This window comes from Falco peregrinus, unplaced genomic scaffold (assembly GCF_023634155.1).
Source record: "Falco peregrinus isolate bFalPer1 unplaced genomic scaffold, bFalPer1.pri scaffold_51, whole genome shotgun sequence".
Classification (NCBI taxonomy): Eukaryota; Metazoa; Chordata; class Aves; order Falconiformes; family Falconidae; genus Falco; species Falco peregrinus.
In genome coordinates, this window is record NW_026599615.1 from 379,168 (window position 1) to 520,595 (window position 141,428).

Consider the following 141,428-nt stretch of genomic DNA (forward strand, 5'->3'; position numbering starts at 1 on the left):
CGCTCCTCCTGATTTGCACACGTAGTTTTACTCACAATACATGTTTACACAGTGAAGTTGGTTAGTTCTGCCCAAAGCCTACACCTACGAGCTAACTATTGGTTAGTTGCCTTCTCGCTGCAGTTTAAAGGTAGAGTTCATTTTAAATTTACTCCCCGTGCTCCCCGGGCGGGGGGATTCGCTCTCTTCGGGGGCCCATTTGAGTAGGGGGTCGGGATCTCCCCCACCACAGTGATTGTACCCCGGTGTCCTTGAGCCTTACCCCTTCACCAGCCTGTTTTCTTTCAGCAGCTAGCCGGCCCTTGCCAGCAGGCTCCGTATTCCCACGCCGGTGGGGCTCAGCTCCCCCTGCCCTGGCTGCCCCCCGAGGCGCTGAGCGGGCCGAGCCCCAGCCCTTCTCTGCAGGCAGGGAGGCTCCTGCCCGCCTGCCGACGGCTGCTGGCCCCGGGGCGGCTCCTGCCTGCAGCCCGGCTTTCGGGGGGCACCGCGCGGTCTGGGGTCGGGGGGGCACAGCCCTGAGCGCGACAGCTTGCCTGCCGGAAGGCAGAGCCGCTCGGCGTTAAGGTCAGCGTCGTTTTTGCGTGTGTTTGGTCGTGATTTGGCTTCCGGAGAATGATGCTTTTGAGGTGTGATGGCATGAAATCATGACTGAAACAGAGTAGGCGTTTGCAGGAGAAATACCAGCTTGGGTGTAAGTCGGTGAGCTGTTTTGCCTCTCCCCAGCATTACCTTTAATGTTCGTTGTTGGAGGGAAATCGGTCGTGCCAGAGGTGTTGTTAGAGTTCACCTGTCCAATGAAATGACAGAGACTGGCCAATTAGAAAATGTGATTTATTAAAGCAAGCGACAAGTAAGCAAAACAGCGCTGGGCAGCCGGGGAGTCTCCTGCTCCACCAGCGGCGCGCAAACTCAAGCAAGCTGAGCAGCTCTTTTTCTCTTCCCCGAGGTCGCTTCTGACACCTTCAGTAGCCCCTCTGCTGCTTCTGTTATCCTGGTTTCTCGTCAGACAGGACGTTCCCATGCTTGGTGCAGCAAGATAACATTGTGGAAACGTCTCTTCTTGTTAAACAGGACGTTCTTAAGGCCACCACGATGGGTTCCTTCCTCTTGCTTACCTTGGTCGATCAGCAAATTCCCTTTAGTTACTTATTACAATTCCCCCCTTCTTTTATTTATAAGTAATTTGCTGATCAAACCTAGACAATACCTCACAAGCTGCATCTAATTCAGGATTTTCATTTGGTATGATTTTCATCTCTAGTTCCGATTGCTTCATCACCATTAGCTGCACTTTTTCCAACCTGTTTTTCACAACAGTTACAAATTTATTAATGATACAGGGTCCGAAAGTCAGAACCAATAACAACATTATGAGGGGTCCCACCGAAGTAGAAATTAAAGTAGTCAGCCAGGGTGACTGTGGTTGTAAAAGTCTTTACCTTGAGCTTTTCCTTTTTACCTTTTTGTTCTTTAATAACTCTGTTGGGTCCCACTGCTTCTGGCATTTTTAGTTCATGTTTCTGAATAAATATTAAGACCCCTCTATCACCAGTATATTCCCAATATCTTATTCCCCAGGTTCGTCCTAATAGCCATCCGTGGTCATTAGGCTGCAGGATTTCTAGTACATAACGTGCTTACAGCTGCCAAGATGGGGGTCCTCTGTGTGTCTATCCCAGCTAGGAGCTGGCGGATTGCATCCTCTGGGTCCCCATGTTATATTTAAGAATCTATTTTTAATGGCTACGTCCCAGTTTGAAGCTATGGTTTCACATCCCCGATATGCACAGTAATAGTGATTAGGGAAATTGCAATAGCTTTTCCCTGGATTCGAACTGGGGCAGAGATAAAAAGGTTTTATTGTTCTTTCTCGTCGACCGGGTGGGTCTAGTTCATAAAAGACTAAATCTTCCAATTTAACTTGGAATTTTGGGGATCTGGCTGTCACGTTATACCGAACTTCTATTGAATCTTCCCATCAACCTATGGTCCAATTGAAGGGTAATGCTCATTTTCTTTTTTTTTTTTTAAAGTCATGGTAACCAATACCATTAATAGGATACTAGCTTTCATTTCCCCACTGTTCAGTACCTCTCTGCCTTCCTCGTCTACTCTTTTGCAGAGAGCAACGGGATATCAATATCTTCTCGGCAGCAGCAGGTAGTCTTGAGGGGAATTTTGCTGTTATCCTGTCAATAATTTCCAAGGTCTAAAGAGTTAGTTATCTCTTAAATATATTTCCACCTGTTTGGTTGTTGTGTCTGTTTCCAGGCAAATCTTATAGTACACTGTCTTAAAACTCTGCACCAGTCTGTTTCATGTACTTCCCAAAGTTCAGGTACTGACAGTTCCCATCCACAAAATAATTTACGAATTTCCACTTGATCCTCTGGTCCCCTGGTACGTATCGAATCCTTGTGACATTTCATACAGTAAGGTTGTCTCTTAAATGAAACACAGGACCAATCCCTCTCACAATTTAGACATCGGCAAACAACCCAACATGAATGTCCGGAAGTGGGGTGTTTTAAGCAGGGTATTCCCCGGAGATCTCCTCTTCTGGGTGATTCGGGTATCTCCGTCTCTGTGTTGTTTTGCGGTCAGCCAGCAATGGTGAGACAGATAGCGATGTCCCAATAAGGTCCTTCACACCGCCCCGTGGCTCAACAGTGCTGCTCCGTGGGTGGCATAGATAGAGACAGAGAAAAGATTCTGCCAACTATACAAAGGAGGTTAACAATCTTTATCTAAGCATTAAACCCATTTGCCATTATCAATAAACAATAACAGGCAATAACTACAAATGACTAACAAGAACTACAAATCCCTAACAAACGTTAGCTAACAACTCAAAACTCAAACATGTCATAAGCTAGTTTCAAAACATTATCGTAACAGGATGACATAACAAAACACAATACAACATTTCTTAGCATATATAAGGTTTGTTTGTGGGGGTTAAGAATCAAGAGCCAAGAGGTGGGCATTTAAAGGGGTAAATTTTCATGCCCCTTTAAGGTTAGGCTGCGCATGCGTTTTCATTGTGCAGTTTTGGTCAGGGCATTAGCCTGAATCTTGACCAGGAGGGTCACGGACCAATTTGTTTGTCTCGCCACAAACAATCCTTATCATTTTGGAAAGGATGGGAGCAGGAGACGACACGCTCTGTACGGTTTTGCTGTTCAGCCTTGGTCTCATCGTGACTACAGTAACCATCAGCATGTGCTGTTGTGAGTGTTTTTGGTCACGCCGGTACAGAAGAGTGGGATCTCTTCCTCGCAATCCGCCCCGAGTAGTGGAACCCATGGGATACCAAAGCAGAGTGCGAGAGACTGTTACATAAACAAAAGAAAACTGTTGATCTCCAGCAGTTACCACGTGACTTGTTATTTGTTTCTGTTCATCTTCGTTACCTCGTGAAGAAAAATACCAAGGACCAGACAGACTATCGTGGAGGGAACAGAGGGAGTTACCACCCCGACATTATTCAGGACCGTGCTGGACTCACGAGTGAAGAAGCCTGTTTTCCACGTCACATGAGACTTTGCTGGACTGTTATTCTGTTATTCAACTTCTAGTTCATGTTTGTTAAGAAATTGTTATTTGTTGTTTACTGGTTGTCAAATGATTCATTGAATTTACTTTACATCTAACACACGGTTTTCAAAATAAATCAAAAGGGTTGGGTAATACATATAATAATAACCTACAAAAACAAAACCTAAAAACAACACTTATAACTATACATGCCACTTAAGTAATAAATGAACTATAAATACTATAGTTTCTTTAAACATTCTTTTTTTATTAATATATATGCGTCACTATCATGGCTAGACTATAGGGATTTCACTTGCGCGGTCTTTCCAGATTGTTCCAGTACATTCTGTGGGGTTTAAAATTGCGCATGCGCATGTTCAAAGGCATACACGATAAAAGATGGCTGCTGAGTGTCCAGATGAAGTCCTGGACCCATTTCCCGAGCTTACCACTCCGGTAAGTTTGTTAATGGTAACATTTATGGCACTATGGCCAAATGGCAGGTCCTTGCTTTCAATGCAATGTTTTCTCACCATCAGACCGCCACGTCACCTGCCAGGGAGGAAGGCTCTGGAGTGCGCATTTCCCCCTCTGAACATCCCGTAAGGTGAGTGTTTCTTAAACGTCTAACCTGTATGGTTCATTATAAAGGGGAATCAAAACCCCCTTTTTTTTTTTTTTGTCTCGTTGTTTAGGCAGAGGGTGCGTTTTTCTACTGTCACACGTCAAGAACTTATGGCGGAGGTGGAAAAGTATAAAAGACGTTACCACATCCTCGTCTGTGCGTTCCTGACGGTTGTTTTCTTTGCTATTCTACTTGTATTCTTCATCAGCCTACATTGTTGTATGAATTGTTAATAGTTAATTATTCCCAGATTCCTGTTTGCTATTAAATTGATATTGTGTTAACTATATAATCTGTATTGTTGACTGTACATTTCGGCGTACTACTCGAATTTGTTTAACGTCATTGGGTGAAATCATAGTAGCAAATTGCATGTTAGTTATAACGTGTTGAATTAATCTTATAAAACGTGGAACAGCACACGGCAAAAACAATAAGGTGGCTAATCCACATAACAAATAAAATAGGATTCGTTTTACCCAGGGGCTCCCGAGAAGCCAGGAAAGCAAGTCAATGTTCCAGTCTTTCCAAGTTCGGACGGGAACATGGGCTAACTTCCCTGTCTCTGATGTGATTTGTTTAACTCCCTCACCATTGCCATCAATTTTCAAACAACAATTGGAAACATTTCATTTACCACAAACACTTCCTTCTTCGGCCAGCAGGAAATCGAGAATCATTAGAATAGTTTGGCTCCTGATCTGTACTTACAGTTTGGATTTTACCATCTGGTATTAAGGATAATTCCTCCTTTCCTACCTCCTCTGCTGCTGCAGAGTTTCACCTGCACATCCCATAACAAGTCACCGTCATGGTAAAACACACAGATTTACATTAGCAGAACTGCTACAGAGTGTATTTTATTTCAGTTTTTCTGCCAATATTCCCCATAGCCTTGCTGAGCAAGGGATATTGTTTTACCTGAACTAGGCAGGCCTTCCCCTTATCATTTTTACTGTAGCAGGTAAAGCATTTTTTCCTTACCTGGAATTTATTTCCAGATATACCTGGTTAAAGATTTCTTTTCCACTTAAAGATTTTGGTGAATTTGGCATTCTTACTTGTTTTCTTAGTTTGTACTTTAAAGGTTTCAGGATGTTTTCCTGGTGGCCAGCAGCTCCCACAACTGTAACAAATTCTGTTCACTGAAGTTTAACACCAAATAAGTTGGTTTTGTATTCACTAAAAATTCCACCTCATTTTTCCTAGTCCCTAGTTCACCAGAACCCCTTGCTGGTTCTTTAGCTCAGGGCCATCTCGCTTCCAGTGTCCACTTTCCCTACAATATGCTCATTCGCTTCTGCCTGGTATTCCTCCTCGGCCTCTGCTTCATCTCCTCTACCAGTTTAGCACGACCCAGCTCTTCTTCTCTCACCTTCTGTACACGTCCCCTGTTCCTTCTATCAACTTTTCTACATCACGATTACCTTAGTAAAAATCAACTCAAACCTCTAGCCAGGCCTATTCACAACCAACTTTCCAACATCTAAATTTCCCCATCCATCCGAGATTCACCTTCACTCTCCTCAGACCCGCTGCCTGCCCTAGAGGGGCCGTTACCGGTCCTGTTGTGCTGCAAATGCTGCAGCAATCGGGGTGACATTGTCAGGTCCTTCTGCTCAATTGTCAGCAAGAGCAACCCCCTCCTCCCCACCAGCAGAAGGGTTCGGGGCAGGAGATGCTCTTCCTGCTCTGCAGGTTACACAAGCCTGCCTCTGCAGCAGCACTTCTGTTTTAACTCTTTCTGACCCTGAATGCAAATCTGCTCCTTGTTGCTTTAAGTCTGCGTTCTTACATACCATGCCTTCGCAGGCAAACAGCAAACACCCTGCCATGCGTCCCGCAGGGCTCAGCCGCACCTTCGAGGGGCGACGGGGCTTTGTACAAACTCACCCCGATACTTTAACACTTTCACAGGGTCTAGATAGCGGCGGGAGGGGAGGGAGGGAGGTGGTAAGGGCTGCTGCGGGGGGGGGGGGCAGGGGGGGGCGGTGGAGGTATATACGCAGGGGGAGAGGTAGGGATCTCATCCTCACTTCTATTCTTCTTCTTTTCCCCCCGTTGTTTTCTTTTAACGGGAACAAAAGGGCCCTAGTTTCAGACCCTACCCATAAGGAAGCATACTCACTTTCCTCCGGGCTAGAGGGGTCTTTTGAATTCACATATCTATTCAAAGCCCGGCATATCCAGTCCTCAGATGGCCCGAAGACTGGTCGGTAGAGGTGGTCGCCCCTGATTTGTTTCCCACCCCAAACTTCCATACAGTAGCGTATCAATCTTACTTTACTCTTACCCTGCCTAGAAGGGTACGCATCCCAAAATTTTACCATGAGTCCTAGCGGACTCTCCGGTGGTATCTGTGGGAGCCTAATCTGGACCCCAGAACCACCCATGGGATCAGAGGGCTTGCTTTTCTCTGTCCCGTCTTCCGAGGCGCCTTCTTTCACTCACGCACTCGCTTCCCCTGGTTCGTGGCGCAGCCCCTCGCGGGGTCTGGAAACCGCACTACTGAGGGTCCGCACTCACTTCACCCTCCCTGGGCGTCGCACACAAGCACGCTTCAGGATGCCCAACCCCAACCGAACGGTGAACCGGCCTATACTCACGCGTCCTGCGTCTTCATTCGGGCTTCGTGCACAGAGGTTATGGGGTAACCGGTTTTATTTGCTTACTGTCACATTTGAGGTTCGTCGGTAAAGGGTTTGGCGTAGAAGCACCCTGACAAGGGCCGCTTATCCAGCGGGGCGCCTCCCCTGCCACGGACCTCAGGCCAGATTGCCCTTATCCGAGTCACGGCACCAAAATTGTTAGAGTTTACCTGTCCAATGAAATGACAGAGACTGGCCAATTAGAAAATGTGATTTATTAAAGCAAGCGACAAGTAAGCAAAACAGCGCTGGGCGGCCGGGGAGTCTCCTGCTCCACCAACGGCGCGCAAATTCAAGCAAGCTGAGCAGCTCTTTTTATCTTCCCCGAGGTCGCTTCTGACACCTTCAGTAGCCCCTCTGCTGCTTCTGTTATCCTGGTTTCTCGTCAGACAGGACGTTCCCATGTTTGGTGCAGCAAGATAACATTGTGGACATGTCTCTTCTTGTTAAACAGGACGTTCTTAAGGCCACCACGATGGGTTCCTTCCTCTTGCTTACCTTGGTCGGTCAGCAAATTCCCTTTAGTTACTTATTACAGTACCAGCCCAGGAGAGAGGGGAGGCTGCTGCAGCCCCCCCCGGCTGCGGCCAAGGAAGTGTGTTCCAGTGGGCACACGCGTGCCGAGCGGGCATGCCCGCCGCACACACGTGTGCATGCAGGTAGGGTCAGCGCTGGGTTATGCGGTGTACACACCCGCACAGGCAGGCAGAGGCAGCCCCCAGCCCCTGGTGCCTGTAAGCACGCCGCAGGGGGCTGCGCTTTTCCAGCGCCGGGTGGGCACCGGGGCCCGGGGGGCAGCGATCTCGCTCGGGCTCTCGGCAGCGGAGCTCGGCAGCAGCCCGGGCTGCGAGAGGGGGGCGGCTCGGGGGGCGCGGGGCCACCCGGGGCGGGGGGACACCCCTCCCGGCCGGCGGGCGGTCCGGCACCGGTGCCGCGGGCTGGAGCGACCCCGCCCGCCCCTCCGTCGGGGCCAGCCGGCGGCTGGAAGCCGGTGGCCGCCCCCCGCCCCCCCCGCGCCGCGGTGCGCTCGCTGCGGGGTGCGCCGGCGGGGCCGCTGTGCCCGGGCCGCGGAGCCCGCACGGCAGCCGGGGAGGGCTCCGCCGTCCCCCCCCCGCCCTGCCCGGGGGCGGCTGCGGGAGCGGCGCGGGCGAGCCGGGGGAGCTGCGGGTGACGGGCGCCCCCCGAGCGGCTGCGGAGGACGGGCACGACCGCGGCAGAGGCCGCGAGTGCGGCGTGAAGGTGCCGGTCAGCCGGAGCCGCCTCCCGCGGGGGGCCCGGGCTCGCTGCCGGGTCTCCGCGCGGTCGGGGCTGTCGCTGCCGAGGTTCGAGACGTTTCGCCGCCGCCCCTCGGCCCGACACGCTCCTGCGACGGCGGCGCTGGCCGTGCCCGGCTCGGGGGAGCCGTTTGCCAGCCGGAGAGCGGACCCCTTCTCCGGGAGAGGCCGGAGCGAGGCGGCGAGCGCCGGGGAGCGCGCAGGGAAGGGAGCGGGCAGCCCTGCGCAGGGGGCGAACCCGGGGGCTGCGCCGCGGCTCCGCACTCGCGGCTCCGCCTCAGCCGCCGGCAGCCCCCGCAGAGCCGCCCCCGGCCCCGCACCGCGCCGCGCCGCAGGCAGCCCCCGGCGCCCCGGGAAGCGTTGCGGACCGACGGCTTGCACGTAGGTGGTCAGCAGAAGGCAGCTCTGCGCCTTAAGTGGCAGCGTAGAGGAAAGATGTGTCTGCAGCGAAGCAGCGGAGCGGGTCCGGGGGACAGCGCGTGTCGCAGGCGCTTGGCAGCACACGGCCTCGGGAGGGGGAACAGACGCCATGGGGCAAGCTGGGGCACGAGGTAAGCTCAAGGAGAACCAGTTGGTTAGTGGGACCAAACAGAAATTACTTGAACTGTGCATGAACACTTGAGTGAAAGTAAAGACCGCTGTGCCTTTAAATGGGGACGAGGCTCGTAAGACCCAGTGAGGATTAAGTGTGACTAAAGGTCATCGTAAACGGTTTTTCCAGGGGTATAAAGTATTTTCCTGTCGCGAAGAGCTGTGCTAGCTTTGTGGGTTTGCCCCCCAGCTCCCGTCCCCGCAGACACGCGTAGCTGGTCCCTCGGCCGTGCGGGTGCTCGATCCGTTGCGCGGCGGGCGATGGGATCCGGCCGTTGGACGGCAGCATCAGGTCCCGAGGAGACGGTCGCTGCCAGCCCCGGCCGGGCTCGGCGCTCGGAGGGGCTGCGCGACGTCCCGGTGCGGCAGCGGCCCTTCCCGGGGCTCGCCCCCCGTCTGGGTGCGAGGGGGGTGGCGGCCCGGCGGGTGGCGGGCCTGCCGGGGTGGGAGATGCGGCTCCAGGTGCTTTGCCCGCCGGCCCGGACGGTGCTTTCGCCTCTCGTTACGCGTTCGGGGGAGGCAGGAGGGTCGCCGTTACCGTCAGCGAGCCCGTGCTGCCGCCGCTGCCCGGCGCCGGGGCTGTGTGGCATCCCGGGGTGGCGGGGAGCGGAGCGATGCGCCTCGTCCTTGCAGGGTGCTGAGCTGCCCTTCCCCGGGGCCAGGGCTCGCTGCCGCTTCCAGCTGCGCAGGATTTGGTCCCGCAGCCTCAGGGTGAGGGCTGGATTTTCGCGAAACGAGGAGGAGCTGCTGGCACCTTCTGTACTGGCGGTCGGCTTGATTTCTTGCTGTGCTTTTCATAGATTTTTAATAGCCCGGTGGAGTACAAATTGTAAAGGAAACTTGATACGCAGAGTTTTAGAGTTTGAAGAGAGATTATTCACCCTCCAGCTGTCGTGAGGTTTCACCTCTCCTTCCTGGCAGGACTGATCTTCCAGTTAGAAGTGAAACAAGGTCAAACGGTTAAGAAAAAAGGTTTCCTTCTGTCAGGGCGAATCTAAATCAATCAAATTCCCGGGCACCAAAGTGTGTTGTGTAACAAATGTGAGTGCAAAGGTAAGCACGTAGCTACAGGTAGCAGAAGAGCATGTGCGAGAGAAGTTGTGGGTCTTCTCTCTAACACCTTGCTCTTTGCGCTGTTCTGCAAATTTGCCTGGATTTTAAGTATGGACAGAAGAGGGAGAGACCGAACATATGCATTTGATTTACTTAATAGAAACTATCTTGGCAGAAACACATGCTTGTGCTGTGTATTCTGTTAGAGTTTGGCTTTTTAAAATACTCATATGTTCTGTCTAATGAAAAGCTGGTAGTATCTCCCATTCACCTAAGAATATATGTTCAAACATAGCTTGAGGTATGCTGCTAATCACGTTAAGAAAAATGTAAAGCTTAATATCAAACTAGCTGAAGTGCAGTCACTGGGGAATACCTCGGTGCTTGTAAACTTTAATTTAAAGAGTGCTATGAGGCTGGATTACCCGATAACCAGAACAGTTGAAACAGCAGTATAAACCCTCTTTTTTGAAGGAAGACTGTAGGTCACTTTGAACAGCATAGAATCATAGAATCATTTAGGTTGGAAAAGTCCTGTAAGATCATTGAGTCCAGCCATTAACCCAACACTGCCAAGCCCATCACTAAACTGTGTCCCTGAGCACCACATCTACACATCTTTGAAATGCCTCCGGGGATGGTGAGGCCACCCTGAAACTTCCCTGGGCAGCTGGTTCCAGACCTTGACAACCCTTTCAGTGAAGAATTTTTTCCTAATGTCCAATCTAAACCTCCCCTGGGGCAGCCTGAGGCCGTTTCCTCTTGTCCTATCCCTTGTATCCTTGTTGGATCTGGTAGAAATGATCCCCAAATGGCAGTGTGTAAAGGATTAATTTAAATTCCAGATTCTGGTTGCCTGGCATTAGCAAAAATAAAGCTTTTGTGTTATTTCTCTTAACAGTTAAAAATTAGATGCAGGAAAAATAAAGAGAAACACTAAGTACTGCATTTCCACACACCCCCCCCCCCATTTACCTTTTGGTAAGACAGAACTAATTTGCTCTCCTATCTGCTGTGCATCCTGGTGCTGAGCTAATCTTTTCTATGCCCTAGATTGTTATTAGCCTTGCTTGCTTATTACTGAAAGATTTACTTTCTAGGACTCCTTTTAATTCCATTTGGTCCTACACTGCCTTTTGTCTTAAATGTTATTTTTTTGTAGTGTCCTTTGAAAGATTCTTGGCCTTTTCTAACCTGGGACAAATTTATAGTAGCCGCGTCGAGTTTTCTAATCGTTAATGATCTTCCCAGCAGGATACGTTCTTGGTCTTCTTCCTAACTTGATTCAGGACACATTCTGTTTTGAAGTGCCCTTACCCTTGAGCCATTGTGCTGGGATTTAGTGGATTGACCCAAACTCTAGTAGATTTTTCTTGAGGCTTTTCTGTGTCACTTTGCACAGCACTGGTAAGATACCTGCTGTCAAAGTGCTTGCATTTTAGTAATAACTCCTTGGCGTTGTTAAAGTAAGTATGTTTAAATTTTCCTTTGGCCGACTCATCTGTTTTAATTCCTTAAGTATTCAGATTTGTTCTGAGACAGGTCGAGGAAAGGAGCACTTGTTCTTTACAGAGGATGAAATAGCAGAAATAAATGTGTAAATAGGCATGACCATTAGGTCATTAGGGGTGTTTCTATGGGTATGCCTGCTATGCCCAGAATGGTGTAAGAACAGTAATCCGCTTTGCAGATTTGGCTGTATGACCATATCACTATGTTTAGAGGTGCAGGCATCAATAGATGCAAGTGTTTTCACAGAATTAAGAAAACCATCTTGTCCATGCAGTCCAGCCATAAATGATGCCGAGAACAACAAATAATAGAAAAAAAAATGTCTTTTCAGAGGCATATGAGTAAATAGAGTAGTCTGTGCTGTCCTGTACACGCATGTGTGTACATGCATTCGTAGCCAGTGAGTCGTGGCTCCTAAGCCTGATTTAAAAACTGAATGAGTTCATTATAATCCCCTCCTCCCCCGCCCTCCCCCCCCCCCCCCCAAAAAAAAAATCTCTGAGGAATCAATCTAATCTGCTTTGCTAAATGAACATGTGAAAGTGCTTACCAGGGATAAACCTGGGGACTCTACATATTTCTCTCTTTTTCCTCCAACAGAATGAAAACACCTTTGAGACAATAAAGGAGTTGGAAGAGGAGCCAGTGTGTCCCATTCAGTATTCTCTGTGTATCTGCGTGCACCGCTTCCCCTGTTTGGTTTCTGATCTAGACGGGAAGGACAGGGAGGGTGTAAGGACATTGCAACTCTCAGAGAGAAGATAGGCTTTTGTGCTGGCTTCAGCCAGTTCTGAGCTCTTTGGGGCTTAAATCTCCCCAGGATGGGTGTGATGTTGAGTTCGTCTACTCCAGGGCACATGCAGAGGAGGAGGGGCGCCTGGAGGGAGGACCCAGGGCGCAGGGGACACCCTGAGCATCAGAAGTTGTTGGAACCAGTGATGACTAGAGCTGTGACCAGGGGGGACCTCTCAGATTTCTCTGCATGTGGTACCCCAGTTGCTGGGACATACATGAAGCAGAGATTGTGCGGTGTGGCGGGAGGGTGACTTGGTTTGCAAAGGGGGAGCTCAGGCCAAGCCCCAGCAAGGCAGGTAGAACTGCAGATCCTCCCTGTGCTTCGTGTTCACCTTGCCTGTGACAACGTGCCGCAGAGAAGCTGAGCACAGCCCTTTGCTGACGCCCAGCAGCTTGTGCTCCCTGCTGTGCCCCTCTGAAATATTTTGGTTGATCGTCATTTCATGGAGAGCTCTGTTGTCCCCACAGCCAGGGCTACTGCAGCAGTAGCAAACCAGGGCTTCTAGTTCCTCCCCGACGCCTGCCTTCCTCCCCCTCTGCATGTCCCCAGCTCTCACAGAGGAGGGGTTGCCAGTGGTGCCTTCTCCAGGCAGGGCACATCTGCAGCTTCCATTGAATACCCTCCTTCCCTTTGAAAGCCCTGCCTCTTTCTGGCGGGTGGGGTTTGCTCATTTCCATGAGCGCTTTTGCAGGTGGTGGTGACACGGGAAGGAAAGGGACATACAGTGCTGGAGGTAAAGAGCCGCTGCGCGTCTGGTTACACCGTGTTTGTACAGCTGAGGTGGATACAAATCAGGGGCGGCTTTGCTGGAGAACTTTGCCAGGGATATAACTGACCGCCTGTTTGGGAGTCCCAGAGCAGCACGTTCGGTAACAGGAGATCGCTGCGCTGCCTGCCCTTGCCGTTGCTGTTGCGCATGCGGCAGTAAACACCTCCTCTGCACAAAACTGAGTCCGGGTAGAGTCCATGGAGACAGTGTTGGTAAGAATCCCAGGTGCTGCAGAAAAGCAGTCTGAGGTCTCAGCTGAGCTGTACTGCTTCAGAAGGGAGATCAGCCATAGATAGGTACGTGCTTTCTTTCTCAGAGAGGGGGAGGATGGTGTGGGATAGTCCTTTGCTCGGTGGTCCTGTGGGCATGTGCACTGGAGAGGAGCCATCACAGGCCACCTCTTCCTGAGCAAGCCACCACTGTGGGAGGCACCGAGATGCTCAGCAGAGGCAGTTTAGGAGCGACAGGGGTGATCTGTCCCGCTGCTTGGAGGTAATCCCCTCCATACAACCCTGAGATGCAACGTACCCAGCTAGAGGGAATCCCAGTAGAGGTGGACAAAAAGATGAACACGTGCAGGTATTGCTCCCCAGCAACATGCGGAAAAATTCATCAGCAGTACATATCCTGGCATGTAGCCGTTCATATGGAAGGTGAAGATTTATGGGTTTTAGTGTAAGTCACAGGTTGTTGGACAGTCTGTTTTGCCTTGGAACGAAACCATACAATTAAATTTCGTGAAGCAACCCGTGTTTCACATCCGTGGACAAGGTGAAATGCCATGTGCATGAGAGCGTTTCTCATCAGCGCGGATCTTTGCTGTCTCTAAAGCAGTGCAGGCTGGGGCTGTGGGTGCTACTGGAGATATGCAGCCCGCCTGCACTGCAGGAAGGCCATTCTGGTCTGACTGTCAGATGGAGCTGTATGTTGTACAATATTGTACGTGTTGTGCCAAGCTTTCTGCAGGTAAAGAAAGCAGCTGTCATGTATTTGACAACAGCAATCATAGGTGATGCTGTGAAGAAATTCAGGGAAAATCTGCGGCGCATGTGATTTTGACTACAACCGAGCTGTAGTTCTGACTTGTCTTGGTCACTTTAATTAGTAATGTGTCATTAATTTAAAAATAACCGGTGCAGTTAAAGAGCATGGGTGTTGGTCAGAAAGGCCTGGTTTCTCATGTGTAAATTCACCAAGTCAGAGGCACTGATGCAAGTGCCTGGATGAATCGGTAAAACAGGGCTGGGCTAGCCAGGGCTGGCACGGGCAGCGTGTGCAGCATGTAGTGGTTTAGGCAATAGCTCTAACTCAGAGTTATGGTGGAGGTGCTGGATGTGCTTGGGTTTGAAAGCACACGGTCTTCGTTAGCTTCAACGGAAACTGCAGGATTCTGCTGTGCAAATCAATGAAACTGTGAGATACAGTCCGCTGTTCAGGAAAGTCAGAACATGTTTTTAAGGAAGTCTCTGTTGGGAGGTAAAACCGCTGCTGAAGCGATAGCAGCGATGGAGCGTGTGTAAAAGAGCCTGGGGAGACCCGCAGCCTTCTGGAGCCAGGCAGAATATTTCCTGTTTACTTGAGCTATTGGTCACGACGGGAAGATGCTTCCTACAAATTGGGGTTTGTTCTAATGGAAATAGGTGACTTGTGAATAAAGAGGGCAGTGGAGAGTTGTCTTTTCCCCCATTTTTGGAAAACGGAATGCATTATTGTTCCAGTTTAACAGCAGGTGGCACTTGGTTCCAGTGCAAGTAGTTATCACTTCATTGCCATAAAAAGAAATCCATACAATTATATCAGTTCTGATTCTGAATCAAAGAATGAAAATAGCTTCTAAACAGGGTCTTGACTACTAATTCATGTGCTGTGCTATCTGCGTGGTGTGTCTTCATTGCCTTTCACTAAAATTCCTCTTTCCTGTGAAACCAGTTGTGTTTGTGGGTTTGGGATCTTTTTTTCTTTCCTCTCCTTGTTCGCAGATCCACTTGATTTTTTTCTGGTGGTGTTACAACGAACATTGTGCAGTCCTCCTAACGCTTTGTCCATCAGTAATGTTTTCACTTTTTTGTTGTTCCTGTTTTAAGAGACACTATTGTTTTCTTTCTAAGGGCTGTATTTTTGTTATGTCTTGCATGATGAGTGAATTCAAAGTACTTTCAATGGCATAATACACTTTGTAGTGTAATTTTGTGAAAATGCTTCTCTATGAATTAAAAAAAATCATTTTATATTATTTCAGGGGTAAACCCTGAATTAATCAATCTTGGATGTGGTGTTTCTGTCTTCTAGAAATACGTGAAGCTTAACTTTGTTTTTATAGGTTAAGAAGGAAAAAAGCAAACAAAGATGTTCAAAAGTGCAGGCGGTGGCAAAACAGGAATGTGTGGATAAATTAATTAACATCACTAATCGGCAAATGAAACAAAATATTACTGTAAGGAAGAATGACTGTTTGAAAATGGAGAATGAAAACACGATAGAAGAAAAAGACAAAAAGTTTTTCATCTGGGGAGAGCTCAAAATTGATTAAAGTGCCAATGAAAGGGTAAGTTAAGGAAATAATCTCTAATTCTTATTTGTAGTGCTATGTAAGTGTCTTAGGTTTTCTGATACTGTGGTAGTTGAAGTAGTTTCCTCAGTGGTGAAAGCCATAGTGAGTAGTCCACTGCTTCTCAAAAAATGAAGAAAAATTCTTTTTTGACAAAATGAAGCGCACGATGGAGGTTCAAATTTATTGCCTGCTCTAAAAAAAGAAAAGGGGAAACCAAAAGAAAACCCCCACCTAAATTCCTGTGATTTCCATGTCAACACTGAGGTAAAATGCATCTTCAAAACCAGAACTGAAGACTGGAAAAAGCAGTTATTTTTGTAGGAAAAGGCCACCTAGAAAAGAAAAGTAGGAACTTGGGGTTTGCTACTGCTCCCTTTTCTAGGTGATTTTAGTGATCTCCGTGCAGTTGGTGTTTTCCTTTTCATTAAGTTAATATGCCCTTTGTCAGGAGAGGGGAAAAGATGATATTACCAAACCAATCTCAAAAGTCTAAAGAAGGCACACGTATTTTTATGCAGACCTAAGCAGGAGCTTTTTCTGTCTGTCCTTCAAAGGAATCTCTGCTCTAGGTGCTTTCTGTACCGTGGCTATTGGATATAGTCCAGCTTAACCTGGATCTAGCTCAGATTCCACGTGTCCCCCTCACTCCTAGGGGAAGGGTTTTAAATACTTGGGCATATTCCACGATCTTTACAGTCAAGTCTGTGATTTTATCATAGATATTTTTTGTCTCGGTTGTTTCTGGACATCATCTTAAGTATGTCTGTTTCACAGAAATATTTTTTATAAACCTATTCACTTGGTGATTTTTTTTCTTTCTTTCTGTGTAATGCAGTAAAGTTGCCCTGAATGCCAAAGGTGCAAAGAAAAGTAAAAGACAGCCTTCAAAGCAGAAGGCTCATCAGCAGATGAGCTCTTCCAGTGGCAATCATGGTCAAGTACCGGATGAGAGCACTTCCAGTGAAACATCTGAGGATGAAGGAAGGTATGCATATAAGGAATGTTGAAAATAAAACTTACTTAATGATAAAAATTGGCCTGAGAGCTAGAGGCTAGTTTGGGTTTTTGTTGTGTGTTTAGGTTTTTTGTAAACCTGACGCCTATGAAGATTCTTGTTCTTTCATGTGACCACCTGATGTTCTTTCTTGTTCTTTCTTGTTCTTTCCTGTGACTACCTGATGCGCTTTGTGTTGACAAACACTTCACTTTTGTTTAGAGTGCTTTTGAACATGCTGGCCAAGTCAACAACGAGGTCACGTGCACAAATTCTGATTAATTACATGAGTGTGTGCACAGGCATAGAAGTATTTCATGTGTTTAAAAAGGGTGAGGTATCTCAGTTTTTTTCACTGCAGGTACTCAGGATTTTTTGCCCTGCTCCCCGCTCCACCTTTTCTCTTGCAGCTGTTCCCTCCTGACTTCTTGCCCACCCTGAACTTACTTGTGTGGGTTGTGGCAAAGTGCGAAAGAGAAGTTGTTGACGCTGTTCAGCCCTAGCTAAAAATCTGGTGTGTTAGCAACACTGTTTTGGTCAGAAATCTAACACACAGCGCTGTGTGGGCTGCTGTGAAGAAAATAAACTGCATCCCAGCCAGACGCAGGACACCAGAGAATCCAAAATTACAGTTCTTTGACCTGCAGGAGAAGGATTCTCATTACTGAAGGGAGCTGAACCCCTGGTATTAAAGAGGGAATGCACGTAACCGTATAGCTCCATGTCTGTAGCTGTAAGATTTCTGTCACTTTGCGTGAAGTTTAGGGAACAGTTACTTCAACTATTTGCTTAATATCTTGCGGAAAAATTAGCCTTCCAGTAGACATTAATAGCACACAATAATTGTTTCAGTCTTGAACTATATCTAGCAAAGTTACTATGCCAGATTTTAGTTCAATTCAGTTCTGCAATTAAGTTTTCAAAGCTACGGTAGGTATTATTCATAATGCAAAGTAAGCATTTCAGTACTGAAATATATTTCTGTTTTCTAGACCTGCAGCAACAACCAGGAGTGAAAGGAACGAGGTACTGTAAAACTAGTTTCTTGGTAAACAGTCTCTATCAGCTTTTAATCACTTCGATGGGAGCAGTGTTTATGTAGTGATCAACCAGATGTACAAATTGCTGCTGGTACGCAGCTTTATTGTATTTGAGACAAATCTGTGGGCTGTGAAGGAGAGAATGAATCATTCGTGCATTTGTAATGGTCTGTAATACTAGACAGTGGAATTACAGAAAGTACTGTATTTTTTGTAGGTCAGCATACCAATGGAAGTAACTGATGGCCCTGGTTTAACTCACTCATCTGACCCAACTTCAGAGGATGTCCGGTTGGAAGCTTCAGCCTACAAGGAGACTATGCTGCTGTTGGAAGAGCTTAGCGTGGTTCATACGGGTATGTTTTCAAGTCTCTGTCTTCAGCTGTTACAAGTTCCCCTTAAAACATGATTTCTTTGTAGGCACTCCTAAGTATTTTAATTTCATATTTTGATATAGTATCTCTTTGTGACTAGAGATCCCCCTCAAAAGCTGTGAAACTGTCACCTAACCTGAGATGTTGCCTGCATTACCAGCCGATGTGCCTTACGTTATCATTGGTTCTCTGTCTAGTCAGAGCTGGAGAAGCAGTTTCTTGCAAAGTACAGTTCAGCTCCTTCTAATGCGGTCATCAAAAGTCAGCAAGAGCTTTTTCTTCTTTATATCCCCTTGATGTGGTTTAAGCCCAGCCACACCTAAACACCTAAGCACCACACAGCCACTCACTTGTTCCACCCCAGTGGGGTGGGGGAGAGCATCGGAAAGGGAAAAGTGAGAAAACTCATGGGTCGGCATGAAAACAGTTTAATAGCAAAAGCCACGCACGCACGCAAAGCAAAGCAAGGAATTCATCCAGCACGTCCCATGGGCAGGCGGGTGTTCAGCCATCTCCAGGACAGCAGGGCTCCGTCACGCATAACAAATACCTGGGAAGACAAAGTGCCATCACTCTGGATGTCCCTCCCTTCCTTCGTCCTCCCCCAGCTTTATATGCTGAGCATGATGCCGCGTGGCATGGCACATCCCTTGGGTCAGCTGGGGTCAGCTGTCCCAGCTGTGTCCCGGCCCGGCTCCTTGCGTACCCCCAGCCTGCTGGCTGGTGGGGTGGGGTGAGGAGCAGGAAAGGCCTTGGCTCTGTGTGGGCGCTGCTGGGCCATAAGGAACACATCCCCGTGCTACCAACCCTGTTTGCGGCACAACTGTAAAACATGGCCCCGTACCAGCGACTGCGAAGAAAATTAACACTATCCCAGCCACAACCAGCACCCCCCTCAACAGCTAATGACAAAGAGTACAGCAAAATAATGGCTTTGCTTAAAAATAGTAAGTACATATATATAACAAATTTCAACTGTCATAAGATGCTTGCGTATATGCACAAGGCATTATATAAACATAAGCATCACTTACTAGGGCTCTTAGACTATGCTAAAATTTCATTAGGCAAGTGTTAACCTTGGCCGAAGGCCAAACTCCCCCCCCAGTGCTGCCACTGCCCCTCCTTGACAAAACGGGGCGAAAAAGCTTGTGGGTCAGTGTGAAGGCAGGGCTGTCACTTCCCAGTGACTGTCACTGGCAAAACAGACTCCACCGATTAAAATACATTTGGATAGTGAGAAACAAAGACCCCAAACCTGAGAAGGACACGTCGGCACCCCCCCTGCTCAAGCTCTGCTGCGCTCCTTCCCTGCCACCTCCCCAGGCAGCGCGGGGAGGCTGCGGTCGGCAGTCGGGACGTAGCAGTTTCTCTGCTGCTCCTTCCTCGTCCCTTTTCCCTGCTCCAGTGTGAGTCCTCCCCCAGGCTGCAGTCCTTTGGGGAAAATCTCCTCCAGCCTGGGCCCTCCATGGGTCGCAGGTCCTTCGGGAAGGATCCGCCTGCTCTGGCACGGGGTCCTCCGCAGCACTGCACTGTGGGTATCTGCTCCAGCATGGTTCTCTCCGGGGCTGCAGGGGAATCTCTGCTCTGGCACCTGGAGCAGCACCTCTCCCTCCTCCTTCGCTGACCTGGGTGTTCGTTTGCGGGGCTGGTTTTCACATGCTTTTCCCCTTCTCTGCCCGTGTGGTGGTTTCGCCCTTTCCTACATTTGTTTTTCCTGAGGAGCTGCCAGCACGGCTGAGAGGCTCAGCTGTGCCCTGCGGTGGGTCCATCGAAACCGTCCATGGCCAGCACGGGGCGACCCCTGGCTGCTTCTCACAGGGACCTTCCCACTAACCTGCCACCTGCACCTAATACAGCAAAGCATTGAACAGCTTATACATTGGGCAGTATTTGTGCAGCTTTGTGTCTTTTCTGTCTCAAAACAGGTTCTGCTACTTTGTTGAAAATGCAAAACATACTTCTTGAATATGAACGGAGAATAGAACGTCAGAAAAATCGGTATAAAGCGCTCTCAAGAGAAGTAAGGAAATTGGAAGATGAAAGGGAGGAGTCACAGTTCAGAGCGGAGAAGACTCAAGATTTGAAATCCGTGTCGGCTCACCAAGAAGCGGAATGGAAAAGGGGTATCCAAAGCCTTAGGTATGTAAATTGTGGTCTGATAATGTATTATCTTGTCAGTGGTTTTGTTCCGAAAGACACCGATGGTGCAGGCAACAGGATGAGAAGTTCCCAGTCTTTTGGGTTTGGGTTTTTTGAATCCCGTGGGCCAGTTATGCTATGAAGTACATAATGTGAGAGGGGAAAAACGTCCGGATACCAGCTCCATGTACAGTCTTCTGGATGTTGTTCTAACTTTGTTTTCTAGCAAGAAAAGAGCAAGAGAGTGTGTACGGGGAAATCAGATTTATAAGAGAGATTTGCGAGGTGGTTGGGTGTGGGTTTTTTTTTCATTTTGTCCTCGCAGCTTCAGTTGGCCTATAGTACTAGGATTTCTGGTAACTCCACCCAGTGCAAGTCAAAGCAGAGCTTAGAGCATTTGTTTGCTTACCTGTTTGTTTGTTGGAAAGGTCAAGTTTGGGATTGCCCCTTTCCCCACACTCCTGAGCTAGACCCGGAGGCGTGAGGTTTCTCATCGCTGTTGACATCACGTCCGACAGGGGTGGCCAGCAGGCACCGTAGGCAGTTGAGCAAGGACAACTGCAGAGCCCTGGCCTGGGAGGGGAGATCTCCTCGTGGTGATCCCCGGTGGGATGGCGTGGCTGGGGAGCTGGCCCAGCAGGGCCAGGCGGCCCAGGCAGAGCGCGAGCTCAGCAGGAGCCACCGTGAGCTGGCAGCTGGGGCGGCCCGCAGCGGCCTGGGCTGTCTGGGGGGCAGCAGTGCCAGGGCACTGGGGGCAGTGAGTGCCCACCCCTCCTCAGGGCTTGCTGAGCTGTGTCTCGAGCCCGGGGTCCGGTTTTTGGCCGCCCAGCCCAGGAGATCTTGCCCAGCCCGTGTGAGGTCGGCAGGGAGATGCCGGGCTGGCGCGGGGGCAGGAGCACCAGCCCTGTGAGGGGAGGCTGCGGGAGCTGGGCCTGGGGGAGTTGGGCCTCCCAGCGCGGGGGAGGGGAGTACGAGGAAGACGAGGCCGGTCCCAGCTTGGCCTGGGTTTGACTTCAGCAGGTGTTCAAAATCCTCAAGCATCTGTCAAGTATAAAGAAGTAGTATTTTCATTCTAAGTGAATTCTCCAAGCAGCGTTAAATTTATACTTTAAAAGTTACACTTTTTGCGAAATTACCCTAGAAATTACCTGTAAAGCTTTTTCCTTGCAATATACGCCATTCAAATACAAATGTTTCTGTCAGTCTTTCAAGTAATTTTAGTGGTGGTTGATTCTTGTTTTGCAGAATTTCTAAAGCAGGCTTTCAATTGGCAGTTCTTCCCTTACGCTGACACTTGATTTTTTTTTTTTTTTTTTCTTGTTGACTGTTGCGAGTATATGGGAAAAAATAGTCAAAATAATGATCAAACACAAAGCTGCTTGCTTGTTTGGGTACCGTGGGCACACCATGGACCGTTTTTTACCATGTCAGTGCTTATTGCTGATTGTTTCAGTTGGTAAAGAAGCTGACCTTCCATAAGGCTTTCCTTGTAAGTCAGCTTCAAAATGAAATTGCTGTAGTTTCTCCCAGAGGTAGATCCGACTGGGGTTTAAAACTGTTTTTAATCGTATTCAGCTTAAACCCCATGCATTTCTGAATCTGGTTTTGAACACTGACATCCTTCTGGAGTAAACGGAAGCTGCTTGTCCTGCCTGTGGTCAGCAGTTGTTTTAGACTTACAGAAGGCTTGCTGAATAATTGTTGGGTCTGCCATAGGTAAGTGGCGTGCTGATTCACCAGTATTGCTTCTGGTCACTGAATCCGTAATGTGTAGGCACTGCTCAGTATACTAAGAAAATGTATACTAACCATAGTAAAAGTTTACGATGCTTTGATCTGATGAGACAACAAACTCCTTTTTCAGCAAAATGGCTGTAATATGAAGATGGATTTTTTTAATTTTATTATAGAAGTGTGCACACTGGTGTGTGTTTCCCTATACAAACTTACAAATAACTGATAAATCACTCAACGTTTTTTTTCTGTATCTTGTACAACTGATACCATGCACAATGGAATGAAGTTAGAATTCTTTAAAAAGTTGAAAAGTACAGTAAAAATATGAACTCTGAAAACGTTTAACATTTTTTATGGTTTGAGTTGTCTCTGCAAGTTCATCATGTGGAATATCTACTTTTATATCAGTGCTTTTGTTTCTCAAATACTCCGTTAAATCCCAGATCTTCTTTGAAACAAGAAGAAGAAAAGAGGCTCAGAGTAGAAGTGCTGTGTGAGAAAAGGAGAGAAGACCTCCGAAGGAAAGAAGATCAATGTTGTAAAGAGATGGAGGAGAAACAGAAACTTGAGTTACAGTCTAGGAATTTAGAAATGGAGTTAAGAACACTGAGAAAGCTCTTGAAACAGGTCTATTAAATAATGAATTAAACTCTTTGTCTTATTTTCTGCTTCTTTTCAATTGTATTCCAGTATGCCTAGAGAAGGAGGCGCTTTGTTCACGGAAGAGGCGTTGGATAACAGTTGTCAAATTTTGAGGACAGTAGAGTACAGTTGGTTCACAATTGGGCTGTTCTTTTTTTTTTTTTTTTTGCTTTGCAGTTTATTATTCCTTTTTTCCTTTTTCAAAATTTAGGTTTCATTTGTATTTCAGGCAAAGCCTGACCTTTTTTTGAATTACTACAAAACATCCTGTATTTCGCCTTCTTAAATTTTCATAAGAAAATTTAAATTTATTTATTTATAGGTGGATTATCATAACGGTGGGGAATCAAAAATGTTTTCAAGTATGCAAGGGAGAATGGGAAGATGTATTGCTAGCTCTGTTTTTTCTTAAGATGCAAGCAGTTTTATTGTATTACTGTAGGTTGAAGAGGAACGTGATGAAACACAGAGACAGCGCTCTCAGGAAAAGAGGGCCAGAGCCCTTCAAGAAGGAATTTTGAACAACCACCTTGGGAGACAAAAGGAACTAGAAGAAGAGACAAGAAGATCTATCGGAAAAAATTCAGAGGTAAGCAGATTTTTTTTCTAATAAATTACATTTCACCATGTTTGTTTTAAAGTCATAATAAATCTTACATAACTTTTTCTGTTTCCTGATGTTTATTTACTGTTTACCAGTGTAACTTATCTGGGTAAATTCCTGTCTTGTTTTCTCTTATGTCTAAAAGTTCTGGAAAGCAGCATCACTCCTGTATGTACCTGAATTACTTGTGCAAGTCGGAAGCTAATAGAAGACACTATTTACACCGTTTCTTAACCTATCTGTTATTTTCCATTTCATAGACATTTTGTCATCGCTTTTTAGGCTTTCTAGCAGTGAAACACCTAGCTACCTATGGCAAGGTTGACCAGGAAGAAAGTTGTTTGACAGTGTTTGTGTTTCCATTGCTTTTATTTTTTAATTAGTTATTCCCTTATTGAACTTACTTCAAGTATGCCTTTCTTTGCCACCTCCACATAACTAAAATTTTATGATCGACTATCAGCAATGAATTCAACTCTCTGTAAGAGTTAGAGTAACTGGAGGAGAAAAAGCAATCATAAACACTGTATTGAAAAAGATCTTGAAAAGAGTTTACTGAATTTCCTAAAGAATGTGCAGTGCCTTGAAGCCTTTTTGTTCTTGGCTGTGCTGCCCAATAAATGTAGGGTGAATGTGTTTAAGTGGGAAAAAGTTATACATACAATAAAGAGGAAATATACAGGACTATTGCATTCCGGGGGTGATTGAGTCTTATAGCTAACTTTCAGTAATACAAAAGGATAAGTGTTCAGAAGACATTTGAGAAGGAAAATACCCTTTCTGGCCTTGTTTTTACCAGATCTGTAGCACAACTAATTCAACCTTAAAGGCAGTATTATAAAGGCATGCACATACAAGAAAGCGCTGTCATTTTAAAAGCTTTGGTTGCTGGTTTAAGGGGGGAAAAAACCGTAACTGTATATTTGGGATGTTCATTTAGGTTTTAAGGCTATGTTGCACTTCCGTTGGGTACGTACGTTGTACATGTGCATGGGTTCACAGAGTAGCTTATTGCCTGAAACTTCATCTTTGAAGTCATGCTTCGGTACTAGAAATGTTAAAATGCAGTTTATTGCTGCAGGTTTTTTGTAGATTCATTTCCCAATTGGCTCTTTATTCATTTTCCCTGTCATTCAGGAATCCCGCACTGATAGAGAAGAGGATCTGTTGTACAAGAATCAGTTACTACAAGATGAGATTGCTATGCTAAGGCTAGAACTCACTCAAGTAAGACTTAGGCACCAGGAGGAACAAGGAAAATATTTAAAGGAAAATGAGACCTTGAAAGAAAAAAATGAAGCTCTCAAAAAGGAACTTAAACTGCACAAGGAAGCATTAAGACAAATGTTTTTTCAGTTCAACGTGGAGCTGGACTTAGTAAAGAGAGAATCTGCAGTGCTGACTTCCAAACTTGAGCAGACAAACAAAAGCAAAGACAGACTAGAGACAGAAATTGAGTCATTGCGTTCCTCCCTGAACGCTGCAGTTCAAGAACTTGAACTTCATTTGTCATCAGAAAGCAATGCTGAACGAAGATTTCCCAGAGAACGTGATGAATGCCTTTGCTTGCAAGTCGAGCTCCATCGTGACCTCTCTGACGTGCAAGAAACCAACAAGAGCTTGTCTCTGCAGCTGTGTAAAGCTAAAAGCAAAGCTAATAGGCTAGAAAATGAGCTTCACCAGTTGAAGCAAATGCTCGGAGAAAAAGCTTTGCTTTTAGAAATGACAAAAAAGAATTAAGTCAAGGCCAGTGTCGGGCAAAGGAATGTGATCGTGCTCGACAACTTGAGAAAGATCCAGTAAGCAAACTTGTAATAAAACAGGAGTCCCTGCAGGAGCGATTGGCCCAGCTCCAGAGTGAAAACCTTTTTACTCCATCAGCAATGGGAAGAGATGCAGAACAAGAGGATCATGAAAGAAAAAATAGCGGATTATGGGCAGGAGCGTTTTAAAGACATTTTCAACAAACTTAGAGCTGATACAGAAAAGCAAGTTTATCTAATAGAAGAGCGAAACAAGGATTTAAATGCCAAGCGTACTGATTTAAGGGAACAAGTCTTTAAATACGAGACTGACGTAGTAGAAAGACAGGTAAAGTATATGCGTAGAAAGAACAATTTAAAGTTTGTCCGTTCTTGAAATTAGTTTGTTCCTCCAATGTATCCGGTGTAAGTTACATGCATGGGACCAAAGAATACTCATTTGTTCTGGTTTGTTATGTTTCCCTCGGAATTGCGGAAAGTTTTGGCAACGGGGATATTAGTCCTCAGATCTAAGCAGAGAACAGAAAAAAGGTATCCAAGTCTAAGCTTTGATCAAGAAAGGTGATTCTTCTCTAGAACTTTTTTCCATCTATTTTCCTTAGTCCATGTTATGCCCTATAGAATAGTCTAAAGTATTTGATGGTTTTGATGTAAGTATTGCACTGATGACATGAATGAGAGTGGTATAAAAGGAGGAACCATCCAATACACGAGGGCTGAGAAATGAAGATGCAGAGAAGTGAAGTGGTTGGGGACAGATTTATATGAAGCTTCTATAGAGGGGAAAAAAGAGGTTCTCTGTAAGCTGCTATCAAGATTGAAGAGTATTAGTAATGTCCAGCTGTTGATTTCTGTATGTGTTTTGAGGGTTCTGAGGGGCCTGCCTGTTCCTCAAAGTTCATGTCAGACGGTGACCTTAAGCTTTCTCTTCTGTGATGTGTAGCCACACTCCAGCAGTACTGTCAATCATTGTAAACTGTGACTTGCTTTGTATTCTTACTACCAAAATAATGGGTTCCTTTTGAAGATCATGTGAGAGAGTGTGTGTGTGTATATGTATATAGCTATATATATATATGAGCTATCCAGATTTTTGTAAACCTAATCTATCAGTATTTCTAAAACGAGCTGAGTAAGAAGACTACAAGAGGATGTGATTCAACATACCCTTAAAGTGTATCTCAAAGGAGCTTTCAGATATTTGTATTCATTTAATTGTATTTGTACAGTGAAGAAACAGAAGAAAGAACAATCTAACACAAAGTCCTGCCTTCAGTCACCAGAGTAATATTTGCAGTCAAACTGTGGCTCTTAGATCACAACAGATTTCTTTGGGTTTTGTTAGAAAAAAATACCCGATTGCAGTGTGTTCCTGTGTATTGTTCAAGGAAGAACAATACCTGAGCCTTTTTTATGTGTTAGGAAACAGGAATCCTCATGAACAGCTGCTGATAGTCAAAGGTGCTCAGCTGAGAAAGATGACGAGAGGTCATCATCTGTGCAGATGCCTGCTGGTGGCAGGCAAAATTTCATACTTTTGGGTTCAATCTAGACAGGTCTAACCGTATAACAAAATAAGTTAAAGGCGTATTTCGTGTTCTTAGAACTTTCTTCATGCTAATTTAACTGTTTCGTTAGGGCATGTTTGGACAACTGCAGCAGGAGCTTGCTGCTGCACTTAAAAAGCAATCTATGCCAGAAGCTTCACTTGAAGTTACTACACGCTACCACAGTGACCTGGAGAGAGACAAGCTGCGCTTGCAAAAGGAGTTGGAAAAAACGGTGAAAACTAAGGTAGTTAATGTCTGTAACTATATGAATAAATCTGAGTGTAGCTGTTGAAAGCAGGAGCGAATGTTGTCCTTTTGCACCACCTTTTGCAGTGTTCTTACGAAAACTGAAGTATAGAGGGAACCAGAGGAGCTTTGCAGGAAAGCTGTAGGGTGATTCTGTGTGTGTGTGCATGTCATCTTATCCCCCAAAGTTGTAACCTCATCCTGTCGCTTCTAGAGTATTCCTTCTTCCCACCAGCTCCAGCTGCTGTTCTTGGTTATGGTTCCTAAGGTGTGTTTTACACTCCACGCCAACCTTGGCCATAGGTCTTGGATGGGTGGAGGAGAGCTTAGGCCTGTTTCTGTGTAAGTTACTGCATTCTCCTGCGCTCTTGTCTTTTCCGGCCACCTTACTTTTTCTTCTGCCACTGTTGCTTTCACAGACGCAGAAGCAGAACATGCTGGCTCTGACATCCAAGGACTTGCACAGCACGTGGGAGGAGCACTTGAAGTCAAGATCCCACCTTGAAGAGCGCGTTGCTCAGCTGGACGAGGAGAAGGCTGAACTGTTGCAACAGGTGGGCCCAGAAAATTCTCCAGGCACCGAGCCAATACCCAGGAGAACCACATGCACCTTCTGGTCAGGTTCTTACGTATCATTGTTTTCTGTTATCCCTGCCATTCAGGCTGCGAGTACCTTATCGTTTGGGGGTCATGGAGGAAGCAAATAAAAGCTAGATGGGTATCCTTGTGTAAGTTCTGGAGTGGCTCTGTTGGGAAGAGTTCCCAGTGTGGTTTGCTATCAGTTGAGCACATCGAGCAAGGCCACAGTTCCCAATTCTTCCTTGGATTTTGTGTGGTCATCTTCTGACCCCTTGGTTTCTGGGCAGGTTTAAAATGCGTGATGTTTCCAGTGCGTGTGTGGAGGAGCTGCTGTATGTTTTCAGCGTAGCGGGAGCTTAAAAGCCTTGCCGAAAAACATACTGAAGGAATGCTGGGTAAATGAACGAGTGCTTGGGAAACGAGCAGCGCCTGCCAGTTGCCAAGGGACAGCCTTCCCCTTTTCTCCTTTTCTGTAGAGGGAAAATGGAAGTACAAAGTCAAAACAGCTGCCAGCTCTCCTCTGGTGTGGCTGAGAAAACACCAAGAGGAGGAAAACCAGCATGTGGCTAAGTAAATGGCCACACAGAAGAGGTGGAGGTAATGGCCGAGGGGAATAAAATGTTGAAGAACTCCAAAAGATCAGATTCCTCCACAAGCCCCTGCCTGCTGGTTGCTGGAAGATCCCATGAAAGCTTTGGATGGATCCATGTTCTCCCATGAAGTGCATACCTACGTAATCCCTACTATGAGCAGAGGCACTGCCAAAAGTGTTCTCCAGCATCTTTTCCACCTGTTATGTCTAGAAGAGGATGGCCTTTGCTTCAGCGAGGGCATCTGTTTCTGTAGTTACGTATTGGTCTGTTTGATGTGAAACCTGAAGGGATGGAATATCCTCAGGAATTCCGTCCCGTGGCATTCTGTGGAACGTGGCTAACGGATAGAGACGTCCGGCAGCTTCTCTGTGGAGAGCGCTAGATGCACAGACTGTACGTAGGTATTTTTCCTGTGCTCTGTTTGTGTGATACACTTTCAAAAGAGAAAAGAAAGATGTGAGAGTGAAAGAAAGGAAGTGAAGAAGCTGGTAGAGTTGAAACGCCCAGCTGAACTACGTCTGGCCCAAGAAATGAAAAGAAACCTCGATCTGCAGAAAGACTGTAAGAGGGACGGCTTTTTAGCATGGTGAAGAGGTATCCCTGCGTAGAAGTCATGTTTTATTAAACTTTAGTGTAAAAATAGGTGTACCTAACTGTGAGCAGATGCCGGCCTCGTGTTAGTTCTTGCAAGGTACTTCTGTACACCAGCCCCTAGTTTTCACTAGCTGCCAAAACAACTGCAGGTGCAGGTAGCCCTGCAGTTCTCCTGGGAAGAAGGGAGTCTTTCATTCCTCTTTTCAGGTGAAATCTGGACTCTCCAAGTGTATGTGGCGCAGGAATACTGGTTTTTCCTGGTAATTCCTGGTGTGTCAAGTACATTAAAGATAAAGCAAGTGGTGTCTGTGCTGTTTACATGAGAGTATGTGAAAAAGTCCAGTTTTGTTCCTTTGCTTCATTGTTTTCATGACTAGTTTGCTGTGCAGGTTGAAGAGGCTGCTGAGCAGAGCTACGAAGGAACTAAGGGTGTATGAGGAGAGAGGGGGACTGTCCCAGCTTAATTTGCAGGGAGAAGTGAAGAACAGGTATTCTGAAGCGGTCAATGAAATTGGCAGATTAAGAACAAAGGTGAGCTTTGCTTTGTTTGGGTTATTGTGGTGTTTTTTCTTGTGAAACCTTTGTTCTTTCTTTATACTTCTTTTCATATTGTTGACTTTTTTTCTTGGCTGTATTTCTGAAATTATTTGGCTGTTTTTTGATGTTCCTTCTATGGTCACAGTAGTAGGCGACTGTAATACTGATGTAGCTCTTAGGGGTAAAGACGGAAGTGTTACGTACACAGCAGTATCTGCGAGGGCACATCAGGGGTAGGCTGTCCTGCAGAGGAAGGGCAAAGCAAGAGCCACAGCAAGGCTGGCAGGGTCTGTGACCACACAGGCCAGGGATCAGCCCCACAGGCCCTCACCAAGAAGAGCAGAAGAGTTCTGGGGACAGTTCTGGGGACAGTAAGCAGAGTGCGCCAAGAGTGCAGATCACCAGGCCGGTCCATAGGGATGGGCAGGTCTGCAGTCCTACTGGGCCGTCACGTCCATGGGTGAGGGTCAGGGCTGAGAGCAGTGAAGGCCCAGCACAGGCCTGGCTGCAGCTTGAGGCCGTGGCAGCATCGTCGGGCTCCGACGGATGCATTCCCTCTCGGAAGAGAGGGGAGTAACGCCACCATCACTCGGAACAGCTCTGTGCAGTTGGCCTTGCCCAAGGTCACCCCCTGAAGGCTGTCTCGGGCACGAGTTGAGCAGGAGGCAGGTGGGGGTTTGCTTTTCGGAATGGTGTCTTTGCTTCCCAGGGCACAATGCAGTGTGAGGTGGTGCGGAAGAAACCCTGTAACTTGTTGCTTACTAGTAGCTGACTCAGTCCGTCTTTCCCTTGTCATGGAGGCCCAGAAGTAGAGTTCCCAGAAGTGCTTCTGAGGTTGCTCTGGGTGATAGATTCTAGTTTTTAATTTCGCATCCTTTCTGTCTAATAATAAACAAACAGTTCCTGTTGTGCCCTTAACACTATATCCACAGGACCCATCAGCACTCCCTTATCTTCCAAGCCTGAAACTGAATTTCAGCCCAGGCAGCTACCAAAGTCCCTACCAACTAAAACTGGGTAATCACGGGGGGGTTTAATACCATTCTGAAACATTTGACATTGCACAGGAACTGTAGGGTCTCCTGGTCTTGGCTGGGGAATGACCTGTAAAAAACCCAAGTTTTTGTGGCTGAGCATGCGTGCACTTGAAAAAGGACTAGAGAAGAAATACTTCCTCCTGGAAAGAGCACAGAGATGGATTGTGTTTACTCTGCATTGCCACCTTGTAAATAAATTCCTGCCTTTCTTCTAATGTTTGGAAGAAAACAAATACACCCAATTAAAAAATGCATTTTGCTCTCCATTCCCCCATTAAATGGTCAGACTGATTACAGAGGTGCTCTTGAAATGGCTGCTGCTCATAGCCATTTCCCAAAACTCATAGAATTCGGGTTTTGCAACCTGAATTTACTTGGCTGTGTTTTCAACAAAAGTCTTTTTTCTGTCTTTTTAAAATTATTATTTATTATAGCTTTTCCTTCTAGGGATCACGTCTACAATAACAGAACGCTGCTAATACACTGAGGATCAGCTAAGGAAAGTGACTGTACATCAGCCACTTTGGTCGGCGAGAACACTGCCAGAGCGAACAGGCTTGATAAAGCTGTGAAGGCTCATTCCAGAAAGCAAAATGAAGGTTTTAGGAGCTGTACCATTATTAGCGATGAAGAAAAAGAAGGTATTTCACAGGGCTGAATCTTCTCCCTAAAAAGTGGTACCAGATTCCTGTCCTGTTGTCATCAATATCTTCACTGCTAATCACAGTGAAGTGTGTCCCTCTCTCTGATTGAGGATTTCTTTCCCATCTCTCCGTTTTTCACAAACTCATTGGCAAGAGACAGTTTCTAAGAGGAAGAAGTGTGCTGCCAAGGTGTTCCATGAGTCACACCATCTAGGGTATACTGGACTGTGACATCACCCCAAAACCTTACGGTACTTATAATAAGGTTTCACCACGCTGAACTACCTAGCGGCATCACCGCAGCAGTAGAATAGGAGGATGGTTCCCAACTTATCTACACCAAAGGCGTGACCTGTCTTTTGATTTCTGGACCACGTTTCCATACCCTCAGTGCGCGTTTGTGTTCTTTTGTGGCAGTGCCAGCTCAGGCACATTTACTGGAAAGTAACTTTCTGACCCTGTCATGGCAAGGCAGGTAACTAGATGGTGCCTACAGCCCCCCCCAGCCCCCCTCCCGCTGTATTAACCCTTGCTGTTTGTTCCTTTGGCATCCATTTGCCCAGGGCTAACGATGGCACACAAGCAGGACTGCTCAACAAGCTAGGAGGCAAATTGCTCGCAGAGCTGTTTTGGCCGTAACTCCCTGACGAGATGCCCTTGCCCTGAACGACAAGCGCTTCCAAGTTTGAGCCATTTGCTTTTAAAACCGACTCGCCCGAGCCCCCCAGCGTGCTCGCAGCGCGGGCCCCGCCGGGGCCAGCGGGGAGCTGCTGCTGCCCGGTACGCCGGCACCCCCCGGGCTTCCCGGCAGCGGCCCGAGTGCTCTGCGGGGGGCGCAGCGCCGCCGCCACCCGCCGCGCCTCTCGCTGCCCCCGGCCCCGCTCGGCAGCGCCGCGGCCGGGCACCGCGCAGGAGCCGCCGGGCACCGCGGGGCAGGAAGTGACGTCACTCGCGCGGGACACGCGCCGGAGCAGACCCCGCCCCCGCCAGCAGAGCCCGCCGGCCGTTTAAACCGCCGCGCTCGCCGCTGAGGGAGGCGCTGCCCGCCGCTGCCGCGCTGAGGAGCAGCCTGTGCGCTCGGCTTCCCGCCCTCTGGTGGTTCGCTCCGTAGACAGCCGTACCGGGCCGCTGCCCGGGGCCCCGACCCCCCGATCCCCCTGCCCCGGGGGCCCCCCCGATCCCCCGTCCCTGCCCCGGGGGCCCCCCCCCGATCCCCCGTCCCTGCCCCGGGGGCCCCCCCCGATCCCCCGTCCCTGCCCCGGGGGCCCCCCCCGATCCCCCGTCCCTGCCCCGGGGGCCCCCCCCGATCCCCCGTCCCTGCCCCGGGGGCCCCCCCCGATCCCCCGTCCCTGCCCCGGGGGCCCCCCCCGATCCCCCGTCCCTGCCCCGGGGCCCCCCCCGATCCCCCGTCCCTGCCCCGGGGGCCCCCCCGATCCCCCGTCCCTGCCCCGGCCCACCGGCTGCCTCCCGCCGTCCCCTCCCTGAGGCGGGACCGTGCCCGCGCCCCTGCCGCGGGATGAAGAGGTTTTTCGGGTTCTGGAGGAAGAAGAAGGGGCAGCCGGCAGCGTCCGGCAGCGCCGCCAAGCCCTTCCCCACCGGTGCCTACGAGCTCCGGCTGCAGGAGCTGGGCAAGCTGCACCGTGCGGCCGCCCGTGGCGACCTGGGTCAGGTGCGGCAGAGACTGAAGAAATGCGGCATCGACGAGCGGGACGCGGCGGAGCGGTAAGCGGCGGGGGGCAGCAGCGCCGGGCGGTGCTGGGGCGGGGTGCGGGGGGGTTGCGGGCAGCGCCGGGACCCGCAGGTGCAGCTGCAGCCGCCGGCAGCTCAAGGGCGCTGGGAGCGAACGGCAGCATCGCTGCGGGGAGCCTCAGCCTGGGCGGGGAGCCAGGCCTGTGCTGCCAGGAGCCCTTGGAGTCGGCCGAGCATCCCCCGTCTTGCCCCGGCCCCCTCCGTGCCCTCGTTCCCGGGGGTGCTGCCTTGCCTGGGGGCGCAGGAGCGGCAGGGGGCCGGCAGCAGCCTGGCCGGGGGGGTTGCAGAAGGAGCCTCAGGGCCATTCTCCAGGCTCGCTTGGAAGGCAGAGTGCATGCACCTCCGAGGCCTCGGCGTGCGGGGTTAGTAGTTGAGCTGAGCAAGCTGCACTGCCTCAGCTGGAGTAAAAGAGGGTAAGCGCTGCGTTTAGGAAAGGGTAAATGTGCTGTGTATTGGTGCTGTGTGGACGGTTGCCTGATGTGCCTTTTGTGACTGTGATGTTGCAGCCAAAGCAACATCAGTCTGATTTTAGGTGGCAGTTACTTTGCTGTTTGCTCTGTGGCCTTGGTACAGCTAATTAGTGCCTTGGTTTGGAAGATCTGGGCAGTGCCATGCAGAGGAAGCTGCTGCTTCTGGCAGGTGTTATGATGTGTGCTTTTGAGTCAAGCACAGCAAGTACTTGGCAGTTATATCTTAGGGAGAAGCCCTGGGCTGCAGCATAGCTCCTCATGATCCACCGTAAGCATAAGGGAATCAGCTGAAGTTTTTGGGTCTTGGATGTGTCGAGCTGTTAATGCCTTTTCTGAAAAGACTCTGAGTCAAAACATCCATGACATTCAGAGGAGATGCTGGTTTAATCGGAGTACTTCAGCATCCTGGGCTGTCTTTTTCTGAAGACTGGACTTTTGCCAGCCAGCTAGCTTATTGCCCTGAAAACACCTGAAACTGTCTAGATTTGTAGGAAGGCGATGAAGAGTGCAGTCAGCACGTGGGCTGTGTGCCTGAGTGTTGCCAGCCAGTATTTGTTTATGCAGCTGCAGGTGGGGGGTGCCATTTAAGGTGGCTTGAGTGCACTTTTGTGCATAATTCAGCTGCCAGAGTCAAGGTGCCCGATGGCATTTATGGAAATAGTTCGGAAAGTTTCTCTCTTTTTCTTCTTACTGCTTCCTGATTCAGTCAGCAGTCAGTCACCAGCTCTTAGCAGACCCTGGTACGAAATTTCGCTAGTTTTTGCGTTTCAAGTTCATCTTGTCTAGAAAGCTTCTTTTCCTCTGAAGGGTTTCCTTCTGTGTGCCAGGCAATTATCAGTGTTATAACAGGACAAATAAAGTCACAAACTGTAAAAAACCAAGCCGGGGGCGGGGGGGGGGAGAGGGAGGGAAGAAAGAAAAGGCAGCATACTATGATGAGCATGGTGGTGGTTTTGCCGTGATAATGCCCAGTGCTGAAAAGCGAGGCTGAGAGCAATTTGGTGGCCAGAGCCTGCCTACTTGCTGCAGCCACTGCCCTCTGTACCAGCCATGAGGGTTGCAAGGCCACCTGTGCCCTCTTAGTGCTTGTGGGTGTGATGTGTGTTGTGAGTGACCACCAGATGCAGGTGCGTTTCAGGGCTTCGTGTTGGAAGACTTGGTATCATTGGAAATAGAGGTGAAGAGTAGGAAATAATGCAAAGTAACGGCAACAATGTGTGCATTGGTTGTATGAATATCTCAGGTTTGCTGCTCAGGATTTCCAAAAGCAAAATCCTGCACCAGGAACATGGCAAGGATCACACCAACAGGTTCCTTCCATAAAGTGGGTCCTGTAGCCCATAAGACCTCCCAAAAGTACGCTTGATACAGCATCAGTTAGGAGCAGGCAGCTTTCAGAGGTGGTCTAGCAAAACCTTCAGCCTCACTGACAGAGACGGGCAAAAGTCAGCACAGAGTTGGAAGCACTGTGGGCACAATGCCAGCTAGTCATGGATCCTGGGTCAGAGCTCATCGCTAAGGGAGATTGACCCTGTCAGCTGCCTGTCAGACTGAACTCCAGCGCTTTCATTGCTTGGCTTGTAGCTGCTGGGTTGTCGGCTCAAGGGCCATTCAAAGTGCGTACTGCCAGCCTGCTGTTTCCCAGTGGGGTTGTTTCGTGGCTGCTCAGGCATCAGCAGTTCTCTTCTACTCTGTAGGTGATCAGCGTAGCAGCAGCAGGAGCAGGAACAGAATCTGGGCAGTGTCCCCAGGGCTGGGTGGCAGAAGAACTTCGGTGTTACTGGAGGCCTCTTGCAGGGACAGGCAACCCTGAGCACTGGTGTTCTCTGCCAGCCTGTTCCCTGAAGTGGATCTTCTGTGGAGCACAGCAGGCCTCGCTCCAAGCAGAGCTGTCTCCTGTTGACAAACTGAGAGGCTTGGTTGAGGAGGACAGCAACAAGTCCAAGTTTTCTGAAGGCTTTTCTGTTTGCAGAGCTGATAGTGACTACTTGACGTCTGTCATGCTTCCTAGTGGTTGGTAGTAGCAGCTTTCAGATGATTGTGGACTCCTTCATAACCAGTTCTGGTTAGCTTTCAGATAATCTCAGTCAGTCGTTTCTTCAGAGATGAAGAATCCCGCATGTTTCCATGGGAATTTCTCAAAAAGTGGTGGTAGTTGCTCTTGAGCTACTCCTCTGTCAGTGCTCCAGTCTGTTCCCTGTCTGTAGCAAGACATTACAAATTCTTTGAAGTTTTCTGTATTTCTCTCATCCTCATCTTTGTTGCAGTGGAGGAGGATGTCAGCTGCCCTGTAGCAAGTATCTGTGTTACAGATTACTGTGTTTCTGCATCACCTGCCACTGCATTTGTGTACCTCTCCCTTTCCATTCCCCCTTAGCCAGGGAGCTGTTGTGCTCCTGTCTCAGCAAGGTACCCAAACAATTGCAAGGCTAGTTGAGCTTTCCTAAATACAGAGAAGGACCTGCCTGCAGCGATGTGGTTCAGAACCAGTGCTGGTGTTCCCCTCAGTTCTTGAGGAACTGTGGGATTGTTACTGCATCACCTTCAAGGGAGGAAGGTCCCAGCTGTTTTCTAGCTTGTCTTCTGCTCTGTTGGGACAGGCGTCCTACAGAGCAGGAGGTGCTTTGCTTTTGCACAGAGTGAAGCTTGTGCTGATTTGTGCCTCTGATTTAGGGGGAAACACATGCAAGGACTTTCTGGGCAATTTCTTTCAGTATAAGTAGGCTGGTTAATTGACATCAGACCTAAGATGTTCTGTGGTTTGAAGGAGGGGTTTTTTGTTTGTTTTTTTTTTCCTCTGGCAAGGCTTTAACTTGAAGAAAAGAGTTTCATTTTCTTATGCTGGTCATGTATTATGGAAACACAGTATTCCCTCCCCGGAGAGGACTTCCTCTGTAGTAGGCTTATTATGACTATCGTAGTTACACGTATCTGAAGGGTCGGGTATTACTTTCCTGTACTCAGGATTACAGTGTTCTGCTGTCTGGTTTGCTGCATGTAATGGGGGGCACTTTGGTGCAAGTGAGTACTTGGTTTTGTTGCAGTAGTAAGCAAGCTAGAGAAAAAGCAGAAATCCTCGAAGTGCAGGGAAACGCTGATACTCTTTATATAAAGCCCATCTACATCTCTGAGACACTTCTGGCACGTGAATAATCCTAGAACTTAGAGGGTTGCTTGCCATAGTTCTCAGATTCCCAAGCTTTGGTCTTTTTTGCTGTGCCACAGGTGTAGTCCTGCTGGAGGCAGTGACCACCACCTGGGCACGGGAATCTGTGCAGATTAAGTTCTAGAGTGAAGGAAATGGCAGCTTACTAAGCAGATGCTGCGGAGGGGTTTTGCTGGCCAGTCTCGGGTGTTTGGTGCGCAACTGCTGTTACTGGTAACAGAATGAGAAATCGTTTCTTAAGCTTGCTTTGTGCAAAGTGAAACTTGTGGTCATAACAATTTACCACAGCCTGAAATTATTTCTCTAGTTGTCTGTTTGTGCTAATTTAATATGTTTAACTTTTAGGACACCTCTGCATCTCGCTTCTGCGAATGGCCATGTGAATGTTGTTACATATCTCGTAGAAAACAAGTGTAAACTAAATCTTACTGACAGTGACAACAGATCACCACTGATGAAGGTATGTGGAATATGTTATGCTCTTTCAAGTGGGGCTTGTCAACTGTGCATTAAATGAGAGGTGGCTGGAAGGATTCTGTACACAGCTCTGTGTAGAAGCATGCATGTTGTAATCAGCGTGGAATAGGCATATGTTAGCTCAGCTTTGAAGGTGCTCTTATTTTCCAGCATTGGGAAGCTGGGGCAATTGTAACAGAGTGCTGGCAGTTCTTCCTTTTTTGCGTGTTGTTCCCAGGCTGTACAGTGCCAGCAAGAAGAATGTGTAGCTATTCTGCTAGAGCACGGTGCCAACCCCCATCTGGCGGATGCTGACGGCAACACTGCCCTTCACCTTGCTGTCCGATCTCCTAATACAACCGTAGCGGGGCTGTTACTTGAGCATAATGCCAATATTGATGCTCGGAATAAGGTAAATTTTTGTATTTGTTGAAGAAGTTCTTTCAAAAAGTTGTACTAGTATTTCTCTTGTAGGGTTTTTTTTCTTTTATTTTTAAATGTATTTATCTGTCCTTTCAGGAGGGAAACACTCCGCTTATTCTTGCTATCTCTGAACGTCATGAAGATATAGCAGAGTTTCTTCTGCAGAGAGGAGCTGATGTGCATGCTCGAGATCACTGTGAAAGGTGAGTGGTTTGTCAAAACTCTGCATGGGTCTCTTTAGTATTCTTTAGGTTGGATTAATCAGAGGCATGAGAGTGAGCTCTGAAAAAACCCGGGGAGCCACATAGCAGCTATTTCTGTGTGACTTGTGAAAGCACATCTGCGCTTGGCTGTTGTCATACCTCAGTGGGTGCTTTCCTCGTTGAGGGTTACAAGAAGGCATTGTCTGTGGTGGCCCTTCTGGCAGGAAACATGCTGTTAGCTCAGCAGCACTGCCTCGATTTGAAAAAACATCTCCTGCATAGTGGCGTAGTTTGTACGTGAGTGTTGTCTGTGTGGAAGCTTTGTCTGAAGATCGAATGTTTGCTTGTTTTGACTCCCTCTTGCATTTTATGGTTGCTCTTAATATTTAATGAAAACTGCTTTTTCTTTTGCTCATTCAGTAATGACGAAAGTAGTTTTTGAGAGCAAACAGGAATAAAAATAATTACAGTGTCTGTGTCAAATGATCTACTTCATAACATATTTTTGGTGTTTCAGAACCCCACTTATGACTGCAGCATCTGGTGGACAGCTTAATTTAATAAAAGTTCTTCTTCGATATGGTGCTGATCTTTTCCATAAAGACAGTAACGGATGGACAGCTGAGGATTATGCTGTTACTCATGGATATTCTAGGTAAATTTTTGACTTTATTGTTAGAATAGGTTGTCAGTTGTCAGTGTGGCTTTTGAATGTTTTTGGTAATAGCAGCAAGGTTTAATGGTGTGTTGAAAGCTTCAGGACAGACAGTGCTCGGTGACGTCTTCTGATACGTATTGTTCCCTGTGTCTACTATTAATCTGGATGTTGAAGAAAATTTCCGCCCCAAATTGTCTGTTAGATTTCAAGTTTTGATGCTAAACTTGCACCTGCCCAATACAAACTCTAAAACACGTCTGTATCCTACAGTTACCCAGAGGTAGAACGTGGCAAACTGAAATGCATGTCAGTCCTCTCCTCAGACCAGCACCATTGTCCTTACTGACTTCCACTACAATGAGCAGGAACTACCAGCCTTTTCTTTCAGAGATCTAACATATCCCTTTTGTTAAAATCTTAAGCAGTTTCACCCCTCTTATGGATAGCTTTGTACCTGTGTGTATCCCTTCTCTAAGGTGGTTATGGTTGCTTAACAGCTAGGCTGAAAATACTGTGCCGAGCTGGAGCTAATGGCTTCATAGGTGTGGATATGCACCTCTAGAGTGAACATGACTGTAGTGAATATTGAAGTAGGTAGTAGCCGTGCAGTAAGTTCTGTGTGTATTACTCTCAGTGAATGCATACAAGTATATGAATTCCTACGGCTATGAATACGTGTAGGGTGGATAAGTGGCTGTTAACTGTGCTATTAAACTGTATAAGCAAGTGTGTGGTTGTTTTTACCAAATACGTTTCTTCTCTTTCCCTATATAGCCTTTGTACACAACTGGTGGCATACGCATTCCGGGGAGACAGAGACGAAGGTGGTGCACAAGGCGGCACAGTACCTGGCATTCCTCACCGGGCCGGAGCTGCTGGCTTGACGTTGGGTGCACCTGCTGTGGACAGAGGAGGTAGGATCTTGAATCACGCAGGAGCTCACGAGGAAAATCACTGTGGCCTTTTCTTTAGGGGGTTTGTGTTGTCAGCGCTTGCTGTGTTCGCCGTTGACTTTAGGGGAGGCATCAGGTGGGGTAGCGCAAGAAGCTTTGTGAATATGCTGACTTGTTGCTGGTTGGAGGTGCTTCTTGTCAGGGGTGAGGACAGCTGCGGTTTGTGTGCTACGGGCCCACGTACCGGGTTGTTGCCTTCTGCCTGCCAGATTGCCCATCTGTCTAGGTTTTCATACCGAGAGAGAAGGGGGACAGGGAAGGAACTAGGTGAGTGGTTTTGGGTTTGGGGTGTGTACTTGTACCTGTAGATGGCCATTCAGATTGTGAAAACAAATTGCAAAAGGTTCATCCTGAGTAGCTGTTCATCTTCCTGGGGTTGGGAAGCAACAGATGAGTTAGCAGGACTGTACATGTCTTGTTGATTTCCACTGAGTTTGTGCAGTGGTGTTTTAATATTAATAGTTTCACCTGCACTAAGCTGCTTTTAGTGAGTTGTCTTATTTCTCAGCATCAGTTACGGTTGTTTCTGTGTAGGTGCTGTAGAGACATACTTAGGAAAAATCGTCTTGGAAAAGTCACTTGGTTAGAAACAATAATGCAGCTTCTGTGTGTACTGTATCTTCATGGACATAGTTTGATTCCAGTAAAAATAAATAACACTTCTACTTCCAGTAATTTTATGAAATAAACGTTAAAAAGTCCATATTAACTTGTGATCCAGAAAAAAAATTGAATTGCCTTGTTATCAAAAAATTAGCACCTTCAGTGAGTTCATTTTAAATTAAAAAAAACAAACAAACAACTCCTTAATGTTTAAGATCCAGTCTATGCTTATGAGCTCATATAGCCCTAGAGGAATCTTAGAAAACCAATCTTTTAATATAGATCAAACTTCTTGTACTTTACATCTCAGGCCCTACAGTGGGAAGTTCTATCCTTTCTGGTTTTTTTAAGGGTGTTACATCAGAACTTTGTGGCAAATGGGCAGCAGACAGTGTTCAAACACAGTTTATTACTCCTTTTTAAAATATGTCGTGAAATATGAGCAAAACATGGGATATTTTTCCGAGTTCACTTTTCCCAGATAGGGAAATTTAATTTAGAGCCAAACTTTGTTCCTTTGACTTAGGACTAGTTATTTTGATCTAGTCAGCGATGTGTAAAGTTTCTTGATAGACTGAAGGAAGTTGCAGAGGTTTTTATATTTTATTTTATTTTTGGAAAGGGCTTGGTACAGGTAGTTTAATCAACAAAATGTTGCTTTTACCCAAACAGCACTCTGTGGCTGCCTCCTGTGCACATAGATAATTGCTGTGGTACCACATTGTGATGACTGACAGGCCCGGGTTATTTTAAAATATGTGGCTTGAAGAATAATACTGTTGTGTGATTCCAAAATTGATATGCCCTCAGGGAAATAGGGGTTCTTGAACCAAGTGATTTGCTCCGTTCCTTGAAGACAGTAATACTACTAGCATAAGTCCACAATGTTATGGGAAATCCTCACTTGAAGAGGCCTAGTAAGTGTGAAGAGAATATTTATGTGGGTTAAGGACTTGGGAGGAGAAAGTGTGCTGTGGTCTCAAACTGTTCATAGTAGGGCTTGTTTTTCTTGAGTAGTATGAATCTTTTTCTTCTTATGCTCAGTCTCCTAGAAAATGACCCCGGCCTGTTGAGTGAGAGGGATTAGTAGCATGCAGGGAACACTTGGTGGCATTGATTCTGCGGTCTCTTGCTTGCACCCACAAAGCACAGGTCCTGCATCCTGAGTCCCTTTGACAGGCTGCAGTAAAAGCTTTGAAGCCCCTGTTAGAGGAGAAGCTAGCCTGATCTTGAGACAACGGAGGAATACCCACTTTGAATTCTTTGTTTTAATCTTGCTCTTCATTCCTATTTTTCTGGGATCTTCAATGTAGTCCTTCCTCCTTTTGCTACTTTTGCACTTGTTGAACATTGTTCAAAATACTCGCCTCTAGTGAGCAAGTCGGTATATTTAAGAAGTTGGCTCATGCTTATTTGAGTGTACACTTTTTGTCAGAACACGAACCTTTTTGTTGATTACAGACAGACTTGCAAAAACCTCCAAATGAATGGCTTCCACCTCTAGCATATCGAATGACAGACTTTTCAGATTTGAAGTTGAAATTTCTTTGGCAAAAAGTAATTATGCATTTTTTCTAAAAGCGAGGGTTCAGATTTCTAGTAGGTCTTCAGTGGCAGCTTTTTTTAGCTGCTGCACTGCGTATTGGTGTATTGTTCCTACAGAAACCATTGGTTTTTCGTCATAGAGCTCTTGGAAAAGAAACGAGTGCTTCAGTGTGCTTTATATCTGCTGTATCACCTTTTAAGAAAATTGAGAAATCGAGAAGGAATGAGAAACAATCTTGAGGTCCTTTTTTTCACTCTTACGTGTGTGTTTTTGATAGGAGTCCTCTTGCCACGTCCATTCCATGTATTTGTGGTAACATCAATATAAGCAGGACTCCCTGTTGCTCTGAGGCAAATGTTACGGCCTTGTCACACAGACATTTGGTGTTGGGTAGCTGCAATAACAGAACCACACCATTCTTACTAAGTAGGATGGGTAGAGCAGGCAGATGGTGATTTATATTCTAAAGCTTCTGTTCCACAGCACATAGACACGCGTACACACACAAGCACACATGCATGACACTCACAGCAGTCAGTGCACCCGTTCTGGTCCAGTTGTGGCCTGCCCTATAGCCCTGGGGGAACAGGGTATTCACTCTGACTGCTTGTCATGCCTGCGTTCTGGCTGGTGGCGTAGCTTCTCTCTGTGAACAGTTCAGCATGGTCGAATCAATATATGCAGGGCTTTTACCTCAAACTGAGGTAGGAGGGGGCTGTGTCTGCATCAGGCGCCATCTGACACAACCGGCTAGCATATCTCCAAAGTTTGTTGGCACCTACAGATTTTTGGGATGCTTAGACGGAGGGATTTTAAGTGCGCTGTATGTATAAAACACTCTACAAATACGAAGGAATTGCATTGGCAGTCAGTGCTGGGCAAGGACTAGTCAAGCTGAGAGAAATGCAAAGTTGGCAGGACAGTAAACTGCCACGAATCTGTTTCAGTGTTTCAAAATATTGGAATGTATGTATTCTACAATGGAGCAAGTAAATGAAGTTACACTGTTTGACGCTGTCCCTTAAGAGTAGAGTTCTGTAGGTTGTGATAGGTTTGGCTTCTACTTCTTGTAACTGTAGAGTAGGCTGATGGTCACAGTACATTCTCCCATTGCTACAGCTTTGTTAATGTACTGGTTAGGTTTTCTGAATTTCCGGGAATTCACATTTATTCTGGTGTCCTTGTTTGGTCTGTCCTTGACATGGCTTTCCCTAAATGGATATAGGAATGCCACAATCTCCTAGCCAGACATCAAGAACAGGAAAACCAAAGAAAGGTATTCTATACAGTAGCATTTCAACTGTGAAACATGTTGCGTGATGCACAAATACTAACACACCTGTGATGTTTATTATCTTGGAGGTCTCTATTCTGATGGTTTTGGTTTTATAAATTAGGTTTGAGAGCAGGCTTGGGGTGCTTTTTGTTGGCATGTTTTGCACAGGTCCTTTATTACTGAATTGAGTGATTGCTTTGTGTCATTAGTGATAGTAAATAATATTATTTAAAAAAAAAAAAAAAGCTCTTCTGTTACTCCAAAATGAAAATGGACTTCAATTAAAGTAGAAACAAGTGATCCCTAGATACTACTTTTCTAGATCCCACGTCTACGGTAGGGCATCAAGATCTGTCTGAAAACTATCTCATAAACTTTCTCTCTTGCTTTTTAAAGGAGAATGGGAACTGGTTTTGATCCTTGCTTAAAGTTACTATACATGGAAAGCAAAAGTTCAGATAACTTACTCAACATGATATGCCCTTTGTTTTCTTTTCCTTTTAATGATTTTGTCTAAGACCTCGGTTTGGCTCTCACCATACAACTTTATAGAAGGCTACCAATCTCCTATTTATAAGCAACTTCATTTTGTGATGATAGTTAACGAGAACTAATTATTGAGGACTTGAGGAGTGCTGAAATAGATACGATGTGGAGGCTCTATTTGTTTTTTTCCTTTCTGTCCTGGGAATTGAAGAGGCCTTTTATTTCATCTTAGTTGTTGATAATTGAGAGGTTTTCGCAGTCTTCAGGCTGGATTCCTAGAGTTCAGGTTTCTTTAGTACATCGGTGGTGTGCTAGAGTGCGCTATGGTTGAGTTTGCAACATGTGCATCTGGGCCACGCTGCCGTTCAGAGGGATCTTGACAAGCTGGGTAAATGGGCTGTCAGGCCTGGCTTAACAGAATTCAGCAAGGGCAGATGCCAAGTCCTGCACATGGAAAGGAACAACCATTTGCTACAGCACGTGCTGGAGCTGCCTGGCTGGAGAGCTGCTTTGCTGGGAATAGCCAGAGGGTCTTGGCAGACAGTGAGCTGAGAATGAGCCAGCAGGGTGCCCTGCCGGCTGAGAGGGTTAACGGTGTCCTGGGCGGTATGAAGAGCAGCGTAGCCAGGAGACTGAGGGAGGGGATTGTACGCTGCTACCTGGCCGTCCCTGGCTTGTGTCCAGCTCCCTGGGTATAATTTTGAGCCCCCAGTGCAAGAGAGAGTGGTCTTTCATCCGTGAGCGAGTTCAGTGGAGGGCCATCAGACTTTGCCAGGAGCAGGACTACTTGCCTTTTGGGGAGAGACTGGGGGAACCGGGCTTGTTCAGTGTAGAGAGGAGATGACTTTGAAGGGGACCCAGCAGCAGCTTGCAGCACGTGTAAGGAGAAGCCGGAGACAGGTGCCTCCCAGTGGTGCGTGACAGGAAGCAAAGGTACAAGAGGCATAAATGGAAACAAGAGAATTTCTAATGGAATGTGGGCAGCTTCACCATGGTGAGAACAGTAAAACAGAGAGGTTGTGCAGTCTCCCTCCTTGAATGGTTCAAGATCAGACTGGAAAATTCCTGTGAGCCTAGTCTGACCTCAGAGCTGAGTCCGCTTTGAGGAGGCGGTTGGCTGAGAGACTTGCCGAGGTCCCTTGTGACCTGATTTATCCTGTGGTCCTGTGTGCCAGTTGCTTTCTTAATTGATGAAAGCTTGGAGCGTAGTATAGAGTGCCCTGGTTACGCCTGTCTTGCCTGTTGACTATCCTTTTTGGTGCAGCATAGAGACCTGCTGGGGATTTTTCTACCTGAGGATAGGCATTAGATCTTGGTTATGCTTTTTGATGTTTTTTACCTTTTCAGGATAACCTGTAAGTGGGTAGAGCACCAGCTAGTAGAGTATATAAACCAGTAAAATCTCTGTCAACAGTGTGTGCTTGTGTGTGCAGTATGAGTACTTCAGCAGTTCATTTATTTACTGTCTTGCTAAAGCACCAGTATTTTGTTAACTGTTTATTAACGTAGCCTATTCATGCTATGCTGGGCTTTTTTTAGTTTAGAGGTAGTTCTTAAACTTTTAGGTATAAAAGTTCAAAGGAGATATAACTCTAGTCTTTTTTGTTTTGTCAATTCAGTGTGACTTGAAAAAGCAGTTGTTTGGAAATGCATTCATTCATTCATGCTGTCTTACGTAAAGTTGACTCCCCAAAGTTTCATTCTGCTATGACATGTAGAGTTGTCCAGGTTAAATGTTTGTATGTGCTGGTTGGTTTTTAGCATGCCAAATCTAATTTCAACATGTCAATTAATGTTTGAACAGCAACAGACGACTTGTCGCAAGGAGACTCAATCGGGTAAGACTTTAAACATACCCAGCGCATACCTGAGGAATGATTGGAGAGACACGGTACTCATTTTGCTTTACTTTTTAAGAAGCTTGGAGAAAGAGGGGAGCGATGTCAGTTGGCGTGCTTCTGAGGAAGAGCTCGATTTTTCTCCCAAGGTATGGTGTATTTACAGTAAATGTCCTGTAAAAATAAGTGATCTGAAGGCAAGTTTTCTGGGGGATTGAAAGAAACTACAGTTCTAGCCAATATTGTTTTCTCCTTAGAAGCACTCTCTGACCTGCCAGCCTTTTTTCTGCTGTGAGTTTTTCCTAAAAGACCTGTAGCTGTGGCAGAGCATGCAGCAGATTTGTGGTTTGAGGCAAAAGAGCCATAGGCGACGAGATAAACCCCCACAGTTTTGTTTGTTCTTGGTCATTTGAGTCAGATTTTAAGTTTGTAAGTTACTAATATAACCTGCTCTGTTCTTCCTCAAACACTGTTAATGTTTCCTGTAGATTTCGTGATAGAATCCTAACTGATAAAGGGCACTTTTTAATGAAGATGTACTGAAATCCTTCATCACCTAGTTCTCCTCTCCTCCTCCTCAGGTTACTCAAGAGTGCTCAGCGGATGAGTTACTCAAACGGGTCATCTTTTTTTCTTCTATTGAGATGGCATTCTGTGCTTGCATGTAATCTCACACTGCATGTTTTCCCTCTTTTTTTTTTTTTTTTTTTTTTTTTTTTTTTGAATATGCTTAGGCAGTATTCTTTTTGTCAGCTACAAGCTCTCAGGCCTATTTTTTTTTTTGCTAGTGTTCTGAAGAATTATTAACTTCTGCAGTGATGTCTGGAGCATCAGTTCTGTTGCTCTGGGATTCTGCAGCGATGAGGAACCGGTGTTCTAATTCAACCTACTCTGCAATACTGGAGATGCAAGCATGTTTAGTTTTAACATGATTTCATTTTCTTGCACTGATTTAAATATAAATTATGCATTTTTTGGGCATGTTTTTGAAATTTCAGGATATTCTGGTGAGTGTACTTGCAGGGACTAATTAACGCAGTATGTCTAGGGTTCTTAGCAGTTACTTCCCTTGTGCACACTTGCAAGTAAGCATCCAGAAGCTGCGATCTTAAATATAACCGAATTTTACTGAAGTACTACAAATATTAAACCCAGATTTTTTAGAACTGCTATGCATGTAACCGTAGTTTTGGGCACAATTTTCAGAAGGGTGCCTGCACGGTATTTTGGGGGGTGAAATACTCACTGAATTGCATACGTGAGGAGTGTTTTTGTACTTAGAAGTACAGGATGGAGCCAGCACCTGACCATTATCAAAAGGACAGCCTGATGACATTTAGTGTTCAAGATTTGATGTGAACAAAAGATTTGTTGTTGTCGTTAGTGGTTTTTTTTAAAAAAATAATTGTTTTTTGGCTTCTTTATTTACAGAAGCTGCAGAAGCCAAACTTGACATTCTTAATGAATGTTTCCCAGCAGTTCAGGAAAAACAGTAAGCTATTTGGAAAAGATTGCATAGTATGCTAATATATAAAAGTAGATTTGCTAAGTCGTTTTTTAAACATTTCTTTTCCTATGGTAAATGAGAAAAGTAGCGTTTTGAAAACACAGCACGTAGTCACTTCAGAAAACATAAGTCATGTTGTTAAAATGAAGCTATTAATCCCCTCCTAAGCCTTTGTCCCTGGCCAAGTCCTTCCTCCATCCTGCCCATCCTTGACTTGGTTCCTCTTCCAGACACTCCCAGATTACTCCATTAATCTGGTAACATGCCTGTTGCCATTTCCATAACTCCTTTTGTTGTTTTGACATAACTGCCATGTCTCCAAAGACGGTGAATAATGAAGTATCTTGCAAGTCGGTACCAAAGCAAACTGTCTTTCAAAATCTAAATAATTTGCAAGATAAACAAGAAAGTTGGAACAAGAAAAGCATGATTCGGGTGAAGTTTCACAGAAATGATGACTCTGAGATGACAAACTGGAAAAAAGAGACACCTCAGCTTCTCTCAGATAGTTGTGGTCTTAAGGAGAAAAAGTCAAGCTTCAGTAATGGCTTTGAAAGTGATAATAGTTCTTTGTCAGCAGGAAAAAAACCAATGCTTGAAAGTCAAAGACCAAACTCTGTCTTTCTTGAACATGTGGATGATGAAGATACAGAAGAAGAGCAATGTGAAGTAGATAATAAAGTGTGTGAAGCGCTGAAACAAGGAAGTGAACACTTGTGCTTGAATAGGCATGAAGAAAACGTAAGAGCAGCATTTCACTCGAGCACCAAAGTAAGTTATATAAGGATGATTCAATCACAAAGGTATTTTCTAAGGGTAATAAAGGTAAGAACCAAAAGGTAAACTGGATTTCTGTTAATACTTCACGTATATCCATCTTTTGATCTTCCTTTTTTTATATTAGAAAATGCCTTTACTCCTAGCCAAAGCAGTTTCTTAGGTATAAGAACAGCGTTGGGCAGTATTTTCAATATTTTTTTAATTGGTTGCAGTGGTTTTGCAGGAAAACAAATAGGCAGTATAATTTTTCTGAAATAAATTCAGTTTTTCTCAGCTGTATGTACAGTTTTTTATCTGTCAAGATTTATTGCCATTTAGTAAAATACCTGGTGTGATGGCTGAAAGTGAGGAACCAAAAAGTTTGAGTAAGATTGAGAGCAGGAAGTTAGTGATTTTCCTGGAGCAAAGTAGAGGAAAAGGAGCGTGTTCCAAAACAATGTAACTGAAATGAAAGCTAGAGTTAGGCTGACAGGAAGAATTGCTTCTCAGGAGCTTTGCAGAGCCAGGGCTAATGACTTAGGGCTAATGTCATTGCTGTCTCCTCAGAGATTCCCATGGAAAAACTGAAGGTGTTGTAAAACAAAGCTCGACAAAGTTTCCCTGTTGTCTTACACAGGAAAAGCATTTTTAAAGTTGTCGATGGGTGGCTAAGAAGGTGCTTGTTTCTGCTATTTCCAGCTGTTTGGTCAATCTCTTCTAGGAAAAATCACCTGAACGGGAAGAAGAGGAGAAGGAGCAGGAAAAGGAAAACACTGGTGAAGAGCTACGAACTGCAGTTGTTGAGGGTGTGAAAAATTCTATTTGTAATGATAGCCATCAAGTCCACAGTGCTTCCAAAGACGACACTGGTGAGAGAAGTGAGTTAGTAAATACTGATCCCAGTTCTTCCTCTATAAATATTAATGCACAGTAAATGAACTGAAATGGTGCTTGACTTCTGAAACAGTAAGTTTTTCCCTTGCCTGTGAACCCTAGTGGGCATTGGCAAGGAGGAAAGTAGCTTTTGTTCCTTTTCGTTCGTTCCTGAAGAACAAATTGTGGCCTTGGATTCCAAACGATGCTAAATGGAGCAGGTGTCAGTCTTGGTTTTGTTGCTGTGTTCTCCCTGAAGCGATCAGAACAAAACGCACGGTTGAAAAAGAGGAGGATTGAGAGTCTTGGTGTGACAGTAGTATTGCCCTTTCTGGCCCGTGCTGTCAGACTGAAAAGTTGTGATTGCTCTTGGCTGAAGCCTGGGAAAGACTTGAGTCAATCTGAGAGAGAGCTGTTCTGTTCCAGTGCCTCACCTTGTCCAGTTTTAAAACGTAGAAAGTCTCTCCAGTGCCACGCTTGTGTGTGCTCGAAAGCATTGCCCCGTCAGTCAGGGCTGAGCACTCCGGTACTCACCTCGGGTCTTGGAGAGGAGGAGAAGGCACACTTTGCATTGTCTGTCTCCAGAGAGTAGAGTGGTGTGGTAGATGTTACCAGAGCGTGTGTAGCTGCTGATCAAATGCTACAGAGCGGGCCTGGCAGAACCTGCTGTATTCCAGGTGTTGTGCCTATACGTGCTCTTCTGTCGGTGCATTTTACCATAAGCCTGCATTTGGCACAGTGTAAGTAGTCCTAGCTGAGGCTGGAACCAGCAGTTCCCCTCTGCTAGGACGGGTGCCCTCACTGGTCTCTAGCTCCTTTCCCGTTTTTGTGTGTGTGTCTCCACGAGAGCGAATCCTGAATCAGTTTTACCTAACGGACTAGCTTAAAACAGAGAAATGAAGATAGTTTAATCTGGCCAGGAACCTACTGAGACTGAGCCTTGCGTGTGCCTAGTAGAGAAGAGATTGGGATGTTGGCCCCTGAGATAGAGACAAGTTGTGTGTTTGGGGTGAGATTTTGGGCTGTGAGCCTCTCCTCTTTTTAAATGGCAATGCTTAGGTGTCTACCTTCTGGGAAGGTGCAGGGTAAAAACTGCTAGGCAAGGAAGATCTTTTCTGGTAGCGCTACAAAAGGAGCATTGTTTCTTGCTGATCTTAGCGCGAAGATGTGTCGGGTGGTGTTTCTATGGTACTTCTTGTACAGTGGATAGTGGTAGTCAGTGGAAAATTCTGGAGCTGTAGACTGGAGAGCAGGTGACCTAGAACACTATGCCACAGGGCTGCAGCGTGCTGGAGCCTCTTCCTGAGCGTGACACAAACCCGTGTTCAGTGCTGCTTGTAGCTGTGTCAGCTGTTGTGCATAGCCATCTCCTGCTGGAGAGGAGGCAAGAGAGGTGGCGATCCAAAGGAAATACCGTGGTATGTTGTGTGCTGGGTGTGAAGAAACCCTCGAATTCAACACTCGCTCCTTAGTTTGTCCTCGGCAACAGAACCGCTGTGCACCTTTTGGGCGCAGGGGTGATGGGGAAAAGCAGAGTGAAATAAAGGGCTCAGTGTCTCCCCTCTTCCTGCATTTGTAGGTGCCCTGACTGCAGTGGGAGCAGAGGAAGAGGAAGATGCTGAATCTCCCTGGGATTCTGAGGTATTCCCTGTGAAGGACACCGGGGTTCCCAGTGGGGCGGGGGTGGGGAGCGAGATCCAGAAGCACTCGGAGCTTGGGCCCTGCCGCGGCTGAGGCTTATTTCCCCTTCTCCTGGTTCTGCTGTATGTTTGTAACTGGGGGCCCTTGAAATACTTGTGCTGTGTGCTAGCTGCTCAGCGAGGCTTGGGGTGAAGGTAGGTCGAGCTAATGATTTGGGTCTCGTGGCAACTGGCCCTTGCAGTTGGGTTTCTAGTACAGTATTGCGGCAGTGAAGTTTCTTGCTGCTTAAAATAGCCTGAGCTTCTCAGCGGGGCTGGCGGGATTGTTGCTTTTTCACCACACAACTCTGTTCCGCTGACGTGTTCAGTGGTTGCCCTTAGGGTCTGCAGCCTAGACGATGAGCTGCTTTGGGAAAGAGCCTTTCTACCTTTTTGGCCCTTTTTGAGAGTAATGTTCAACAGAGATACCGCACGTGCTGGCTGTGTTGGCCCTTTTAGTTCTTCCTGTCTGTGGTAATGGGTTAGAAGAAAGCGAGCAGAGTCTGTAGCTTACGCCCTCTGACTTTTCTTGTGAGGAAGAAGGAACTCTTCCCCACCCGCTTCTTAAAGATACAAGGCTCAAATGCTGCTGGGTTGTTTTGGGGTTTGTTTTTTTTGTAGAGCCTTGGTTTCTGTAAGCTTTGTCTTGCTTGTCTTTGTTCAGCCCTTGCAACCGGGAGTAGCAATGTGTTCGCTCCCCACTGCAGGACGTGTGCCTGGGGAACATCAGCACAAATTTGAGTATCGGGTACGAGTTCAGTCGAAAGTTGGGCCCCCCCCAGACCTGCGGTTACGGGTTCGCAACCCACAGCTCGAGTTACTGTGTTAATTCTCTCTTGCGGCTGTGCAGTTTGCCAGCGTGACAGACTAGTTTAGATGAGTTGTGAGGTTTTTGCCCAAGATCTGAAAACACACAAGTCTGCTGTGATTTTCCAATAGACTGTGTCTTGACGTGCCCTTTCCAAGGGGCTGATCAAAGGCTTTTGTGATTCCATGCTGTGCAAGTTGGCTTAGCAGGAACATTTTGCGTAGAAATGAGTTGAGAATTTGTACCGCTGCTCACGCCCGTGTGTTATGCTCTACAGACGGATTCTGAAAGTCCGGAAGAAGGATCACCTGGTGTGTTGCTTCCAGCTGCAGACAGACACGGAGCACGCTCGCGGATTGTTTCAGGGGAGCGCCACACCGGTAACTTCGTGGTGGACTAAATGTTTGTCTGTAAACACGTATAGGCTGAAGTGAGCTGTTATCGATGTCTGCCTTAGGAATGCGCTTACGGTGTGGGTGCGCGCTATAGCAGTGAAGTGCTTAGTATTTGTTAATGAACACCAGCTCTCACGGCGCTTGCTGGCAAGTTGTAAGGGAAGTTACCTTGTTTGCGTTGCGTGTGTCCTTTGGATGTGTTTGTATCTCCTTGGGTTCGGGTTCTTGTGGCATAGTGCTGAAAGTGTATGTGGTTTAGGGCTGACCTGTCTGAACACCTGAACGTTCTTGGATGATAACGTAGCAGGAGAAAGCGATGATCTGGCCAAGCACTTTCCCCCCGTCTTAATTTTTGATACCTTGCTGTTATGCTTTGCCTAGGAGCTAAAATGTGACTGAAAGTTCAGGGTTTGTTGTGAAGGGCTTCTGCCTGTAGTTTGTGACGCTGTCTCTTGAGCATCTGGAGTGTAGAATGGCAGGGAAGTTTTGCTCTTTGGCGTAGAACTCTCATCTGAAGGATTTCTCCTTTACTAAATGGTCAGTCCTGCATGTAGTTTTTTTCTTATTTTGTGTTAAGATTGTTGTCACAAGTATGGTGATTCAAGATGCACTTTAGGTGTAAGTAAGTAATATGAAGTCATGCTGTTTATAAAAATGTGTGGTTTTTCACTGCAGGTGAGAACTCAGGATCTACCTTTCATATGTCATCATCAGGTGAAAAAGAAGACATGAAGGATGGCATTGAATATTATGGTGTGCGGGTATGTAAACCCAAGTATTTTGGATTGCAGTCTGATTCAGTAAGTTGTACTATACACTAAGGTAAAGAAAACTACTTACCAGTCAGTGAATAATGCTGAAGGGAGAGTCCTGTAGGTGAAGGCTGTATTACAGTCTGAAGGAAAGCTGGATACAGTCTTCTTATGGTGGGGTAAAATCCTTGTCACTATGCCGGATGCTTGCTGTTACACTGATTTTTTTTCAGTTGGTTTGCTTAAATTTTGAGGGGTGTTTTTCCTCTTGTGCACTGCTGAGAAACAGTGCAGCCAAATGCGGGTTTTATTGCCTGTGCAAAATGCACGTTCAAGTGAAGAGGGAGATTTGTCTGTAATAGGCTGATCTGTTTGATGAAACATGCCGGTCTTCCTCTTTGTAAGACAAGGATCAAAGAGAACACCTTGAGATGTGGTGACCTTTCTGAGGCTTCCCCAGCCTCTGCAAAATACGCTCTTGTTTGGCCACGCGAAGTGTTTGAAAAGGGTTTCTCAGAGGGTATCCTAGAGGGGAATAAGGCAGGCGTCCTGCTTGTGGCGGGCGTGCGGGGCAGGGCTGCACAGCGGGGTCTGGCGTCCTCTGGAACACCCAAGGGACAGCGTAGCAAATGATTTCCACCCCACAGCCGGGCATCACGAGAGAGGGACGTGCCTAATTCTAGCAGGCAAAGCGCAGGACTTAAGCCTGTTGCAAGGCGGTAGTAGTTGGCCAGTGAGCTTGGGAAGGGGGAGGGTGAGACAGGTGGTGTCTGGCTGAGGTGCTCCTTCCCTCTTGTGAGCGGAGGGGTCTTTGCCGCGGGAGAACAGGGCCTGGCTGACGAGAGGAGCGCGAGGAGCGTGAGGGTCTCAGCCCGCTGGGACACCAGGGCTGCAGGCCCTGTTCAGAAGGCACCACGAGCCGAGGAGGCGTGTGGGCAGGACTGTGACACGGGCCAGAAGCAGTCGGAGCTGTTGAGAAACAGAGCGTGGGGACAGGGGCTTGAGGGGGCTGGGTAGGGTTAAGGCGTGGTGCGGTTTTCCTGCAAGCTTGGGTTCCTGATTCCTGGGGTGAGGGCAGGAGCAGGCAGGTTTCCCTAATAAATCCTTTCCTTTGCACCTTGGAGTGGAATTTATTATTTCGGAAGCTTGGGTGAAGAAATAATCCTCCCTTAGCCAGTTCTCTGTGTGGTGAACGGTAAGAAGCTTGTCATGTTCATTCCCCTTGGGTTAGCTTAGGTGGCCGGGGACTGTGCGATGCCAGACGGTAGAGCGCGATGGCGGGAGGAGGGTGGGTGAGGAAAATGTTGGCAGTTTAATGAAAAATGGTATTAAAGCAATAAACCGTGAAAAATAAACATGCTCTGTGACAAATGCCGGCAGTTACAGAAAGCAAGCAGGCTAAAAGGTAAAAGCAACCCTAATGCCTAGGCAAACCTAACCCAAGAAACTGCTGTCTCTGAGTCCTTCTCTTGTTAAGAAGATGGTGTGCAGCGAACCTTTCATTTAGTGTCCCTTGATTTTTGTAGTGAAAATGGCTTTCAAAATGCCTTATTTCTATTATAGGATGAGTTTGCAACAGAAATTGTAGATTAACTGTAATATTATTTCTTGATAATCTTTCTGTCTGTACCTGTTTACTTAAGGATAAATATATTTTAGAAACTACCAACTTGACAGAAAAAACGAGCACATGAAAATCACACTGATAAGGCAGAAATTTTACATCAGAAATTTCACAGCAGAAAATGAGGAATTGCACAGTGCTGACAAGCAGTTAAGTCCAAAACCTTGGGAAGAAAGATATGCAAGAATGTGAGTTGAAAATGAGAAAAGGGAATTGAAAACAAATTGTAAAAATGTTACAGCAGAGCTAAAGCAGCTGCCTGGTGCAATTCATGAAACTGGGAAAACTCCTTCCCTTGTGGAAGAAATGTCAGAAGATGGCTTCAGTGCTGAGCTGAAGAGTTCTCATGTTGTTTTGTCTCATGCAACGGAATCAAGTAACAACTTAGAAAGTAAAGGTGAATTTGGAGATACTAAACTTATGCTAGGTGGAAAAGTACCCAAAATGGAAACTGTAATCCGAGTCTTGGTGTCCTTTCTGATCAAGATAACTGAAATGCAAACATGGAAGATACCTGGAGTACAGATGAAGAAGATTGCACAACCAATATCAGTGATACAAAGATGCCTCTAGCAAAAGGAGAGAGAGAAAAAAATGCCTTCTATGGAAACGGAAGAGAATGAAAATGGAAGTAGTAGAAATGCAGTGGGAGGTCCTGAATACTCCCCGAGATACAGCTTTAAAACAAGTCTTTTGGATGACATTTCTAATATTATTCCTAAAATAAGACAGTTCCTACACGTGGTGAAAATGCACTTCTTGTAACAGAGAGGGAACTTGGAAAAGACTCTGGATTTAGTGATGATGTTCCCAGGGACTGCTTTATTGACAGCAAAATAGGAGAAACAGAAATGGAAAGTCTTTTTGCAAGTGCTCAGCAATCATGTGTCATGCTGAAAAGGAATCTTGATGAAGAACTAAACCAAGATACGGGAAGATTTAAGGGTAAGGTAGGAATGCTGCAAATAGTATTCCTGGCTTTGGAGAAAGAGAAGGTACAGCTGCCAGAAGAGGTGGTTCACCTGCTACTCTTTAATCTCGCTCCGGATCAACGGTGCTGCTCACTTTAGCTATTCGTCACGAAGGGGAGATGCTTCCTACAAATTGGGGTTTGTTCTAATGGAAATAGGTGACTGGTGAATAAAGAGGGCAGTGGAGAGTTGTCTTTTCCCCCATTTTTGGAAAACGGAATGCATTATTGTTCCAGTTTAACAATAGGTGGCACTTGGTTCCAGTGCAAGTAGTTATCACTTCATTGCCATAAAAAGAAATCCATACAATTACATCAGTTCTGATTCTGAATCAAAGAATGAAAATAGCTTCTAAACAGGGTCTTGACTACTAATTCATGTGCTGTGCTATCTGCGTGGTGTGTCTTCATTGCCTTTCACTAAAATTCCTCTTTCCTGTGAAACCAGTTGTGTTTGTGGGTTTGGGATCTTTTTTTCTTTCCTCTCCTTGTTCGCAGATCCACTTGATTTTTTTCTGGTGGTGTTACAACGAACATTGTGCAGTCCTCCTAATGCTTTGTCCATCAGTAATGCTTTCACTTTTTTGTTGTTCCTGTTTTAAGAGACACTATTGTTTTCTTTCTAAGGGCTGTATTTTTGTTATGTCTTGCATGATGAGTGAATTCAAAGTACTTTCAATGGCATAATACACTTTGTAGTGTAATTTTGTGAAAATGCTTCTCTATGAATTAAAAAAAATCATTTTATATTATTTCAGGGGTAAACCCTGAATTAATCAATCTTGGATGTGGTGTTTCTGTCTTCTAGAAATACGTGAAGCTTAACTTTGTTTTTATAGGTTAAGAAGGAAAAAAGCAAACAAAGATGTTCAAAAGTGCAGGCGGTGGCAAAACAGGAATGTGTGGATAAATTAATTAACATCACTAATCGGCAAATGAAACAAAAGATTACTGTAAGGAAGAATGACTGTTTGAAAATGGAGAATGAAAACACGATAGAAGAAAAAGACAAAAAGTTTTTCATCTGGGGAGAGCTCAAAATTGATTAAAGTGCCAATGAAAGGGTAAGTTAAGGAAATAATCTCTAATTCTTATTTGTAGTGCTATGTAAGTGTCTTAGGTTTTCTGATACTGTGGTAGTTGAAGTAGTTTCCTCAGTGGTGAAAGCCATAGTGAGTAGTCCACTGCTTCTCAAAAAATGAAGAAAAATTCTTTTTTGACAAAATGAAGCGCACGATGGAGGTTCAAATTTATTGCCTGCTCTAAAAAAAGAAAAGGGGAAACCAAAAGAAAACCCCCACCTAAATTCCTGTGATTTCCATGTCAACACTGAGGTAAAATGCATCTTCAAAACCAGAACTGAAGACTGGAAAAAGCAGTTATTTTTGTAGGAAAAGGCCACCTAGAAAAGAAAAGTAGGAACTTGGGGTTTGCTACTGCTCCCTTTTCTAGGTGATTTTAGTGATCTCCGTGCAGTTGGTGTTTTCCTTTTCATTAAGTTAATATGCCCTTTGTCAGGAGAGGGGAAAAGATGATATTACCAAACCAATCTCAAAAGTCTAAAGAAGGCACACGTATTTTTATGCAGACCTAAGCAGGAGCTTTTTCTGTCTGTCCTTCAAAGGAATCTCTGCTCTAGGTGCTTTCTGTACCGTGGCTATTGGATATAGTCCAGCTTAACCTGGATCTAGCTCAGATTCCACGTGTCCCCCTCACTCCTAGGGGAAGGGTTTTAAATACTTGGGCATATTCCACGATCTTTACAGTCAAGTCTGTGATTTTATCATAGATATTTTTTGTCTCGGTTGTTTCTGGACATCATCTTAAGTATGTCTGTTTCACAGAAATATTTTTTATAAACCTATTCACTTGGTGATTTTTTTTCTTTCTTTCTGTGTAATGCAGTAAAGTTGCCCTGAATGCCAAAGGTGCAAAGAAAAGTAAAAGACAGCCTTCAAAGCAGAAGGCTCATCAGCAGATGAGCTCTTCCAGTGGCAATCATGGTCAAGTACCGGACGAGAGCACTTCCAGTGAAACATCTGAGGATGAAGGAAGGTATGCATATAAGGAATGTTGAAAATAAAACTTACTTAATGACAAAAATTGGCCTGAGAGCTAGAGGCTAGTTTGGGTTTTTGTTGTGTGTTTAGGTTTTTTGTAAACCTGACGCCTATGAAGATTCTTGTTCTTTCATGTGACCACCTGATGTTCTTTCTTGTTCTTTCTTGTTCTTTCCTGTGACTACCTGATGCGCTTTGTGTTGACAAACACTTCACTTTTGTTTAGAGTGCTTTTGAACATGCTGGCCAAGTCAACAACGAGGTCACGTGCACAAATTCTGATTAATTACATGAGTGTGTGCACAGGCATAGAAGTATTTCATGTGTTTAAAAAGGGTGAGGTATCTCAGTTTTTTTCACTGCAGGTACTCAGGATTTTTTGCCCTGCTCCCCGCTCCACCTTTTCTCTTGCAGCTGTTCCCTCCTGACTTCTTGCCCACCCTGAACTTACTTGTGTGGGTTGTGGCAAAGTGCGAAAGAGAAGTTGTTGACGCTGTTCAGCCCTAGCTAAAAATCTGGTGTGTTAGCAACACTGTTTTGGTCAGAAATCTAACACACAGCCCTGTGTGGGCTGCTGTGAAGAAAATAAACTGCATCCCAGCCAGACGCAGGACACCAGAGAATCCAAAATTACAGTTCTTTGACCTGTAGGAGAAGGATTCTCAGTACTGAAGGGAGCTGAACCCCTGGTATTAAACAGGGAATGCACGTAACCGTATAGCTCCATGTCTGTAGCTGTAAGATTTCTGTCACTTTGCGTGAAGTTTAGGGAACAGTTATTTCAACTATTTGCTTAATATCTTGCGGAAAAATTAGCCTTCCAGTAGACATTAATAGCACACAATAATTGTTTCAGTCTTGAACTATATCTAGCAAAGTTACTATACCAGATTTTAGTTTAATTCAGTTCTGCAGTTAAGTTTTCAAAGCTACGGTAGGTATTATTCATAATGCAAAGTAAGCATTTCAGTACTGAAACATATTTCTGTTTTCTAGACCTGCAGCAACAACCAGGAGTGAAAGGAACGAGGTACTGTAAAACTAGTTTCTTGGTAAACAGTCTCTATCAGCTTTTAATCACTTCGATGGGAGCAGTGTTTATGTAGTGATCAACCAGATGTACAAATTGCTGCTGGTACGCAGCTTTATTGTATTTGAGACAAATCTGTGGGCTGTGAAGGAGAGAATGAATCATTCCTGCATTTGTAATGGTCTGTAATACTAGACAGTGGAATTACAGAAAGTGCTGTATTTTTTGTAGGTCAGCATACCAATGGAAGTATCTGATGGCCCTGGTTTAACTCGCTCATCTGACCCAACTTCAGAGGATGTCCGGTTGGAAGCTTCAGCCTACAAGGAGACTATGCTGCTGTTGGAAGAGCTTAGCGTGGTTCATACGGGTATGTTTTCAAGTCTCTGTCTTCAGCTGTTACAAGTTCCCCTTAAAACATGATTTCTTTGTAGGCACTCCTAAGTATTTTAATTTCATATTTTGATATAGTGTCTCTTTGTGACTAGAGATCCCCCTCAAAAGCTGTGAAACTGTCACCTAACCTGAGATGTTGCCTGCATTACCAGCCGATGTGCCTTACGTTATCATTGGTTCTCTGTCTAGTCAGAGCTGGAGAAGCAGTTTCTTGCAAAGTACAGTTCAGCTCCTTCTAATGCGGTCATCAAAAGTCAGCAAGAGCTTTTTCTTCTTTATATCCCCTTGATGTGGTTTAAGCCCAGCCACACCTAAACACCTAAGCACCACACAGCCACTCACTTGTTCCACCCCAGTGGGGTGGGGGAGAGCATCGGAAAGGGAAAAGTGAGAAAACTCATGGGTCGGCATGAAAACAGTTTAATAGCAAAAGCCACGCACGCAAGCAAAGCAAAGCAAGGAATTCATCCAGCACGTCCCATGGGCAGGCGGGTGTTCAGCCATCTCCAGGACAGCAGGGCTCCGTCACGCATAACAAATACCTGGGAAGGCAAAGTGCCGTCACTCTGGATGTCCCTCCCTTCCTTCGTCCTCCCCCAGCTTTATATGCTGAGCATGATGCCGCGTGGCATGGCACATCCCTTGGGTCAGCTGTCCCAGCCGTGTCCCGGCCCGGCTCCTTGCGTACCCCCAGCCTGCTGGCTGGTGGGGTGGGGTGAGGAGCAGGAAAGGCCTTGGCTCTGTGTGGGCGCTGCTGGGCCATAAGGAACACATCCCCGTGCTACCAACCCTGTTTGCGGCACAACTGTAAAACATGGCCCCGTACCAGCGACTGCGAAGAAAATTAACACTATCCCAGCCACAACCAGCACCCCCCTCAACAGCTAATGACAAAGAGTACAGCAAAATAATGGCTTTGCTTAAAAATAGTAAGTACATATATATAACAAATTTCAACTGTCATAAGATGCTTGCGTATATGCACAAGGCATTATATAAACATAAGCATCACTTACTAGGGCTCTTAGACTATGCTAAAATTTCATTAGGCAAGTGTTAACCTTGGCCGAAGGCCAAACTCCCCCCCCAGTGCTGCCACTGCCCCTCCTTGACAAAACGGGGCGAAAAAGCTTGTGGGTCAGTGTGAAGGCAGGGCTGTCACTTCCCAGTGACTGTCACTGGCAAAACAGACTCCACCGATTAAAATACATTTGGATAGTGAGAAACAAAGACCCCAAACCTGAGAAGGACACGTCGGCACCCCCCCTGCTCAAGCTCTGCTGCGCTCCTTCCCTGCCACCTCCCCAGGCAGCGCGGGGAGGCTGCGGTCGGCAGTCGGGACGTAGCAGTTTCTCTGCTGCTCCTTCCTCGTCCCTTTTCCCTGCTCCAGTGTGAGTCCTCCCCCAGGCTGCAGTCCTTTGGGGAAAATCTCCTCCAGCCTGGGCCCTCCATGGGTCGCAGGTCCTTCGGGAAGGATCCGCCTGCTCTGGCACGGGGTCCTCCGCAGCACTGCACTGTGGGTATCTGCTCCAGCATGGTTCTCTCCGGGGCTGCAGGGGAATCTCTGCTCTGGCACCTGGAGCAGCACCTCTCCCTCCTCCTTCGCTGACCTGGGTGTTCGTTTGCGGGGCTGGTTTTCACATGCTTTTCCCCTTCTCTGCCCGTGTGGTGGTTTCGCCCTTTCCTACATTTGTTTTTCCTGAGGAGCTGCCAGCACGGCTGAGAGGCTCAGCTGTGCCCTGCGGTGGGTCCATCGAAACCGTCCATGGCCAGCACGGGGCGACCCCTGGCTGCTTCTCACAGGGACCTTCCCACTAACCTGCCACCTGCACCTAATACAGCAAAGCATTGAACAGCTTATACATTGGGCAGTATTTGTGCAGCTTTGTGTCTTTTCTGTCTCAAAACAGGTTCTGCTACTTTGTTGAAAATGCAAAACATACTTCTTGAATATGAACGGAGAATAGAACGTCAGAAAAATCGGTATAAAGCGCTCTCAAGAGAAGTAAGGAAATTGGAAGATGAAAGGGAGGAGTCACAGTTCAGAGCGGAGAAGACTCAAGATTTGAAATCCGTGTCGGCTCACCAAGAAGCGGAATGGAAAAGGGGTATCCAAAGCCTTAGGTATGTAAATTGTGGTCTGATAATGTATTATCTTGTCAGTGGTTTTGTTCCGAAAGACACCGATGGTGCAGGCAACAGGATGAGAAGTTCCCAGTCTTTTGGGTTTGGGTTTTTTGAATCCCGTGGGCCAGTTATGCTATGAAGTACATAATGTGAGAGGGGAAAAACGTCCGGATACCAGCTCCATGTACAGTCTTCTGGATGTTGTTCTAACTTTGTTTTCTAGCAAGAAAAGAGCAAGAGAGTGTGTACGGGGAAATCAGATTTATAAGAGAGATTTGCGAGGTGGTTGGGTGTGGGTTTTTTTTTCATTTTGTCCTCGCAGCTTCAGTTGGCCTATAGTACTAGGATTTCTGGTAACTCCACCCAGTGCAAGTCAAAGCAGAGCTTAGAGCATTTGTTTGCTTACCTGTTTGTTTGTTGGAAAGGTCAAGTTTGGGATTGCCCCTTTCCCCACACTCCTGAGCTAGACCCGGAGGCGTGAGGTTTCTCATCGCTGTTGACATCACGTCCGACAGGGGTGGCCAGCAGGCACCGTAGGCAGTTGAGCAAGGACAACTGCAGAGCCCTGGCCTGGGAGGGGAGATCTCCTCGTGGTGATCCCCGGTGGGATGGCGTGGCTGGGGAGCTGGCCCAGCAGGGCCAGGCGGCCCAGGCAGAGCGCGAGCTCAGCAGGAGCCACCGTGAGCTGGCAGCTGGGGCGGCCCGCAGCGGCCTGGGCTGTCTGGGGGGCAGCAGTGCCAGGGCACTGGGGGCAGTGAGTGCCCACCCCTCCTCAGGGCTTGCTGAGCTGTGTCTCGAGCCCGGGGTCCGGTTTTTGGCCGCCCAGCCCAGGAGATCTTGCCCAGCCCGTGTGAGGTCGGCAGGGAGATGCCGGGCTGGCGCGGGGGCAGGAGCACCAGCCCTGTGAGGGGAGGCTGCGGGAGCTGGGCCTGGGGGAGTTGGGCCTCCCAGCGCGGGGGAGGGGAGTACGAGGAAGACGAGGCCGGTCCCAGCTTGGCCTGGGTTTGACTTCAGCAGGTGTTCAAAATCCTCAAGCATCTGTCAAGTATAAAGAAGTAGTATTTTCATTCTAAGTGAATTCTCCAAGCAGCGTTAAATTTATACTTTAAAAGTTACACTTTTTGCGAAATTACCCTAGAAATTACCTGTAAAGCTTTTTCCTTGCAATATACGCCATTCAAATACAAATGTTTCTGTCAGTCTTTCAAGTAATTTTAGTGGTGGTTGATTCTTGTTTTGCAGAATTTCTAAAGCAGGCTTTCAATTGGCAGTTCTTCCCTTACGCTGACACTTGATTTTTTTTTTTTTTTTTTCTTGTTGACTGTTGCGAGTATATGGGAAAAAATAGTCAAAATAATGATCAAACACAAAGCTGCTTGCTTGTTTGGGTACCGTGGGCACACCATGGACCGTTTTTTACCATGTCAGTGCTTATTGCTGATTGTTTCAGTTGGTAAAGAAGCTGACCTTCCATAAGGCTTTCCTTGTAAGTCAGCTTCAAAATGAAATTGCTGTAGTTTCTCCCAGAGGTAGATCCGACTGGGGTTTAAAACTGTTTTTAATCGTATTCAGCTTAAACCCCATGCATTTCTGAATCTGGTTTTGAACACTGACATCCTTCTGGAGTAAACGGAAGCTGCTTGTCCTGCCTGTGGTCAGCAGTTGTTTTAGACTTACAGAAGGCTTGCTGAAAAATTGTTGGGTCTGCCATAGATAAGTGGCGTGCTGATTCACCAGTATTGCTTCTGGTCACTGAATCCGTAATGTGTAGGCACTGCTCAGTATACTAAGAAAATGTATACTAACCATAGTAAAAGTTTACGATGCTTTGATCTGATGAGACAACAAACTCCTTTTTCAGCAAAATGGCTGTAATATGAAGATGGATTTTTTAAATTTTATTATAGAAGTGTGCACACTGGTGTGTGTTTCCCTATACAAATTTAAAAATAACTGATAAATCACTCAACGTTTTTTTTCTGTATCTTGTACAACTGATACCATGCACAATGGAATGAAGTTAGAATTCTTTAAAAAGTTGAAAAGTACAGTAAAAATATGAACTCTGAAAACGTTTAACATTTTTTATGGTTTGAGTTGTCTCTGCAAGTTCATCATGTGGAATATCTACTTTTATATCAGTGCTTTTATTTCTCAAATACTCCGTTAAATCCCAGATCTTCTTTGAAACAAGAAGAAGAAAAGAGGCTCAGAGTAGAAGTGCTGTGTGAGAAAAGGAGAGAAGACCTCCGAAGGAAAGAAGATCAATGTTGTAAAGAGATGGAGGAGAAACAGAAACTTGAGTTACAGTCTAGGAATTTAGAAATGGAGTTAAGAACACTGAGAAAGCTCTTGAAACAGGTCTATTAAATAATGAATTAAACTCTTTGTCTTATTTTCTGCTTCTTTTCAATTGTATTCCAGTATGCCTAGAGAAGGAGGCGCTTTGTTCACGGAAGAGGCGTTGGATAACAGTTGTCAAATTTTGAGGACAGTAGAGTACAGTTGGTTCACAATTGGGCTGTTCTTTTTTTTTTTTTTTTTGCTTTGCAGTTTATTATTCCTTTTTTCCTTTTTCAAAATTTAGGTTTCATTTGTATTTCAGGCAAAGCCTGACCTTTTTTTGAATTACTACAAAACATCCTGTATTTCGCCTTCTTAAATTTTCATAAGAAAATTTAAATTTATTTATTTATAGGTGGATTATCATAACGGTGGGGAATCAAAAATGTTTTCAAGTATGCAAGGGAGAATGGGAAGATGTATTGCTAGCTCTGTTTTTTCTTAAGATGCAAGCAGTTTTATTGTATTACTGTAGGTTGAAGAGGAACGTGATGAAACACAGAGACAGCGCTCTCAGGAAAAGAGGGCCAGAGCCCTTCAAGAAGGAATTTTGAACAACCACCTTGGGAGACAAAAGGAACTAGAAGAAGAGACAAGAAGATCTATCGGAAAAAATTCAGAGGTAAGCAGATTTTTTTTCTAATAAATTACATTTCACCATGTTTGTTTTAAAGTCATAATAAATCTTACATAACTTTTTCTGTTTCCTGATGTTTATTTACTGTTTACCAGTGTAACTTATCTGGGTAAATTCCTGTCTTGTTTTCTCTTATGTCTAAAAGTTCTGGAAAGCAGCATCACTCCTGTATGTACCTGAATTACTTGTGCAAGTCGGAAGCTAATAGAAGACACTATTTACACCGTTTCTTAACCTATCTGTTATTTTCCATTTCATAGACATTTTGTCATCGCTTTTTAGGCTTTCTAGCAGTGAAACACCTAGCTACCTATGGCAAGGTTGACCAGGAAGAAAGTTGTTTGACAGTGTTTGTGTTTCCATTGCTTTTATTTTTTAATTAGTTATTCCCTTATTGAACTTACTTCAAGTATGCCTTTCTTTGCCACCTCCACATAACTAAAATTTTATGATCGACTATCAGCAATGAATTCAACTCTCTGTAAGAGTTAGAGTAACTGGAGGAGAAAAAGCAATCATAAACACTGTATTAAAAAAGATCTTGAAAAGAGTTTACTGAATTTCCTAAAGAATGTGCAGTGCCTTGAAGCCTTTTTGTTCTTGGCTGTGCTGCCCAATAAATGTAGGGTGAATGTGTTTAAGTGGGAAAAAGTTATACATACAATAAAGAGGAAATATACAGGACTATTGCATTCCGGGGGTGATTGAGTCTTATAGCTAACTTTCAGTAATACAAAAGGATAAGTGTTCAGAAGACATTTGAGAAGGAAAATACCCTTTCTGGCCTTGTTTTTACCAGAGCTGTAGCACAACTAATTCAACCTTAAAGGCAGTATTATAAAGGCATGCACATACAAGAAAGCGCTGTCATTTTAAAAGCTTTGGTTGCTGGTTTAAGGGGGGAAAAAACCGTAACTGTATATTTGGGATGTTCATTTAGGTTTTAAGGCTATGTTGCACTTCCGTTGGGTACGTACGTTGTACATGTGCATGGGTTCACAGAGTAGCTTATTGCCTGAAACTTCATCTTCGAAGTCATGCTTCGGTACTAGAAATGTTAAAATGCAGTTTATTGCTGCAGGTTTTTTGTAGATTCATTTCCCAATTGGCTCTTTATTCATTTTCCCTGTCATTCAGGAATCCAGCACTGATAGAGAAGAGGATCTGTTGTACAAGAATCAGTTGCTACAAGATGAGATTGCTATGCTAAGGCTAGAACTCACTCAAGTAAGACTTAGGCACCAGGAGGAACAAGGAAAATATTTAAAGGAAAATGAGACCTTGAAAGAAAAAAATGAAGCTCTCAAAAAGGAACTTAAACTGCACAAGGAAGCATTAAGACAAATGTTTTTTCAGTTCAACGCGGAGCTGGACTTAGTAAAGAGAGAATCTGCAGTGCTGACTTCCAAACTTGAGCAGACAAACAAAAGCAAAGACAGACTAGAGACAGAAATTGAATCATTGCGTTCCTCCCTGAACGCTGCAGTTCAAGAACTTGAACTTCATTTGTCATCAAAAAGCAATGCTGAACGAAGATTTCCCAGAGAACGTGATGAATGCCTTTGCTTGCAAGTCGAGCTCCATCGTGACCTCTCTGACGTGCAAGAAACCAACAAGAGCTTGTCTCTGCAGCTGTGTAAAGCTAAAAGCAAAGCTAATAGGCTGGAAAATGAGCTTCACCAGTTGAAGCAAATGCTCAGAGAAAAAGCTTTGCTTTTAGAAATGACAAAAAAGAATTAAGTCAAGGCCAGTGTCGGGCAAAGGAATGTGATCATGCTCGACAACTTGAGAAAGATCCAGTAAGCAAACTTGTAATAAAACAGGAGTCCCTGCAGGAGCGATTGGCCCAGCTCCAGAGTGAAAACCTTTTTACTCCATCAGCAATGGGAAGAGATGCAGAACAAGAGGATCATGAAAGAAAAAATAGCGGATTATGGGCAGGAGCGTTTTAAAGACATTTTCAACAAACTTAGAGCTGATACAGAAAAGCAAGTTTATCTAATAGAAGAGCGAAACAAGGATTTAAATGCCAAGCGTACTGATTTAAGGGAACAAGTCTTTAAATACGAGACTGACGTAGTAGAAAGACAGGTAAAGTATATGCGTAGAAAGAACAATTTAAAGTTTGTCCGTTCTTGAAATTAGTTTGTTCCTCCAATGTATCCGGTGTAAGTTACATGCATGGGACCAAAGAATACTCATTTGTTCTGGTTTGTTATGTTTCCCTCGGAATTGCGGAAAGTTTTGGCAACGGGGATATTAGTCCTCAGATCTAAGCAGAGAACAGAAAAAAGGTACCCAAGTCTAAGCTTTGATCAAGAAAGGTGATTCTTCTCTAGAACTTTTTTCCATCTATTTTCCTTAGTCCATGTTATGCCCTATAGAATAGTCTAAAGTATTTGATGGTTTTGATGTAAGTATTGCACTGATGACATGAATGAGAGTGGTATAAAAGGAGGAACCATCCAATACACGAGGGCTGAGAAATGAAGATGCAGAGAAGTGAAGTGGTTGGGGACAGATTTATATGAAGCTTCTATAGAGGGGAAAAAAGAGGTTCTCTGTAAGCTGCTATCAAGATTGAAGAGTATTAGTAATGTCCAGCTGTTGATTTCTGTATGTGTTTTGAGGGTTCTGAGGGGCCTGCCTGTTCCTCAAAGTTCATGTCAGACGGTGACCTTAAGCTTTCTCTTTTATGATGTGTAGCCACACTCCAGCAGTACTGTCAATCATTGTAAACTGTGACTTGCTTTGTGTTCTTACTACCAAAATAATGGGTTCCTTTTGAAGATCATGTGAGAGAGTGTGTGTGTGTATATGTATATAGCTATATATATATATGAGCTATCCAGATTTTTGTAAACCTAATCTATCAGTATTTCTAAAACGAGCTGAGTAAGAAGACTACAAGAGGATGTGATTCAACATACCCTTAAAGTGTATCTCAAAGGAGCTTTCAGATATTTGTATTCATTTAATTGTATTTGTACAGTGAAGAAACAGAAGAAAGAACAATCTAACACAAAGTCCTGCCTTCAGTCACCGGAGTAATATTTGCAGTCAAACTGTGGCTCTTAGATCACAACAGATTTCTTTGGGTTTTGTTAGAAAAAAATACCCGATTGCAGTGTGTTCCTGTGTATTGTTCAAGGAAGAACAATACCTGAGCCTTTTTTATGTGTTAGGAAACAGGAATCCTCATGAACAGCTGCTGATAGTCAAAGGTGCTCAGCTGAGAAAGATGACGAGAGGTCATCATCTGTGCAGATGCCTGCTGGTGGCAGGCAAAATTTCATACTTTTGGGTTCAATCTAGACAGGTCTAACCGTATAACAAAATAAGTTAAAGGCGTATTTCGTGTTCTTAGAACTTTCTTCATGCTAATTTAACTGTTTCGTTAGGGCATGTTTGGACAACTGCAGCAGGAGCTTGCTGCTGCACTTAAAAAGCAATCTATGCCAGAAGCTTCACTTGAAGTTACTACGCGCTACCACAGTGACCTGGAGAGAGACAAGCTGCGCTTGCAAAAGGAGTTGGAAAAAACGGTGAAAACTAAGGTAGTTAATGTCTGTAACTATATGAATAAATCTGAGTGTAGCTGTTGAAAGCAGGAGCGAATGTTGTCCTTTTGCACCACCTTTTGCAGTGTTCTTACGAAAACTGAAGTATAGAGGGAACCAGAGGAGCTTTGCAGGAAAGCTGTAGGGTGATTCTGTGTGTGTGTGCATGTCATCTTATCCCCCAAAGTTGTAACCTCATCCTGTCGCTTCTAGAGTATTCCTTCTTCCCACCAGCTCCAGCTGCTGTTCTTGGTTATGGTTCCTAAGGTGTGTTTTACACTCCACGCCAACCTTGGCCATAGGTCTTGGATGGGTGGAGGAGAGCTTAGGCCTGTTTCTGTGTAAGTTACTGCATTCTCCTGCGCTCTTGTCTTTTCCGGCCACCTTACTTTTTCTTCTGCCACTGTTGCTTTCACAGACGCAGAAGCAGAACATGCTGGCTCTGACATCCAAGGACTTGCACAGCACGTGGGAGGAGCACTTGAAGTCAAGATCCCACCTTGAAGAGCGCGTTGCTCAGCTGGACGAGGAGAAGGCTGAACTGTTGCAACAGGTGGGCCCAGAAAATTCTCCAGGCACCGAGCCAATACCCAGGAGAACCACATGCACCTTCTGGTCAGGTTCTTACGTATCATTGTTTTCTGTTATCCCTGCCATTCAGGCTGCGAGTACCTTATCGTTTGGGGGTCATGGAGGAAGCAAATAAAAGCTAGATGGGTATCCTTGTGTAAGTTCTGGAGTGGCTCTGTTGGGAAGAGTTCCCAGTGTGGTTTGCTATCAGTTGAGCACATCGAGCAAGGCCACAGTTCCCAGTTCTTCCTTGGATTTTGTGTGGTCATCTTCTGACCCCTTGGTTTCTGGGCAGGTTTAAAATGCTTGATGTTTCCAGTGCGTGTGTGGAGGAGCTGCTGTATGTTTTCAGCGTAGCGGGAGCTTAAAAGCCTTGCCGAAAAACATACTGAAGGAATGCTGGGTAAATGAACGAGTGCTTGGGAAACAAGCAGCGCCTGCCAGTTGCCAAGGGACAGCCTTCCCCTTTTCTCCTTTTCTGTAGAGGGAAAATGGAAGTACAAAGTCAAAACAGCTGCCAGCTCTCCTCTGGTGTGGCTGAGAAAACACCAAGAGGAGGAAAACCAGCATGTGGCTAAGTAAATGGCCACACAGAAGAGGTGGAGGTAATGGCCGAGGGGAATAAAATGTTGAAGAACTCCAAAAGATCAGATTCCTCCACAAGCCCCTGCCTGCTGGTTGCTGGAAGATCCCATGAAAGCTTTGGATGGATCCATGTTCTCCCATGAAGTGCATACCTACGTAATCCCTACTATGAGCAGAGGCACTGCCAAAAGTGTTCTCCAGCATCTTTTCCACCTGTTATGTCTAGAAGAGGATGGCCTTTGCTTCAGCGAGGGCATCTGTTTCTGTAGTTACGTATTGGTCTGTTTGATGTGAAACCTGAAGGGATGGAATATCCTCAGGAATTCCGTCCCGTGGCATTCTGTGGAACGTGGCTAACGGATAGAGACGTCCGGCAGCTTCTCTGTGGAGAGCGCTAGATGCACAGACTGTACGTAGGTATTTTTCCTGTGCTCTGTTTGTGTGATACACTTTCAAAAGAGAAAAGAAAGATGTGAGAGTGAAAGAAAGGAAGTGAAGAAGCTGGTAGAGTTGAAACGCCCAGCTGAACTACGTCTGGCCCAAGAAATGAAAAGAAACCTCGATCTGCAGAAAGACTGTAAGAGGGACGGCTTTTTAGCATGGTGAAGAGGTATCCCTGCGTAGAAGTCATGTTTTATTAAACTTTAGTGTAAAAATAGGTGTACCTAACTGTGAGCAGATGCCGGCCTCGTGTTAGTTCTTGCAAGGTACTTCTGTACACCAGCCCCTAGTTTTCACTAGCTGCCAAAACAACTGCAGGTGCAGGTAGCCCTGCAGTTCTCCTGGGAAGAAGGGAGTCTTTCATTCCTCTTTTCAGGTGAAATCTGGACTCTCCAAGTGTATGTGGCGCAGGAATACTGGTTTTTCCTGGTAATTCCTGGTGTGTCAAGTACATTAAAGATAAAGCAAGTGGTGTCTGTGCTGTTTACATGAGAGTATGTGAAAAAGTCCAGTTTTGTTCCTTTGCTTCATTGTTTTCATGACTAGTTTGCTGTGCAGGTTGAAGAGGCTGCTGAGCAGAGCTACGAAGGAACTAAGGGTGTATGAGGAGAGAGGGGGACTGTCCCAGCTTAATTTGCAGGGAGAAGTGAAGAACAGGTATTCTGAAGCGGTCAATGAAATTGGCAGATTAAGAACAAAGGTGAGCTTTGCTTTGTTTGGGTTATTGTGGTGTTTTTTCTTGTGAAACCTTTGTTCTTTCTTTATACTTCTTTTCATATTGTTGACTTTTTTTCTTGGCTGTATTTCTGAAATTATTTGGCTGTTTTTTGATGTTCCTTCTATGGTCACAGTAGTAGGCGACTGTAATACTGATGTAGCTCTTAGGGGTAAAGACGGAAGTGTTACGTACACAGCAGTATCTGCGAGGGCACATCAGGGGTAGGCTGTCCTGCAGAGGAAGGGCAAAGCAAGAGCCACAGCAAGGCTGGCAGGGTCTGTGACCACACAGGCCAGGGATCAGCCCCACAGGCCCTCACCAAGAAGAGCAGAAGAGTTCTGGGGACAGTTCTGGGGACAGTAAGCAGAGTGCGCCAAGAGTGCAGATCACCAGGCCGGTCCATAGGGATGGGCAGGTCTGCAGTCCTACTGGGCCGTCACGTCCATGGGTGAGGGTCAGGGCTGAGAGCAGTGAAGGCCCAGCACAGGCCTGGCTGCAGCTTGAGGCCGTGGCAGCATCGTCGGGCTCCGACGGATGCATTCCCTCTCGGAAGAGAGGGGAGTAACGCCACCATCACTCGGAACAGCTCTGTGCAGTTGGCCTTGCCCAAGGTCACCCCCTGAAGGCTGTCTCGGGCACGAGTTGAGCAGGAGGCAGGTGGGGGTTTGCTTTTCGGAATGGTGTCTTTGCTTCCCAGGGCACAATGCAGTGTGAGGTGGTGCGGAAAAAACCCTGTAACTTGTTGCTTACTAGTAGCTGACTCAGTCCGTCTTTCCTGGTCTTAGAGACCCACAAATGGTTTTGAGGTTGCTCTGCGGCGAATGAAGAGACGGGACACAGCTTGATGCAAGCAAATGTCAATTTATTGTACAGAAGCACACGTTTTTATACACTTTCAGAAGCTGCGCGTTTCAAACTAATTGGTTCTTGAAGCTAAGCCTTGCATCCTAGGCAATCCCTGATTGGTGGTTAACTACCAGCAATTAACAGCAAGGTGTTACCTTTCCTTGGCGCCATCCGTCTCCCACTCCCCTGTGCTCTGCAAACATGCCTCATCATGTTAATTGTTGTCTAGACAAGCTCGAGCACATTCCCCTCAGCTAACCGATTGCCACGCGTGGTCCTAGTTTCCAGCCCGCTCCTGCATTGCTCTGGCCGTTCGGTAGCATGTGACCTTTAGCTGCTTCTCCGCTCATTACTGAGATAGCTGTGTTTCAAAGTTATGCTCCTTTTTAGAAGATATTATTGTAGAACGAGTCAACTGCCTTGACAGTGGCTCATTTTTAGTTCACAGGTTAGCAGCATATTTGTGTTCCTGTTGGAAGAGTTATTTTGAATGACAGGGAATGGAATTACGTTTGGGCAATTTTAAATAAGTGTAAAGTTTCTACGTATTTTAGAGACTTTCAAGTGTTGACTCTGCTGGTTTCCCCCACTTTTTTAAAAATAAAAGATGATGGGATATCATGTTTTATGGTTAATAGGTATAGACGATGGATGTTTCTGGAGGGGGAAAGAAGGGGATAGAGCTGTAGTTGACCATTGGGACCTATGGGAAGTCTGATATTTCCTGGAAATCTTTTGAAAACAAACTGCAGCTTTGACCTAAAGAGACTGTCTTCTGCCACCACTGCTGCAAAAGCGGTGTTCTGAACCGCTACTTCCAGATCGTTTAGCGGAATGGAAGAGAAGGGTACCCGTTTCTTGCCTTGTCAGTTCTGTGACAAAGCTTTGACCGTGTGACAGCATGTGACAGTTCCTCTGAAGCGTGACACATGGTTCTTTTTCTGATGAAACCAGAATGTGGCTGTGATGTAACTGGGTATGGGTGTGTTTGATTTCCTATGATCGTATGAACACCTCGCAGAAGAATAGCCCTGGTGCTTTTCAGCCTAGCCCTGCGGGTGTCATGCCGCTGGTTTGGTACCTCTCGGTCCGTGACCCACTGCAGAACTGAGGAAGGATGGGAACCTGAGGAATGCTGTCAGAAATTATGTGAAAGCTGTTCTTGTTTTAAAAGAAGAGCCTGGTATCACTTTTGTTTTAACACTGAATCAGCAGATGGTAAATACAGTGTTGATGGCCAACTCCTTTACCAATTTTCACAGATTTGACTAATTTTAGATCCCTCTGAGTTCCCTGGTTTTTTCCCCTTTCCTGTCTACAGGTTGATGAACTTTCCCAGCAGCTGGAGATAGAGCCTAAAAAAGGCATGCAGCTAGAAGCACAAAATCATGATTTGCGAGAGGAGTTGTCCACCATGCGTGGGAACCATGAAGAACTGGAGAAGAGCAAAAGCCAGCTGAAAGAAGAGGTGGCTAATCTCAAACACCATATGGAGACTAACATGGTGGATCGCAGCCAAATAGAACAATCCAAAAGAGAGGTGGAAGAGTGAGCTGAACAAGAAATAAGACAAAAACTGCAAGAAGTCAACCTGATTTTGCAGGTAAGTTCATTTCTTATGTGTGTCTGTTATAGACTTCTGTTTTGGTTGTCATTTTTAGGGGCGGGGGGTGGTGCCTGATTCCATGTGTTACGCTGTACTTCTGTTTTTCCTGAAGGGCAGTGGGAGAAGGGAATATGGTTGGGCAAGATGCTTTCATGTGCGTGCAGTGTGCCTGCAGGCCCTGAATCAAAAACTTGCCAAGGTAGAATTTCATTTTGCAGTTCTTGGAGGGGTATCACTGTCCACTGGTCTTGTTCTCATTGTTTATCCTTGAATGGGTATTGCAACTTAGAGTTGTCACAGCCAGGCATACACATCTTCCTTAGTCATTGCACAAGGGGCAACGCTCAGAAAAGAAGTCACCAAAGCTGCAGGGTGGGGGCTGGGGGTGCGGCATCTCCATAATTTCTTTGAGGAATGCTATGCCCTGTCCTACAGAGATTGTGTTCTTCCATCAGTAGCTTTGATGAAGAATAGTGCTAAGATGGGGGTTCTTTCTGAATGAAAAGAATCATTCAGTGTGGTAGTTCCAGGGTTCTGCCCTGGTCGCTGATGGCAGTGAGGAGGCACAGTTGCCTCGCTGAATAGAGCTGGGCCCTTGAAATTGGGTACGTGCAATTGACTGGCGAGGGGAGTTCTCTTTTTCTTTGCGGTGGTTGAAAGTGTGTGTCTACTTCAGATGCAGGCAGCCTCCCAGGACAGATTAGAACAAATCAGAGCCAGTCGTCATGCTTTGCTGACAAGCCAGCTAGAACACAGAATTGGAGACCTCGAACGTGAATTGGACAGGATAAAAAATACCCAACGAGACAGTATTTTTCAAAAAGAATCTGTACAGGCAGAAGCGGAAAAGTACAAAGACCTGTATCTGGAGGAAGTTAAAAATGGAAGGTGCCTAGGAAATAAACTGGAAGGGTAAGTCCATGCATTTTTGGCGTGATAATAAGATACTACTTTTTCCTCAAGCAGTTTTCTTCGTTAAATACCTTTTCTACATCTGGTCAGCATTATGCATAAGATAGCACATTTGTGATGAAAGTACCTTAAGGCTCCCCCCTGTTCATTGGAACTATCTTCGCTTCTCTTCAGTGTTCCAGCAGTAACACCACCGATCATGGGCATTAATAGGATATTTTTGAAGTTGAGTTTGTTTTAACAGGCAGCCTTTTTGCCAGTCTCTAATCTCCTCTTCTTATTCTAAGTACGGCAGAAAAGAGAATGTCATGTCCTTTACTGCTTGAATAAGGATAGGCCCTTCAGAGAACGGCATTTGGTGCTATGAAGAAGAACAACAAAAATCTTTTGGCTTCCATTTTAGCCGCATGTCATAGGTTTCAGCTTGCTTTGGGAAAGGAAGGGAAGCCCAGAGTTCTTACGCCGGTGATGTACCTTTCAGGAAGAGCTATGTAAACACACGGTGTGCACAGACTGCTTTGAGGCCTTAATGCTGAGAAGTCCAAAGAATTGGTTAACTCTTGCTGCTTCCTGCAGGTAGTGTGGCTACCTAGAAATAGGCTCTTCAAAAAACCTCAGATCAAATTATGGACATTTTTTTTTGAACTCTCTTAATCCCTTCCACTTTCAGAAGTCAGATAATAGTCAAAGACCTGGAGGGTAACTTTGCGGAAGTGTTATTACCAAAGATAATTCTTTGTATGCTTCTGAATGTTTCAGAGCTAATGAGAGATGAGCAGAAGCCAACGCTAAGCTCCTTCAGGAGTGCCATAGAAGCAAACCTTTAATTGCAAGCAGCGCTGTCAGTGCTCCAGTTCTGTATTCAACTGAACTGGGACATATTAGCAACAATCCGGCACTGAATAGAAGTCTAAATCTAGGAGGAAGCTTCCTAACCCCGACCGGGAATACGTTACCATCAAGAAACAGAGTTGAAGCCTATGTGGCTAAGGTAAGCGTTTTTAAATACTGGTCTCAACTAGTGTTGAAGAGTATCTGTAAGCAAGGTTGTGCTTTTCAGTCTAAAGTTAGAATCCCTTTCTAGTTCCAAACCATATGCTCTAATATGCTAAACCAAATTGCTCATCAAACCAGTATACAACTAGGTGGTAGAAATGAAGACTTCTGGTCATTAGGGTTATAAAATTTCCAGAAGCGCTCAAAGACCAAAAAATACTGAGTTCTAAATGATGAACTGCGTAACAGGTTTTTTTTGCAAGTTCTCTTTTGCAAGAGAAACTGTGGTGAAGAATACTGTGGCATAGGAAGCTCCCAAATAAGCTCTTCAGTAAAATTTAATGCGGATGCCCCATCCCTGGCAGTGCTCAAGGCCAGGCTGGGTGGGGCTTGGAGCAACCCGGTCTAGTGGAAGGTGTCCCTGCCCATGGCAGGGGGGCTGGAACTGGATGATCTTTAAGGTCCCTTCCAACCCAAGCCATTCTGTGGATGACCTTTTTTAAAACAGCTATCTTTATGATGAGTGCAAAATCCCATCAGACTTCTTTGTTTGAGACACCTTTTCCTCCTTCACTGATGTTCATGCTAGCAGTTTCTTCACCGGAACTTGTTTTAGTACAATACCAACAAAGGGATGCTTCAAAACTAGGATGGTATGAACAGGGCACGTTACTTCTCACTTGAGTGCGGGACGAATGCTGTGCCTAGGAGGCATTTGATTTTGTGGGTCCTGCTATGTGGTGTTATATGTAACTGCTCCTCAGGAAGTCTACAGAGCTTTCTAATTTGGTAAAAAGCTGCAACCTCTGCAATACCTCTGGTCAAAATATGCCCTGTAATTAGCAGTCAGCATGATAGCACATCCCTCACAGAATGGTAAACGTGGTATCATGAGACTTGGAAACAGATGTCAGTAGTTGTAATCGGTTTCCCACCTAGCATAGGACTGAGGCATGGGCAAGCTTGCCTGTTCAGTCAGTGTCTGTCCCTCGCACATTCTGTTGTTGAATGGATGTGAGAAGCATTTGGTCACCTTTAGGCCTTACCCTGGTTCAGTGGTCCCACCTACATTGGAAAGAATCCATTTAAAATAACGTGTCTACATACTGCACCTGGTTTAAGAAAAAGAAAAAACCAAACCAAACAACAAAACAAAAATAGACAAAGCAGTGTGTAGGTAGTGCGTAGCAGCGGCAGTTAAGAGATGAACTTTTCTGTATCGTTGCGAATGTGGTGTTTGTGTCAGAGGGGTGGACATAACACTACCTAAAGAACGTGGGAGGCAATTAGTACTGTACCACCTGCAGGGATTATTCTGCACGCAAGCAGCAGAAAGGAGGCGAAATTCAGGGATCCACTGCAAAACTGAAGTAAGGAGAAAGCCAGGACAAGGGAACAAGAGGGACAGGGAGCAAGTGAGGGCAGGGAAAAAAGAGAGAGAGATGGGAGCGAGATGTTACAAGAAGAAAAAGGCAAAGGAGGAAACCATCCCACTTCTAGGAAAAAAGCTGTCCTAGTTTAAAAGAAAAGGGTTTAACAGTTGTGGATTCTTTTTTTGAAGAAGAAACAGGAAAAAAAGAATAACCTCCCTGTTACTAAATCCAGCTGCACATCTCTATGATATTTCTTCCTGTAATCACCAGTTAGGGAACGACTGAGACTAATTGTAGTGTCACTGCTTGTAGCCTCGAGTCACCTGACGTTCAGTGTATTCAGGGAAGTCTTAAAACCTGATCTTCTCTGGAGTCCTTCAGAAGAAAGGAACTGAGTTCTCAGAGGTGCAGTAGTCGCTAGAGGACTAGGCGAGTATTTCGCTTAGAACTGCGGGCTTAATTGTTCTCAGTCGGGTGCAGTATGTCATGTGCATAACATGCATCTGAGAAAAGAGGATTGAATTGCAACATAAGACTTTGAAGTCAGGAAGTAACAAAAGGGAAAAACTGCATGTATCCCTCTGCATACAATAATGGGTGGCAAATCTCAATCAGTTTCCAAATGCAAAATCACCAGATGCACAGTCTGTGCTGTCATTTCCGCAGGAGTCCCGTGCCATTCAGGAGGCAAGTTGGAGCATGAGGGAAGAAATCAGAGATTATAGTGTTAGTCTACTTTGAAATGCTTTGCTGGTTGTGCTGCCTGGTATTCTGTCTGTTCACCAGACTCTTTCAAAGCAGAAGAATTTCTCTGACTCTAAGCCTTTTCTTCACTTCACTGTTTACTTCAGTTATGCCTCAGCTTTGTTTTGCCACTAACCTGGTTCCCCTCTACAGAATTTGCCTTGCCTTTAAATTCAGGATGCGCAGTGCTGCCTTGGCTGGAGATGGCAAATGCTTCTGCCACTGAAGCTCTAGATGACAGGGAGTTAAGAAGCTGAAATTGCAGTGTGCCTCAGGCAGTCCTTTTGCACTACTTTTTTTAGTCAAAGCTCTCTGCAGATTTGGTGTTCCTTGTAGTAGCTTCCTCAAGGTGAGAAAGGCTATTGGAAGTAGGGAACATGCCAGCCATTCTGAAGAGGAAGATGTTTGTGTAAATTTCGTTTGTGCACAAGCTTTGAAATAGCTTCAGGGGCAAAGAGGTGAAAATAGTTCACACTGCTCTTATTCAAAATGATGGTAATCATTGGTCCTGCAGCTGTTGGAAAAAACTGGTAAATGATGCTGACAAGAGGAAGGAGTGCTCCACTAGCAAGTGGACACAGTTTCTTCTTTAGACTTAACTAAGGAATTTGGTGTTTAAAGGCTTGAAAGATTGCACCGTTTTCCTAAACATGAGGCATGACTATCAGTGATTACACATAGAGCCGTACATGTTGAAGATGGTAATATCACATGTTCAGTAAAAAATGAGCGTGTTATTCTTAAAAGAGCATAAAGAAATGTGTTCCATTCCAGTATAGCCCCTTCCCCTTTATCAAATATATACGCTACAGAAATGAATAACCTTGAAGTGCAAAAGGATCTTTAAAAATAGAAAAAAGTTCATATTGGCACAAGCTTATTAACCAGTAGAATCCCAATCCCATGCAAATGTCTTCGGGGTTTTTTGGTGGTTTTTATTTGTATTAGAGCTTCAGTAATGTGGAATAAATTACAAGTACTTGACAAATTCTGTGCATGTCATTAGACAGTGACCGTAGCAACTAGCAATTCAGCATTTCAGACCTGCTCCCTTAGTCCGTAGACTAAGGCAAGGAATGTCTCCTGCAAGTGCTGCAAGGAGGTTTTGGGACTGGAGTCCTGCTGTTAGGTTTAACAAATGTCAAGCTTAAATCCTAACAGCTGTGCCAAAGGCTGGTGAAAATGAACGTGCGTGTCTTGACAGACAAGAACAGTGAACTCTGCAACCAGGGTGAATCAGTGGGTAAATGAAACCAGTTTAATGTGGGAAGGGAAATGTCTGCTTCCTCTTCATCTTTCAATTTCTGTTCCATTTCTGATTTGGCTTTCTGCGCTCTTGTAGCAGTCTTTGTTGTTAGCTTTTTTACTTCCTTCATTTACATGTAGGCCACGTTCTTGTTTCTCACTGAAGACCTGTGAACATAAGGCCATTTTTCTTCCTTCTTCAGCTCCTTCATCAAAAATCTGTCCCTCTCTCTTCTCTGCAGCCAGATACATGGCAAGGTTTGCAGCCAGCATTGTTTAATGTTGGGATGGTATTTTATACTGGAAATGTTGTCTGTTTACGCTGTTAGGTTTTGATTAAAACTTACTGATGTATTCACATTTTCCTAACACTGCGCATATTTTGAACTTTAGTTTGTCCAAGTGAAAGAATGACTGCTGCAGGGGACTTCTCTGCTTTATGTATTTGTAGTGCAAGGGCTTCGGTGGTAGTTAACCGTCTGTGAGGTGTAGTGCAAGGGCTTCGGTGGTAGTTAACAGTCTGTGAGGTGTAGTGCAAGGGCTTCGGTGGTAGTTAACCGTCTGTGAGATGATAGTCTATGGATTTAATCTGTTATAATGGAACTTTGAGCTCTAGGAGTAGGCTGGTTTACCCTCCTTGCCACTTCTGATATACAAATAGTTCTTGGTGGTCGCAGCAGTTGTGTCTAGGAACTCAACTTCAGAACAGTACTGGTACTCCAGACTCGGAGCATCATTTCACGGAGTCTTACAGGATCCAGCTTACTCTGTGCTAAAGCAGCCTGTGTGGATAAGTAGTAAGTCAACACCACTTTCTGAAAAAGAACTGTTGAGAAGGTGCCTGCTGCAAATGAACACCTGGTGTGTTACCGCCTGAAGAGATGTGCAGTGAGGTGAGAAGTACCTGCTCAGGAGGTTTGGGACACTCAGCTGTGATGCCTTTCCCAGGGGTTTGGGGGGAAGGAGAAAAGTGGAGGCAAGTTAAGGTCCTCGGAGGTGTATTTTGCCTGGCTCTTCATTCATTCCCTTTTCAGAAATCAGTGTGTTGGCTTTATTTCCACCTATTTCTCTTCCCTCAGACATGGATGAGAATCACAAAGACGTTGATGGAATGAATAAGAGGAAAACAAGACCTTTTTCTTCTCTTGATTGATTTGTACATGTTGCGGAGGGTCCTGTGGACCTTCTAGTCATTGTGAAGACTCAGGAAACCAGGGAAAGTGGTTTCTTCTAACACCACTAAGTACTACGACTTTGCTTGGGCTTGGTCCTGGGTTTGGGCCGTATTTTGGTCTAGGCATTAGTTTTCCTGCTTTTCTCTGTTACCTGTGTCTCGTCTCAGGAGTTAGGGGGTCCTTTCTCCCCAGGATTTTGCTTCTGCTCGTACCTGCTTGAAAACAATTAGAGATTTGGGGGGTCCTTTTCCATTGTTCATGCAGCTCTGTTGGCACAGAGTATTTCAATGAAGTATCACGGAGGGGTGCTTCTCCTGCAGGATCCGGTGAATTTGGTCCCAGCTTTCCCTGTGTTCCTGGAGAGAGAGCCCTTCCCTCCGCTTCGCTGGTTTACAGCCCCGCTCCTCTGACCCTTGCAGTTACTGCCTGTTACTGCTGCTCTTGTGAGGGTAAGCAGAGTGGTTTCCTTCCTGAGGCTCTTGCTCTCTCTGTCCTGTCGAGTACCCTGTGCAGTGTTTCCGTTCTTGTTGTTGTTATGCTGCTAGGTGGGTCTGCTCATTTCATGAAATAAATGCTCCTTCCCCCAGGAATTCAGTACTAAAATCAAGAGAGTCACAGAAGGAGTGAGGGTGGAAAGGGGCCTCTAGAGATGATCTAGTCCGACCTCACCCCTGCTCAAAGCAGGGTCAGCCGTAGCAGGTTTCTCACTGTTCTGTCCAGCCAGGTGTTGTACATCTCCAAGGATGGACCCTCCACAACCTTTTCTGAGCAACTTGTTCCAGTGGCTGTCCATGCTTACAATTTTTTAAAAAATAATAATTATAAAAATCCTTGTGTTAAAATTTCCTCTATCTGGATTTGTGCCTATTCCTCTTGTTCTTTTGCTTGGCACCGCTGAGAAGAGTCTGGCTCCATCTTCTGTACTCCCCCCACCAGGTACTTAGACACATAGATAAGGTCCCCTGAGCTTTCCTGTTCTCCAGCAAAGAAACAGTTGCAGCTCTCAGCCTCTGCATATAGCTCACAAGGTCCAAGCCCTGCAGCATCTTCATGGCCATCGTAGCCCTGGAAGCTGTATGGTATCCGTTTGGAAATTCACTCCTGTGTGTCACAAATTTGATGGGAAAAATGTAGGAGTAGCAAGTATCATCAAATGTAAACAACAGCATATAGCGCTTGGACTGTGACTCTTAAATTAGGAGATGTGATTCCTTCTTGTGAAGGCTTCTGAAGGCAGAATCATAAGTGAGAATAACTTAATTGGTAACAATACCCACTTTCTAGGGGAGAAGAGGCGTAAGTGCTCCTTTGCAGTGATCCAGGCTGATTCCAGCTACATAATAAACCCCACAGCACTCGCTGCGTAGAAGCTGTAGCTGCGGTTGTTTTTCTTAGTACACAGTTTGCAAGAAAAAATTGTGTGTGCTTTTATATTTTTATAAATGTGTGTCGTGGTATTTGCAATAACAATAAAGAAGTTTTGGCGTCATCTGTAGGAGCTCTTTCAATTTCCCATCTTAAGGTGGAGAAAAGAAGAATATTGGCACACGCTTTTTTCTATACAAATGGTGTGTGTCAATCCTGCAGCAGCTGCTGGTGCAGCTCTTCTCTCTGTGAAGTTGCAGAAGCCAGCCTCAACTGGCTGATTTGTCCCTGTGGGTGGCATTTGTACATATCTCGGCGTGTAGCTGGCATCCTGTTTGTGTGTTTGATGATAAACTTCAGCCGTAGCTTCACTGCTATAACTGCGCTAGGCTTTCTTGCTTTCTTCCTGTGTATTTTGTTAAATGCCCAGTAATAATCCAGCTGGCGAGTTACAAATTGTTTTGTTAACGTTGCTGAGCAATGAGGCAGCTGCAGCCCGACTGACCAAAAGTTTCTCTTCAAGAAAAATCAAACCCCAAACCAAGGTGTGTCTACTTGGAATTATATTTTTAGGTTTTCTCTCATTATGTGTGGATTTTAAGAATGTTTTAGAAGTTTAATATTAGAAAAATGTGACTGTTAAAGTATTAACTATATTTTCTGTATAATTCTAGGTACGGCAGGAACTAGATGAAAGAATCGCTAAAGAACTTAAACAAGGTAATGTGTCACTGTTAGGGGCATTTTTAAGGAAAAAGAGGAGTGTTCCTAACTCCTGAATGTAATGGCTTGAAAGCTGTCAAGTTCCTGTGCTAAGCACAGGGAGGTTTTTCTGCTAGCTTTCCAGTTTAGACTTGAATGTGAAAATTTCCTGCTTACCAAAAGATTGTGTAGAATGTTATGCAGTTGCCTGAAAAAGACAAGTGCAGAGAAAACTAACCCGCTTCCTCTACACGGGTGCACTTGGCTTAAGCTGAAGTCACGTTTTTCTAGAGTGAATCCTTGAGCACAAACATCAAACGTAAAAGAAGCCCTGAGAGAAGACGTTTATAGACTTCAGCCATCGCTGCTTCTTCCATGTGCGTCGGTTGCATTCCGCACTACATCATACCGCGCCCATTCTCTGCTGTTGGGTCTGGGTTTTTGCTGTTTCTTGTCCATTGCTTGTATTTGTAGCTTATATGTTGCAGTCTTTTTTGAATAAGCAAGAAAAATATAATCAGTGATGAAAGATACCCTTTCTTTGGGAAAAGATCATTTAGTAGCACTTAGGCAAACATCAGATGAGTTGAATGCTTTTAACACATAGCATGAAACATGCTCTATAATATGAGGCCAGGTGTCGAAAGAGGAATTCCACCTGTTTCAGGGTAGTCGTTCCTCCAGAGTCACTGCTTTGCTTTGCAGTGACTGGTGCTATTTCAAAGCAGGAAGCCCCTGCGAGAATTTCCTTCTGTTCCTGCATGCTTTTGGTAATACAGAGAGTGTTCAGCTGTAGCTTCACAGCTCGTTCCATGTGTCCGAATGGACACAAAGCCGTTGCATTTCATCCGTGTGCATTTTGAACCTGACTGTGCATCTGCTAGGTGTCATAGAGTGCGTTTGGTTTCAGGACCTTGTCGGAAAAATGTGGCTGGAGAAGAACAGGAAAGGTGGGCTTGCTTTCCTTGAGTATGTGTTTTTGTGGAGGAAAGAGGGTTTTGCCAGGGTGAGTTACAAAGACGCCCCTCAAAGAAAGTGCCAGGCTAGGAGACTTGTCCTGGCCTGACTGCATTGCAAAGGTGTTTGCGTTTTCACCGGCGGATTCTTTTTAAGTTTGTCACAGAGAAGGCAGAAGCTGGTTTTTAGGAGCAGAGTTCCAATAAATCACTGCTTTGAACATTCAAGGAAAACAGATACTGGAGGTTCGAGAGGTCTGCAGGGGGGCTCAGTTTAGCACTGGTGCAAGCAGGAGTCATTTGTGGATTCCCTGAAGATGTTCAGTGTGTAGCCTATAGAATTTCTGTCACTGGCTTTAGAAATACTGTTGGCTGGTAGGCAAATGTGGAAAAAGATTGTTTCTCCCTTTGTGCCTAGCCCTTTGATTGTTATGTCCCCTTGGAAGTTTTTAAATCTCTTTCTGGACTGTAGTCTCTCCAGTTATCCATGATGTTTTCATAGTGACTGATTTGGCCCTGTCTAGGGTAAAAGCAACACCGGAATGTTGTTTCTCTTCTCCCTAGCCACTGCTGAACTTGAAGCTGGATCTGCTGGAGCTTCTCCCATGGTATCTTCTGACGGATCTTCAAAAAGTATCCACGTTGACAGGATCCCCTTTGCAGGGCAGTACAGGAGCACCGCGATGTTTTAACCAAAAATTACCTGATTTGAACAAAATGCTGGGAAAAAAGCTCCGGAAAGGATTTTGTTTACATAGTGCGTCTATAGTTTCTCATCCCACAGTTCAGATGGGAAAATGTGTTTATTGCAGTCCGAATGTGAATTCTATTAAATGGATGTCAAGCACATTGCACTTGCCTGTTGGTTTATTGATGCATAGGTGTTTTATTTTGCACTCGCCACGAGAAGCACACCTATTTTTGTCGGACTAGCAGAATGACTCACCTTGATTCTTGAGCGTGACAGAATTGTCAAAATGTTTCTTGTTAACGTAGAAGCATTATTTTTTCTCCACTGATGTTCTGTGTTTTAACAAAAGCATTCCCTTTGTTCTGCTTAATCCTTTCACCCTATGTGTTTTTAATGTTTCCAGTGTTACTTTAATGCTTAGGACATCATTTGATGTGATTTGAGCCTGCTGCTTCAGTCCAGATGCCGTGACTGCTTCTGCCGATAAAGTGAAATCTTTACCAGTGGTCATGCTGGAGGACGGAGCACTTCACGTTGCTGTCACCTTATGCGCCTTAGGTTTAACATTACTGTGAGTGTGTAGCAGTGCAGAGAGAGCTATGTGGTGGGTTTGGTATGTTTGTTTTGGATCACAGGACCACGGAACGGGTGAGGTTGGAAGGGACCTCTGGAGGTCATCCGTTCTAGCTCCCCCGCTCAGGGAAGGCCGCCCAGAGCTGGTTGCCCAGGACCATGCTGGCTTTTGAGTATCTCCCAGGATGGAGCCTCCATGGGCAGCCTGTGCCAGTGCCCAGTCACCCTGATCGGAAAGAGGCATTTCCTGACGTTCAGCCCCAGCCCTCTGTGTTTCCGTTTGTGCCCGTGGCCCCTCACGGTATTCATCTTGGGGTTTGTGTTAAAGGCCGCTGCAGCTGTAGACGTTCCCAGTTACTACATCGGCAGCTGCGCTGTACCTGAAACACTTCATGTGCGGGAAAAATGAATGTTAAAATACTAACTTCCAGTCTCCTCAGTACTTTCCAAACCTTGTATGATAGGGCAGCCAATCTTTTTGTTGCTGCTAGCAGCTGACGATACGGTGGCGGTAGCCCAGATGGTAGCCAGTGTTCTGGGACATTTGTGTCAATAAAAGAAGCAGGTTTACTTATTTCAGGGAGTTACCTGTTACTGAAGATCTGCGTTGTCATTTCCTGTGCACAGAAGTCAGTAGTGATCAGAAGATGACAGAACAAAGTCCCAGTTCTGGGAAAGGAAGAATGGTTGTCCCGAGATCAATTAAGACTGGAAAAATCTGGGGGTTTTACCCACTAATTCAAGGACCTGAGTTAACAGGCAGTGAGGAAAGCAATGAATGTTGCTGTGACGCTGTTCCTCTTTATATGAATACATATTTGTGAAGTTAATATACTGTATTTAATTCCAGGTATTCTGTTTCAGCTTGAAATTTAATAAACTTTGTCGTCTAATATATGTCTTTGTTTTATCGTTCCCCTTCTTGACATCGCTTTCTACCCCTTTCCCTAACCGTACAGCTCTCCAGAGCGCTCTGCTCCTTTCAGCTCTGTTCGCCGCTGCACCTTCAGCCTGTCCTGGAGGCCAGGCAAAAGGCCAGCATGTGTGTATGTCCTTTTCCACAACTGTGTTAAGGCCACAGGCTGGTGTTGGGGTACTCGTGATCAGTTCCCAGACTTTCCCTGTATTTTAGAGCAGTCCTCCTTGTGGTTTGGGCAGAAGGTAGCAGGTGAGCTTCTGGTGGCCGTGGAACGCTGGGAAATCCCACAGGTTTTGATCCCCTGCAAAGGAAAAAGGTGTAAAGAAACTTCTCCAGCCTGCACCAGAGTGGTCAAAGAGAAGTTCAGCTTTTGCTGCTTTCTAGTGTCTCTCCACAGAGGAAGCAGGGACAGAACATCTTGACATTCACGTTGTGTTGTCAGTCACTGTGATAAACTCAGACGTGGCCTGTGCTCAAGTTTCTTCACCGCTCTCTGCTGCCAGCTCTTAGTGAGAGGGGAGAGCTCTTGGCTGGTGGAGCAGCAGAGCAGAAATTCGGTGTTGGCGTCTGCCATAACCGGCATTGATGGCAGTTATGGTGAGGCGTGAGGGCGGTACAGAGAAGGCCAGGCAATTCCTGCGCTCGAAAGTCCGTCCCCGGTGTCACTGTGGGGACACTCCTGATGAAGCAGGAGAGGGCATGGCACTTAGGGGAGGCTCTGAGGCCTGGAAGACAGGGAATGTCTGTCCCATCTTCAAGAAGGGCAAGCCCGAGGAGCTGGGAACTGCAGCCTCACCGTGCTGCCTGGGAAGGTGGCGGAGCACGTACTCTGGAAGCTGTTTCCAAAGATTGGGGACAAGAAGTTGGTAGGGAGGAGTCAGCATGGGTTTGCACAGGGTGAAATCATGCCGCACTAACCTGGTACCTTTCTAGCGATGTGTGAGTAACTGAGTGGACAGAGGAAGAGCAGTGCGTGCTGCTTACCTTGGCTTTAGCAAGGCTTTCTCTGGCTTGTGCCCCAACAGTCAAGTTCAGGTTCAGGAACTTCCTGATCTCTTTCCAAAGGAGAAAGCAAGCGTGTTTCTTGATTTCTTTGCTCAGGTACATTAGAAACCCTTTGGGGTCAGTAGCTCCAAGCAGGTTGCAGATCTTTGCAGTCAGTTGTATGGAATAAACAACTCTGTTTCAGAAAACCTTATTATGCCAGTTGCTTTTTCCTCATGAGCAAATGTGTCAGGAGTTTCCCAGGTTTTGCTGTCTTCAAAATACCACGTTGAATTGTGGCTACAAAACATGAGTTTTTCAGTTTCTCATTGGCAGAGCAGTGGTTGAGTAGTGCTGCTGCAGCACTAGTATGTCTACCCAGCAAGGCCTGACTCCTGAAACATCCAGGCATTTGCTTATGATTCATTGCTGATCGCTGCCACTCCGTTCCACTGATGCTCTGCAGAGGGAACAGTTTAGAAAAGCCTTGAAAACAATCCATTAATGCAATAAACATAAAGGACAAATCAGAGACAGGGCAGCTGTCTTCTCCTCTTTGATGTTCCAGCACAGGCACTAGAAATGGGTAAGCCCTTGCTGAATGAGGGATGGGTGAGCTGCAGCTGCTTGTATTGTCTGTGACAGCCATGAAACACTACATTCTTGAAATACAAACGTGAAAATCTGGTAACTCATTTCTTTTTTTCTCTATAAACCGACACCTTCCTGCTGAAGTTCATCATTTTCATATTGACCACCTTTGTGATAGCAGAACCATGAACTTGACCTGTCTTTGCCGTGTTTGATCACACAGTCTTATGATTGGATGCGAAGAAAAATCACGGTTACCTCAGTCATAACCAGTGGGGATTAATGAAAGGGGAAAAGATCAGGTTATTGTATTTTCTTGAAGAGAAACCTTGGGTCGTTCTCTGCTTTCTGTTGCAATACAAAGATGCCAGGAAAAAAAAAATCTCGGGAGGGGTGGAGAGAGGAAAACTTTGAGCTCATGCAGCTGGTAGGACAGCTTGACCTACATACCACTGAATACTCCATTGGAAAACTCAGGAGAACCGTCTATTGCTAGAATTCTCAGTTATAGTAGCTGAAATACTTCTGTGACTTTGAAAATTATAAAATAATTCTTGAACATAAACCAGATTTTAGCTGAGAGAAGGAAAGATTTACACAGTTAATTTACTACTTCCCTTTATGATACCTGCTTGTATATCTTTTAGCTACGTAAGGGTACCAGAATGGGTTTGACTTTTACATAGCAGCTGGGGGGGAGGCAGCGGTGTGTTTTGCCAGAACATATTTTTCATTGGTAAAGCTGCTCTGCTCAATGAGAGACTATCACCAGAGCTGTCCGTTGTGTTGGGTTTTTTAAAGTGATTTATTAATCAAAGATGTATTGTCTGGCAATTTTTTATAGTTATGTGTTGGCTGCAGCAAGTGCTTTTGGACAAAAAAGGAACAAGAATATTTTTTCATTCTCCATTTTATTTTCAAGACTAGAATTCTTCAAAGCTAATTTTGGTATTTTTAGTTTCAAATCAACATTTTCAGAGCAAATTAAGTTGTGTAAAATTAAGCAAACGGGAAAGCAAAACTGTTTGCAGTAGTTTGCTGCTTTTCTTGGTGTGGTTTTGGCTTTGGGCAGCCTCAAAACTGTTTGGGTTTGCTTTGTATTGTTCTCCACCTCTTACTTTCCCCCAGACATACTCATTGAGCTTGGACAATCAGTGACTCATACTGCTCAAAGGCTGTTGTCTTACGCAAGCAGCTTCTTTCTTACAGACTTCCATGAAACTCAATTTTATCTTTTTTTCTTTGTCAGTACTCCAGATTAAAAGGTTAACAGGAACTGTAGAGTTACATATAGCTTTACAAGCAAGAACTTAAATAGTTAGGCATACTGACTGCAAGGGGGAAGTCAGGATAAAAAAAAATGTAAACCAAATAATACTGTGGCTAAGAGATGAAAAACATATTACTGTTACTGCATTTGCGAAAATGGTAGCAATTTTTATGGTAAGTAATATTTTTTTCTCAAAGTGACTACAGTTGAATGTGATTTACAGAAATGAGCTGTGGTGTTTTGTTGGGTTTTTTCCCCTTTTCCCTGTTAGTGGGCAGGAAAGAATCAAAGTGCAGGGAGTTTTTTATTGCTGCATTTGAGTATGGTCTTTTCGAACAACCTGCCTGCCAAGTTTGTTAGGAATCTTGCTTAGATGGCACTGTTTGCTACACTTGCTAATAAAATATTGCCAAATAGTAGCTTGAAATGTGTAGGTGAAGTTGCACTGATAGCTGAGCTGATTTAACAGCTCAACAGTGCCAAACAAAACTCTTCCTCTTTTCTGCCGGTGTGCCTTCCACCTCCCCTTGTATAAGTTTCATTCAGAATGCTCTGAGATGCTGCAGCTCGCTAAACTATTAGACAAAAGAAAAGTTCTTTGCCAGATTGTGGAGCTGGATCAGCTTAGCGGAAGGGCTAAAGAGCACCAAAAATGGCTTAATGCGGAACTAAAAGTTGGTGCATGGGGACGAAGGAGGAGTTTAGGTTTTGAAGAGGATCTGATTCTTCATCCTTTAGTGGACCTGAGCTATTAAGTTGGCTCCAAGGTATGCAATGCTACCGTTTGAGAAGCTGAATTGTACAACATGTTTTTCAGGAAAAAATGTTGTGCCCAGAAGTTGTGGTAAATTCTTCTGAGTCCCTGTCATGTGTCCGCCTGCCCCCCCGTCAAAACTAAATGCATGATCTGAGTCGATCTGTCCTCTTTAAGACTATACGTATTTTCTTCTGATCTGTTTCTGTTATTTTTTAGAAAGTCTTGTCTTTTTTTGTTGTTGTTGTTTGAATTGCTGATGCAGTAGCTACCAGAAGGCGGAAGATGACCTCACCAAAAGCCAAGAAAGGCACAGCATCCAGAAGGGGAGTCCAGAAGTAAATTATAGATGGAACAACAGATTAAGTTGCTCTTTGCCTTACCTCTGGGTTGTCTTTTTTTTTCAGTTACTGTAGCACTGGAATCTATTTCTTTCCTTTTAAAGTGATGAATCCTGAAATGTTGTTTGTACCTGTTTTGAAGAATACATGTTTTATTAAAATAGATGTTTATTAAATAGCTGTTTTATTAAAATATTTGCATGATTTATGAATACTTCAATACGAATGCAAAGTTTTGCCAACTTTGAAGTGAGGATGTGTTTTCTTTATATACACAAATTCATGTCTTAAAGGCAAACTAAAGTGCTTTTTTCTGCTTTATAATGTAGAAATAAAGCTTTATTTACTTTTGTTGTGGGTACTTTATAAAGAACAGTGGTGTTGCATCTGATTTCTTCTAATTTTGAGTAAGTCCTATTGAGGGCCACTTAGATGTACACCAAGAGGAAGTCTGAAATGGTAGAGACACCTTTTAAATATTTTTCAAGCGTTTGAATTAAAAAAAGAGAATGTAAGACAAAAGTCACGTCCTTGCATTCCAGTTTGTTACAAAATATGTTTAAACAATTATTTGGAGAACAGGTAGTGAATGTTAGTTATTTTTTTCATAGTATTTGTGTTTGTGTCACTTTTCTAATTACTCAGATTTTCTCTGGAAAGGAGGAGACCAGCATTTCAGACATAGGGCCCAGGGCAAAGAAAAGCACAAACCAAAACCCAAGGTCCATTCTCAACTGCCCCCTCAGGTTTTCTTTTTATGTTAGTGAAAAGCTGTAATTATTAATAATTTTGTAAAGTGTCTAGTTCCAGTGGAAGCTTGACTCACATGTGCTTCTCATAACAAAATAATGGTTTACCTTTTTTTCATAGTTGAGAAGCATGTAACCTTCCAAAAACTTTCTTAAAAGTACTTCCTTGCCTGGCTTTGAGTCGTTTTCAGAGCTGTAAGTAAAAAAATGCAGTGTTTAATTTTGGTGTGAAATATCACTACTTTACATTTAGATACTGCAAAAAAAAAAAAAAAAGTTAGGGCATGAACATTATCCTTATCAGGGAGAGTGCTTTATGAAGCTCGGCAAACCAAAATGAATGCATGTGAGCCAGTGGGTGGTGTATTTGTGTGGATGTCCAGTGCTCTGCTAGCTTGATTTTATGTCTGAATCGTTACTGAAATAAATATGTTGTAGCATAAAATGTTGAATGAATGCTGAGGTTGTGTTTTGAAAACAAGGGAATCCATTTTTTCTAAATAAAACTGGAATAACATATTTAAAAGTTCGTTTCTACTCTGACCGCTATACAGACTCAATCAGCAAAGTGTGGCTGGTGACTTTAAGCATAGCATTCTTTTCATTTCAGATGCAAAAACAGGACTGCTAAAGCCTCTCTCATATTTAAAACTCCTCAAACCAAACTATCATTTTAATGACTTGGTTTAATCATTTTGTTCAAAAAGTATGTTACACTCTTCCGAAGAACTGTTGTCAGGAAAGCATATGGTATTCTCTTGCTGTCTTGCATACTCAAAGTTAATGTCATCCTTTTGTACTTTAGTTGTTTGACATTTTAATTGGTTTAGTAACTTATTTACCAGTAAACTTTCTCTCTTTATTTTGAAGTTTACAAGGAGTGTGTTTTCTTTTGAGACTGCCAAAGCCAAATGCAGGAAGCACAGATATTTCCATATATTTGAAATGTATGTTCTGAGGTGCAGATTTCGTAAGCCATCCCTGCCTCTTCCCACCCCAAAAAAGTCCTGGAAAAAGTTTGTACTGGCAAGTGTTCTGCGAAGAAAAAGGGTGCTTTCCATCCGAGGTGAATGTTGTTTCAGGGCTTGCCGTTGCTCACAAGAGACTGCAAAACTACAGTCTTGGCAAGCAAGAACGTCTTTGGCTCACTGTGAACTGCAATGATGTTTTAAAGCGTGGGATGGTCAGGATAAGCGAAGCGGAAGGCTGTGATAATCCCTGCAGTGCTACTGTACATACCGCGTGCTGTATGTGCTTGCACACGTGTGTGTTGTTTTGCAGAACAGGGATAGGGAAACAGTAGGATTTTGTTGCCATCCCTGTTTGAAAGTGAAGCCCCCAACACAAAAGAAGCAAGCTGCCTTTAGACTGCATCTGCTGCTCCTGATGGCTCCAGGTGTGTGTAAATATTAGAGAACAGCAGGGTCCTGCATTCCCAGAGCCACGTGAGCAGTGCCGTGAAGACAAGTGTCCTTGCTGGTATTGCAGTCATGCTCCCAAGCTCTCCTGCTGTTTCCAATCTGTGCGCGCAGCCGTGAAAAAAACGGACTGACATTTCCAGCACAGCAGGGAGACTCTTGAGTAGGGAATGTAAAAGACTCCGCTACCTATGTTTCAGAGTGGCCACTATACATGATAAATCTTCACAGGAGAGCTAGTCGGCACTTCAGCTGATGGTGTAATGAGGCTATTGATAATGAAGCACGGAATGCTTCTTTCAGTGCTTGAACGCTTTGCAGACATTGTTTCTATATTTTTTTTCCTTAATCTAAAATATCTGGCGAGAGAATCAAATTCAGGATGGGTATAAGATATTTTTTAGATGGTGCTGCTTTGCTAATTTTTACAGGAATATTTCCCAATAAGTTAATCTAAAATGATAATGTAATTCCCTATGTCTGTTACAGCTAGCATTAAGAAGGGGGTCAGTTGCTTTCCTGAGTAGTTTGACAGACTTTACTCACTGTTTTATCCTAGTGAGCTGCCAGATTTGGGATGCCATAATAACAGTAATGCAATTAGGTTTTCCGCACGTTGTCTGGTTGACTTCTTAGTTAAGAGTTTCTTTCCCTTTGGGAATAAGACTAGACAGACTGTCATTTGCTATTACTAATTCTGCTTAGCATTATCACTGGAGCTTTCTTTGTAATTAGCTGTCTTAGTTGGCTCTTAAATTTTAATAGCCAATTGAAGCTACATTTTAGCCAAGTTCCCTATCTAAATTGCATTCAGTCCATTAACAAAGTTGGTTAAAAGGCTCTTAAAACAAAAGCCAGTAGATGTGGTTAGCACTCCCATGTTTGCAGCAGTAGCAGTACCAGCCTCCAATGAACATTCTCAAGAAATGGCACTTCCTTCTAGCAAAGGAAGTGAACAAAGAATGACCAAAGTTTGTTTTGGGAACAAAGGCTGATTATACAGAATACTTGTAGAAAAAAAATAAAATTGAAGTGCGTCTTTTCTGGAAGAAGGTGGGGGAGATGCAGAAGGGGGAAATTAATGGTTCTGCTCAGACTTGACAGGTTCTGGAAAAGCCAAATAAATGAAGCTATGTTTTTCTCCATTTCAGCTGATCAAAATTATTAGCAAAACCATCTGAAGCACCTTGTGGTGGAATCGTCATCTTGCTGAGTTTAGTTTGTAAAACATCCTGCCAGACATTAAAAAAACCTGTAAGCATGCCAGCACATAGGCTCAGAGCACCGCTTCTCTAGTTGATAGACCCTATAATTTTCTTTTATACTGAAGACCATGGCTGGATACCTCAGCCTCCCAAATAATTTAACGTAACATCAGTCTGAATTTTTTATCCCTAATAACACTTGTTTAAATTAGATTTTTCTCCTCTTTTCTTTCTTTAAGGTGTAGACAGGAGATTAACAGCCTTTGGATCATCCCGTGACAAATAATGGCTTTCTCAGACTTTTCTGCTTTTAAAAAAATAAATAAATCTTTACTGCTGTGAAGACATCAAATATTAATACTGCTACAGTTTTAATACAGAGTCTACTAGTTGCTGATGAGTTGTTTCAAGGGTGGTTTGGTTTGCAATGCCCTGTATGTGTGACGATAGGTAAGTATCAGTGGCTTCATTGCAGGAGGTGTGAGGCAAACCCCAGATTATGTCTGAATAATCAGTGTGTGTGTGTGTATATATATATGTGTATATATATATATATATGCTTTTACCAGCATATATAGTGGGACATCTAAATTAGAGTTTCCAGAGTGCACCCCTTCCATTGTTCAATAAGACGTAGAGCTGGAGCTCTTTGAACATGAGTTGGATCCTGTTGCTTGTAGCTGACCTGCAGTATCAAACCGACTGGAGATGCTCTGTGGCAGTAAGTGCCGGTTCCTTCATCTCTCTTGCTGTTCTGGGGGTGCTGGGCTCTCTGTGGTGATGCAGTACTCAAAGGGAGAAGGAATCTCATCTGTCTGACGGTTGATTTTCATGATGTCCTTTCTCACAGGTAGGGAGAAAGCAGATGTGGTGGGATCAGCTTCTCTGGAAATTCCTAGAGTCCTAGTTGATCTCATGGATAGCTTTATGCAACCGCATGCTAACTCACATGCATTTCAGTTTTCTTCCCCCATATTTTCAAGACTGAGCAGCTGAAGATTTAGAAAGGTGATTCTATAAATTCTTGCTTCATTTTCGGCCTTCTTTATCTCTGTAGATGATACCTCTATAGCAACAGTTTTGGGGGTTTGTGTGTCTTGTTGTCTGGGTTTTTTTTTTTTTTCCTTTTCTCCTGAAGTGATACATAAAAAAGGGAATATACTATTTCTGTGAACTGTTTTGCCTGGATGCAGAGTAAGCCGGACAGCTTAGAAAAATGCAGCAGCTCTAATTGGATGCTACAGACTAGTTTTTCTCTGCACTGATGTGCCATGTTTTTAAACGTGAAGTCAACCCGCTGTATTGCACTTGTACTTCTTTCTGGTTGTCTGTGTTTCATCTTATCTCAATCAAAACCTGTCTTCTTTCAGACTAGAGCATATCCTGCTCATATAGGCTTTCATGCCAGATTTTAATGCCCTTGCATCTAGGTCTACTGCATACAAATAACTGAAGCATTTTCAAATGGACCTCAAGTTCCACAACTGCCTAAGCTGCTGACAAGTGAATCCTGACAGCTTTTTCTCCATCACTGTGAATGCTGCAACAAGCCAAAATTGAGGCTTTGCATTTTCTCAGGGATATCCCAAACAGTAAAAGGGTTGTGGAGGAACTGTTATTTGATGGGAGAAAGATTGCCTCCCGTATTTCTGCCCCTTGTGTTGGCAGGTCAGCTTTCCAACCCTGCAGACCTTAGCTGCTGTGATGGGTTTTCATAAGTATACTCGAAAGAAAAGTGACAAGAGCACAGTGAGACAGCTGTGAAGTGTAGTAGAAGTGAAAAGAAAATAGACGTTTATGAACTTTCCGGAACTAATTCCTTTTGCCAAACCACTCCAGACAGGAAGAAGCTGGCACAGTGGTAATCTGCATCTGCAGCTCCTGAGAGAAGAAAAATGCTTCTTTGGCAAATGGAGCAAGAAACCTAGAAAATTAAGGATTAATACGTTCATTTATAGAGAAGCAGTGAGAACACAGTAACATGAAATACAACCAAGGAGGATGCATTTAGAAGACAAAAGAGCCCTGGAAGGGAAGGTACTTAGCTTAGAATGCAAACTATAACACGCAGTTCTTGGAACTGGTGAGTTGCACAGCTGAATGTTAAAAGAAATTAGTTCATACCACAAGAAATACACAATCTGTGCCTTGAAAACCTGAAGGTACTTTTCTTTTCTGCCAGGAGAGGAGTGGAAGACTGGATCTACTTGAAAGTAAGTAACCCTCCAGCTAATTTTATCTATCTGCTGCTAAACTTCAACAAAAATAGTTTTATTAATAAACTGAATTCCTTTCTGAAAACAGATATATCTATAAAAAATAAAAATGCCTTTATTCCTGCTTTCTCACTAATCTGTCGTTATGGAATTGTTTCCTTTGGAATGGTGAAGGTGGATCTGCACTAGCACATGTGCAGTCCCTGACTCACTTCTAATAACGCTTGGTGATAGCCATAGAGAAAGGTATAGAGTAAACGGCACCACATTCAGAAGACAATATGGTGCTGAAAATATCTGGACATGGTCTAACAGCTAGTTCCTTTTGTCACCGATGGAGCTGATGATCAGTAATTTGTAGGATTTGGGGGGTTTTAATCAGTGTTGTCAAACCTGGGATGAGGTGGAATTTAAAACTCTCTCTTATCCAGGCCAAATGTTATCCAGACTTGATATACCACTTGAGAGACTGACAACATTTTTTGCCTCTGTTATCTTCATACATTAGCTGGTTCCATGTGTGGCAGTGAGTTACCTCACTGATTGCTTATTTCCTTTCCTCAGGTCAAAGCCCTCCTAAAAACAGCTTTGAAACTTGTCATCCATTTCTGGTGTAAGTGCAACACAAGGTTTTCTTTAAATCTGACCAGAATACTTTTTTCTCTGTGTGAAAACTATTCTGTTTTGGGGATGAATTCCATTGTTTCTATGGAAAGCTTGAGTTTTCTGAGGTGGTAGTGCCCAAAATATCATTTGAAGCCAGTAAGAGCTGCGGTTATCCAGTATCACTGAAAATCAGGTTTATGTTCCTCTAAAAATATACCCCTTGCCTATTTTATTTTACTGCAAAGACAACTGCTGTTGCTGTGGCATTGCCAGATGGAGCTGTACATAGACTTGGGGCAAGTGGGAATGTTGAGGGGGGCGTTTGGGAGGGCAGGGAGTCCCTGCTGGTAGCAGCACTTGCCCTGCCAGGGGACAGAGCAGGCTTTGGGAGGGGGTGCTGGGGAGTTCCTTGTATCGCTTCTCTGCAGGAGCAGCTGTGGCAGGCTTACCTGGGTGATGACCTTAATGAGAGGAGGTTTCTTGTGGGGCATGCATCCCCAGGAGAGGCTGCACTTGAGATCTGACCTTTGTTTTCCTTTCATGCCGGGTGTTTGTAGGCCTTGAAATGCTGCTGTGGGCTCAGATGGGCAGTTAAGGCAAGGAGGGATTAGTTCCCAGGGACAGGGATGTGTAGTAAGAGTTGGGCTCTCTCAAAACACAAACCAGCTTTGTGGGCCGAGACTAGCAGGACTAATGATGGGCATTTCTGGAGGGGTTTGCACCTTCAGAGCTCTTGGCAAATGTCAGCCAGTTTGCCTGCTGCCCTGCGACTGCTGCTCACTGGGAAGGAGAAATCCTGCTCTCCCAAGTGAATGCTCCTCCCCAGCTGCTTTTCAGCTGACTTTGCCAGCAAGGCTGGAACAAGGGCTGCCCTTCTGTGCAGGTACTGTGGGTAGCACGGAGATGCAGCCCAGCAGGCTTGACAGTGTGGAGGTGCTGGTCTGACCTCCCAGGGTTCCCTCTCGAGTTCAGGGCAGGGAGGGACCAGTGCACCCACCGAGGCAGAAAAGCTTTCTGAGCTGTGGAGAGGAGCAAAGCTGAGCCCAGGGACCGAAGCTGCCGTTACAGACTCCAGTGTCCTGCCTGAAGGGAAGTTTGCTGTCTGAGCTGCTGCCTGTGCTCGGGCAGGGAGGGCTTGCAAAGCAGCGAAGCGGGGAGCCGTGTTCTGTCAGCAGCTGGAGCCTTTCAGAGTCGGCCTGCAAAGCTGCCGCTGCCCTTGCTGATGCAGAAGTGTTCCTCACGAGGTGGCTGCCTGACCAGTCTCATTGCTGGGCTGGTTACCCAGACCTGCCCCTTGTGGAGATGCATCAGGTCTCCTTGCCGCCCAGCTGTTCCTTGTGAAGGCTCGGTGTAGCTAGCTTGGTTAAGCCCAGATGGATCTTTCACGAGCTATCGTTTGTAAAAGGAGTTCTCAGTGCCGGGGAGAGCAGCCAGGAAAGAAAAAGGTTGCAAAGAGGGTTGGAAATCTCTGTCTTCTAGTCCTAGGGAAATGAAACTGAAGCCATCTTCTGGTGTGCAGCCCAGCAAGTTCCTGTGAGCCTGTCTGGGAGAAATTAGCATCCAGTTAAAAAGGTGGGAGTGGCAGCCAGGGAGGAGGGTTACAAGAAGGCATCTGCCTTGAGGCTGTGCTAAAGGGAAACTGTAGGTGCTTGTTTCTCAGCAGTTCAGCTGAGGGATGCCTCTAGGAAGAAGGTCCTGGTGCCAGGGCATAATTGTCCTTGGCCTGTTCTTTTTTTCTTTAGTGACAGAGGGTGCCGAGGGCTGAAGGCACCGGCTGGATGCTCAGTGCCCTTTCATTTCCCTCTGCAAGGGTTTTGGGTGCGTGAGAGAGGCAGGCAGCTGTGACCCGGCTGCAGATGTGCTGGGCACGTCAGCCCGCAGCAAACATGGAGTCTGACACCTTGTGCCTCCTATGGGACAAGACCCTGCTTGTAAGCAGTTGCTGGAGAAAAGCTGGTGCATAATCAACTTCTACCTTAATTGTCCTGTGCAGTATCATCTGCACCTGGGTTCTATCCACAGAGCTGAGATGCTGGTTTCCCTGCCTTTCAGGACTGCTACAGGTGCGTGTTTTCAAGATCTGTTGGTCTAGCCAGCATGCTGTAAGGGTACGAGTAACAAGGTTTGTCAGTAATGCTTCTTGTGCCTATCTTTGACCAGACTAACTTGGTATCATTTTCTACTAAGAAAGCTTATTCTGTGTGCTGCTCAAAACACTGGGCTGCTCGGGCATTAGAGAGAGGAGAGAGAAGCCTCGCCATAGTATTCACAGCACTGTTGAATGGGAGCTGTTTGCTGGCCCTTGTGACTTTGTCTTTTCCCGAGGAAGTATTGCTGGGCTTGCCTGGCGGGTAGAAAAGTTGAGTCCCTGTGAGATCCAACAGCTTGCCTGGACCCTGGCAGAGTTGTAATTAGATGAGTGCAAATTTGTGACCTTCAGTGTCATCCTTGGTCTGTCTTATGTGCTGCTTCTGGCATGGGGGGGGGGCGGGGGCAGGGGGGGAATTATTTTTTTCTGTCTATAGGACAGAGGAAAGGGTGGTGGCTTGGTTTAAGGCAGTTGGGAAGGTTTCTTCTTTGTGGCCTGGTTGCCCTGGGAGTCCACGTGCTGCTTTGTAAGGGAAGGTTGCAAGGATGTCTTCCCCCTTGAAAGGCAGGATGGTGGATACACATACCTTCTCTTACGCTCATGGTTATAGAATGTCACCTGGGTGTGCTGAAGCTTCCTAGAACACTTGAATACCTGAACTGCAGGCTGTGAGATTCCTGCAGGCCGTGCTAGGGCCCCCAGCTTGTGTGCTGGGACCTTGCTCCTGCGTTGGCTGGTGCCTGGAGGCAGAGGCGTGCTGGAAAGGCTTTGGGCATTGCGGCTGTTTCAGCCAGCACCCCACTCCTCGCTGCTTGCAGGAACTGGAGGGTTCCCAGGCACGGCACAGTCCTTGTGTGCTGTCTTTCCTGATTGCAGGTTAATTCCTTCCTGACCGAAGGAGCCCTTATTTACCAAAATTTCATCTGCTCCTGCTGTTTATTGCCCCCTGAAATCCTCCTCCTCTCCTGCTGTCCTTGCTGTCCTTCCAAGGGCAGCCAGTTGTGTTCCTGCTGCGGTGGGGAGAGGGATGGAGTCAGGATGGGGTCAGCGGTTGGCAGCTGACAGCTTCTTTTTGCGTTTCCATCTGTTCTTTCTCTTCCCTTCTAATGAGATCAGGTGCCAGAGTGCACCGGGAAGACTTTCCAGTGTGAGAGGAAGGCACACAGGGTGTACTGGGGTCTTGCTTTTGTCCTTGGCAGAGAGGCTGCTCGCATCCAGCCTGCACCATCTTGAGCTGCTCCTATAACGCACGTGGTGACGGGGAACACGCTCTGCAGTGAGCCTGACAGCTCCGGCTTGAGGGGGTCTGTCCTGCAACTCCGAGCCTCGATTGAAACTTGGAGCTGCTAGTGCTGATGGCTGCAGAGGTGCAAACCTGCCTGTTCCTGGACCCACTGGGGCGCCTGTCTCTTGATTGTGTTGCCCTTCTATTTTTTTGTGATGTGGCTGCTGCCTTGTCTTCTAAAATGCCAGCTGTTTCAGATGATAGCAGTGGCTTGACAGGTGCATTTTTTCAGGCCCCTGGTGCTCCCTACACAGACCTGTCAGCTTTTCTGATCGCCCCCTCTAATGAGTGGCTCCACTCCTTTGTGTTTTGGAGGGGCTTCCCCTCTGCTTTTGGGGCCATATGCTTATTACAGAGCTGGTCTCTGAGTAGGAAGGCTCTTCTCGAGGAGGATCTGCAGGGGCTGCTTTTGCTGCTGGCTCTTTGATTCATGAGAGCTCTTGGGACATGTGAAGGGTGGGAAGAGGTTCAAAGGAAGAACCCGGGGAGCTCATTTCAGCAGTTCAGCTTCAACAGTCTCTATGTGGAAAATGAAAACCTGCCCTTGTGCTGCCACTGCCAAAATGTGATGTGCTGGGAGTCAGCACGGAGACCTTGATCCCCTAAAAGCTGTAGGGTCTGACAGCGCCTCCGTGGCAGAGACCAGAGGTCCTTTTAAGGGATGCACTAGGTGCCCTGTTTAAAAATCAGAAAGCCCTGGCCCGGGTTCCAGCGCAGGGCAGCCTCTGCGTGGCTGCTCGTTAACAAAACTCTTGTCTTTTTGGCAAAAGACTTTCCGCTACAAATGCAGTCAAATGTTTGTCTAAGCAAAAGGTAACCCAGCAGTCCCTCCCTGAGCAAACCGGCAATTGCTTTGGGATTTTGCTTGAGTTCAAAGTGTGCCTTTGTGGTTGTGTTGGGCCTGTGAAGGCAACTGCCCAGAGCAGGTGAGGCCACATTCAGCTTTGCTTTTATTTCCTTGGTGCCTGCTTCAGGTTAACTTCCTTGCACAGCAGCGGTGGCGCCTGCCGAGTGCCCCAGCACCTCTTAGCGCAGCCCTGTGTGCTGCAGGGAGCTGCGCCAGCTGGCCCAGCAGCAGCCAGGAGATGAGCTTGTCCCCTCAGCGCTTCACAAGTGACAAATAAAAGAAGCTACTCCTTTCACAGCACCGCTTCTGAACACCCGATGGTGCTTTGTAGCTGCTGTGATGGTGCCAGGTGCTCCTGCGGGCTCAGGCTGAAACATGTGTCATGGGCTGGGATTGTCCCTTCCCTGTGTCCCACTGTGTTGTCTGATTTTTCCCTCTCGCTTGCTTCAGATCACAGAAGCAGATGCTGGTGTTTGAAAGTGCCTTGCAGGAGAGGTTAGGGTCGGCTGGGGCTGTGGACGACCAGCTTGCTGTGAAGCCGAGGAGAGCAGTCCTACTGCAAATGGAACTGCCAAGTGGTGCCAGAAGCTGCAAATGCCAACCCAGCTGTTGTGGACTGGGTTAAGGCCGTGTGGGTTTTTTCTTGGCCTGGAGAAGTTGGAGGAAGGACTGTCTGTGGCGTTTAACGTGGTCTCTGGAGCCGACCGTGGGAGGATCTTGCTGGGCCGTGGGTGCTTGGGTATTGCCATGGTTTTAAATGCACGTGATGCCAAGCAGTAGAGAGCTGCCATGTGCTTAGGCTCTGAAGGAGGTCGGGTATGTCAGGTGGAGGAGAGGAGGTCCCCAGCCTGTGGTGCCCTGCAGTATGGGGCGGGATGGGAGATGCCCTGGCAGGACCCTGCTAGCTGAGGAGAAGAGCTGGGTGTGAGGGAGGAGGGACTTGCCACTGCTCTGCATCTGTGACAGACCACTAAGCCCTGCTCCTACAGCGTGGTGGTACTGCAGTATGGTTCTGTCCTCGGTGTCGTGGGGGCTTAGATGGCTCTTAGCTGCCAGAGGAAACAGGAGGCCAAGAGAGCTGGGATTAAGGCAGCGTCAGCCCCAGGAACAACTACTTGACCGATCCTGTAACTGCATAGATATGGGTGTCCTTGACAGCTGTACCCTTTCTTGTCTAGGTTGAGATGTTGTGCCGATACCTTGCAGAGTCAGGTCTGAACCTCTATCCGGAATCTATCCATCCTTCTGTGGCACTGTCTTCTGGCAGTCGCAGCCTTGGATACTGCCTTGTTGACTTCCATGTCAGAGATTCCCCTTGAATTGTGATTAACTTCTTGAGGCTTGTAAATTTTCTTCTGCATGTACACAGAGACAGCTGTCTGAATTAAAGGGTGTCATAGTATTAAGGAAAAAGAAAAGCTAGGAGGCATCACACTTGTTAGGGCCAAAGATTTTGCTTTGTTTTAAAAAAGCAATGGGAGGAGAACAACCTACTCTTCAAGTAACTGCACAGTTAATGTCTCAAAAACGCAGGCATTTGAAATGCTGTCTTGATTCAGAGAAGAAGTAGAGAAGCAGTTCAGAGTTTGGAAGTGAGATGTAAACTCAACAAAGTGAGAAAACGAAATGGGTTCCCAGCATGGGTATAAAAAGGGGGACAGCAAACCCAGGGTTGTGCGTTGAGGTCTGTGCTACCAAAACCAAAATGAAATCATTGTTCTCCCCTACAGTGTGGGACTGCATTGCTCAGAAGGCAGCAGGGGAAACACGGACAGAAGGAGCCACCTGGATTTTCCTTCTTTCTCATCAGGAAACAAATACAAAGCCTGTCCTGGCTCAAGAAGACTGAGCTGCCTATTTGGGACTTCATCGGGTTGCAGTGGGTAAGTGATCTGACTGCAGTTATTTGTTAGAGGATGTTTTGATAGCATCTAAAATGATTGAGTGTTGCAGTCAGTCCTTTCTTGAACCGAGCGCTGGAGTTCTTCCTCCATGGGTTAAAATGGGGGTAGTGAAGGCTCCTTCTGCACCCCCTCGTATAAGCTGCCTGTGGCAGCACTTCCCCCCTCTCCCTGGATCCTCACTGCAGCTCTTTGCCTTTGCTGCAGCTCTGTGTCCTCTGCAAGACACCAGCCGTGTCCAGTTATTCTGTGGGTTTGATGGCGTGAGTGCAGCGATGATGACAGGAAAGATGCTTCTGATGTGCCTGTTTCAGACCCTGCGCAGGGGTTTTGGTTTTGGTGTTCAGAAGCTGGAGAGTGCCTGTGCTGTCAGGGTTGACCTCGGAGCCCGCAGCAGGGCTTCTGGGGGGTGCTGGCTGACGGTGCTCTGTGTCCTTCTAACGCTGCAGCAAAGGAGAGGTTAATAATGCAAGGTGCCTGCTCTTGCCCGCGGCTGTAGGCTCCTTTGTTTCCGCAGGAGGAGAAGAGCTGTGTAAACAGTGTTTCCCCGGGGCTGGGGGGAAGGATTTTCAGCCTGGGCAGAGCAGCTCCCTGCATGAGCTAAGTTCTCTGTGCCTCTAAAAGACAGCAGGGCCACCAGCCTGGTTTGGTCAGACCCTGCTAGGATGGAGCACACACCAGCCGTGCCATCTCCCCAGCCTGCTCTCTGGGAATGCAGTGTATTCCTATCCCTCAAAGTCCCCGTGAGCTAGAAAAAAAGGATAGTCTGCACTGTTCACCTTCCCTGCCATCAGAAATGAAGCAGCTTTGGCAGAACGTGCATGTTTTGCAAAATGCTGGAGCACCCCAAGGGCTTTGCGTGCAAAACACGAGCGAATCAAATCAAGCTGCCTTTTGCAGAGAGCGTGGGTCCCCTTCTGCTGGATCACCAGGGTCTCTGCAGCTCCCCTTGCACAGGGCTGCATCAGCTCTTCCCTGCTGCCTGCCAGGGTTTTGTCTGGGTGTTTAAAGGCCCTGGCAAAGGGAGTTTGCCTCCCGTGGGGCTGGGAGCGGGTTGTGCAAGGGGGACCCACGCTCTCCCTCCAGTGACAGGCACTGCAGGGAGGCTGAAGAGCCTGTCTGAGCTGGGGCCCTCTGGGTGCTGTGCTTCTCTAGCCTGGGTGGCTGAAAGTAGCTCCTGCAGAACATCTTGGCGTGCTCTTGCCGAGCGATGACCTCTTCAGCGCTGTAAGTTGGGATTTCCACAGCGACAAGCTGTGCTGCTGTGTGTGCGCTGGTGTAGTTGCCCTCCAGTTGATGGGTGTGGGTATGTCCAGCCCAGGGTCTGGCAACAGCAGATAGATTTGCCTCCATTACATGTGAGAGTTGGGCTGTGGGAAGAGGAGCAAAGGAGAAAAAGGCTTTGAAGTCAAGGTGTATGCATTAAAAAAACAAACAAACAAAAAACAAGCCCCCCAAAACTGAGCATGTTTCTCTCTGTCCAGCATGCTTGAACTCCCCTGTCCCAGGCTTCTCTTGTACTGTGAACTCTGCTTTACTTTAGGTTGAACCTGTCTAAGAAAAAAAATAAGCTGGCTAAACTTCGTGCAGAAACCTCTAAGATCCTGATGGGTCTTAACCTAGACGAGAAAACAGAGTGAACTGACCCTATTGCAATGTCCATGTGGTAAAATGGGGGTGAGCAGGCTGACCTGTGATCGGAGGCTGACGAAGGAAGGCGCTGGCTGGGAAGAATGGTGGGTCCTGCCTTCCCTGCTTCCCTGCCCTGCGTTTGCCTCTGCCAAGTAATGACTGGCTCATCTCGGTGGCAGTGCAGGGAGCACAGGCTGAAAGTGAAGTGGCCCACGGGTAGCGTGTAACTCTGAGATCAAAGTCCGGAGGGAGGAGGGTGAGCCCTGGCTGTGCTCGTGCTGAAGGCACCGGAGGGTGATGTGCTGCACATTGGGGTGCCTTTTTATTGCATGCCTTTGTGTTTTTTTGTTGCTCAGTCCTTGGAAAAGACTGTGCTGAGGAACAGACGTGGCCCCATGGCCCTTTCCTGTACCAGGCTGAGCCTTGCCTGAAGGGCTGCAGTTACTCAGGACTGCAACGCTTGTGTTCCCAGGTGCAGTGCGATAATGGCTGTGGGCCTTCTGAGGTGTGGTTATTTGGGCAGAAGCCTTTTTGAGAAGGAAGTATGGGGAAGACTAATATACAACACAAATTCTTTTTGGATGATTATTTCACACTCTGCGATCCCATGGCATATGCCCAAGGCTCAGGCTTTGAGGTGTCCTGCTTGGCTTCTTGATGAAATACCAGCGATGCTCACTCTGAAGTGGGAATAAGTCTGCAGCTGCCTGGTTTGGAAGTGCTCTCGTTTGCCATCTTACGCAGCTCCATGTTTCCCCTGTGGTCTCACCAGCCAAAGAAGCAGTTCTGTTCTCCTAGCTGGAGGAGCCTCTGTGTCCTTGAAAGGAACGTGAGGGATTCAAACAACACTCAGCAAGCACTGACCTCCCTCGAGCCCTGTGTCAGACCCTGCACAAGGGCAGGGCAGAGGCACCCAGGTGAAATGCGTCTGTCTGAATGGACCACCGGTGTGCCTGGTGCCCGAGCTCCTCAGCGAGGGCGTAAGGGCACCTGTGGGCTCTGTCAAGAGTTGAGAGCTGTGTGTGATGCTGTGCTTAGCAGGGTTTGCTGGCTGCGGTGCTTCCCCGAGAAGGACAGGTCAGTTGTGCTGGTTTGTGCCCGGGTGTGAGCCTGCGCCGAGAGCCCTGCCGCAGGCGGGCTGTGAGGGGCGCGGTGGCAGCGCAGCAGGTGAGCTGCTTGAGCTGGGCTCCAAGTTATCCCAAAGTGAGCAGGCCAGAAGAGCAGCTGGTCCCTTCTGAGGGCAGTGCTGGCACCTCTGTGGGTTGTGTGGCTTGATTTTTAGGATCTGTTGTCACAGTGGGTATTTCCAGATGGCGTGTGGCTCTTTGATGATGAGTCTGGAGTGCTGGCTTGCTTCCTTAGCCCTGGGGGAAACCCTGTGGGTCCTGCCATGAATTTCTCTAAGGGCTGCCATGTTTTGGGCTGAGATGGGCAGGGCTGTGGCTGTGCTGAAGCTGGGAGGGTGTGTTGGAGGCAGTGTGGCTGCGTGCTTGCTGAGGGCGTTGCACGCGTTCCCTGAGCTGCTGTTGGTGCTTGGAGAGCAGGCTGTGCTAGCCAGGCACCTGCAGTGCCTGTGCCCAGCAAGTGCAGGGAAGCGCGGCTGGTTCCAGTTGCCCTGGGGCAGGGGTAAGTGGGAGCTCCCTGCTGAAGCCGTGAGCTGGTGTGGTAGCTGGGCACAGCTGGGCTCCTGTTTGTGGGTCCCCCTGGGCTGGCAGAGGCTGGGTGGGAGCCGGCTGGGTGCTGAGCATCCCTGCAGCCCTCTGCTGTGCCTCTCCGCGTCCCTGCATTGGCCACGGTGGCATCGGCCACTGTCCCTGCATTGGCCACGGTGGCGTCGGCCACTGTCCCTGCATTGGCCACTGTCCCCGTTGAAGTGGCAGCCAGGGCAAGGGGCTGGCTGTCAGTGCCGACCGGGAGTGCGCGGAGTGCGCGGGTGTCCCTGCGGCCCTGCCGGGTGTCCCTGCGGCCCCGCCGGTGAGGTGGCGGGTGGCTTTCGGTGCCGGGGCCACCTGCGGGTGGGAGGGCTTGGGAGCGGGGCTGGGGGCAGCTCGGAGCGGGGACACAGAAGCAGGGCTGTGCCTGGGCCGGGGTGACACGGCTCCTGCCAAACGCCTCCGGGCAGGAGGTTGCGCCCATCTTCCGGCGGGGTCTGTGTCCCTGCAAGGAAGCTGCTTGTGGGGGGGAGGGTTTTGGGGATGTGGCTGCCTGTGGAGGGAGGGGGGGGCTCCTGAGGCACCTGGAGGCTGCAGACATCCCTTGTCAGGCACCGGCAGTTGGAGCCCCTTCTCCTCCCCTCCCGAGCCGGACAGGGAGCGAGCTTTGCTCCCCGAAAGAAAACTCGGTTCTTCCTTGCTTCCCATTCCCACGGGGTGTCGATGTGCCTGCATCCGGACTGGGTTAACCGTGGAGGGGATGGAAGCTGCCTGCTTAGCTGCTGCTGCTCTCGCCCTCCTCATCTTGCTTTCTCCCTGTGTTGCCCCGTCTGTAAATGAGGGGTGAGATGAGTTATTCTTGCTCTGTCTACAAAATGCTGTGAAGGCTCGCGATGAAAAATCGGACAGATGGCCCAGGTAGAAGTGACTGCAAAGCTAACTGCTTTCCTTGCATTTTAAATCCATAGGTGACTTTCTGAGAAAAAGCAATTTGTGTATACATCTAGAGAAAATGCAGAGGCTAGAGTGCTCCAGGAGGGAGCAGATGATTCTTAACAGGCTGTCCAGCCTCACCCCTTCACTGAAGGATGAGCAGTAACTTGGTGGTGAAGCCAAAGCTTCCTCTGTAACACCTTGGGGTTGCAGCCAGTGCTGCAGCAACCCAGGAAATGCAGAATATTTACTCTTCTGGCAGCCAGTAATGTGTGTGTGTGTGTGCTGGAGCCAGCCCAGGCCGGCTTGGGGGGTTGTGTTTCTGCTTTTGGTTGTTTCCCTGCCTCCACTCTGGTGTCTTCAAACTGAGTTAATGTTTATGCTCTGTCAGAGACTCCTGTGTGACAACTGTGCATGAATATACATAACTTTTCACTGAGGAAGTTTTGAAGACTGAGATTCTAACGCTTTGGGTTGGATTAAGGCTTGTAGGAGCATTTTGGACAACTCGGCTGATGCCCGAGCTCTCGGGGCCCTGGCAGGTGAAGGCAGCTGGTGGGTACGTGAACACCGTGCAGCCTGTGCTGTGCGCTGCGAGTCGATGGTGCAGAAACTAAGAGATGGTGCAGAAACAAGGGGAGTGAGTGGTGTCTAGGGCTGCTGGCAGTGTCCCTTGTTCCATCTTGGTGTGCACTTAAAGGGTGGATTAACAAATTCTTGCAGATCAGCAGAATGGAGGTTACTGGTCTTATGCTTTTTCACGCTGCCTGGGGAAGAGTCACTGTTCCTGGAAGTATTGAAAAGGCACATAGACGTGGTGCTTAGGGACATGGTTTAGTGGTGGACTTGGCAATGTTAGGTTTATGGTTGGGCTCAATCCGAAGGGCCTTTTCCAACCGAAATGATTCTATGAAATGCAGTCCAGGTGCCAGAAAAAGAGTAAATAAAGAGGGAGTTGCAAATCTGCAAAGCTAGGGTAGCTGAGATCAAATGCTGGGTGAGGCAGCCTGGAAAGGGACAATAGTACTGTAAATACTTCAGGCAGGAACCAGAGTTACTGTAAATGATGGTACATGAGGCTAGGGAATCTCCAGCAGACCCTTGGAAGTGAGCTTGGTTGCTCTCAGTGTCAGCTGGCAGCTGAAGTTTATTGAAAGAAATAACAGGAAGGTATAACATGAGGCTCCTATTAATTATCTCAGCTATGGTAGAGCTTTTGTAATAAATTGCAGGATGGCAGAATCAAAGTGATAAATTAGAGGTGGACTGGAAAATAAAGGTGAAAGGTGAGGCTTCCTGCGTAGCAAGGCTTGATTTAGAAAGCACTCAACCACTTAGCAGCGGGCTGGAGGGGCAAAAGAGTAGTCTTGGAAAATCTGCTTCCCCTTTCCTGGCTTCCTTGAGATGCTGTTGATATGGTAATTATAGGTAAGCAGGTGATTTCTAAGCAAGAAATGTGATGATGCTACTGAAGCCTGAACAGGGCAAGATGGTCTAACTGAACAAAATTGTTCAATAGCATCCTGATTCTCACTTTTAACGGATGTCCTTGTCTTGCTCTTCCAGCAAAGTGTAATAGAAAAGCAAATTAAGCAGTTGCTCCAGAGAGAGATGGTTTATCTTTGCGGAAGCAAGAAGAGGATTTATTGTGTATGCCAAAGCAAGACTGAGCCACCAGTCTGTGCTCCTACCAGAAAAGCTGGGTGTAGTGTGTTGTAGCGCAGTGTGCGGGTCCATCCCCAGCCTCTGCCTGGAGAGCAATCGGCTGGTGTCAGACCGGCTCAGAGGCTGGTGCTGGTGCTGCAGCACGAGTGACGTGGGGTCCTTCGAAACAGGAGCACTGGCACATGGCATGGTGACAGCTGCAGGATCTGTATGGACAGAGCTGTGCCTTTCCGTCAAACTGCCCTTTTTCTCCTAGTGGGCATTAAGGATTTTGCGGTTTGTTCTTAATTTCCTGTCTTGTTTGAGCACAGTATCATCAGAGAGCGGTTCAGTTTCATTTATAGAGGGAAGCTGTTGGACATGCACACAAAGGGATTTGGATGCTTTAGGGCCATATCTAAGTGCTCTCGTCAAAGTGTTCCTCAGCACAGCTTTTGCCAAGCTCACGGGTGCTGAAGGGCCACGCTGTGCCTGCGTTGGTTGAGCTTTCTGACTTTTCAAGACGTGAAGCCCTGCCTTGTGCCTGCAGATACTTTGGCTGTACGGCCCTAGCCCGTATCGTGAGCCAGGCAGTGTTCAGAGGTTAATACTGCTGCCCTAAGGAGAAGAGGTGCTTTTATTTATCCTTAATGTACCTCATGGCCAAAACACTCGCCTGGGAGCAGGATGATCCTGTGCAGACCCATCTTTTCTGCCTAACCTGACTCAAGGAATCTCTGTAGTAGCTGTGAGCCCACATCATGAAACGGATCCTTTTCTGTCACCTTGAAGATTGTCCTGATCTTTTTAATTTTTTCTCCAGAGGCTCCTTATGTGCTGCACATGAGTCATTAGCTAAAAGACTTTGTAACCCAGGGAGCAGAGCCCCCCCAGCCAAGGGTTTTCCTTAGCTCTCAAGCATCCTAGCTGCTAGCCTGCAGATCAAGCTTTTCCTCATTTGCTTTCTGGAGGCAGCATTGCTAGGAGATGTGGAAGTGATCTTGTTACCGAAATCTCGGAATGAAGAACTTATCGACACCAATGTGATGTAGATAAGCAGACACTTCTTTATTAACGGCCGGGTGCATGAGCGAGTCCTCTCACGATCAACGCACACCGGATCCCAAAATCAGATTCCATATATAGAACTTATTCATACATATTCATTAAATATTCATGCATAATCATAACATTTCCCGTAAATCATTAACATGCTCTCCTCCTATATCCGATTCTGTGCAGTAGAGCTTAGAAAGGTCTAGAAATGGGTCTGGGGTGTGATTTGGGTAGGTGGTGTATGAGTTGGTGGTCACGATCTCCTCCTGCCGGAATTACCTTTTACTAAAGTTCACGGTTTCTTGGCAGGCATCTACAAGCTGTTCCAGTCGACTCTCCCCAGTTCCCATTCATCTCATATTCTGACATTTCAATACACCTCTGCATACAGAAGACTGGTTAAATACAAAGAAACCTTTCAAACCCTAAAGTTATTACCTAAGTTTTAACAATGGTTCCAGCCCCTCCTTCTAGCCTTGGTACAGGACGTACAGAAGACCTCATAACAACTTTTACTGTGCAGCTATAAGTTTCTTATAAGATTTTTTTTTCTTATCCTTCTATATTTTAATTTTATTAAATGATTTTATAAAATCAATCAATCAAATAAAATCAATCAATCTTAATTTATTAACAAATCGATAACATTTCCCCCCTTTGAAAGTGTTGAAAATCATTATTTCAATACTTTCACATTATTCATATATCTTTTGTTTCAACATATTTTGGTAATGGATCATGTCTTGGTGAAATAGTTGGTACTTCTCTCATAATCATACGACTCTATGCATGTTTGAAGAAGCAGTTTACCAATAGAATTGCAGTTACTAGCATGCTCATCAAAAAGACAACTAGTAACAGAAACAAAGTCTTAATTATAGATTGTATCCAAGAGCTCAAATTCCATCCCAGTTTGTTAAAAATTTTCCCAAGCCAATCTTCTGACATATCCTTTTGAATTGTTTCAGTTTCTTTTTCAATTTTTCCCAATAGGTCTAGATCATGTTCCACATCCTGAGTAACATTTGGAATGTGGATACGACAGTGGTCCAGTTTATCCTTGAGATATCCACACACTCCATGTTCTTTAAGTAGGAGCATCTCTAGTGCCATTCTATTTGTAAAGTCATTCTGGAAGTTGCCTGTAATTGTATATTCAATTCCTTAAACCCTTTTTTGGTAACGTTTGCTAATTTTTCCACTTGATCAGTTAAATGATAGAGCCATGCTCTGTTTCTATATGAAGCTATAGGATTTAAAAGTGATTCCAGCCAATTTTCACTCCTCTAGATGGTTCATTCCAAATATCATCATTTATCTCAGATCTCTTTATTCATTTCAGTTCTAAATTCTCTAGAGATCCTTTAAATGGTGATTTCTTCCAAATTGGACACAATGTTGGCATGCCTAAAGTGATTTGTTTCACCTTACCATCTAATGGTAAGTGTGTTGTCCAGCTTCCATCACTTAATGCCCAAACTAAATGTCCTGGACTTCGAATAGTAGATTTTCTACAACTAAACAAAGTTCCTCTTCTGACTGTAAAAGTGCTGGTTAAATTGAGAGTATTCTTAAGACCTCGACAAAAACAACCATATTTCAAAGCAGCGGCCAACGGAGGAATTCTTTGGATTACTAAGTCTGCATTACTACAGCCATACACTTTTTCACATTTCCACCATGGCACTATTTTATTTTCCTTCTCTCCCAATGTAGTTGACCTATCATCAACCCAGGGTAATACTGAAAAAACCTTTCCATACCAGGTAAAACACCAAGAAGTTCTTGCCATATACTGAAAATGGGAAAATATGGACATAGACCATATAGAGTCGCACTGGACTACTAATTGGGTGCTTTGGCCAGTTTCGTTACACTTCCATTCCATGACACTTTTGCTCACATTGATTTTAAATTGTTCATCATAATCACATCCCACAGCCTTAAATCTCCCTATTTTGGTAAAAACACGATTTAATCCACCAGACTACCTGGAGTTTTCCACTGTTTTCTAATAACCTTTACTTGTTCATACCATTGAGTCACTGGCCTTTGTTCACAATAGGTGGTTTCATTTTTATGTTCCAGATTAGTCAAATTCATAGTTAAAATTCCCCATGGAATAGATTCACCTACTGCCCTCGGTATTGGCAAACAAGCAGTGATCTGCGTGACATTTTGTAAAATGGCAAATTCTTTAGTCAATCCTACCATCAAATTTTCCTCAGCCATTTGTTTGGGAATTTCAATCACTTGTTCTGTTTCTACTTGTCTTTTGTTCCTGTCCACCAAGCCGGCCCATGATCCCACCAACACTACCGACCAAAATAAAATCCAATATAAAAATTAGACATGTTTCAGTGTCAATTTTAAAGTCTCTGGGTCACGATTGACAATCTTCCATGGAGTAGGTGCTTTCTTCACTCGAGTATAATGTCTCCAAGCATCTGATTCTGCTATCTTGATAGCTGTAAAAGTGGTTAACAGTATCTGGAAAGGTCCTCTCCCGCGCTCCTGCAAAGGTTCGGAGGCCCAGGTCTTCACATAGACGTAGTCTCCTGGTTGGAAATCATGCACTGAATTTTCCAGGGGTAAAGGTCTATTCCAAATTACTACACTCCGAATCGCAGCCGAAGTTTTCCTTAGAAAAAGCAATTAGTTATACACATCTTGTTTTCCTTTTACATGTACGTTTAGATTTGGTTCTGGAGACTCATATGTTTTTCCATATAATAATTCATAAGGACTGACTGAGGTTCCACTCTTTGGCTGTACGCTGATTCATAATAATGCCAATGAAAGTGCCTGAGGCCACTTTAGACTGGTTTCTTGACAAATTTTACTTATTTGTCGTTTCAAAGTTTGATTCATCCTCTCTACTTTTCCACTAAATTGTGGTCTCCAAGACACATGCAAATCCCAATTAATACCCAATACTTTGCTAATGCTTTGGGCTACTTCAGCCACAAAGTGTGGACCTCTGTCAGAGGAAATTCCAATAGGAACTCCAAATCTCGGAATTATTTCTTGTAATAACCACTTCACAACCTCTTTTTGCTTGTGTGGTGCAACAGGGAAGGGCTTCTGGCCATCCTGTAAAAGTATCAACCCTTACCAGGATGTACCGGTACCCATTCTGTCTATAGGTAACTCTGAAGAATCTACTTGCCAATCATCTCCAGGTTCTGTACCAGATTTCAGTCTACCCTTTTGAACCTTTTTCTTAATCACTGGATTATTTTTCAAACATACTTCACACTTTGAGTTACCATTTTTGCTATTCCCAACATCTTAACTGATATTACTTGTTTTCCTAAAGATGTTACTAAGGCTTCTGCCCCCCAGTGACATTCTTGATGTCTCGTTTGAATTATCTCTCTCATCACAGGAGGTGGAATTACTACCTGTCCATTAGGAGTTATGCACCACCCAGCTAAGTTTTTCTTAGCATTTAATAACTGACCCAATTTGTCATCTTCCTCTGAGTATCTCGGTTTTTCCCTAGGAAGGGTTACTGTTTTAGAAGGAATTATTGCCATTTGCAATGCTTGTTTCTTTCTTTGCTACCTTTTTTTTTTTCTTTTTTTTTTTTTTTTTTTTTTGCTGTTCTATCAGCTAAATTATTCCCAGCTATTATTTTTGTATTCCCAAACTGGTGTGCCTTACAGTGCATGATTGCTACTTGATCTGGCTTTTGAACTGCTTGCAATCATCATAAAATTTCTGTTTGATGCTTAATGTTTGATCCTTAGGAGGACAATAACCCCCTCTCTTTCCACAAAGCTCCATGGACATGCACTACCCCAAAGGCATATTTTGAATCAGTCCAGATACTTACTTTCTTGTCTTTGCTTATCTCTAAGGCTCGAATTAAAGCGATGAGTTCCGCCTTTTGGGCTGATGTGGTACTCGCCAATGCTCCTGCTTCTATAACTGTAGTCTCTGTTGTTACCGCATATCCGGCGTATCGGACTCCTTGTTCCATAAAGCTGCTTCCATCAGTATACAATTCCCAGTCTGGTCGCTCCAAGGGCACATCCTTCAGATCTTCACAACTGGAATAAACATACTCGATGGCAGCCAAGCAGTCATGTTCCAGTCGTCCTTCTTCCTGTATGGAACTTAAAAACACTGCAGGATTTACCAGGTTAGCTGTCTTTAGAATCACATCTTCCTGTTCAGTCAATACCACCTGGTACTTCATCATTCGGCTGGGGGACAGCCAGTGTCCCCCCTTCTGTTCTAGGACAGTTATCACCATGTGTGGCACATAGACTGTTGCTGTTCTTCCCAAAGTCAATTTCCGAGCTTCTTGTATGAGCATCACTGTTGCTGCCACTGCTCGAAGGCAGTTTGGCCACCCTCTACTCACTGTGTCCAGTTGTTTAGAGAAATATCCGACTGGTCGTTTCCAGCTTCCTATCCTCTGGGTTAACACGCCCAGCGCAAGGTGTTGCCTTTCATGAACAAACAGCTGAAAATCTTTGGTTAGATCCAGCAGTCCCAAAGCAGGTGCAGACATTAAGGCACGTTTTAACTCTACAAAAGCCTTTTGCTGTTGTGGGCCCCATACAAAGGGGGAATTCTTTTGGGCCTCGTACAGCAGTTTAGCTATTAGCCCATAGTTCATGATCCAAAGGCGACACCACCCAGTCATTCCCAAAAATGCTCCGAGTTCATGAATATTTCTCGGCTCAGGTATACCACAAATAGCTTCTTTGTGATTTTTTCCTAATTGTCGTTGTCCTTTTGAAATCTCAAAGCCCAGATATATCACAGTCTGGCAGGCTATTTGGGCTTTCTTCCTGGATACCTTATACCCATTTAGTCCCAGGAAATTCAAGAGGTCAATGGTCACCTGTATACAAGTAAATCTTTCTTCTGTAGCAATCAATATATCATCCACATATTGTAAAAGTAAATGCCCAGGTCTTGTTTGTCCTGTTTCCAGATTTCAAATTCCTTTGCTAACTGATTTCCAAAAATCGTTGGACTGTTTTTAAATCCTTGGGGTAATCTAGTCCATGTCAGCTGCATCTTTTGCCCGGTTTGAGGATTTTCCCATTCAAAAGCAAACAGTTTTCTGCTTTCCTTTTCCAAAGGTATACAAAAGAAAGCAGCTTTTAAATCAAGCACTGTAAACCACTGATAAGTCTCCCTCAATGCTGTTAACAGTGTATAAGGGTTTGCTACCACAGGATAAATATCCTTAACTATTTGATTTACTGCTCTCAAGTCTTGTACCAGTCTATATTCACCCGAAGGTTTTCTGGCTGGTAAAATAGGAGTATTATACTCAGATTCACATTCTTCCAAAATTTTATACTCCAAAAATTTATCACTCAATTTCTTCAATTCCTGTCTCACTTCCGGTTTGATTGGATATTGTTTAATTCTCACTGTTCCTGCGCCTTCCTTCAAATCTATTTTAACAGGTTCTGCTAGTTTCAATTTACCAGGAATATTTGTTTCCCATACAGTAGGGATCACTGCCAAATCCACCTCTGGTGGAATTTCTTGTTCCTTTACCTTTTCTTGTATCATCGGGATTTCTCCCTTTTTTGACTCAGGTATTTTCAAGAAAAGTTCTCCTTTGTCAAAAACAATCTGTGCATTTAATTTGGATAACAAATCTCTTCCTAAGAAGGGTATCGGACATTTTGGTACATACAAAAATTCATGTGTAATTATCTTATTTCCAAATTTCAAATCCAGGGGTTGCAGGAATGGCCTGGTTTTGTTCCAGTTTTTCCTTTACAGGTATTTAATAAAAAAATGTTGCTCCTGTATCCACTCCCAACCTCACAATTTAAACAACATTTTTTTCTACTTTCTTATTATCAGAAGTTATAGCCATTACCAAATTATCTCTAATAGTTAGCTTACATTCATCCTGCCAATCCTTTCTTTGTCTTAAGTAAAAAAACAAATCCACATCTGGCATTTTATTCTATTTCCCTTCTCTTTTACAATACAGCATTAACTGCAAAATAGTGTTATAATTCAGTGTCCCATTTGTGGGCCACTTTTCCTGATCATCCAATATATACAAAGGCCACCAATTATTACAATACTCAAATTATTACAAACTCAATCATCTGGCTCTTTTGGAGATCATCCTGTAAATTTCCCCAATGTGCCAATAAACATCCCAACAAAGAATTTTTTGGGATTTTGTCATTTACAGCAAGATTACCCATGCTTTTACTTTTAAACAACTGAGTTAACTTAGTTGCCATGGTGTAATTACTCACAGTACAATACACAATTATTCAACTCTGTCACTCCGATCTGCGGATCCACACTCCACACTCGCTTTCGTTCTCAATTACACGTCTCACCCTTACAGCCACACTCACACTTTCCCACAGTTACTTTAAACAAACATATAACACAATATTATACCTCTTAATTTTCTTCTTAATACACAAACTCACAAAACAACAAAAAAACCCAAAAACTTATTCTAACTTCTTGTTAGAGGCACTACCTTAGAGAACACTATAGCATATAGTTTCTCTTGTTTCCACTTTTGTCCAACCCTGCAATAGCTTTCGCTTATGTCTTACGGGCAGACTCCTAGTCCTACCCTGCGCAGCTCTTTCACCGCGTCTGACAGGTAGACTTACTCAGTGGGACTCCAACCCACTGGTGGGACTCCATCCCACTCTTTCCCATACAATTATTATAGTGGGACTCCTACCCACTTCCTCTAGTGCACTTACTGACTACAACTAAAAAAAAGAAGTGTCTTACCCAAAAATCCAGGGAACGTCGCGAAGAGCCTTACGGATCGGGGATCGATGGGTATCCCCGAGAAATCCTCGGTGCCGGCTGGAACCGATCAGGTCCCCGACTCCTCTGGTCTCCTTCAGCGAGGTCCCATCTGGGTCGCCAAAACTGTTACCGAAATCTCGGAATGAAGAACTTATCGACACCAATGTGATGTAGATAAGCAGACACTTCTTTATTAACGGCCGGGTGCGTGAGCGAGTCCCCTCACGATCAACGCACGCCAGGTCCCAAAATCAGATTCCATATATAGAACTTATTCATACATATTCATTAAATATTCATGCATAATCATAACATTTCCCGTAAATCATTAACATGCTCTCCTCCTATATCGGATTCTGCGCAGTAGAGCTTAGAAAGGTCTAGAAATGGGTCTGGGGTGCGATTTGGGTAGGTGGTGTGTGAGTCGGTGGTCGCGATCTCCCCCTGCCGGAATTACCTTTTACTAAAGTTCACGGTTTCTTGGCAGGCATCTACAAGCTGTTCCAGTCGACTCTCCCCAGTTCCCATTCATCTCATATTCTGACATTTCAGTACACCTCTGCGTACAGAAGACTGGTTAAATACAATGGAACCTTCCAACCCTAAAGTTATTACCTAAGTTTTAACAATGGTTCCAGCCCCTTCTTCTAGCCTTGGTACAGGACGTACAGAAGACCTCATAACAACTTTTACTGTGCAGATATAAGTTTCTTATAAGATTTTTTTTTCTTATCCTTCTATATTTTAATTTTATTAAATGATTTTATAAAATCAATTAATCAATCAAATAAAATCAATCAATCTTAACTTATTAACAAATCGATAACAATCTTGTCTGGGCTGACAAGCAGGGCTGAGGAATGGATTTGGCCCTCTCCATCTCCCTGGGAGGGCGGAAAGGTTTGGGCTGGAAAACCAGAGGAGTTCAATGGCAGGGACGCAGCTGAGTGTGGGAGCAGGGTGCTTGGGTTTGAGAGCAGGCTGAGATGCCAGCATTGGATGCTGTGGTGCTTGCAGGCTTTGCACAGGTTCCATGTGGCTTCTGCCATGCAGCTCCATGAAGGCACTTTGCAGCTAGTGGTTTCCCTTGCTAAGCACCTGTGGCTGCTTTGTCAAGTCCTCTGAGTGTGAAGCCTGGCTCCAGCTGTGCTGCTTGCCTGCAGCAGGCAGGAGTCACTTCTGTGCTGAGCCGGGGAGGCTCTGGCATTGCTTCTGAGGTGGGGGAGCGGTGGGCAGGAACACGTGGTGGCAGCCCTGTGAGTGCATCTGAGGCCAAGCATGAGAGCCCTGATGGGTCTCACCTTGACGTCTGTCTTGGAGTTCTGCCTTCTGAGGCAGGAAGCATCACCCAGTGTCCGGTTCCCTTTCTTTAGAGCGCTTCTGTCTTGGAGCCTGGAGGGCACCGGGGTGTCATATCTGAGCTCTGCAGTTCCTGCTCAGATTTGTGGCTGGACACCATGTGGGAGATGCGTTGGAGTGAGTTGCCACAAGCTAGCTGGCTGGAGAGCCAGCTTTTATCTTCCCTGACCGGACTGTAAAGCCCCAGATAATGTATGTTGGTTTTCCAGCGGGGGGTTCCTGGTTCCCTGCCGAGCAGATGTGCTGATTTGGTTTGCTTGTGGCCGCGAGTCTCATGGGAAGCGTTTGTTTATGCCGTATGCTGCGCTGAAAATGCGTGAAGCTCCCTGGCAGCCAAGATGGCCTTGTAAGTTGGATGTCCTCAGCTGGCGTGTGTGTAGATGTGTGCACGGTTAATTGGAACAAGCTCATTAGGTGGCTACTCACCAGGTGCAACAACAGAGGACACCCCAAAGGCATTGTTGGAGCTGTGGCAACACGGTGATTTGCCTGTTCTCTTTTGCATTGATGTGCTTGGGGTCCTCCCCAGGCAAGCAAAATAGGAATTAAGTTCTTGCTTTGTAAGTCAGCGTGCAGGTTTTTCTGTACTCCTTAAAGAAATGAGTAGCTTGTCTGCAGTGTCTGGATGAATTTACCTGAAGCTGGGATCTGTGAGTTTTTGCTTAATTTCGGGATGTCAAAAAGTGTTAGGGTAGAGCTGGGTCTTTCAAGTCCCATAAAATAAGAAGTGGGCAAATCCATCCATCCCTTGGTCCAGTTAGCCAGAAAGGGAGGGGAAATGATTTCTAGTCCAAAGTAGTGCTTAGTAAGTGCTGTACATACCTCTCTTTGATTTTTGTCGATGCTTGAGACCTGCTTTCTGGGGGTGTTTTCTCCTGTTTCCCTTTCTTGCACCGGCACTTTTTGAGATGCAGATGGAGAGGTTGTCAGCAGGCTGGTGGTAGAAGAAGAACGGCCCATGGACCTGTTGACCCATGCGGCATGCAGGATGAGGATGCTGGAGCAGAGCTGCCATGAGGATAGCCTTAAGTGGCCCTGCTTTCACATACGTTGCGTTTATATTTGAGCTAATTGCTCATGCAGCTTGAATGGTTTCATGCTTTTCTTTCTGCTGTTACAGCTTCGAACGCCTGTAGGGAGCCTTGAGTTTGGGTGTTAATAAGTGAAAAAAGGGGCCCTCGTTCTCCATGGAGAAAGGCTCTTGGTCACTGTGGCAATTTCATGCCTGGAAGGAGTCCTGTTTGCTGGATCATTTTTGCAACTTAACCAAATTAGCTTTGAGAAACCATAGTTGATAATCAGAGTACTGAGCTCTGTGCTCCATTAGTTAAAACCATCACCAACCTCCTTGCACAAAGGGTGGGCATTCGGTTTGCAAAGTAGGAGAGCAGTCTGATTTTGATGCTCAGGGCAGCAGCGATCCCCGGCTTTAAGGTTGTTCCTAATACTCTGAGCACTTAGTAGGGTCAGGCGCAGAGTCGCATCGGGTCAGCTGCTTTTGCAAAATGAAGCAGTGAAGTGACATTTCCCTTTTGTTCCCACCAAAAAACTTTTGAAGAGTAATAAAGGACAGTTTGGGTATTAATCGAGATTTGGATAAAAATTCCAGTAAATAGTTCCAAAATAGATGGAAGTTGGAGGGAGAAGGTGAGAAATGCCAGCAGGCTCTGATGTGTGCGTGTGGCTTGTGAAAGGCTGTTTTGGCTCAGGGAATGTTTGTTGTGGGGTTTTACTTCTATCAATCTTCACTCTTCTGCTTCAACATGGTCTCATTATGAAACAGGGTGGGGAGGCCGCAGTTATGAAGGATGCCACAGCCTGGAGACATAGCTGTCTCCTTTGGGTCTGCCATGTAGGGGATTCTGGATTTTCAAAGTCCTGTTGCTGTTCCTTGCAGGCCAACTGAGGCATCGCCACTGGAAAGCCCTGCTCGTTCACAGGGTCCTCCAGGATGGCTGGTGGATTCCCGAGGCAAGTGGTAGTGCCTCGTAATCCGAAGCTAGTCAGAGAGACAGAGAAGCCTGCAACTGTAAGTACCTGCTGCGGCCAGGTAGGAGCTGTGTAAGGCTGGAAACTGCCCCCGCGTCCTTCCTCTACCTGCCCCTCCTGTTGTCTGGCAGCACTGTGAAGCTGGACACCACCTCCCCGTCTCTCTGCTGCCATGCTTCTGTTGGAGGTGGCGATCATGGTGCAGTAGGGGATGGACTGTGTGCTGCTTCAGGGCAAGCCCAGAGTCTGTCTGGATGTGCCACCGGAGCCAATTTTAATGGACATACCGGGCAATGCACCGGAATAGCTGAAGCATGAGCATGTGCTTCGTTCTGTCCCCTTTGTGTGGGCAGCAATGTTTTGTCATGTCGGGATGCTTGCCAGTGCTGCTCTGACCATACCTGCCCTCCAGGCAGCTGGGCATGTGGTGGGCTGCTCAAACTCTGCCCAAAGGCTTTGAGAGGTATGGCTGGTCCCAGATGGAACAGGTTCCAAAACAATTGTTCTGTCCTGTATCCCGTGTGGAGCACAGATCCAGCGCTGCAGACAGCAGCGGAGTCAGGGCAGTTCCTCCTCCCCATCCTCAGACGGCCCTTTGCTGACCAGAGCTCACCTGACTGAAGGCGACCTGGTGCTGAGGCTCTGTCGAGGAGATCTCTCTGCATACTTCTGTGGAGAGGTCTCGGAGGCCAGAACAGAGAAAACAAGTGCTAATTCAAAAGAGATAACTAAAACTTGGAGCCATTCTTCTCCACCTCAGTTTTGGCACAACACTGCTTCTCTGCTTTCCTCTGACTCACCCAGCAGTGATGTCTCCACACGCGTGGTGGTTGTGAGTGTTGTGCAAGGATGGAGTTAGGGGGTTGCTGGTAACTCCTCCCGACCTTCTTCAAAGGTCACTGGCTCAATCCAGCAAATCTGAAGAGGAAACAAATGCCCGAAGAGCCAAATCCCCCAACATGTCACATCAAATCACAAAGGAGAAGCTAATGGGACAGAGCCACTTGGTTGGAGCGTGTGTATTCCGCTCTCTATCATTAATTTACTGATGTTAAATATTTCAGCGGGTAATTATGGGACTTCCAGGACTATCCTAGTGGCTGTGATCACAAATTATTCATCAGTGGCTATTGCACAAGAAAAGCCTTTCTGAATGAAGGCGTTTCTGTAGCTCCTGCTGGTGTTTTGCATTTCAGCTGACTCCCTCTGCCTTCCTGAAGGAGATGACTCTTACCACCAAGCAGAGGCTGGCCAGCACTCGGGAGATGCGGCGGCCCCAGATTACCCAGCTTCTCGACGTGAGCGAAGCCTCCCATCGTAAGGTAGCCTTTTCTTGCCCTTTTCCTTGCTGTTTGATGTGACATTTGAAGTGGGCCTATGCTTGTGACAGGCTTGCCTCCAGCTTATCTAAATACTTTGGTGGCTAAGTCCTGTTGTCGTTTCAAACTGCTGCTGGTGGTGGTGGAGTTCCTTCTGCTGGGGGAAAGGTGAAACGTTTTCCCCCAGTGAGCTGTTGAAGTCCTGGCCTGCACTAAGCCCATATAAATCACCTCTGTTGAAGTTGGTGGCTTTTGCTGGAGACGAGCTACTGTGGCTAAAGCATGATACTGGAGGAAGGCTGGGGGGGGACACAAGAATGCAAGCTTGCAATTTCGCACCCTCCTGCTGAAATAGGCAGCCCTTGGTCTGGTGTAGTCTCTGTCAAACGCTTGGGGTCATCGGATGGCCTCAATGGTGGCAGCGTTGGTCTTTGAGGGCTGAGGGCCTACGGTAACTACTCAAGGTGTAGCTAAAGCAATTGCATGAATGCTTTGGGTTGGAACGACGAGTGGGACCCGTACAGGGTGTTAGATTTTGCAGGCTGCCAGGTACACAGGGGAATGGCGCTGGGCAGAGGGGAGCGGGTGTGCTTTATCTGGATCAGTGTTTGCTTACATGTATGTTAAAAGCTGCTCTTCTTACACATCTGCTTAGTATAACGCACGTTCCAAATGGGTGGATGACTGAGGTAGGCTGTTGAGTGGAAAACTGCCAGCGAGAGACCTGTAACAAATTGGTTGGGGATTGCCGTAGACAGCACGTGAGGTTGGGAACACCTCGGACGAGCACACACAGAACTGGCCGTGTGTTGTGGCCGCTGGCTTCAGCACGACCCTGACTCCTGTGGAGAAGCAGGAGACGTGCCTGTGTCTTGTGAGTGCGAAGAGTTCAGCTGGAAGGGGGGAGGCAGAGCAGGGAGGAGTTTTCTCAAAGTAATGCCTTGGCGCTGTAGGCGTTTGCTGTTTCTGTGTGTCGTCAGGCGCGCTTCTGTAGTGGTATTAACTGACGTGGCAATAATGGACTGTAATGAAGCATCCGTTGAAAGCTCATGGGAAAAGGAGATACCAAGTCCAGCCCTATTCAAGTTGCGCAGTAGTGCTGGGGAAGGAGCTGAATCTTATCACCTCATCTGTTGCTTTCTTAACGGCGGTGTTCCTTTTTGGCCTGTCTTCTCTTCCTCATGGTTTCTAGGCTGTGCATCAAAAAAGATATTTGAGGATGGGTTGGACTTGGTCACTGTCTCAGGGTAAAGATAATCCCCAAACTGTTTCCCATGGAGTCTCCTGTAAATGCTTGGCTTTCACTTGCTGCACGAGTGCTTATGGCTCTCACAGTAAGTGCTCTGGAGCGGTGTGACCGTGTTAGCCCAGGGCTCTGCCGGAGGTAAGCGCTGCCTTGCCTTTTGGAGCAGGAAACCTGGAGAAACGGCCAGCAAAAGAGCTGCTCACTTGAGCCTGCTCAGTGTGGCCCAGAAACATTTGATCTGCTCAGAGCACAGGTGGGTGAGCTGCCGTTCCTCTGGCGTGAGCTGGGCAGGCGTACTCACCGGGAGACTGTACTTCACTGGGGACCGATGTAGTATTCTCTGATTGATGAATCTTTCTCCCAGCGGCTGAAACTCTGTTTTGCATCTGCAGTTCTCGGCACCTTCCTCGAAACAGCACTCATTCGAGCCTTTCTCATCAGAGGTGGTATTCCAGAGCTACGTCCCCTATGAGGTCTATGAAGTGCCACTGATTCTGAGGAACGAGGACAAGGTAAGTGCTGGGATGTGGAAGTTTAATCCTGTGCTGGAACTGGAGAGCAGTGTTGTCCGCGCGGTGCACAGCATAGCCAGTCACCTGCTGCAGCACAGCACATCTGGAGTAAAAGGTCTCGCCACCTTTATTTTGCAAGACAGTGGAAATCTTCCCATGCTGAGGTTTCTCCCCCTGGTTTTGGCTGTGTGTTGGTGGTACCTAGCTGAAAGGAGCTTTTCTGGTCAGCACCTTTCCCCGTGGAAGCCCTGCACGGGTGGGAATGTTGGGGGCTGTACAGTTCTTCCCTGCCCTCGTGCTTTCCCTTGAGTGTACACCGCGTCCTGGTGGCTCCGTGGTTAATCTCAGTTTCCACAGGGCACCTCTGCCTCTGGGTGAGCTGCACAGACAGCTGAACGGGCTGTCAGAGCTCGGGGTGGGGTCTTCTCCACTTTATGCTGGAGTAAGTTATAGTTAGTGGTAACAGCGCTTCAGGAAAGGTGGTTTGAAACAGCAGTGGAAACAGACTGATGTAGCAGGAGCAGTGGGAGGCCTTTAGGTGCTGCTTCAGGCTCCTGCTAAGCTTAGTTGGGTTCTGCTCAGGTTTTTCTGAGGCAACATGACGCTCTGCTTCCCCTTTGGAGAGCCACAGCACGTTCAGAGTCAAGTGCCCTCGGAGGTCTCCACCTTTGCTTGAAAAACCTGATCATTTTGAGATTTCCCAAGAAAGCTGCAAATGGAAAAGCTGGAAAATGTCAGCAGTTTTGTTCCACTGTAAAGAGGGAAACTGAGACCTTTTGAATTTCAGTTGGGGAAACATTTGCTGGACTGAGGCACGTGCCAAGAGCAAGCTGGTGGGAAAAGGCAGAGGGAGGAAAGGAGCTGAGCTCGGTGTTCTCTCCCTGCGCGTTTTCCTACACGCAAGGGTTTCTCTTGATCTGTAGCAGTAAGTGCATGGGCAGCAGAGAAAGGTCAGGAAGAGGGGTGTAATTAAGGGTACTTTTCTGTAATGAGGAATAAGAGGTATGCGTGAGGGGAGGGTGCGATGGGAAGATGGAAGTGTGCACAAGAGACGGTGAATTCCGCCCAGATTTCCAGATTTACCTGCTGGGGGGGACAAACAGGTGGACAACAAAAAAAAGCTGCCAAGGCAGCGAGTGGAAGGACAGCGGGAGAAGTCCAAGTATTTCCTGAGAGAACAGGTTTTGACAGGGATGTGGGTGAAAAGGGAAGACCCTTTGGCAAGGAAGGATGCGTGTGTGGTCCCTCAGTTATTCCTGGAGAGTACTGCACCATTCCTGGTCTGGCGTTTAACTTGGGAACGTGGATAAGATGTGGCATGGGTGCCTGCACCCAGGGAATGCCATTGGTGTGGTCTACACTGGGTTTTGGGCACCCCTTGCTGTAGGTATCTTCTTCCCCAATTAAAATGTGCCTCAGTTTCTCTCTTCCTACTCTCTGCTTCATTCCCACTGAGTCTTTTGGCTTCAGCTGTTCCATTATCCATGCAGCACTTCAAAATTATTATCTTTGCCAAGTACCACCCAACGGGCAAACAGTTGATTTGCTCTGTTCATGCTTCCTCAGGTGGGAAAGAACATCTGCATAACATTTCTGCCCTTCCCAGTAAGGAATAATAAACTTGTCCAGCTGCGCCTTGGGATTTACGTGCCCTGTAAAGGGGGAGGCAGTGTGTGAATGTGGTTTTTTTCCAAACGGAACTGGTTTTGAAGCCGGTAAGACCTCAGCCATTGGAGAGTGTGGTGTAAAAGTAAGATCAGCTCTAAGGAAAATCCTTGGTATGTTCTAAATAGAGAAAGGTAGAGATGATAATCCTGAGAGGGTGTTCTATTCTAATTTTGTTGGCTTTTGGCAATGTCCTGGAGAAGAGCAGTGTTGTGCTCTGTCTCAGAGTTTTCACGCTGGTTTCCCAGATTCTTCTGAATCTTATACTGCGTGGCAGCCTGAAGTTGTTTGCCCCCTAAAAATCCAGCTGACAGCAAAATGTATTCCAAATAGAGGCTCTGTAATCGTGCAACTACAGAAGTGCTTCGCTATATACTTACTGCTCTTACCTGTGTTGTACAAATGCTTTTCTGTCTTCAGGCTGTTCCTCAGCACCCTCAGGTGTTCTGGGTGGCTTTTGCTGAAGGTCTTAGCCACACGTGCTCCTCTCCTAAGGGACTTGGTGACAAAACTGCTTGTGTGCACTGTGAAACTGGCTCCTGGAACCCGCTGCCCCAGGACCCTGCTGGGTTCCAAGGGCGTTTGGAGAGTTCAGGACTGCCTTGGCCACGGGTTACCAGGCTCGGGTGGGTGGTGCAGAATGAGCCTCCATTTTTTCCAAGCCTCATGTGGGGTTGTTGTTTGTCGGTGAAGCTGCCCGTCAGTCCAAACCACTTGCTTCAGACTTTGAGATTTGGCGCTCAGGGGTTGCTCTCTATGTGCTAGGAAAATGCCTGTGTGCTGTCTGTGTGCTGGTGATGCCCCAGAGGTCAGAACCGTGCAGCAGGGTGCCTGCAGGGCCTGCTGGGGGTGGGCAGGGGTCCCCAGGGATCTGGCTTGCCCGCGCTGGCAGCTGCCTGGCTACGGTCACAGGCAGCAGGAGCCTCCGGAGAGCAGAGGTTGGCTTTTAAAACTGAGACTCCAGCGCCAGTCAGTGCCGGTCATGTATCTCGAGGCAGAAGATGCCTTTGGAGCCCACAGTTGATAGCCACAGCCTGGGGGGTCGCCTGGCTTTCCAACACTTTGGCAAATTGCTGGCTCTCATCCTCTGCATCAGCCTTTCCTTGTAGCGTATTGTGCTTCTCCCTTACTTCTTTACAGCTCCCTGTGAATTTTCCTAGCCATCCTCAGTTTGTGGGGTTGTCTCTTTGTCTTCCCATGTTCCTCCTTTTGCTCTTCAGGCCTGCTTTTATTCCCAGTGAGGCCACAGTATGTGTGGTCTCCTCCTCTTGCTGGTCTGCCCGCATGACTCTAGCACTGCAGCTTGAGTGCCCTGCTCAAACGCAGCATGTTAAAGTGCATTTCTTCCTTCCCCCAGGATTAACACGTACTGTTTGGCCTTCAGATGACACAGTCCCCTTCTAGGGGCATGACTGCCTGGATGTGTACGGGCAGAAGCCGGCAGGTTCTTTGGGCTTGTTGCATACACGGGTGACTTGATTCAGATATTACATCTCGGTGCTGCTGGTGTCTTCCCTGCTTGGCCCTTCCTTCATCGCCCTGCTGCCTCTGGCCTCGAGCTGTTTTGCCCAGGCAGAAGGGATGAATGTTGACTCTTGTGTATTATGCGCACGTACCTCCAGAGCTAAAAGTGTTTTGGAAAGGTGGTTAAAGAAGGCTATCGGCAGGTCTCTTCTCCTCCTGTTTCCACAAGCTGCAAAATCATACTTTCTTACCTTTTCTGCAGGTTCCTCAGCTTCTGAAGGTCACCTTGGAGAGGTCGCCTTATTTCAAGTTGATCAGCCACCATGCCGTGTGCCGCAAAGTACCGCCTGGCATGCTTGTGACTTTCCACATCGTTTTCACCCCCAATGAGAACAAGGTGAGACTGGAGGTCCCGAGAGACAGGTGCCTTCCGCGGGAGGCGAACCTGCGGGGCTGGGTTCAGAACAGGGCGTCTGCTGTGGGTTTTGCGGCACTGCTAATATCTGTCCGTTGCTGTATGGTTATGGGTGTGCTCTGATAATTATAAATACAAAAGCCTATTTAAAATTGACCTGTTGTTTGGAGGACGCGAAGTTGAGCCTGATCAGAGTGAAGACCACCACCTTTGAAAACTGGAGTCACTGGAATGTGTATCACGTTGGACACAGCAGTGAGACAGCGGAATGTTCTGTCTGAAGCCGGCACTTTCCTTGCGCACTGGTTATAACCCGTGCCGTGCTGCAAGGTTTGCTCTAGGCTGTGGTCAGGCAGCCTGGATGGCAGCACCATGCGATGCCACCACAGCAGGGACCGACGGGCTGTGCATTCCTTCCCTGTGCTTTCCTGGGCGTTTGCAGGGGAAGGTGCACGTGGGACAGTAGGAAAATGGCCAGGAGGAGTGTTGATGTTTAGCCATCCCACCTCTCTACTCAGTGTTAGGGGCTTAATTATGATGGAAAATACTAGAGGAGTGAATAGATGCAGAGAGCTTTCCTCTTTCCCATCTGGCAACCAGTTCCCTGCCTCACCCTGGGCTGGAGCGAAGGTGATGCTTTTTCATACCCTCTGTGTTCCAGCCTTGCCGCTGTGCTGCCCCTGAGGATACTTGCCCACCTGTGCTCCAGCTGTGATTCTAGGGGAGAAGATGCGCTGTGCTCGTGGCAGGGAGCCAGCCTGGCCCAGACACGCTGAGCTCCAGATGTCTTTAACCAGCAGGAGGCTGGTGTGCTGCAGAGGACTGAGGCATCTGGAGCGCACACAGGAGTGAAGGGGCAGGTAGCATCTGCAGGCAGAGTGTTAGCCTGGAGCCTTTGGGCAGTCACGCTGGTGTGGCTGTGCCTGCGTGCATGGGGCTGTGGTTGCTGTGTCAGCTGGCACCTATTCCCTGCCCCATGTGCCATGCTTTTGCTCGGAGGTTTGAACATCGGTGCTGTGGCTCTGGCAAGCCTGGCACTGTGCCGTGATGTGAAGGGGTGACAGTGTTGTCTGGAGGCTTGTTAATGCAGAAGGGTTTAGCACATGGCATGGAAGGGAGGAAGCATCGCAGGGGAATACAGACAGGCTGACTCTTTCCAGCAGCACTCTGCTACCTCTTGGCAGGGTTCTTTGTGTGACTGTGTGGGCGAGGCGAGGTTAGGGGATAGCTCTGAGCCAGCTGATGCTTCTGCGCCAGGCCAGAGGCGCAGGATCCCTTTGGGTACAGCTGTTCTCTCATCTTGTGTTCGCTGCTTAGATTTAGTTTAATGCCCTGTCCTATCCTCAAACAGCATGGCTGTAGCAAACTGAAGAGGAAATGCCCTGCGGTCCCTGGCTCCCTGAGCTTGTGAAATGATCTGTTGCTTTGGGGAGGGACTGAGAAATGGTTTTACATCATTCGTATGGAAGGTTAAAATGATGTTGGCCTAGGGCAGTTCTCCATACTGCCCAAGTGACATAAGAGCTTAACCTCACCGAGGTAGGCTTTGCAGGGGACACTGCTTCCTTTAAAATGTGATTGATTAGTATTCATGAGCATTCATTTTTGGGATGGAATTAAATCGGTTCCCGTGAAGGGCAAAGAGCTGCTCTTCAACTACAGAGAAGCAGCAGAGCAACACATGAACATCACCCCAAATAGAAGTAGGGTGAGGTAACTCCCAGGAGCGCTCATGTCCAGTACTTTGCCCCTTGTCTTGCCCTTGAACTGGTGAGTGTGTGGCATTAGGGAGCTGTGCCAGCGAGGTCCTCTGCACAGCTTCAGTGACACCGTGGTGGTTTCTGCTGAACTGGGTTTTGTGCTCCTTGCAGGGCATTGGGGGAGGGATGCGTGCTGCTCAGTGAGGAGCACATGGGGATTGTACAGCAGAACCAGAATTTTGTACAAACGGAATGTTTTGGCTCATACGTGATGGAGTGTGAGTCAGCGAAGTGCCAGAGTGCTGTAGCTGAGCTAGAAATGCATCCACAGCGTGGTCAGGAGGCTCAGAGCACCTTGCAAAGCCCTTAGCCAAGAGGCAGGCTTTGGGAGATGTTCCGTAAAGCCACCTGCGTTGGGCTTGCAGTTGCTTGCCTGCAGAGTATCTGTGTGTTAGTTGTGGAAGGCTCAGGAGTGCTACCTTTGAATAACCCCTACATCTCTGATACTGCATGATCCACAGGGACTGTGGATAACCCAGTGAACTGGGATGCGGGTCTTCCTGATGGGAAGTTGGTTTGTATAATTCTCTTGCTTTGAATCTGTTCTTCCCTGGGGTAAGTCTGACTTGAGTGAAGTCACTCCTGATTCAAAGGAGTACAGTTGTGGCCAAGCCGTAAGTACTAGGGCCACATGAGCTGTTGGTGGCTGAAATGCCGTGTGCCACGTAGCCCTTTCTTGGAAAATGAACAGTTTCCTACCGTCTGGCAGTCATTTGGGAATGTGCCACGTGGTTGGACTGTCAGAAAATAAATAAACAGCTGACGTGTCTGTTGGTTTATTGACACTTGTGTTATAAATGAACTGCTAATTTTTCTGCTGGGCAGCGTTTCCACTTAGTTACTCTTGCTGCTTCTGATTTGCACGTTTCTGTTTTGTGGCTCTAGTTGTACAGCGTGGGTGTTCTCGTGCCAGCCCACGTTCCTGCGTGTCCTTGCATTATTATGGTCTGACAGTCTCTGCTGAACTGGGAACCATTGTGGCACTGACTGGCAGACAAACAACAGACAGAAACACTTCCATTTGTGTGTCCTTCAGGCTTATTAATAGTTTATTGTAAAGGAAGAAGGAAGTAAGAAGCATATAAAACCAGCACAGCTTATTCTGTTTTGCCCTCTTGCAGGAGCGGGCTGGAAACTAGGACCACGTGTGGCAATCAGTTAGCTGAGGGGAATGTGCTCGAGCTTGTCTAGACAACAATTAACATGATGAGGCATGTTTGCAGAGCACAGGGGAGTGGGAGACGGATGGCGCCAAGGAAAGGTAACACCTTGCTGTTAATTGATGGCAGTTAACCACCAATCAGGGATTGCCTAGGATGCAAGGCTTAGCTTCAGGAACCAATCTGTTTAAAACGCACAGCTTCTGAAAGTGTTTATAAACGCGTGCTTCTGTACAATAAATTGACATTTGCTTGCATCAAGCTGCGTCCCGTCTCTTCATTCGCCGCAAATTGGTGACCCCGACGTGATGCGTTTAAGGATCTGACGTGAAGGGCTCTCGAATCGCCTATCTGAGCGACGTGCAGCGAATCCCACAGAACTTTGAATGATCTGCTGAAAGGAAGCAGGAGCCGGCCTGAAATCCCTCCGGAGTTGAGAGGTGAGCTGTGGGAAATCCGTAACGGGGAATCAGGCTTCGTCCCCAGAAAGAGACGTATATGGACTCATAAAGGGTCTTCTAGTCAGATCAGGGAGTCCGTGCCTCAGTCTCCTCAAATGGTGACCCCTGTGGTGGTGTCCCGAAGCCTTGGAAGAATAAGGACAAAAAAAAGACGGTTCGTGGAAGAGGGCTGCGTTCCGGAGGAGAGGGCTTGGCTGAACGATCGTCTTGCTGGCTGGACCAGGCGGACAACCTAAACCCCGAGGATAACACCAGTATGCATCGAGGCAGGTGAGCAGCCAAGAAACTTTAGAGACTTTGAAAGAATGAAAGTGTGTACATACAGCAGCCAATTGTATGATGCTGCCGCGGAGGGGAACTCCGTGTCGGGAATGCATTTAACATCTTGGTGGCAAATTCTGACTACTCTTTGCCAAGTGTAGACTAATTCTACTAACGGTGCCAAACCAGAGGAGGCTGTAAATTCCACCGACAGCGCGACTCTTCTCAAGACACCGTCAGCGATGGCGATTCTGTCCACACCTCCTCTGCCCCCAAAGCTTCTGTCACTGACTGCAGCGACCCTCACAACACAGGACCAAGCATGGGAACAGGACAACTCGGACAATGATTCCATTGACACTGATAAACCTTTTGATCCAGGTCCTATAGATCTGGACAAGGAGCTAGACCTTTTCCCCACCCCCTCGTCTCTCCTGATGCATTGATTGTATTTTGGGGAGGGTGAAAGGGAGTCTGAGGGATTGGTGGCAGGAATGCAAGTGGGAAACACTTAAGTGATGGGTTTTGGGAGTCGCTATGGCATGTTCAGTATTTTGTCAGACAAATCAACCTGCAGAGTGGCAGCCTGTGCAATACGAGGCTGTTAAAGAGTTAAAGCAGTGGGGGAAGGGAGGATTCATAATACATTTGCTATGTCCCTTCTTGAAGTGATGGCAGAGCCTTATACACTCACACTGCATGATTGGAAGTTACTGCTTTGTATGGTACTAACTGATACAGTATATGATGTGGTTATCTGATTTTTGTGAGCTGTGTGTAGTGGCCTTGACTGAAAACCTTAATCAGGCATTGCTGTTAACTATGAGCAGTTGGCTGGAGCAATTAACTGTGCCGATTCTGTGACTCAGGCAAGGTATCCCAGGGACAACTGTTTGCAAATGAAGGAATGGCTATTAAGGCAGTCAGGATGCGGGAGTCTTGCCACAGTCTTGCAGGGTCCTAGAGAGTCACTAACTTTAATACTAACTTGATTGATTGGCTTCAGAATATTTTGCAACAAGTCGAACATCAGGAAGCTCAAGGGTTGCTTTTAAAACAACTAGCTGTGATAATGCCAATGAAAACTGTAAACGGGCAACTTTCACAATCGCAACCCCAACATGTGTCAAATGATTGTAACGCAGAACTCACAGCAGACTGTAATTCTCAGGCTGAGTTCTGGAATGCAGCATAACACATTTTTCATGTGTCAAATGATTGTAACGCAGAACTCACAGCAGACTGTAATTCTCAGGCTGAGTTCTGGAATGCAGCATAACACATTTTTCATGTGTCAAATGATTGTAACGCAGAACTCACAGCAGACTGTAATTCTCAGGCTGAGTTCTGGAATGCAGCATAACACATTTTTGCTTCTCTAATCTCTTCTGTAAGAATAGTACACGCTCTTAACTTGCTTAGTAAATTAGGCTGCTAGCTTGCTAAACAAAGTAATACTACAAATACTATATTTTTTTTCTGGCTTATTAACAGATGTTGATTCTGTCCATCATATGTTGCTACAGAGCCGAGTTGCTATTGATTTTTATTATTAGCACAGGGACACAAGTGTGAAGACTTTGATAGGATGTGTTACGTGAATCTGAGTGACCACTGTGAATTAATTTACAAAAGTATACAAAACTCAAAAGCCTTAAAACAAAGATCTGCAACAGAGCCAGGGGCGGGATGCCTTTGGTCTCTTCTCACGGCTGGGAAACTTTGGGCCATGACTCAAAAGTATTACAGGATTTATTATAATTATCTTTAACCACCTTATTGGTGTTTGCCTTATGTCTCCCATACCTTTTTTTCCTGTATTCAGTGTTTAGTTGATTGTAACATAAATCGGGTCATGGTCACCCAGCTACACACAACCTTTGCCTTGTCGCAATTAACAAGCAAAAAAGAGGATAGAGAATGTCTGAAGAGAGAGATAGGAGAGGAAGCTGGAGAATTATTTGACCTAACAAGAGATGAGAGAACAGCTGGGTATTGTGAAGGAGAATAGGAAAGATAAACATGGTTATCTAGTGTTTAATAGGTGTCTGCACGCTTGTAGTGATATATAGCTATGTAACTGCATGAATGATTTCTGCCCTGAGCCTGGTGGAGCATACAGCTGTGGTTTGTGTCCGGGCTCAGAGATGTAAATAGGGGCTTCTCTGTTATGGTAAAAGTGTTTCTCTTTGCATAAAAAAGAGAGGGAATGAAGGGAATGACCCCAGAGGTATGTTCAGAGAAGGCATGCGATGTTTCCAACTTTTTGACTGAACCAGTTCTTGTTTGGTGTGCCCTTCCACCTATGTATAATGTTAATCCAAAAGAAGCTGATATTGTTTACACTTTGTCGATAATTGTCTTTCTGTAGATGCTAATGCAGTAGGAGGCTATGATGGGAACGTGTCGCAGCGGTTCTTCTCTTATCCAGAGTAACAGCAGGGAAAGCATTAAAGAGTTAAATCACCTTGTTTGGTAGGCAGTTAAGAATGTGAGTCAAAATTGCCACTGCTTTTTGTTGTTGGTTCAAGGACACGGCTGTGAGGATTTTGATGGTATGTGCTGCGTGGATTTTAGGCGCCCCATTGCAGCAACATGTTATCAAAATCTGAGAAAATGTCAGCCTTTTTGGCATCCATTCACTCAATTGGCAGTATTGTTTGTTTGCTATTGCCTTGGTTGCTGTCATGTTTGCAAGGGCCCTGCAGAACATGGCAAACCTGGTACCAGCTGTTCAAAAACGAAAAGGGGAAATTGTAAAACTGTACGGAACAAAGACAGTGGGTTATTTTGACATTGATAATATGTCTTAGTTGTTTTTTTATTTGTTCTATTACTTGTGCCATGTTTTCGCTTGGTTTCAGGGGTTCTTTTGTGCAACAGGAAGGGGGAGTTGCAGGAGCGGTCTGGAAACTAGGACCACGCGCGGCAATCGGTTAGCTGAGGGGAATGTGCTCGAGCTTGTCTAGACAACAATTAACATGATGAGGCATGTTTGCAGAGCACAGGGGAGTGGGAGACAGATGGCGCCAAGGAAAGGCAACACCTTGCTGTTAATTGATGGCAGTTAACCACCAATCAGGGATTGCCTAGTATGCAAGGCTTAGCTTCAAGAACCAATCTGTTTAAAACGCGCAGCTTCTGAAAGTGTATAAAAACTCGTGCTTCTGTACAATAAATTGACATTTGCTTGCATCAAGCTGCGTCCCGTCTCTTCATTCGCCACACCCTCTTGCTCTTTTCACTGTAGCTATACATTATTTTCTGGCAATGCCAGCTCAGTCTGTGAGGTTTGTGAAATTCATTACTGGTGCTCAGTGGAGACTGAATTAATGCTCATTGATTAATATGAAATACGACAGGACAGTGAGTTATTGCATTACTGAAACGAAGTCCTTTACAATTCAGCGCAGCCCTGTTAGATGCTTTGTAGCGCCCAGAAGCTATTCCAAGTATACTTTCAAGGTGGCTCATGTGGGGAGGAAAGGGGCAGAAGACCAAGGCAAATGGCCCGGTGCCAAACGAACCTGGAGCCAAGCGACTCATTTCAGAGTGCTGTGAACCGGCAGCTGAGGGGGGCAGGCGCAGGGGCACCCCCTTCTCCTGCGACTGTATCTTCATCCTCCAGTCCCTCCTTTCTTGTCACGGCCCTTATTTTCCAGCCTTTGATATCAGGGTTTCAGCGGGAGCTTTCCCTGCTTGGCTTGCCATGTGACCTCATGCTACAAGGATCTTTTCTGTGCAAGTCGTCTGCTGCAAGGAATTCAGTGAAGGATTTGGGATGGGTTATACAGGAAATCTGACATCCGAGTGTGGTGTTGTGGGCAGCTAAGGTTGATATCGCTGTGGCAGTATTACCGTTAGCCCCTGAGTTTGCAGAGAGCCTGAAACAGCATCAGAGATGAGCAGCTGCTTCAGTTCCAGTGGGTGCCAGTGGCGATACCTGGAAGGCCAGAGCTTGCAACTTACTGCTTGTCAAAGGGGTGTGAGAGAAGGGGAACCATCGTACAACTGTCTGTGTCATCCTTGCAATGGAGAGGGGAGTTGTATGAAGGGTGAAGTCACGTTTTCATGAAAATCTGTAGCCTGAAGCTGTGTCTAAACACAACAAACTTTAGAGCATAGATGGGTTGCAGCCCCTCTGTCATCCAGGCATGTTTATTTAGAAACGTGGTCTTAAACAGTCTGCTAAGGGTTTGTAGTTGTGAAGCAGAACAAGATTTTGAACTGGTCTCAACAGTTGCCCAGGCTGTAGGCAAGTGTGTAGCAGAGTTAGTGTCCCGGTAGCACGAGGCAGTGCTGCAGTGGAGGCTGCAACCCGTTCCCCATCCAGGGGGGCAATTCAGCTTTCAAAAGCTTAAGGGACCATGGGTCCACAGCGACACAAGCAGCCAGCTTCTGCCTAGCACCCCTCCTGCCTTGGGTTTCCCCCTGTTTGGGCTGACGCTGCATTCAGCCTGGTGCAAGGTCCCACTTTGGTGGGGTTGTAGAGCGTGGCTGAAGGGTCAGCCCGCTCTGAAGTGCTGAGTCAAGCCTTGCACGGGATGCCATGTCCCACGGTGTCCCTGGAGAGGGGGCTTGGAGCATAATGTGCATCTGCATGAATGGCGAGAGGCGGCTTTCTCTCCCAAGGTCACGGTTGTCTCTGTGAAACCAAATCCTTGCTGCTTTAGCCTTGCGTTCAGGTCCCTGGAGAAAGAATTCCCTTTCCTTGTGCGTTGCTGTGCAGGTGGTCCCGGTGCCCCTCACCAGCAAGGGAGCTGGGAAGGCTGCCAGTGCTTGCTTTTGGGGGAGGGGGGGGATTTATTTCTTGGGCTTTTAATTACATTGCTGTCATCCATTTGCTCCTTAGCAATGACGACGACTTGACAATTACCTCCTTTTACTTCCCTCAAATACCTCCAGTTGTTGAAGTTCCTTTTTTTTTTTTTTTTATCTCCCTGCTGATTTGAACTTGCATCCTCCTCTGTCTACCTGGCATCTGGAAGAGAGAGATAAGTAAATATGGCATGCCAAGACTGACTAAGGCAGGTAGCTTTCAATTGGATTTGCCTTTGTTACAGTAGTGTGGCTGAAATAACAACAACAGCAAAAGCAAAAGGCACTCTCCATTTGCTAATGCAGTTTCTGAGCATCTGAACAGTCTGGGAGGTGAAGTACCCAGGAGCTAATGGGTGCTTTAAAGTCATATGGGCTGCCCATAGCTTTTATTTTAGAGGGCTTGGGCTGCAAGATTGAGTACAAACTTGCTAATTCAGAAAGGCTTGCTGAAGATGAAACCCTTGCCTGGAATATGATGTTAAATCCTGCAGGTTGCTTGCTGCAGTTCCCTTGCTAGTATTTTACCTTCCAAATAGGAAAAGCAAAAGCCCTTGTGCAGTTTGTAGGGTGACTGTTTGAGATCTCTAGAAAAAGAGATCCTTCTTTATTCTTTGTGCCTTGGATGGGGCAGCATCTGTTTTGTCAACCTTAGCAGTGGGTGAGGCGCTGGGTGGTGGGTGAGGCGCTGGGTGTCAGCTGTTGTGTTGGAGCACTGGGTACGTGTCTGTGCCACGGCTGGCTGCCTTAGGGCCCTTCCAGGAAGGGGATGGGAGCAGGAAATCCCAACCGCCTTAGGGCCCTTCCAGGAGGGGATGAGAGCAGGAAATCCCAACCGCGGAGGAATCCGGATCAGTTCTGCTGAAGGGAGTTTGCTGCTGTGTGCGGTTCCTAAATCAAAGCGCTTGCTGCTTCAACAATTACAAGAATATCAAATGAGTTAAAAGCACCGGCGCAAAAATCAGGGCAGCGAGTGACTGATGAGAAGCAGAGCTTTGATCAGCTCATCGATAAGAGCCTGCTGGGGGCAATGGCTCCTGGCCCTGGGGCAACAGTTTCCCCACTGATTTCAGTGGGGGCAAGGTGGTACTTGCAGTGCAGCCAGCGGTGCCAGCCATCCATCTGGAGTCTGATCTGCTCATCCCTACAGTAAAATGCTTTTTGTAATTTGATTTGCCTTCCTGCTGCTAAATGCCAGGCAGCCCGGATGGGGGGGGGATTGCCTGGCTCTGTTCTGAACGAGCCAGTGGCTGGGACTGCACAGCCGGCTTTGCTCTGGTGGGGTGTCTGAGTGTCCCCCGTGTGCAGCTCCCGATGCCGCCTGCCTGGGGTGGGTGTGCTAACCAGGCACGCCGTCACTTACTCCTCTAGAACAGACTTTACGGAGGGGTTCGATTAAGGCATCAGCCAGAGCTGTCTCTGTGTCCCCTGGGGCTGGGGTGAGATGTAAAGGGAAACTGAGATTAGGCAGAGGAAGAACTCTCTTGAATTGCAGTGCAGAGCTGGCGTAGGCTGCTGAGGGCAGGGGTGGAGTTGTTAGCGCTTTGAAATACCTGTGAAACATCTCGAGGGACACTTTGGGTGCAGAGCTGAGCCGGTTCTGGTGTGGGGAGGTGGATCAGGTGGCTTTTGAAGGGTGCGTGTCTCCAGCCTTGGCCCTGTAAGGCTGTGGGAGGGGGTGAGAAATACAGCCGTACCCTACACTCACCTGGCATCGCAGCAATTACCGTGTCCAGCTTGTGAAGTATTTCCCCAGCGACTGACCGTTGATCACGTATGTGGTGAAGTCCTTTTGAAAACGTACCTGAGCATCCCCTGCCAAGCTTCAACGAGGTCGCCGTGTTGCTGACATTGGAGTTAGTGCTGTGGCACAGCTGGGTTCTCAGTGGCGCTTCCAACAGTCTGCAGTGGCGATCGAAGCAGGTTGCGTTAGTGCTGTGATCCCTTGCGTGAAGCGACTCTGTTTTGGTGCCTCGGAATCAAAGCATCAGATAATTGTGGTGCTGCCAGCTTGCTGCAAAAGCAGGTGAATCAGTGGGGTTGTTTCTCCTTTGCAAGTTAACAACCCTGTGCAAGTCATGCTACTGGAATGAAAGGTCATGAAGGTAAAATGTACTATTACTACGTTATTGAACGCTACTGCAACAGTCCTAGAAAAGAGCAGTTTTTCTTCTGCCATGGGAATGGTGCTAAAAGCATTGTGCTGAGATTGTTTCTTTCCCTGCAGGATTATTTCCAGGAGCTCATCTGCATCACAGAAAGGGAGAAGTTTGTTGTGCCTCTCCGAGCTATAGGTGCCCGAGCTATCCTGGACTTCCCTGACCAGCTGAACTTCTCAGCCTGTCCAGTCAAGTACAGCACCCAGAAAACGCTGCTGGTTCGCAACGTTGGTAACCGGGAGGCCTGCTACTGCATCAGCACACAGAGGTAGGGAGCTCATCTTTTTTTGCGCAAAACACTGTTCTGTGATAATATAGTTGGGAAACAGCGACAAAAAGGAACCAGAGCATTTGAGCTGCCATGCTGCTGTCGTGGCTGGAGATGGGCAGGGCACGTGGGTTTTGCTGTTGATTATAGTGTTTGAAGCATGGTGCAACCTCTGCTAAAACTCTGCAAGCTGCAGAGTGGAGTTTTATAGTGCAACGGTGTCTTCAGTGCACAGTCGTGCAAGGCTGATTCTGTTAGATTGAACGAGCAAATGTAGGAAGGCAGCTGGACTGCCCTCGGGCTGTGTAAGATCCTGCGGGGCAGACGACAGCTCTAGGAGCTCAGTTCCTGCAGACCAAGGGCAGTGTTAAGAAATGGGCAAGCTCTGAGCTGGTGGAAGAGGCATTTAAGAATTTATCATCAGCTTTACCAGCAGTTTGTCTATAGTAGCAAGTGCAATCAGAGATGATAGATCAAAGCAATTGGTATTGAGACCCTGACAAAAACCCTGTGGGGTCCAGAACCTGGTTTTCCAGTAGGTTTGATCTGGTCCCTGGGATCCACTATTCTTCATTAGAATGAGCTCTTAAGTGGAGATGAGCTGGCAGCGGCTTCAAACCTGCACTTTAGCCCCAAAGAGGAATGACTTACAGCAGGGGCACAGGCCAAAGATGCAGCAAATACCTGGTGCGTGGGTTGGGAGCCTCTTGTAGAGCTTTGTCTCTCTCAGATCTCCTGGAAAGTGCTCTAGCACTTTGTAGTAGCTACCGGCAACCCCCTTGATCTTCAGCACCTTCTGAAATGGTTATGTGGCCCTATTGGCCAAATATACCCATTCCCTGGGAGGCCACAAGCACGTGGTATTTGGGCAGTCTCCTGGTCAAGTGCCTGACGTGTGTGGCGTTGTGGACAGCCTGTACTGTTCCTCTTGGTCTCAGAAGACAGTCACTGTTTTTCCAGTTTGCTGAACTGGAGAGGGTAGTGCATTTTTGACACTGCACCTGCAAGGAAACCAGTTCAGCTGGCTGGTAGTTAGCTCCAAGTTGCTTGGTCCCAGAGGTCTTGGTGCAGGAGCTGAGGTCCAGAACGCAGCAAAGACCTGCTGTCTGCCTTAGTGCACCTGAGTTGCTTCGGTTTCTTCCCCAGGAAAACAGGGGTCAAGAGAAGGATCTTTGCTCTTTCTCCTGGGAAACATGAGGGTCCAAGAGGCTCCTACCAAAGCCTGGCAAGGCTGTTGAAGCAGGCTTCCAGGATGCTGTTCAAGCAGGCTGCTGCATTTCACTGTGGAAATACGTAGGCAGGACCTTGTAAATCGCTGTACAGCTTCCCTCTGGGATTTCCAGATCTAGTCGTCACCACCAAAACAGATACCCAGTCGTGTCTGGCATCTCTTGGCCATGTCCTTGCCAACTATTCTGTTGAGTGATACAGCGTGTGTTGAATCCTGCTTGATACGGATTTTATGCTGAACTTCAGCAATTAAATTTTTCAGTCCTGATTTGCAACAAAGGCATGGGAAGTGTTACAAAAGCTTTATTTCATACGACACACAAAAAAGTAGAATTCTGAATAACTGGATTGTGTGTGTGTGCAGAGATCAAAAGCTGGTAAGATTTCCCATGTCAGCTGAAGGCATCAGTCATCTCTTCCATTTCATTACGAATTTTTGAAAGCCAGTTTGAAATTTCAAACTGGTGATTTAAATCTTTGAGTATAAGCAGTGTTTTATTCTAATTAGGTCACCCCCACTTTCATTCAGATTTCTTTTTAAATACTCTGAAGTTCCTGTGTTTCTGCTCTTTTTATTTTTTTTGCTTTAAGTGTTCAGCAAAATGTCATAATGAATTCTTCATTGGGAACTTTCTTAGAGGTTGAGTTCCTCCAATGCCTGTCTGTCTACCATCTGCTTGGATATATGCACAAATGTATAGGAAATATGAGAAATTTGGGGGCTATGTGAAATGGAATTGGGCTGATGGAGAAGAGAAACTCAGAATAACTTTGGAAGGGACCTCTGGAGATCATCTGAGCAAACATGGCGCTCAAAGCAAGACCAGTGTCAAAGTTCGATCGGGTGTGCACACAACATGAGAAGTAAGATCGGGTAATACCAGCCTTGCTCTGTCCTCCTCCAGGCTGTGCAAAGCCCTTTATCCCAGCATCTCCCTGTATGTCCTGTGCTGCAGCCTCTAAGCTCCCTTTCCGTAGAAAGGCTTTTGTGCCCACCAGCCTGTACTGCCAGGGATTCTTCCACCCCAAATACAGGTGGTTGCATTTACCATCCCTCTGCTGCATGCAGTTCTGCTGTGTCCCAGTGAATGGGAGCCCAGCCCTCCAGTAACTGGACCGTAGTGCCCCAAGCTTGTATCCTCCACTCAGAATCCGAGTGTTCACCCCTCTTGACCAGGTCAGCACGTTCCCTTGCAGCCTGAGAGCAGAACTCCCACGTTCTTTCTCCCTGTGCAATGAGGCCATGGTGGGCCAGGAGTGGTTTTTCCAGCCAGTGCTGGGGACTGCACTGGGTGACAGTGGGTTCCCTGCTGCTTGTACTGTGAGCAGTTGCTCAGGTACCTGCCCCGAGGTCCCAGGTGAGCTCAGTGGCTCCAGCAACCCCAGCAGAGAAGAAGTGGCCTCCCAGCTGGCGTGACAAGTAGGCTGGAGAGTCAGAGCAGTACTAGTGTAAATATAGAAAGTCTCTTCCTGTTGTTCTCATTGTTAAGGCTGGATAACGAGTTTCTTCTCCACGGCATTCAGGGAGATAAATGTCATTCCAGTACGTTTCAGTTGAAAATGGTGCCTGGAAGCAGATCTCAGCGCAGCACTGCCTTTTCCTGACGTTACAGACCTTGTGCTACGCTGTGCTATGGCGTCAGAGAGGATCCGTCTGAGAAGATACATTAAGGAATGTCCCATCAGGCTCTGAAAGCTCAGGAAATGATGCTACAAGGTGCAGTGCTAGGAGCCCCCTGTAGTACCCATATACGACATCGAGGTGTGGGATTGGAGAGTTACCACAGGATGTACAAGGACAGGACAACAGATGCCAGAACAGATCCCTATGAAATTGCTTACTAGTCTGGTGTTGCTCCCTTTCTGCAGGGCAGTAACGGGCAAGATCTCAGCAGGTTCTGGCGGGAAGGTCTCCCTCGGGCTGGTGCGGCTAGATGAGTTTATACAAGCTGGGGATTGCAAGGCACCGCTGGGAGATCTGGACCTGTGGCAGTTTAGATGTTGTACAACAAAGCAAACGTACAAATGCACATAGTTAAAAAGGATGTCAGAAAAGAAGCTGTTAAAAAACCTCCAAATATTATCTTTCCTGTTTTTTCAGGAGTAGTAGTGATTCACTAACAGCGTAGATCTAACAGGACAAGAATTATCCTAAAGAACAGCTCACAATTAATGGAGAGAAGGCCAGAGTTTAGCCTGGCAGCTTCATCTCTTGGCAGTGGCTTTCATGTGGCTATTAGTGTGTCAGGGACGTTTCCTTAGCATCTCTTATCTGTAGGCTGCAGGGAACAGCTTAGTGATGTGGACTGAAGTTCAGAGTTCAGTTTAAGCATGGACCCTACATCCCTCTGGGTCTTGGAGAACCAGGTCTATGTGAGGGAGAACAAGCTCCTGCGACAGCAGTAACAAAGTTGTCCCGTGGGTACAGCGTGGGGTGGGAGGCAGGAGGTGCGGTGTCTGACTTGTGCTCTGTTTCTCAGTCCTGAGAATGAGTCCTGACCTCGGTGGGATCCTCTTCTTCTGATAATTTGAAGATGGGAAGATACCTTCTTTCTCAGGCACCCCCTGAAGTCATCCTCAGGAGTGTTATTCCCATCCCAGCTATCTGAGGGCAGGGGTATGCAGACAAGGGGATGGGATGGGAGGTGGTGCTGAAGTGTGGCCCTTAACCAGCAGCTTTTCTGTTCTGGCCATGTTTCGGGGGGTGGGGGGAGAAAAAAAAAAAAAGGTGGGGGGAATTTTTCTGTGCCTTTTCCCCCAGCAGGCAGTGATGCCAGCTGAGCACCAGCAGAGCCCTGCCCAGTATAACCAGGCACAACCCCCAGTGCAGGTGCAGGGCCATGTAGAACAATCCAGTTCTGAGGCTGGCAGGGCCTTGGCTTTCCTCCTCCCTCCCAGGTGTCTCAGGCCCAGCATGTGAACACTGCAGGCCCAGTGCTTCCCCATTAGTCACTGCCGATGTTCTTGCTGTTGTCATGGGAGCAGGTCAGGCCCCTAATTGCAGCAATATCTCCTTAATGAGCAGGAGCTCCAGCAATTTCATCAGCTGTCACTACTTCTATGAATGAAGCTCAGCTCGTGCATGGCTCCTGATTTTCTCATTATTTTTGTGTGCTGCATTCCCTAATCACTGGGAAACTCTCTGGAAGGTGTTTTTGAGGTGACAAATTGACCACCAGCAAAGCACTAAAGCCAGTAACTTTTGCTTTAAGTGAGGCTGTACAGGAGCCACAAAGCCCAGCTGCTGTTGTGCAGGAGCATGTTGCATCTGACTTTTTCCTAAGCGTTAAAGAACTGAATTATGTGTCTGTCAGCCGAGAGCTGTTTACCTGGCCACAAATCATAATTGCTAGTGTTAAATCCAAAGTACACCAACACCTTTTCATAATTATTTCCAACACATTGCACAGAATTCCTCCAGCGGGCCAATCAAACAGTTACCAAGCTTGGATTACAACCCGGAGCCCCAGACTGCATTGCTTGTGAATACACCGAAAACCTCCTGTTAAACTTACCTCGATATGCTCCTGTTGATGGTGCTTCATTTAGCTAGAGATTTAATTGTTCAGGCTGTAAATGAGTACTCCTTTTGTGTCTTGTTCCCTTGTTATTGTATCACTCTAATGTGCCTTTGCACTCCTACAGATTTTTCTTTGCTTAGAGCAGCTTTCACTGAAACGCTGATAAAATGTGCCCTTTCTTAGGCAAAACCAGGATGCTTTCAAGGTAAAAAAAAAAAAGAGAGTTGAATTCTGCAACTTAAGCTCCAGTTATTCTCTGATCTTCAAGAAGAAATTCTCTTCTCCCTGTCTGATTTCCAGGCTGAAATCTCACTGGGACAGGGATTGCCTTGACATTTGTATCTCTTGAGGTGTATAGGTGGCAGGAAAAGACGGATTCCTGAGGAAGTCCGTGTCAAGCTGTGCATGCAAATAACCCTCACCATCTCCGTGCTCTTCAGAAACCCTCCTCCGATCGTATCGCTAGCAGTCAGACTCTTGAGCCTTGCTGCAGAGAACTGGATGCAGGGTATGGGGGAGACGAGGTCATTTTATAGCATAGATGTTCTGAGGGCTGGAGCTCTTCAGGAGTCGAGTTGGTGGCTCAGTTTCTGATACTGTCTGTTCTCTTTTTCTTCTGCTGACTGTGGTTTGCTTGCTTCTTGCTTGCGCAGGTGAGCTGGAGTGAGCGAGACAGCCACATAGTCCCCAAAGGTCCCACAATAATCCTGATGTGCCTCTCCGTGTTGCAGCCCTTTCTCTGTTGATCGCTCTGCTGGGACTCTTGGGATTGGTGATGCCGTGCAAGTAACAGTGGACTTCCACCCAGAGAAGACTGGTGATTATGCCAGACCCCTGACAGTACACTACGACACAGGTAAGTGCTGGACACTGCATGGTGCCCATGCTCTGCGTCCTTCAAAGCAGAAGACTGTTAAACTTGCTTTGCAGACTCTTTCTAAACCCTTTTCTTTCTAAACCCTTTTCTTTCAAAACCTCTGCATGTTTTGGTGCTTCAAGTGAGCAGGTAAGGGGCAAAGGCTGAGTGTGCCCTTGTTCTGTGTGGCTGCGTGCTGGTCTCTCCCTGGGGGACGCTGGTGTCAGCCAGGAGCGTAAGTGTAAGCGTGTCTGTGTCCCTGGTTCCTCTCCAGGAGAGCAGCAGTAGGGGATGCTCAGCAAAGCGTGTAGAAGCAGGCAGTGCATGTGCTTTCTGCCTCATGGGCCCTGGAGTTAGCATTTTTCTGTGCTGGAGGCTTTATTCCCATCTTTGTTTAATCACTTCTGATGGTTTTACCTTCCAAGCCTTTGTCCAGTTGCTTTGTGGGTTTGTAGCTGTGAGCTTCTGTAGGCTCCCATGGCAGTACGTTCCAAAGGAAGGAATATTCCTTGGGAAAGTGCTGGTACTACACTTCTGTAATTTCTGACTAATACTATTTCAGGCCCTTGGGTTCCTGTTTTACAACAAATGGTGACAAATTTTTCCTCCTTCGGATTTTCCCAGGCCGTTTTACAAACCTACCTATCTCTTGTGTGATTTCTAGGTTAAGGAATCCTGTTCAGTCTTTGTATAGAAGCTCCTCTGTACTTTGGAGAAGGGCAGAAAGAACGATTGACTTTCAAAGGCTTCAGCTTGGCTTTGAAGATCAGAACTATACCCATTATTTCAAGACCCACCTGTCCATGGGTTTAGACAGTGAGACCATGATAGTTTTCGTGGAGATTATTTTGCAGTAGTTAGTTGTCTTGTAGAGCATTAGGTCATGTTTCCATGAACCGGAGTTGTGCATGCTCGAAGCACTGTGCATGTCTCCCAGTTCTTGGGTCCTGCTTCCTCTGCTTGCCAACTTATGCTGAGGATTCAGCGGAGGGGGAAGGCAGTGCTTATAAAGCACACCTGCCTCTGTAACGCTTCTGAACCTCAGTTATTTTTGTACGCTGAGTTGTCTGTTATAGAAAGCAGGCTGTCCAGTCATTGGAGACATCGCTGTTTCTCTCACAACATAACTCATGTCTGGCATGGAATCCCCCCCACTCCTCTTCGGCTCCCTTAAGAGCAGAGAAGTTGAGGTTATACAGGCACGAAGGCTGAACTCTCCATGTGTGGAGAAGAAGGAATGGCTGCAGAGATCTGTTTGAAGGGTGATTCATTCCCCAACCTCCCTCCAAGAGAGGGGCTCTCTTTCTCCTGGCACGGCTGTGAGTCGCCGCATTGTGTCTGCCTTAGGGTTTAAGGAGTCCATGTAGGACACCGCCAGCTCTCCCCCGTGCTGTTGTGTGGCTGCCTTGGAAAGGCAGGTCCATCCCCTGGCTGCCTTGGTGTAACCCGTGCAGCGAGGAGAAGGCTCTGCCTCGGCAGGGGGATGCTCTCCAGGGATGGCCGGGTCGCTGCCCTTCTCAGCTGGGGCTGGCTCTGAGGCTTTAAACACGCTCCACAGAAGTGCCATTTCGATGGAGAATGTCTCGTGTTTGGGGTTTGCTTCTCACCTGGAAACCCTCACCTGCAACAGGCAGAGTAGGCTCGGTGCTCAAGTTTGAGATGGTTGACTCCCAGGAGTTGCTTGGTTGGGAAGAATGAAGGTTTGGAAGCTCTGGCAGTGAGGGGCGCTTTGGTGGGGGTCTCTTCTGGAGGGTGAAGTGCTGGCAGGTGCTCCAGCAAGACTCCAGGCGTTAATCGGCTGCCGTGCGCAGCCAGGGGCTCTCTCCTCTTCGGTCTGAGGTGGAAAGCAAAGGTGTGCTCGCTCGGGTTGTGGGACAGCTTGGGAATACTCGGTGCAGGCTTGCACGCTTGGGCATAGGCGCGGCGAATGAAGAGACGGGACGCAGCTTGATGCAAGCAAGTTGTCCATTTATTAGTGATTTTCTTACAATTATATACATTTCTACCTTCTACATATTACACACTGATTGGTTAAATCTTAAGCGTAAAAAACACTGATTGGTTGATATTTAAGGCACACCGTTAGAACAACAGGAACTTATTAGTTTACCTTGACATAGCAACAGTTTCTATTCCAAAGTTAGGGAGTTTCTTTCTACGCGGCTTTCTTGATTAACAAAGTTACATGTCGGCGCCATCCGTTCCCTTATCTGGCTACTTGTTTCTCTGTCCGTCTGGTTGCCTCCTCAACTGTGACGGCTCAGGGGTCTGCAGTTAGCTTGTTCCTTTGCTCCCAGGGCTTGTGCCCTACAAGTTCTAACAAGTCTCTGTTCATCAGGCTATCAGTACTTGGACTCTTGTCCTTGAGGCCTTGTCCTATACCGCCAGGCTCCAGGCAGAAGAAATGGGCTTGCAGGGCTGTGATGGGCAGGTTGGTGTGGGCCGTGCCCCACCAGTCTTGTTCTGACCTATCTTCACAGACCCCCAGCAACTGAGGGCACTGCTGCTCCAACACGGTGAAGTTCTCATCTGCGCCCCATCCTGCCGTGGGCTGTCACTTTGCCTGTTTCTCTTCACCTCCCTCTTCTGCCTGCATGCCCCAGGCATCTTGGCATGTTGGCAATAAGGGATCAGGAGAGACACAACCCCGGTGGCGTGCTTGCAGGAGACTCTTGGCGAGCCGTGACCGAGGTGGGGCCTCCTCAGTCACCTGAATGACTTGTATGCAGAATTCCCAGTGACCCGGGTGGGATGGCGACCCAAAGGCCACCTGGGCACACTGAAAACGTCTCCCTGTAGATAGTGTTGCCTTGGGG

At 46.4% G+C, this 141,428-nt stretch overlaps 2 protein-coding genes and 1 pseudogene across 4 annotated transcripts; all 3 read left to right on the plus strand.

Annotated features, from left to right (window-relative positions):
- The first annotated feature begins 15,251 nt into the window (after window positions 1-15,251).
- Window positions 15,252-24,558, plus strand: LOC129783558 (ankyrin repeat domain-containing protein 26-like). The gene is made up of 9 exons (XM_055793514.1): window positions 15,252-15,353; window positions 16,195-16,344; window positions 17,346-17,379; window positions 17,611-17,749; window positions 19,696-19,909; window positions 22,090-22,273; window positions 22,731-22,877; window positions 24,030-24,269; window positions 24,379-24,558. The coding sequence occupies exons 1-9, from the start codon at window positions 15,346-15,348 to the stop codon at window positions 24,556-24,558; spliced, it is 1,296 nt and encodes a 431-aa protein (XP_055649489.1). The 5' UTR covers window positions 15,252-15,345.
- LOC129783553 (ankyrin repeat domain-containing protein 26-like) lies at window positions 24,299-30,937 on the plus strand. 3 transcript variants are annotated; one of them, XM_055793506.1, is made up of 5 exons: window positions 24,299-24,983; window positions 26,294-26,449; window positions 26,871-27,005; window positions 28,595-28,748; window positions 30,239-30,937. In XM_055793506.1, exons 1-4 carry the CDS (start codon window positions 24,786-24,788, stop codon window positions 28,652-28,654), a joined length of 549 nt encoding a protein of 182 aa, XP_055649481.1. In that variant the 5' UTR covers window positions 24,299-24,785; the 3' UTR covers window positions 28,655-28,748; window positions 30,239-30,937. The 3 variants fall into 3 exon arrangements, with proteins under 3 accessions (XP_055649481.1, XP_055649483.1, XP_055649482.1); XM_055793508.1 differs by having other exon boundaries at window positions 28,607-28,748; XM_055793507.1 differs by lacking the exons at window positions 28,595-28,748; window positions 30,239-30,937 and adding an exon at window positions 27,507-28,345.
- Window positions 30,938-31,767: 830 nt separating this feature from the next.
- Window positions 31,768-80,870, plus strand: LOC129783559 (ankyrin repeat domain-containing protein 26-like; annotated as a pseudogene).
- Window positions 80,871-141,428: the final 60,558 nt, after the last annotated feature.

Coding starts and splice junctions, on each gene's coding strand:
- LOC129783553 (XM_055793506.1), top strand. CDS start 24,786: ATGCAGAACAAGAGGATCATGAAAGAAAAAATAGCGGATTATGGGCAG. Junction 24,984..26,293: donor CTGACGTAGTAGAAAGACAG/GTAAAGTATATG, acceptor CTGTTTCGTTAG/GGCATGTTTGGACAACTGCA. Junction 27,006..28,594: donor AGGCTGAACTGTTGCAACAG/GTGGGCCCAGAA, acceptor TTTCATGACTAG/TTTGCTGTGCAGGTTGAAGA.
- LOC129783558 (XM_055793514.1), top strand. Junction 16,345..17,345: donor ACATCTGAGGATGAAGGAAG/GTATGCATATAA, acceptor TCTGTTTTCTAG/ACCTGCAGCAACAACCAGGA. Junction 24,270..24,378: donor TCAACGTGGAGCTGGACTTA/GTAAAGAGAGAA, acceptor TGAACGCTGCAG/TTCAAGAACTTGAACTTCAT.